The 144,179-nt window shown below is 39.1% G+C and overlaps 1 protein-coding gene across 2 annotated transcripts; it reads left to right on the top strand.

Moving 5' to 3' along the window:
- Positions 1-25,131: 25,131 nt before the first annotated feature.
- On the top strand, positions 25,132-81,581 carry CNIH3 (cornichon family AMPA receptor auxiliary protein 3; the record flags this gene model as incomplete). Of its 2 annotated transcripts, XM_082480472.1 has the most annotated exons (6): positions 25,132-25,212; positions 48,715-48,783; positions 51,748-51,795; positions 69,437-69,549; positions 72,025-72,168; positions 81,554-81,581. In XM_082480472.1, 6 exons carry the CDS (start codon positions 25,132-25,134, stop codon positions 81,579-81,581), a joined length of 483 nt encoding a protein of 160 aa, XP_082336598.1. The 2 variants fall into 2 exon arrangements, with proteins under 2 accessions (XP_082336598.1, XP_082336599.1); XM_082480473.1 differs by lacking the exon at positions 51,748-51,795.
- Between the last annotated feature and the right edge of the window lie 62,598 nt (positions 81,582-144,179).

Here is a 144,179-nt window from a genome sequence, read left to right as displayed (position 1 = left end):
AGCTGGAAGAAAAGAGCCCCTTTTCTCCACAAACCAGAATTAATCTGTAACGCTTTTCTCCTCCAACTCAAGTGACTTGTGTTAAGGGAGCAGCTTTCAGACAAGGACCCTGGACCAAGTCCTGTTTGGGTACAGTGGAAGATTTCCAGCTGTATTTTAAAGCACCATTCACCTCTTGTGTCTGAACTGTTAATTTGCAGTGGGGTCACTCCCAACTTACACTACTGCTAGGACATTAATGGTCTAAATAACTGCACCTGCTATGTTAATGAAAGTGTGCATAATAGCTCCAGTAATTTAGAAAATTAGGTATTGTGTTGGGGTGGGGAGGTGGAGAGAAGGGTGTAAGGGGTGAGAACTTGGTCAAAAGAAATACAGATTTCAGATCACTCGCTGTGTTATTGCTGCAGTGTTATCGGTGCTGCTAGGACAAAGCTTTCAGTATTTTACTGGCTGTATTCAGCTTTGCAGTTGAATGTGTTGAAAAGTGGGAGGGCCTTTTGAGTAAGGAGAGAGGGAATCAGAGTAATGTTAATCAAGAAAATATCCTTCCTGGTTTTTTGCTGGCAGAGTTTTAAGGTTGTGAGATTTAAGACCGATCCCTGGCAGAAGATAGGCCATTAGTACATCCTTGAATCATAAAATCACAGGAAAACAGGACTGGAAGGGACTTTGAGCAACCGGTTCCTTCCTCCAGTCTGCGAACGCGTATACCAAAATGATTCCTGATAAATGTTTGTCTAACCTGTTTTTGAAATCCTTCACAGCCTCCTCAAGCCGTCTATTCAAGTCCTTAACTATGCCTACTGTTAAAAAGCCATTTCTAATGTCTAATCTAAACCTCCCACCTGCAGTTTACACCCATTACTTCTTATCGTGCCATGCTGGGCATGAAGAAACAGCTTCATTCTCTTCCTCTCTGCATCCACCTTTTATGTATTAGATAATGCTTACATTCTTCCGAGTGTGCCTTTTTGTGTACATCTGGACTTGAAAATAGGTTAAAGAAAAAATAAGAAAAAAATACATTTCTGAGAGAGACAGTCATTTTAGCCAATCAGGCAGCCAGTGTCTGAAATGGAGGAGTTGGAAAACGCTGGGCAGGGCAGGGTGATTTGCTTAAGGCGATCTGGGGCCCAAACATCGTGCATAAGAGAGAGGCCGATGCCTGCCATGTGTTACACATCTCTTATGACAGTGCCTGTTTGGCATTTCTGTCTCACCTGCCCATGTCTCAGCCTGTATCTCTTACCTGTCACCTGAACTGTGGCCAGGAACTGTAGGTGCTTCTGTTGAGTCTGGTTTTCAGCGATTAAGTTAGTTCTCTGCTCCCATTTTTAGTTCCCGCCATTTCTGAAGTCAGAGATGGGTAAGAAAAAGTAGGAAACGAGAAAACTTGAAAAGCCGCGGCAGCTGCAGGTTGCCCAGCCGGTGGGGACAGAGTTAGCACGAGGCCCGTGCTCCTTCATTCAGTCCTTAAATGTCAGACTCCAATATATGCCAGTAAATAGCTTCCCCCTTCCTTCTTCGCATCTTACAGGTCCTGGCAAAGGTCCCCAAAACTCTGTTGTCCACAGGATGATCCCAAACACGAGCCTCTGACTGACCTCAGCACCTGCCGCAGACCCCTGCCCCCTTGGCACGCGTACTACAGAGGCTTCCTGAGCGTCCTGCAGACATTGTGGTGGCCCCAGGCACTAAGGGCCATCAGCCTGCTTGTCCTAACGCACCTTGGCTGTCCACTGTGTCCTCTCCCAAGTGTCCACAGCCACGCCAGCCCTTCCTGATGGTATTTGCTCAGAGTATACGGAGTCTAAACTGAAGCTTAATGCTTAAATGATATAAATTATGTAGTATGTTAGCCTGTATAATTGCAAATAATTTAGTTGGTGCTGCCTACACTTTGGATGCATGGAGCAGCTCTCCAGCACTCCAGGTGTAAGGTATAAATGTGGGTGGGTGAAACCAGCCAACAAGATACACACCTCATCTCATGGGGTCCTTTGTGGGGTTAACACTGGCTTGTCCCTTTGGAGCTGACAACTGAGCGCAGACACGAAGCAGTTCATATGATTTAAAGCTGCTATCTGCAAACTTGAACAGGCGCTGATTATACTGGGGTCACATTTTCTTTTCTGAGGTGAAGACCATAAACTTACTTTTAAATTAAGCAGTCACGTTTTTCTGCTAGTTGCGTGATTCTGAGAGCTGGGACCTGAAGCATAAGGCTACAGTTTTATGTATACTGCTAAAATGTTTAGACTTTGAGTGAATGGTTTTTTAAAAAAAATGGAGAGGAAGTCATTGATTCTTCTGTCACATAATTTTTGAAAGAGAAAGCCTATGGAAATTATTCCTCAAGTCCATGAAGTCTGGAATTGCCTTATTCCACTCTAGCAGTGAGAATACTTCACAAATGTGCAGTATGAGAGAATCTTTTCTGTAGACTAAATCTGAAAGACAAATCTCCATTTTGCTATAGTTTCTAAAAGAACACCGTTTGAATTAACTCTGACTGATTTTACTTGTATTGAGGAAACGATTTCCTCATCTGGGAATGGGGGTGGCTATTAATATTATAGGTATAGGAATCGGTGTTATCTCTGATGATATGAATCTGTTTTGAAATGAACCTGGAAAAGTCCTCCAAGTGTAGAGTTTACTGTTGATAACTGTGACACCCAGTGGTCATTTAAAGAACCATAAAAATGTGGTACAGAATGACTGCAATGAACCTAAAGGCTACACAAAATACTGAGGTTTACACAATAAATACGTGCTTTAAAGAGTAGTACTCTTTTCCTCGGTAATGTGTACAGATAGGAAAAATAAGCTATTTCAGGAGTTGTAAGACTTCAATTTGTTTAGTTTATGTTTTACTGTATTTAACGAATACATATATATTTGTATTTACTTGTACAAAGGTTTTTAATATCTTGTGAGGCTGAGGTTACAACTCCGATAAAACACCCTGGATGACTGACAAAAAGTTGCTTTATCGCTGTGAAGTATGAAATGGCTTTTAATTCTTGTTGGGGAGAAGCTGGCTCAGAAGTCTGGGAGATAAAGGGACCTTGTTTCCCCTCCTTTGTTTGCCACTGACTCATTGTGTGGCTGAGAGCAAATTGCTTGTGTGCATGGCTGATAAGTGCTTCAGTCAGTACGTTCATAAAGGTGCAAGGTGTAATTAGTACTAGTCTAGGCAGCATTCAGCTCCAACCATTTATGCCATAGTTAAGAATGATTAAATTATATGCTGTGTATAATGCGTCATATTTATATTCCAAAGCATAAGATTACTTTATGAGCTGTGTTTTATTACAGAGCACTGGATACAGATTTAGTCCTATATACCTGGTAAACGAGAAGATCAATTATATTGTTTATGGATCACTGGCCATAAAATATTTACTCATGGTGGCATGTTTTAAATAAAGGAATAACATCAACATTTGTAACATTTAATTGCAGTGGACCACGTAGCACACGCCGGTTATATATGTTGTTGCATCTATTGTTTGGGAATGTCTCATGGAACTACTGAAGCTTTTTCTTACTGGTAAGAAGAGTTACACAGCAAAAGGAGCAACGTCCGAAGGCATCCAGTTATAAACCCGGAGATTAGACAGAGCTGCAAAGTCAGTTATTGCCTAAGGCCCTCTTCTTGGCTGCATTAGCTGTGTCTATACCGGGTGCCTCAGGAGTGCTCTTCAGCTCCCTGAGTGCATTCACCCTGTCTACATCCAGAATTGGGATGACATCTGAATTCCCACCATCTATTCATCTCTACCCTACCCATTTCTCATGCGGGGAAACTGCTGCCAGAAAGGCAGCAATGAGGTATTCTGGCAAGTCCACTCCTATCAGGGTGAGGAGAGAACCAAGCCAGCCAGACAGCCAGACAGCCAGCCAGACACACCCCCACGCGCATGCGCGGGTGCTGAAAGGCTGTGTTACAACATTACTTTCCAAGAACATCAATGTTAAAGTTTTCACACTTCTTTTAAATTTATATGACCGTCAATGTTTCATATTTAATAGGATCGCATGACAGGAAATATTTAATGGTCATTACCAAAATACTTAAATACTGAATTCAAGGCAAATATGCCTTACAACAACTGCATGTGTTGGAGCTAAGTTGGTTTATCGTGAAAAATACAGCATTTTTATATGCCATTACTTGGATTCCTGTAACATTTAGTAGTCCTTATTTGAGATCCTGCTGCCCTGATGACGCAAAGAAAAAGTCAGTCCCTACTCTCAACAGCTTTCAGTCTAACGATGTCACAGGTAACAGCAGATGGAAAGAGACAGAAGAGTGCACCCAAAGAAAATGAAATAGTGCCACATAAAATGCATTGTTTACTCTGTACGCTAATAGATTCTCATCTGGTGTTCTTAACTGCAGGATGAAGAAAAGGCAGGGTGTTTTTGTCTTCCAGCTTCTAATAAGAACAAAAATACACAATATAATGCTGTTCTAACATAAGAATATATGCTGGTGCTTACTGATACACTGACCTATGTATACACTTAGTACAATTCTAGTCCAATCTCTGGAAGCTGGCTGTGAATGGATCTTTTGCTCTTTAAACTAATCCTGAAATATGGATGTTTGCTACAGAAATTTGGGTTTGCTTAGCGTCCCTCCACTGTTTATTCTGTATTCGAATGACTTGAATTCTGGCTCTGGGTCAGAGATGCCTGCTCTTGGTTTGGTTTGGTTTTTATATTACACGTAGCTCATTTCAATCCTTCCACTTGCTTGTGGGGGTTTTCCTTTGTTTGTTTGTTTGGGGTTTTTTTGTTTGGTTTGGTTTTGTTGTTATCGTTGCTTTTTGCATTAAACAGTTTGATTTTAGTCCCCCCAGACTGGAAAAATCATGGTAGAAACCTGTTTGTCTTCTACTTTGCTTGTAGCACTTTTTGCTAGCCAGCGTAAACAAAGCCTGGGGCAATTTGCCATCCAATTCTAGACGGGATGTCTAGAAACAAGTGTAGTAAGTAAGGAAGTAAACCTTTTGTTTACATTGTGAACTGAGTTTGGCTTTTTGCTGCCCAGCTCAGTTTTCTTTATTCCAAAAGTGTTTCCTTATCCTATGAGGAGGAAGCTACAACTCGCAATGTGCAAATCCGCATTATTAGGTAAAAGAAGATCCAGACACGTGCTAGTTGGAAGAAATGCATTCCAATACTTGAATTGTGGCAAAAAGAGTATGCTGAGAGAAGAAACAAGTCTGACGTGTATGTTGATATTTACCTTACTTTATGTGTGGGAAGAGCATGCTTGGAAGAGCATGAGTGGTGATGTATTTTATCCCTTCCTGCACGCTGGGGCCTGGCACGCGCTGGAAGGGAATCTCCTGGTGGTTGTTATTAATTGGTATGATGCAGCACACCAGTGGCTCACAAAGTCTCTCTGATGTCTCACTGAACCCAAATGTTTCAGATACACAGGCATAAATATCATAAAGTACATTTTTTCCAATAAAGCTACACCCCTACTGATTAGCTGGTGCCCTGAGGTCTAGCGATAATAAGGCCTTCTGACTTAAACCTCCGCGCTCATCCCTCTTCACACCACCCTTCTGTGACAAACCAGCTCTTCCAGCACTCAAGCTCATTTCAATAGTTCCTCGCTCTCAAGAGCATTGAGGCCCGGCTCATTAATTTATTAATTTCAGGGAGGGAAAAAAAAAAGGGGGGGGGAGAAAGAAGAGAGCTTAGCACTGGAACAAGAGCGAGAAGGCGGCTGCAGGAGCAGCCCCAGAACCTGGAAGCAGGGTGAGCCACAGGGCTCTGTCGGGAGATCAAAACAAGTGGATCCACCCTAGTAATCTTCTTCTTGCACAACCCCCCGGCATGGCTGTGTGTGGTTGTGTTTCACCCTGAAAAGAGGTGAAAAGAGGACAAACCGCTGACTTACACAACGGTCAGAGGAGATAGAAGTGAATTTTTAGACTCGGCCCCTGCAGGCAGTACACTGAGTAAAATAACAATTATAAAGGATATAGCAAGCAAGTCGATTTTGTATTAGGGTGCAACATTTAGTAATTGCCAGGCCAAACTCCTGCCTTCTGGTGTTTTGAATGCCGAGGCGTAAAAATAAAATGTGCGAAATACAAAGCAGGATATCTGGATGGTGGGAGCGAGCAAGATTTTATAAAGGATGTTTGTTTCAATACTGCTACAGCTGATGTAATACAGATCATACCATCTCAATAAGTCACAGGAGTTCAAGAGTTGAAAATGGCCATTTAGGACTTGTGTGTATAAATAAGTGTCAGAGAAGCGGGATAAATTATTTTGTCTTGAAGCTGAAAAACCTTCTCAGACCCTACAAACGACAGAAATTTCATCTTGTTCAACAGAAGCCTTTCCAGAACAGTCAGTGGCTGGTAGTTTCAATGTCACTCCTAAAAGCCTTCCAGCACAAGGAGAGCATGAAATGATGAAGCATCCTCTGCTGCACATCTGTTTAAAGTGCAGCACAACCCCTTCTTAGCACCAACGTTTTCAGGAATACAGGCACTGGTCTCAGTTGCGAAACTCCCCTGTGTGGGCAAGGCAGGACTGTCCCTTCTCTGTGGAGTTTTTATGGGATTTTTTTCATCTTCAAGCACCGATAGCAATGGGAGGAAGTAATTGACTGACCGATTCATTGCTGTGACTACTGGACAAAGGCCTGTTTAAAGAAGTGTCTTTGAGAATAAACACACTAAATTATCAGTTGTTATCCTACTGTTTATTGACAGTAGAGACCACTTAAACATTCTTCTTCTAAAAGTTGTCTGCCATTCTGCAGAGGTTCAGATGGGGCGCTGTAGCTTTGCTTCATCATCGCTTATATTGTGTAGTATTGCAGGAGAAGTACAAGGAAGGAGGAAAGAAACCAGTCAAGAAATCAAAACAGTTAGGGATATAACATCTCAGCCACTGGTTATACCAGGATTTCAACCAAGCTGTGTTAGAAATGTGCTGTATTACTGTTGCACCTGTTGGCACATCGCGCCCCTATTTCACTTAGGCCAGAAGTTTCATGATTACCTTAAGCCAATCTAAGACTGAACTGCTGCCAAAAGGGACATTCCTCCCTCTTTTTACATCAGGCCAGGCACCCACATGACCATACAATAAACTGATCCAACCGCAAACCAGACCTGGGAGGAAAAAAAAAATTAATTTTTAATTGAGTCTGGAAGAAGCCCGGTGTGCCACCATATGGTTGCTGGTGAGGATGAACTGGATGGACTGAGAACGAGCAGCTAGAAGGAGGGAGATGTTAGGCAACTGCCCTCGGCAACAGTGAGATTCAGTGGGTGAGTCTTACGTTAAGCGGGTACCTCATCTACTGCAGCATGCAGTGTGGCTTGAGAAGGTTTGCGCTGTGGAGAAACAGGTTGTGCTGCCGTCCCAACAGCCGTGCTGTGTGCATTGGAAGGGTTTTACTCTGGGTTAGCTCTAGGCTTGTCCCTTGCAGGGGCTTGGTGTATTGGCTACACTCCTGGAGCACGTCTTCCAGTTTGGTTGATGCAAAAGCTTATGTACATGCACCCAGTATGTACCTGTACCACTGGTATTCATATGATTTGAGACCTCTAGATGCTACCGTAATACGAAAGTGTTTAAAGTCTGTCTAAACTCTCTGTTTGGGGGTGAGAGGCAGGAAAGTAGCAGACCCAGTGTTGAGCAAGAAAAGAGACATCACAAGGACTTCATGTGGTTTTGTCCCCACAAAAGACTGAGTCTTTTCCGTGGTCCTGCTTTCAAGCAATAGAGGTGTGCCAAGGCTGCAGCTCAGGTCTCCGTGCGGTTCCCCTTGGTGGTGATGCACTCGGTGCTTTCCTGCTGTTTGTGATTGTTACTCTACCAACATATGGTTCTGCTGTTCTCAGCTTCTGGATGCTTCACCATCTGTGAATCTGTGGACTCACACTCCAGTTTAAATGTGTCTTTTTGAGCAGGATCCTTAATTTGCCCTTTGGGGGTGTTTTGTGCAGTTCAACGTATTTAGCAATCGCTAATATTTTTCATCGGTCACTCTGGCAGTAAAAGAAAAGACAGCAGGGGGCACCAAATCTGCATAATTCGTTAAAATGACGGCTTCCGGACCATGCTCATAAAATTGAAGTTGTTATGCATACTCTCAGTTTAACATCTATAATTTATTTCCAGCACTGGTATTTTTTAAGATACCTCTTTGGTTGTAAGGACCTACAATGGTGAAAATGAGAGTCGGATTTCCACAAACGTAGAAATCTGGGCCAGTAGCAGGCATTTCTCCTGCCAGTTGTCATCCTGCTCCCTTCCCTGCCTGGTGCTGTAGGCTCCAGAGCTGATGCTCAGAAAGATGCTCTCACTAAATTCGGGAACACACTTGTCTTGGCAGAATTGGACTAACTGAAGGCTTTGCCTTTTAGTCCCAAAGTGTGCTGCTACCAGCATTGTGAAAAGATGTGCTGCTGAAATCAGTGCTGGACTTTCTAAAGAACTTAACCTCTCAACAGCAACGCAAAATGTTTTCAAGTCTGGAATAAGTGATGTAGCTTAACTCTGCCTCCATTCTTTTGCAGAAGCTGGAACTCAGCTTTCTTACAACTTACTTTTTAATAGAAAAATCCTCTGCAAAATGAAAATGAAACACAAAATATATTCCCTAGTGGTTCTTTAAGTATTGAATTAAATGTAATCTGTGAGGTATGGATCTGATTTGAAAGCCGCCTTCATATGAGTGGTTCACCCTCATGGAACATCTGTGGGTACACTCAGAAAAGTAAAACCTATTATTTGTATATATAATGTATATGTGTTATTTGTATTTTGGAACCGCTTCAGGATTGGATCCTCATTTGATAACATACAAAGAGAAGTAACAAAGAGTAAGTTTGGGAGACACTTTGAGAAATCTATTAATTGGGAACTACTAGTAGTGTATTTCTACTGCAGCCAAGGACTGGGAGGATGAAAAAGCATGTTCAAACCTTGTTGAGATGTTCACCACGTGATTTTTTTTTTTCTGCCCTGTGTGCCCAGGCCTGGATTTATATTCCTCTATTTCTCTGAAAAGTCAGGCCATAGAGAGAGATAACGAGGCAGAAAAGATAGTCATGCAACTGAGATGAGAGCCTAGGACTGAGACATGACTGCTCATTCTGTGGCTTTTGGTAAGTCATTTTAGAGTCAGATTCATAAAATCATGTAGTTATTTGAATTGTAAGTTCAGCTGGTTAGGTGCATGCCTAAGTAACTAGTGCTTCCAGGCTTATTTATCTGCTTTAAACGTAATCACTCATTGGATAAAATAGATAAACAGCATAGCTGCTAACCCTACAGAACAGCTTGTTCTTACAGGTAATTGCTGTTGTTTCAGACAGCAGGAAAATAACGTCTTATTGTCAGATGACCAAAACTTGGATGCCAGCAGCTGCACATGTGCATATTAACAGCTCAGTAACTGTCTAACAACGCCCGTCATGCACTGTGTTGAACTGATGGCACACGCTCAGCTGATCTGTGCAGGTGCAGTCAGTCCAATATATTTGGATTCAGTGACATTGGCAGGTCTGAAATGTTAAAAGCGGGACCTAGAAATCATGTATGCTTTCCTCCAAGGAGATATCTCATCACTGGATTACTCTTCATGATTGGTATACTGGGTCTTATCACAGCATTTTCTCTCAGGGTTCATGAATCTTACATTTTTTTGACTGTGCAGTTTCGCGGTTTCACTGACCTGACAGCATTATTGTGAAGAAAAGCACATTAAATATTGGGAAGAGTACTGACACTGCTGTAATGGGGATTGCATAAATATCTAGTGTAAACAGACTCTATGTTCCCATTGATTTCTTTAGAGAAAGTTTACTGCCTTGAACTTTTAGCTTCATTTTTCTTAGTCACAATAGCAGGCTAAAATAATGATTTCAGACCCGTATTTCCCAGTCACCTGGCAAGAACTGTGTAAGGCTCTTGATAACAGATCTGGGTTGTTCCTTAATGATCTGCAGGGTTGCTGTGTTTCTTCTGTCTCTGTAGCTCTCAAACCTTGTCAGCTTGAACTTCAAGAAACTGGAGCCTTTCTCACCTGTGATCTACTTCACTGATTTGTGTGGCGTGACTCCTAAATCAAGTTAGGAAACCTGCAAAACCAACCCCATGCTCAGTAGCAGTAGACCACAGAATGACACAGTTGCAGAATGGTTGAGGTTGGAAGGGACAGCTGGAGGTCATCTGGTCCAACCCCCTGCTCCAGCAGGGTCACCTAAAGCAGGTTGCCCAGGCCCATATCCTTGAATGGATGGATGGAGACCCCACCAACTCTCTGGGCAACCAGTGCCAGTACTTAGTCACCTTCACAGTAAAAAAGTGTTTTCTGATGTTCAGAGGGCACCTCCCCTGTTTCAGTTTGTGCCCACTGCCTCTTGTCCGGCGTTCAGACACCTGAAAAGAGCCTCTGTTCACGTATTTATATACATTGATATGATCCCCTTGAGCCTGCTCTTCCCCAAGCTCAGTAGGTCCCAGCTCTCCCAGCCATTCCTCATATGAGAGATGCTCCAGTCCCTTGTCATCTTTGTGGCCCTTTGCTGGACTCTGCAATATGCCCATGTCTCTCTTGTACTGAGGAGCCCAGAACTTGATACAAAATGCAACTTATAGGATAACTGGACCTTTCTTTTTTTTAATAATTTGATACCTTTCTTTCTTCCCTACATTTCCATTGCAGCCTGCCTCCTGGGGGCTAGGTCACTTGTCCTACACGGCCATAACAAGTCTAATTTTCACAACCAGGTCATTCTTTGCTGGGGTTTTCCCCTGGTACAAAAACTGGTGGTTGGTGGGTGTATATGTGTCAAAACTTCAAGCAGACACGGACAAGAAATCCGAGGATTTCCTTAGACACTTATTTACCATTCAAGTCTGTACCTTGCACCACTTATAGCGCTGAAAGGTCAATCCCTGTCCTAATCCTCTCCTATCCCAGTTATATTTCATCTTATTCTGTCTTTCCCACACCTCTCCACTTCTCTCTCTCTTATCCATTCATCACATAATATATAGCAGTCATAAAACAGCGGATTAAAAAAATGACTGTAAACAGAGCAAAGTTGGAGCCAGGCTGCTCTGAACAGGGTGGCTGTATCCAGGCTTTTTTTTTCAGATTTATGTAAATACATCTTGTACACTGAGTAAGACCTCAAAGACTGCAGATGCCCTATCTTTGGAGGTGTTCAAGGCTAGGTTGGACAGGACTTTGAGCAACCTGACCTAGTGAAAGATGTCCCTACCCGCGACAGGGGTGTTGGACTACATGATCTTTAAAGGTCCCTTCCAACCCAAACCATTCTGCGATTCTGTGATTTAGAATATATGTTAGGAAGAGTAATGAGTCTCTGATTCGTAAGTTAAAAGAAAAGTCTAGTTAACCAACCAGTCTTAGACCTTAGATGCAATGTACATCAAAGTTTGTGGGAATGTATCTTCTGTGTAAACTGTTATTTTTCAAATCAAAAATAAATGGAGGGAATAGGACAAAGTAATTGGATTACTTGGAGTTTTCTGGGTCAAATAGACTACATCACACATACATCCTGAATATCCTTCTTTGTTACATTTGCTGTCACAATTGGACATTAAAGAGATAATACTAAATGTAACTTTGGGGGTTGCAGAGTTCTTAAACAGAAGTGTTATAATGTGTTCTTCTGCAGTTCCTGCATTTATTTTGCAGATTTTGGAGGGAGGAGAGGAGAGGAGAGGAGAAGAGAAGAGAAGAGAGGAGAGGAGAGGGGAGAAGAGGAGAGGAGAGGAGAGGAGAGGAGAGGAGAGGAGAGGAGAGGAGAGGAGAGGAGAGGAGAGGAGAGGAGAGGAGAGGAGAGGAGAGGAGAGGAGAGGAGAGGAGAGGGAATAGTTGTAGGAAAGAACGTACAATGATCATCTAGTCCAACTGCCTGACCACTTCAGGGCTGACCAAAAGTTCAAGCATGTTATTAATGGCATTATCCAAATGCCTCTTAAACAGTGATGAGCATGGGGCATTGACCACCTCTCTAGGATAAGCCAGTAGGTTTTTCCCTTACTCATTTAACTTAATTAAAACAAAATAGAGCATTCTCTCTCTGATTTAAAATAGTTTTAAATCATAGATAATCGGGCTGGAAGGCACACCAAAATGCCATTGACTTAACTACCTGACAAAAAGCCAGATCAAATATTTCTTGACATGGGTTTGTGTAAACTGCTCTCGAAATATTCCAATTCATGGAATTGGCCTCTGTGGGCAAATCTGTTCCATTACTTCATTGTCTTTACCAATAGAAAAGTCTTTCTAATTTCTAATTTAAATAACTTTTTGTAGTTTAAGACCGTTGCATTTTATTCTATCTGTAAGGGCAAAGAATATTATCTTCTATTTCCACATTCACTACCCCTTTGCATATTTGAAGACTGTTTTCATGCAGGTCCTCAGAGTTTTCTTTATGTGAAATGAGCTCAATTCTTTCTGCCTTATCTCAGAGGCCATGTGTATTACGTCTCTAATATCTCCTGAATTATCTCCTACTCGTGCATGTAGTTTTCACAAGTGTAATGTCCCAAAATTTCATTACTTCGCATCTTCAGTGCTACATTTTTGTTTATATATCCCAGTACAACGTTTTCTGTTTTCATTCCAGATTGATACTCTTGACTCACATTCAGTCTGTGGTAAAACACGCAGCTATTTTTCTGAGGACTGCTGTCCGATTGTTCCCAGTCTTAATGTTGTGCATTTAATTATTCCTACCTAAATGCACTACTTCTCATTTCCTTTGTTGAGTTGCATGTACTTTTCACACTGATTTCTTAACTTGTTGTGATGATTCTCAATTTGCATCCTACCCTTTCACAGGCAGTTAAGGGATCCTCTGCAGCTGATGGCTAAATGGTATTTAATAATCCTCTCTACTGCATCATCTAAAATATTAATGGAAGTTTTGACTTAGTGCTAGACCTGAGATAGAATCCTACACAATCCCACACGCAAAATCCTTCCACTTTGACAGTGAATCATAAATAGCAAAACCAGCTGCATTTTCCCAACATGATGTTAATAATAATGTAAAAATGTCAACCAAACCATGCTTTCTTAACCTACATTTGAAAGTGTTGTGTGAAACAGTGTCAAAATCTAAGAGTTGGGATATATGGCTTTAATTGCTCTTTCCTTTTCCCAAGGCCTGTTACTTTGGTTATTCTAGAAAGAGGTTTTTTCATTTGATACAATCCTACCTTGGTTAATTATTGCTCTTTGCTCTGTTTTTTTTTTTTTTTTATTTTCTTTCCTTGCTCTGTTCTAGGTACTTGTTTAAATTAATACAAAATTTATGAAATAAATAATTAAATATGCCAAAATGTTTATAATTCCCTGGCTATTCCCTTTGCCCTTTCTGAAGATGGTGTTTATCTTTACCAGTCTTCCGGAAACTCATCTATCTTTCAGAATTTCTCAACTATGTAGTCGGCCTGAGATAATAACAACTTTTAAAATATAAACCACACTGGAAATGTGTGCCAGTCTTCTTAGGTAAACTGGCTTTCCTGTAGGGACATTTCATGCATATCTCAGACCATCTTATAATGTTCTTTAGTATTTAATAAACATTTTTATTGCTGTCAAAGATAGTAAAATATTAGTTATGTAGGTAAAGCACATTTTCACAATGCCTATAGATACCATAAAACTTGTATACTGAAGCAGAGTCTCGTTTAAGAAGTCATATAGACAGAAGGGTGAATATCTGCTGTTAGCCCCTACAAATTTGACAGATATTCAGATACGAAGTCATGTGGTGATATACTTTCACAATATAATAGGGAGTAAATTCAGACACCTCAGATTTGGGGCCCAAAATTGCAGGGTTTGGAATTCACTTCTGATGTTCAGGGACAGAAGGCACTAAATAAGCTAACAAAAGAGACTGTGCATAAAATGAGTTTATACGACTATGGTTGGTGTGGCTTTGGACTGAAATGCAGTTGGATGATTGCTCTTAGGTTATCTGGAGACTCCATCCGGTTTGACTTCACACCTTGCCTAGGAATTAAAACAAACTGCATATATCTTTGCTTTGTGGCACAGTTGAATTAATGTTTCTATGACTTGAGTTTCTATGCCGAAAGTCGTGTTCTTAAAGAAGACCCCGGCTGTGTGGCGGAAAAAGATGGAAGATGTCACACAGTATTCGTGCTCTTCAGTAGCTAACAGAGGCAACAGTTTTATTTTTGCTTCTTACAAGTCAACAAGTCAATTTCATTCATTTTAACAGCTCCCTCTGGTTTCTAAGAAATGAAAGTGAGAATATGTTGCTAAACATGTAAGTAAATATACTGTACTTAAAGCAACTCTCAGCCCTCTGTGCCTTTTACAGGACACTGTTAAATTCCATCTTAAGAAAACACAGTGTGACCCTTCAGACAGATGGTCAGTGGTTTATGAGCATATTTTTATTAAGTTCAAAGAAAGTCCCACACCTGTTAACAAAGAATATTGATAAATACAATCAAAGGACTGGAAACTATGTAATGCATTTGCATTTAATTCGGACCTGGCAGCCCTGCAGGATGAAATAATCCACGCAGGATAATTTTGAAATGGGTAAAGGCACACACGTTCCCCAGTGCAGTTTCTGGATATCAGTGTGGAAGTACCATTTGTTGGAGCAGAAGAGTAATTAAGTCTTTGTTCCTCTTCGCTTGTGCCGAGATGATTAGCAGGGGGATCTCGTTGTGGTTGCCACACTTCTGAGTTTTGCAAGGCAGACGCTTTTCTGATAAGGATTGGATTTGCTTATTTGAGACAGGCCGCTGAACGACCATTAGAGGACAGCTTCCCTCCACCGCTGCGTCAGGCTCAATGCAGCGTGGGCCCACCTTGCCATGCTCAGCTACCCTCGTTGCTCAGATGAGTCGTTAGTTCTTAGCCAGATCAAACTGTTTACTCATATGCAATAATTCTGCCTTCTTCCTTGGGATGCACTAGTCCCACCTCTTCAAGGTGAAAACGCCATTTGTGTACATAGATCATCTGAATTCCTTCTCACAGTGACTTTTGTAATAGACTTTTTTTTTCTTTCTGGGTATCTATTAGCCTGCTAGTCACCTCCAAGGCACCTCCTCTATTTATGGACATTTTAACAGAAGGAAATTAATAGGAATCCACATCAGGTGTGAATTTACAGTTCACACTATTCTTGCTGGAGACACCTCAGTGCTAAAGGCAAAACAGCTTACTATATTTTCAAAGCAAGATTACTTTCTCCTAGCAAGACAAAGTGGCCTTAGTGGGAATTAGGGCAGCTAAGCTGCAGTGCTTGGAAATTTACACCCTAATTATCACAAATTAGCTTCTCTATCTGGGCCAGAACGAATATATGAAGAATACTCAGAGGGCTGACCAGTGTGTTACCTTTTCCTGCAGTAAGATCTCCACCGAAATTTGTCTGGTCATGTTCAGATCATCACAGAAAACTGTTCCACAGCTCAGACCAGAAAAAATACTTTCTGGTTTTCAGTTATCTGGATGTTCAAAGTACCTCTCAGAAGGTATCGTACATATACACATATTAGTGACAACAATAACTGATGTATCATTAATATGAGTTTTAAATGCCAGTACTGCTAAAATGTCATCTTTGCTTCCCTTTCAAGCTTGAGTCTGCCAATTTGATTAGCTTTGCTTAACTGAATAGTTTTACTTATGTCAATTGTTTCAATGGATACAGAATTATTGTCACTAAAATGAATGCTTCAGAAGCCAAAATAGCCCCCCCCAACCTAAATTCTTGCTGAAAAATATTTTTCTGCTAGATAATCGCATCCACAAAAAAAACCCTGCCTGGAGTAAGTTTGATTTTGAGAGCTGCTTAAATTGAAATCCAAAGCAAATCTTACAATATTGGCGTGTGTGTGTGTTCATTCCCGTTATGTGCTTTTCCACATTAATTTATAGGTCATTAATTTATGTAACCCAGCCTGCAAGAAACACATATATAGCACCTACCCCTCTGAATCAATTAGCTGGATGACGTCAAGGCAATTGCATTAATGTACGGCAGTTGCAGGTTAAAGGAGAAGAGAGCTTAGTTTCTCTGTAGAAGAACTAAATGCCCTGAACTGAGAAACAGAATCTGTGTGTGTGTGTGTGCGCGCGCAGTACTGTGAGTCATAGTTTCTTAAAGGCTGTTTAATGGGCTAAAGTTGACATGAGTCATTGTTCTCTTCCCAGGTAATGACTAGTTAAGATCACATTTAGCTCTTTCATTTCTCTAGTAATCTCTGAGACTTGTATTTCATTGATCTTCCAGTGAACAACTGCTTCGCAGTTCTGAGTGACAAGTAAAAGCTTTAAGAAATAACATGAGAGCGACGTTTGGAGAGCATGGATGACTGCTGGCACCTGTTACTGCTCAACCACTTTTGTCCCAGAAATAAAAGTGACAATTGGTTTAACAAAAGAAACCATACCTTGCCCTTACTGATTAATGTAGGTACAAAATATATAGGACTTGGAAAAAGGCAGCTCTTTAATGACAGATTTTATATTAACTCCCAAAAATAAGACCAACAAGGGCGGAATTTTTATTTACTATGGCACAATCCCTGTTGCTCCTAGAAGTTCCTAGAGTCAAATTGAGTATTTCAGATGGCATTTTGAATATTTACTTAAGATCTAGACCCAAACTTTCATTATCTGACTCTCGTGGTCTAGGCAAGTTTGTTTAGACTTTTCAAGATAACAGAAAGACAAAGAAGGCAGAACCCAAATGAAGATAATATATTTGTGGTATAAAATGCACTAGAACCTCCAACCAGGATGTCAAACCTTTCCTGTTCTCTTCTTCATAAGAGATGGTTAAATCGCAGAGAATCACCTTGTCTTGCTGGATCTGCTTTAGACTAGAAATATTTCATATGATGTTAAAAACAGGATGGCTAATGTATTAAAGGTTTATATTTAGAATAGGAATGATCTTTCAGCACAGCATTCTCATGAGACTTCTTGCTAAACATGTTCCCACTCCTCCATTGCCACCTCCAACCTTTTCTTCTGGTATTTTTCCAATTTATAAATGAATTCTTCAGTTCTTGTTGTCAAATGCTAAAATAGTTTTAATAAGGGACTTTAGCTGTACTGACTAGAAATTCTAAGTGATGCAGAGTGCTACAATCATTAGTTTAACTCCTACAGTGAAAAATATCCCTATTTATGGGTTTTTAGTTTTCCTTCTGGTATAACATGAGAAATATGTTTCAAAGTTACAAAAGCTTAGGGGACTGGTTTGGACAATCTTTAATTAAATTCAGCATTTGATAAAGAATTCTGTTATTGATATGCTAATAATGCAACTCGGGGTTTTTTGGCAATTGATTTATTTTTTTTTCCTTTAAACAGAGATCTATAAAACCTGATACTAATTTAACAGAGGCAGAGGACAAAGGAGGCAGGGTTAAAAGGGTCGTGAGCTGATGCCGACTAGTCCATTTGTACTGTCAGGGCAGCACACACTGCTGTATGTCTGTCTAACCTCTCCTTCCTTTCACGTCACAGGTGTACCCACCTCTCATAAAACTGCATCAAAAGTGAAAACACCTTCTCTGAATAAATACAGCCATAATTTAATGTTTATGTATTCATTAGTCAACACTTTTATTTATGCAGACCATATTGTATCTATTCATTTATGCGTGCAAGTTAAAAATGACTAAGACCAGTAATTCCGTTAGAACACATATGTTGGTTTTGTGAAATACTGATTTTTTCCTAAACTATAGCAAAGATACCAGGCATTGGTTTACTGCACCAGATTGTTGTTTTCTGGACAGCAGGGATGAGCATTCCATAGCAGTCTCAGTATAAAAAGATAAAGAGGAAGAGCATTTCGTTTAATACAAGAGAATTTAATCTTCCTCTGAGAAGGAGTAGTGTTGAAGGGCATCACATGTTTGACTTTGTTCTGGCTTCTCTGTTCATAATAATGGAGCCATGAGGTGTGGTCTGATACAGTCTGCAATGGGTGGGAGCAACCAGCAGGGCTTGTACATTAGCAGAGTACTCCAGGCTCCAGGGCGGGGAAAAAATGAAACACCATTGAAATCAGAGGAATTTAGCCCAGAATGTTATTTCAGTGTTTGGACAAATGCGTATCTTATGTAAATTGTCTTATTAGCATAGCAAGCTCTGCCGGATCTTCAACAACTGATTAAGGATTTCTCATAGGTTACTTATTCAGAAGATTTGTTATTCCATTTTCATTCCTTTGATGGAATTATGGTATTCAGAATTGATAAAGTTGGAGCCCACTCTCTCCACAGCACAGACCCAAATTAACTTCCTTCTTAGCAGGATTAACCAATGTTAGGAAGAATTACTTGTGTAAAGTTTCCATGTATTGATGAGAAGCAAATCAGGTAATGTCAAAGGCAATTAAGACTGTTTCAGATATTCCATGTTAAGATCTTACTTTCTGTTCTCTGCATGGGCTCCCATTTTTATGTTGGGCTTCCTTTCCAGGCTAAGGTTCTTGAACAGTTCAGAAAACTGTTCATAGAAAAAAAAAGTAGTCATGTTATTTTGCCGGTGCTGAAAATCTTATTAGTAATTTATGGAAGGCTCCTGGCTTATCTATGTATTGGAAGGACTCCACACCTGGAAGGAGGTAACTTTTGTCAGGTGAACATGACTTCTGATGTCACCAAAAGTAATTATTGTCTTTGGCTAATTTTAATCCTTCTGAAAATTTCACACATAGTTACTAGGAATCTGTTGGAATTAAACAAATTCTTTCTCCATCCCATTTCACTGGTTATGCTTTAAAGCAAGACCTCCCCTGCAGTTGCTATTTCCACTTGTTTTGATACTTTGTCCTGGAACCAAGAGCAGAGCTCCTGTCTTTCTGGAACGCTTGATATCCTGTTAGATATTTCATCACTGGTGAGGAAGCAGTCTTAATGAACCCCCAGGAGACAAAAGCTGATTTGGAACAGGTGAGGAAGTGGGAGGCAGTGGATGGATCAGGCTGAGACTATGAACTAGCGAGAAGATAAAGAACAGGCTAGTGGGCAAGAACTGTGCAATAGAGGACAGAAGAGGCTGGAGAAATAGGGTAGGAAAGCATAGCTTAGGAACTAAGAGCTGCAGTGAGATCTATGCTCACAGTATCGCTCCACTAACCCTGCAGATAATGGAAAAAGTCCCACATTCCCTTTGCTCAAACACTCTTCTATTTGCTAGCAAATTACCGGTGACACGAACAGTCAAAATGTGCGTCACACCTCTGTGGTGCTGGTTATCAAAGCGTGGGACAGAACAGTTACTGAGATCAGTTAGTTCAGGTGAGCGATCTAAGTTGCAAAGCTGAAGCCCCAGTTTTTCCAGTGACCATTATGGGCACAAGTGTGATAGTGTATAAGTCTGATATTGACTGGCAAGTGAATAGTAGAAGCAAAGCTGTACGGTGTCATGCTCTGAACACTCTTATTTTACTATTTAGGAACATTTCTGTATTGCATATTAAGCTATGCTTTTTAAAGTGGATTTTAATAATTAAACATGGGCATCATAGCCTGACAGGAGCCTTAAGAAATTCAACAAGGACAAATGTAAAGTCCTGTACCAGGGAAGGAATAAACCCTGGCAATGATACGGGCTGGGAACTGACAAGCCTGCTGAAGATGACCTGGGACAGGCAGTGGAACAGGCTGCCCAGAGAGGCTGGGCCATCTCTGTCCTTGGGGGTTTTCAAGACTTGACCAGATGAAGTCCTGGGCAACGTGGTCTGACCTTGCATTTGGCCCTGCTTTGAGAAGGAGGTTGGACTACAGACCTCCCGAGGTCCCTTCCAACATAGACTTTCCTATAATCTTATGATAATGTAGTTAAAATTTATTCAGCCAGTTCCTACATAAGAAGGTGAGAACAGTATTCTTGCTAACTGCTGATGAAATAGCATATTTACTCACCTGGAGGCAAAATGAGATTATTGTCAGTGGATTTGTGAACTACCATATTTCTGGTGTCTGAAAATAAGACTTCGTTAACAAAATGTCACTTGCCTGTATTATTGCGAAGATAACCTTTCAGAAATGAACTGACCATGAAGTAACACAGTCGTTTCACCTGGAATCTGCAAATAATCTGGAATAATAATGTGTAAGAGTATGAAATGTTTCTATTAATCTCTATGGGATATTAGCTGTAAAGCCCAACGATGGCAACAATTTGTATATAAGCATTGTTAATAATTTAGTATTACTTTAAGTTCACAAAAAGGAGAGTCAGTTGTACTATTAAAATATACTCAATCTAATGAATGACAATTCTCTACCCTAACTAATATAATGGCTTTTACTCTATCAGGCACTCAGTAATATGTTATACTTAAAAGTATACATTGTAACAATAATATATGAATCTTAAAACTATGAACCAGCCTGGCTGAGCGTATACTACCATGTTGGTGGATTTATGGTTATTTTAGCCTTGCACTCCAGGGACTACTCATCTAATAAAGACTCATCCTTTAAGTTTATACAGTTGTGGTACTTATTTGGGAATTCAAAGAACTTGTTAGCAGTCCCTTCTCATCTCTGATGCCATTCTATAAACTAGTCACTGGATATTTCTTTCAGTACCTTCAGATTCTTTCATTATCTAGCAAAAAAGGTCATTTCATATAAAATCAAATGCCTCAAGTCCTGCTAATGTAAGGACATCCTGAACTCATAAATCTACTAAATCTCTTTTCACAATGTCTATAGGAACATTGGATGTCATTTGATTTCAAGGGCTGTCTATTGCTGACCAGATGTACTCCTTTGTTGTTACTTATCTCATGACTGAATTTTTATGGTCCCTTCATAGAGGTCCTCAAAAAGTAAAAATCCATCCTTAAATAAAAAATCCCAAATCCTCTCTGTTTGTGCTTTGACCTAGGATAATATTTACAGATAGCTTTGAAAATCAGCATCTCAGTGCCAGTTGTACAAAAGCAGCACCACCACCCATCCTCTTGTGATGACTCTGTATGTAATTGGCATCAGACTATATTGAAAAAAAGAAAAGGTCTGCTTAATTCTCTAATTCCTTCAGGATCTGCAACCATATTTTCCAATAAATATGCCTGGTAAAGACACATAATTTTTGTTTACAAACAACAAATCCAAACCACAAAATATGCTTCAGTGCTAACTGTAGCTTTCCAAAATTTAATCTGCTCAAGTAAAGCAAGGACCCTTACAGTCTTTTGTAAAAACCTTTTCTCCAAAGGTTTTACAAACACACTGTCATGATCTGTTTGTGTGTATTGTGGGATAAAGCCTACAAAACCAGTTCATATAAAAACTTGTGCCATGAAGTATTGTTAAGCTTGAACTACTTTACGTGACCCATCAGAAAATACATTTAAAAGAAGTAGCTTCTAGTTAAAGATAAGAAGAGAGAATACAAACCACTTTATTAATCTGAACATGAATTTACTTTCCGTTTCTTACTGGCTTTCTACTTGGTCTGAAATTCATCTCCCTGCTTCAGCTTTCTAAATATTTTTTGCTGCCGCATTTCTGGGTTACAGGTGTGTGTTGCAGGGTGAGAGCAGACGTCCCTTCTGGGAATGGCTTGGGAATACACAGCCTGGGGGAAGCACGAGCATTTGTGAAATTTTGAAGACTGCAGAATGAAAGACTGTGGCTGCTAAAATGAGCTGCTGAACACCAGAGAGCAAGGACTAGTGCATTTCCTAATGGACTGCTGCAGAACCTCTGGGCATTTTATTTCTAATAATAGAAAAGAAACGCAGGTGTGTTTCAACATGAGGATGTCATTTATTTATTTGGGGAAAAGAAGCATTAAAATAACAGTTTTGAAAGCATCGGTTTTCTTCTAAAGGTGGTTATACTCCATATTTGTCTGGTTTGCCTATTCCAGATCCCTTCAGCTGATAATGCTGCATCCTCAGCTCCCACACCCTCCGTCCTGGCCTCTGTGATATGCATTATTTCGAAGGAGCACAGCTGGGTGCCGGACTATAATTTCTCATGCAGCTAGGATCAGATTCATCAGTTTATTTGAAGGTTAGGACCAAGACCTTAGAAGTGGATAGGGAGCTAATAGGCAGACTGATGGTCCTGCTGTGTTCACAGAGGCTTAAACCAGTGAGAAAAGGGTCAGGCACATCCATATTATTTTCACCTTTTGCATCAGATGCTGTGGTTTGCAGTAGTTTCATTCAGAAATGACAAAGGAATGGCTCCCTGCTGTGAGGTCCTCACACCACAGAGAGCTGTAATGAGTTTGTAACAAGACTGAGACTAATCTCAGAGATGTACGGAGTGAAGGCTAAATCTTTCCACCCCTCTCCACCACTTAAATATCTCAGGATACTTAAGGTATCCTCATGGTATAATGTAAGAAGAAGTCAGTAGGACAAAAGCGTCCAAAACACATCTTGATAGGTTTTCCTTTCACTGTGTACAAGAAACTTGTAATTAGTCAGCTGCTAGCAATGATTAATGGCTAGAAATATGGCTAACGGGCAATGTATGTTTCAAAATCAATATCAGAAAAGACTGTGTGATCTTGCAAGTGTCGGGCTGTGGAACTCTCTCCTTGCAAAATTAGAACCAAATATTTTGCCTCTGTGTTTATTGAAGAGCTCCAAATAGCTGGAATGTAAATGAAAATGAGAGACGCTGAAAAACAGGAGAATATTTACCTTGGAGTATAGTTCTAAACTGAGATGTAACGGTTGTTTCCACTTCTGTCTTTTATGATACCTACAGTACATTTATATTTTTATGGATATGTGTATATATGTGTGTATACTTATAAGTGCTCCAGAAAGAAATGTTTTATTTGGGGTTTTTTGGAAGCATCAGTTTTTCTGTGTTGAATCTTAACACAGGTAATATATATCCAAATATTAAAGTATCCATGGCAATAAATAAATAAATCCAAAGACAACTTCTCTGCCTCATTTACAGGTCTTTTCAAAATGTGTGGTTATGAATAAACCATCTACTTTCACAAGCATACGCTCTGCAGGATTTCAAATACAAAAGAATTAAAAGGTCAGAGAATTACAATGCATTTACTGCATCCCTGTATGACAGCAAAGCTCATTACTATTTGCCGTGTTCTGTCCTTCTTAATTAAAGCATCAAATCACATGTACAGTCTGAAGCAGCTCGATTATAAAAGGTTACATCCATCAGTTTACTCCTGATTGGTTTATTAATTACCAGCCTTGACTCTTGATGGAGATCAGCACTCTTTCCTCGGGACAAAAGTGCATATTATGTTAAAAATAGTATACCATAATTTTAAACAAAAATATATTGTAAACATGTAAAAAGAAGGCTTGTACTGAACTTGGCTCTGACAGAATTACAATCTCTTGTACCATGAAGTCTGACTTTTCACAGGTGATCACTGGCAATTTTCTAAATAGTTTTGTTACTGAACCCCCTTCCATCCATAAAAGGGGAGAAAAAAATGCTGTGAACTGAAATTCTTCTTACGTTTTGTAAGGATATTTCAAATATATAGCTTTCACACATGTTTTTCAGAGTGTTTTTAAGTGGGACTTCCGGTGGTTCTGCACTATTTTCTCTTGAAAACATTTTGCTTACGAACCTGCTGTACTGTGTCAGCTGATGTGCTCCAAAGAGGAAGAACTGTTGATGGTAAATCTAAACCAGATCTCCTGCAGAAATCGCTAAGTCATGTCTGGAGACACTATGGATGCAGTTAAAGACAAGGTAAGAAGGCAGGGGCTTACCCTTCCTTCCCTATTTCAATTATGTACTTCGGCAATTTGGGAATTGCATATACCTGAAAGTCATCAAAAGCACTTGCCCAAATTGTGGCATTTAGAATCATACAATCATTTAGGTTGGAAAAGACCTTTAAGATCATAAAGTCCAACCATTAACCCAGCACTGCCAAGTTACCACTAAACCATGTCCCTTAGCACTTCTACACATTTTTTAAATACCTCCAGGGATGGTGACTCAACTGCTTCCCTGGGCAGCCTGTTCCAATGTTTGACAAGCCTTTTGGTGAAGAATTTTTTCCTAATATCCTATTCAAAGCTCCCCTGATGCACCTGGAGGCAGTTTTCTCTTGCCCTATCACTTGTCACTTGGGAGAAGAAACTGACACCCACCTCGCTACAACCCCCTTTTAATTTAAGAAAGGTTCGTCTTTATTTACTCTAACAATAAATATCTTTTTCATCTAGTGGGAAGGGGTGGGCTGACCCTACTTTGTGGGGCTACTCCTTTTCAGCTCGTGAAGCTCCTAGACTGGGTTGCTGTCCCTCTCTCCCCATTAGAGGACGGCCACTCCAGCGCTGGCCTCCCCATGACAGGTGACACCCTGCCACCACCTCGGCCTTCTGCTGGTCGCGCTCCCCTCCTCGGAGAGGTCGAGGCACCCGGACGTCAGGGCACGTCTCACCAGGTTTACCTGATCCTGAGAGAAGAAAATAATTAACAACCGCACACACGCACACACACACACACACAACCTACTTCAAGTTTAGGCGTATAATTATCTCTTCAGGATTTGGCCTAAACTGATCCCAGCCTACGCTCGTTCCTCTACACGCTGTCGCGATATGACTTCAGTCGGAAACAGGCGGTCGTGACGGCAGACGCCTGCCCGATCGGCGGCAGTCTGCCGCCAGCCCCGCCGCCGCCGCCACCACCCCCCGCCCCCCACAGCCGTCGCCCCCGCGGAGGGGACCCGCCCCTCGGGGGCACCCTGCCGGCGGGGCCGCCCACCGCCGCGCCTCGGCGGGGAGGGGAGAGCGGCGGCGGCGGCGGTGGAGGAGCCGAGCTGGGACCCCCCCACCCCCCTGCCCCAAGACGCTGACGGCGCTGCGGGGGTCGGGGCGGGCTCGGCGGAGCGAAGGGAGCGGCTGTGAGGGGCGCGGCGGCGGCTGCCTGCCCGGACCGTCCCGGCTCTGCCGGTGTGTGTGGCACTCGCCTCCGCCCTGAGGGCGCTTTGCAGCTCAGTCCCCGCTGGGATTCCGGGGGTCGCCGGTCTCCCGTTGGGATCCCCCGGAGCGGCGGCGGGGGGCTCTCCCCGCCATGGCCTTCACCTTCGCCGCCTTCTGCTACATGCTGTCGCTGGTCCTCTGTGCCGCCCTCATCTTCTTCGCCATCTGGCATGTGAGTACCCCGACGCCCCCCCGCCCCTCCCGCAACGGCCCCTCCGCTGCGCGCGGAGACCGTTAGAAACGGTTGGGAGCCGTTGGCGGGAGCGAGGGGGGGGGGGGGGGGGGAAGCGCGTGGGGGTCGTGCCGTGAGGGGAGAGGGGCGGCGGGACGGGCCGGGGCCGGGGCCGGGGCCGGGACGGGCAGTCCGGCGCTCGGGGAGCCGAGGCGAAGCCCCCGCCGCCGGCGTCCCCCCTGTCTGCCCCGCAGCCCGGCCCGGGACGGGACAGGACAGGACGGAGAGACCGTGGCGTGAACCCTCTGCGTGGGTTATTTTATTTATGAAGTTTTTTTACAAGCGTGAAGAGCAGCGGCGGTGCGCATCGCTCTGGCACTGACTGACCTAAAACGTGAGATCTTCGAGGTAGGAACAACTGTTTTTCTTGCCCGGGAATAGCGCGGTGCGAGGGAGAAGCCGCCCCGTACCTGATGAAGCAGTTAGGTTGTTTTTCCTTCAGTAATTACTACGTTAATGACTTTTCTCTTTTTTTACAGCCGGATTTGAACGTGAAACGTCCTCTCTCTTCTAATGCATGGAGGGGATGTTTGAGTGCACCTTCATTAATTTCACTCGGCAGTGGTGGTGTTTGTACCCTACTGTATGCGGGTGACTGTGACTGTGGTAGGCGTGTGTGACTTAGAAGGTGTTTATTTCTGCCATGGTGAAATTAACCTTGTGCATAATGTGCAATTCTTTTAAACGGTTATGTGTTTTGGCGTTATTTACACTATTACAAATAACTTTATGCCATAAACATTCAGGATGGCACGGGATAAGGTGAAAAAGAGAACAAGTCTCTCAAATGCCTCTACAGCTACTTGATGAAGTACAGATTAAAAAGAAAAACCCAAACGACTCCTTTGACTAACAAGCAAGGGAGGTGCAGAATTTATTCTTACTGAAACTAGAGTAAAGATGCTAGCCTAGTTTTGTGTAAGCGTATTAGAAGTATGAAAGAGATCACTCTGTTGTGAGAATTCTTTGAAATCTGATTGTTCTGAACTGTTAATGGTGCAGTTACAATTTTTTTCAATAAGAAAATGAAACCACAAAAGCGTGATGGTAATGTCAGATACTGTAGTGATATCAAGTACTGCAAGGTTGAAAAGGGTCTCTAGCAGTCTACTGCACTTCTCTGAAAAAAGGAGTAGTAAAATCTAGATGATGACTCATGTTTTCTTCCCTCCTTTTCCCCAAACCTTTATGTCCCCAAAACTGAGAATTCTACAGCTTCTTCAAAGGGTTTAGAGTTAAAAGTCTATTCTACTCTAAATCTTTTGCTGCAAATTAAATGGTTATTTCTTTCATTACTATCACAATTTTAATGTTCTTTTATATATTTGATGTCTGTTACTGTGTTTCACCAGTGTTTTTTTTTTTTTTTTCCTGGACTGAAATTGTTGTTGTCTGAAGACATGTGGTACTTCTAGCAAATGGGGCAAATTATTATTCAATAAATCAGTGTAGCTATTGCAAACTTAGTGAAACCTTTTTCAGCTTTTAGTCTGTACGCTTATTAGAGCTCTGTAAGAGGCAACTAAGAAAGGAAACTTTTTGTCAACAGGCTAATATTTATGGTACATGTTTCTTATGTCTGTTGAAAAATTGTTGATGGATTGAAATTGAAAATAGCTGGAAGTACTGCTCTATTGTAATAGAGCAGCAATTGGTACCCTCTTTTTCTTATAAATAGGTAATAATAATTCTGTTTAAAATACATGGTTGGGAAGGCCGTAGACTAACAGATTTAACACCCTACCAGAATAAACTTTTAAGCATACACATTACGCCCATATAAAAACACAAGGATTTTTATTATCCTTTTTATAAGAACTGTTATACTCTGGTTTCTTACTTCTTCTAAAATGTAGTCTAACACGTAGCTTATGTATTGAGTCATAGGAGATTCTTTTACCTTAAACATCTCGTTGTGAAAATCTTCCCAAGAAACAAAACTCCTACTCTTGCCCTGTGACCTGATTTTGTTCACTGTAATATGGTTGTAAGGGGTGGTAGGTATATTTTAGGTTCTCATAAAGGCAATGGAGGTTTTTAATAAATATATTTTCCTGTTAAAATGCTTTTTAAGTGTTTCTGGTTTTTTATTTCTGGGGTTTTGTGTTGGTGTTTTTCTTGTGTGTGGTTTTTTTTGTTGTTGTTTGTTTAAAAAAAAAAAAACAAACACCCCACATTTGATTACTAATAAGTTGTTGATTAATCTGAGCATTCCATCACTTTGAAAGAATTCTGAGGTTCTAAGACTGAACAAGAATTTATATTTTGTAAATTATTTTAAAGGACAAAAAAACCCCATAGCATTTGGAATTCATATTGTTCTAACCTGAAGCTGGCTGAAATTTAGGGAGTTATCTGGAATGAATTAACAGTGGATCAAATAAAATCTCATTTTCTTCCTGTTGGGAAGTCAGATGAATTATAATTTTCATTAATATTGATGTAATAGGTTCAATAAAAACTGCAAAACCAAAACAAAATAAAAGGGTAAAATGAGGATTTTTATTTTTTGAAACTGTTTTTCTGATGCCTTTCCTCTAAGAAGTTAAATGTTCTCTCTGCATTCCAGTACTCTGTATTACTCGAGGGCAGACAGAATGAAGCTGTTCAAAATATTTTAAAGGAATTGTAAATAAAATACAGAAACTCCTCCAGACATCTGGAACATGTAATATTTTTTTTTCCTACCTCTGAGTGATCTTCTCATAGAGGTTGCCAGTAGTGTCTGTCATGATAAAAAAAAAAAACAACCCAAAACCAAATTAGATACTATCAGTAACATTTGTTTAAACTATGCACTAGGTTTATCTTGATCTGTTATTGCTGGAATTTCACTCATACATGTTAAGTGAAAGAAAAGGGCTGAAAAATCAATTTTTCCATGTACTACATAATACCAATAGCAGTCTTTGTGGTATGGGAATTTTTTAAGCATTTAGGTTGTTCAGTGATCACATTGCCTCTATCTGTAATGACCAAGTATTAGAAACATCACCTAGAAGTGGGTGTTTCATGCAACTGTTACGGAAATGTACTAAAGAATTTAGTTGAGGATGTTGACCTTTCTGCTTGGTTTCTTCTAACCAGCCTCTGGAATTTAATAAAACCTTACATTCCTGTTATAGAATTATATATACATTGTTTCAAACAACTCTTCCGATGTTCAGAGTAAACTTTATGTAACACTCTGACTTTCAAAACAACTGCTACTTTATGTAACGCTATGACTTTCAAAATTCAGGAAAACTTTTCCGTCTGAGCCCCTAACTTTCCCTTAGTTTGAATTCTCATGAGTATACAGCTTGGTAAAGTTGGTTATGTTTGAAGCTGTGTTAGCCAAGTATATTTCCGCTAAATGAGACTGTCTTCAAATGAAGTCAATGAGCATCAAAATGTTGAGTGAACTTTGGTGAAGAAATATCTTGTGTGTGGGGGAAAGTAATACATAGACACATCTCAGTACAGTTGACTATATACTGGTTGTGACTCTTGTTGCAGAAGTGCAGTTATGCTAGTGCTCTGTTTGCTTTGCTACCTGAGGTACCATTTAAATCTGTTTTGGCCAAGGTATCCTCTCATCTGGACTCATGCAGCTGAGTGTATTTTGGGGGGATTGCGTGATACAACTAACAGAGAATTTGATCTGCTAACTACATAATTTTATATCCTCATCTGATCATGTTGTAAGCTCAAGAACAGAGTATATGGCTGTCTTACTAACGATCACAGACCCTTTGTTTTGCTGTCCTCAGCTCTTGTTCTTTATAAACAGCTTTTTACTAATCAGTTTTACTCCATTCTTATACTATCTTGAACTAAAATGTTTACAGGAAGCTAAATCTAACAGAGCTATGTCAAGTTTGTTCGAGCTCCCAAGATTTGACATACCATGTTCATTTCTAGTGTAGCTGCACTGAGTTGTGTCTGAAGTTGACCAAAGCTGACCAAATTGTAGTTTATTTGTCATTGCTTAAAATGTGACATACCAGTGTGAAGTCCCACAGCACTATTATTCTCTTAAAATACATTGGTTTTGCGTAATCTGAGTCCTTCCCCTTTTATTATATTAAAATGAAATTACCTGCTTTGAGATCTGTTATTTGAAGGAAAGCTTTAAGAAAAGACTTTTTCATAGTGTTCTAATTTATAATACTACAGTAAAACAATTCATAAGTACCAAAACCATTACTGTTTAAACAAAGAATTTCTGTGGTGTACCATCTCTATTTGAACTCATACCAGTATATCTTTAAATGTGTGTGTGACTGCTTCATAACCAGTAGTACTTAAGGATTGTCAGAAAGTATTAGGAGTGTCAAGCCATTGAAAAAATTAATGGTGCCTGCCTCAGAAGTTATACCAAATTTGATGGGCTTTTGGAGTATTCCAGTATAATTGTGAATTCAAATGAATCTGGGAACAGCTCTGTGGCATGGCAAGAGTCGTGCACTGAAATTGTTGACACTTACTTGAACCAAGGGTAAGAAGAATAAAGCAACAGAGCATGGAAATCTTTTTGGTTTATGCTTTTTTTCCCCCCTTATTTTTCTTTTGAAGTGTGAGGATAGTATGAATCTTGATACACTACCTTAATATGAGTCTGGACAGACTTAAGAGTTACAAGTTCACAGGTATACTTAAAAACAGTGGGAGGCAGTGACTTAACAAAGTAATATAGGCTAAGATTGACTTTTAGATTTAAAATAAAGCATCCTTTTTTGCAAGCACCAGGGAAAGAAGCCCTTGGAATCTATATTCTGTGTTGTTCCTGCTATTGGCTTTGTGTATTATGTTTAGCAGACAGCTGTGCCTTCTTTTCTCATTTACTAAGTGTGGGTAATGGAACTGAACTCCAAGTATTGCATGTCATTGTATTTAACGTATATCCTTAAAACGCCTTTATTTTCTGAAAGAAGGTGCTATGTACATATAAGATGTTGCCACTTCTGTTATTTGTCACTGTACTGTCTTGGTGATGTGGATCGTATTTTATTAGTACACAAGTTGCAGTAGTTTAGGTAAAAAAATTTGAAAGCTCCCCAAGAGTTATATGTGGGGAATTTGGTGAATATTTGGTATCTCACTCACTTAGGCTTCCTCATAAAATTCCTAGGCTATTTTTTTTATAAATTGCACAACCTTAATTTTAAAGATACATTAAAAAGTGCAAAAGAGAATCATTTAAAGCTTGGCTAATAGCAAATTCTGTTGAGCAAAGCGCTTCGGTCACAAGCTCACTGCTAGTCTATCAGTGTTCTCTATGTATCAGTGTCTTATTCTTTCTGTAACTTTGGTTTGGAGGATAGCTATCTGTCTTACCTGAAACCAGTGGAGAGATCCATGAGCTTACTTGAACCTGTGCTTCTCTTCAGTAAAGGCTGCCAGTCATCTCATTTTAATCTCTTTACAATGCTTTAGAGCTTGCCTTGAAAATAAAGTAATTTCCTTACAAACTTGTGATCAAGCTTAAATTTGCTTTCAGATATTGAAGTGCAGTGCTGTCCTTTAATGAGTCATTAATTCAGTTCTCAGAGAATATTGGATAACTATGTGATTAAAATAAAATCAGATTAAGGCTTGATGAACAGGGGCACAAATGCTGTTGCTGTATGTTGTACATATTTCTTTAAGACATTTTTTCTTCTCTAAGCGGCTAAACACATTGTCCCTGAAGGTTTCATAGTCATGACAGTTTAAGGAATGAGTCTGATATTTCCACTCTTTTTAAAGACAGAGCAAAACCAGATAGGTCTGGCTATAACATAGCTTGACAGTTCCCTTACAACTTTTCCTTCAGAAGTTTGTCATGTTAATGCTGACAGATATTAGGCCAGGCAGCACAGGCAAAGTATATTTTATATATTGGAAAATAAGTGTATTACAGTTTAGGTACCTTGTCATGCTTAAATAACAATTAAAAAAAGATCATAGAAGTCTTTGGACTCTACCACAGACTTAAATGCTGTGGGAAGATTAAATTGGATCTCTGTGTATGCTTGAACTGTCATGATGAGATTTATTTAGAGAAAGGTTTTAAATTGTGAGTGGTTGCCACTGGCTGTCATTCCAGATGCTTCACAAATCCCGGTGACTCCATTATCTGTGTAAAATAAATTATTCTGTGGAGTCTCGCACCTCCCACGAATATGTGCAGAGAACTATTTAAACATTATTTGGTTGTCACATATCCTATATTTTTTGGTCTTCAGATTAGTTGAAAAATCTACTTACTAAGGGGATTTTATATCCAAATTGGTAAATAATGTATTTCTAGTGCTTTTTTTAAACTTCTATGCTTGATAATAAGCAAGGCAATATAGCTGTCATATTTTATTAGACTCTCGAATTGAGTCTGAGGCATGAGGTTATAGCTCTTGTTACATATATTTGTTTATTCAGCCACCACATATGACGTTAAATCACACTTAAAACATGGAATTCAACCCGCAGATTTTTGGCTTAGTTGATTCCCCAACATAAATATCCTTTTATCAAAATATTTTTCAGAAAGAGGAAGAAGCTCAGCAGAGAATAAGAATTCTCTCCTTAAAGATACTAGACTTCTCTTTGACCTGTTCCTCTTCCCCAGTGCTTCTGACACACAGTTCATTTATAACCAGTGTTGCTGCTGACAGCTGGAGGTGGCTCTACCAGGCAATGAAACTAGGTCTCACTTAAGTCATAAGCTGGCAACACTGAGATACCTATTCTTCTAGAGTTGGTGGTTTGGAAAACCCTTCCACTTTCTGTGGGAGCAAAGTATCTCTCCCCCACGTGAAACAGGTCAGAGTTACTATTATTTCCACTCTTCAAAGAGAAAGTAAATTATAGTCACAGGACAGAGTCAGCTGATGAGGTGAAGGTAGAAGAATGTCAAATACTACTTGCTTTACTAGATCAACTTCCAGTGTTTCACAGTTGGAAATTTTCATCAAAAAAATTCAATTTGTGACCATGATGCTGTGCAGAGAGCAAGATGCAACTTTATTGACGGAATGGTTCCTATGTTCCTTGATAATAATTACAACTTCAGAAATATCCAGTTCCTGTTAAGAGAAATAATAAAAGCTTCATAGAATAATTTGCATTGGAAGGGACCTAGGAAATCATCTAGTCAAGTCTCTTCTTCAAGGTGGACCTAATTTCAAAGTTAGGACAGACTGCTCAGGGCCTTCTCCAGATGACTTATGAACTCTCTCTGGGTGGAGAGTCCACAGCCTCTCTGGGAACCTGCTCCAGTACTTTACTCTACTTTACTCTACAGTACACTGTGAACATTTTCTTACACATGGCTGGAATTTCTGAGTGCACCTTCTGACTTTTGTCTCTTGTCCTCTTGGTGCATGTCCCTGAGGAAAGCTTTGTGTTGACTTCTGTCTAACCCACCCCAGGAAACTGAACACACTAATTACATCCCGCTATAGCCAAACCCACTTCCCTCAGTTTCTCTTTGTAAGTCATGTGCTCCAAACTTCTTTTGTCCACCAGAATAGCCAGGTCCTTTTCTGCTGTGTTGCTCCACGCTGTAGTGCTGCATATAGATAATCTCTCCCAGGTGCAGGATCTTTGCCTTTGTCTTGGTTGACCACCACGAGGCTCTCACTGGCTGATTTCTCCAACTTGTCAAGGCTGCTCTTAATGGTAGCTGTGCCCTCCCGTATGTCAGCTGATCTCCCCAATCTGGTGTCATTGGCAAACTTGCCCCATCTGTCTCATCTTCCAAGTCACTGATGAAGATGTCAAACAAGACTTGCTCCAGTATTGATACCTGAGGAACTCCACTCCTAACTGGGCATTAGTCAGACTTCAAACCAGTGACTTTTCAGTCTGATGGTACAGCCAGTTTTTCACCTTGTGGTCTGCCCATCCTATCCCAACAGTTTGAGTACAAAATTTTTCTGCTGGGACACAGCATCTTCCTCTTACATAGTGTTTCATTGTGTGCCCAGGAAAATTCAGAGGAACGTCAATGCACTTTGTGAAGGCAGGACAAGAATCTATATTTTGCTCCACTTGCCATTGAAAAAGTATTAGTATATAAATCAAGGATTTATTTTTGGAATGTCATTGTGAAAAGTTACATTAGAAGGCAGTGAAAAATCACAAAACATTTACAATAGAAGTAGGTTTTCTCAGCAAGGTGCTGCAGGAGTGCTGAACTTGCAGCTCCAGTTTTGATAATGTGAGCACATGAAGCAGAACAAAAAGGAGATGAAGAAATAGTGCCTTCATTGAGTTGTCCTGTAGCACATTGCTTGTAACTCCTCACCAATACAATAGATCATGAAAAACCTTTCAGTTGGTTTTGAGTCCTTTTGTATTTCTACGCTTTTGCAGGTCACATCATATTCTAGCTATCAGAGATAGATTTCTTCCTTTTTTAAATACAGCTGGAAGTCTAAGCTAAGCACATCACTGGAGGAACTGAAGTTCAAAAAATTAAGGAGATCTACAGTAAAATGGAGAGAATTAGTAAGTTGTAGTCCTTGCAATTTTCTGATAACAGATGCTGTGCAAGTGCCAGGCATTGTTGATACAAGCGCCATTTTTTTAATAGCATGACATTTGATTTTTGAATGCATTTAAATGCCAACCATCTTCATGCTGTGAGTCACTGTTTCAAGTGTTTGATTGTTTAGTCAATCTTCTGTTGCATTATTGTTTGATTGCGTTACGAGTACTGGCTAAATAGTTCACACTGTATCACCATCTAAGTACAAACTGCCTTGTACATTCACAGAATGGGCATTTATTAGCAAGCATTATGAAGGCTCCACTGAGATTCTTCCCTCAGTGTTATATAAACACTATTAGCAGATCCTTTAGAAAATTGATTTGATGATCATTTAAGTGGCAGGCCTGTTTGGAGCTCTGCTGAAATGTATCCTTAGCCTTAACCGTGCTCCTGTAATTAAACTAAGGAGTTTCAGAAGAACATAGGTGAAGAGATGAGGATGCTTTTTGGGCTGCTGTTATTTTGCTCTCAACGCTTGATCATTTTTACAGGCTGCTGTATCCCTTCCCGTTGCCCTATTTCTGCAACCACAGCTGCATTGCTGCTGTGTTCCTTCACCTTGCCTTCCTTACCTCTGCAAACACAGCTGTGTGGCTGATGGCCATTTCGTGTATGCGTGTGTCTTGGCCTCGGAGTTATTTCCTCCAAGTTCTGCCAGGCCTCTTTTTGAGAAAGAAAGAAAGAAGACTTGGGGAGATCTTGAATCTGGTCATCCCTGCCTGATGCTGCCTGCATTAGAAGAGCCCCTCTTCCCTTGTCCTGCCTCTTGCTGGTCCAGTTGGGCTCCTGCGGTGCCACTGGGAGGCAGGAAGCACAGATCTGGCAGCCTTTCTGCCTGCTGCCCTACAGTGGGCACCTTTCTGAGACAGCATTGGTAGGACCCCACTGTTGATTGGTTAACTGGGAATAAAAAAGGTGTGGAAGGGGGGGAAAATGGGACTGCAGAGGGAAGACTTCAGAGAGAAAGATGCGAAAGAAGGAGCAAAGGAGAGGGCGAAAATATATGTATGAGTAAGGTACTAACAAGAGGGAAGATTGAGAACACAGAATTCTTGTTTGGGAGAAAATTATTTGAGAAGGCTGCCTGAATCCAGAAGGTGTGGTTGAATTCAGGTGGTGGACAGCCTGTGTAGTGAGTCTTCTGTGTGGGTATGGTGTAATGTGTGACATGCTTGAACAGATTTTTTAGCAACAGAACCCAGATGCCCTTATGCGTTTCCTGAATTTTGGTGAATGTGTATAAATCACTGCTGGAATGGAGAACACGAGAGAGGGGAAAAGAAATAGCAGCAGCAATGTAAAACTTGTGAAGAAATGTAAGAGAACTCAATGTAAGGAACGTGTGAGGGAAAGGAAGGTAATGCTTCTCCCAAGCCTATATCAGTGGAACAGAAATTAAAAACGTCAAAATTACAACTTGTAATAATCTGTAGGAATCTTTGAAAGCTCAGGAATAGAATAAATTGTGGTGTGCTGATAAGGTTGGAAACTTGCTTAGAGACAACACTAGCCAACTGGCCAATCTCTCATCCGTGATTTATCTTACTGATACTGAAAAAAAATCTTCTCTTTTGATCTCATTCTCTTACTTCCTTCTTTGGACCAAATATTTTTTCTAGTTATATCTATTCTGGTACAATTTCCCATCTGTTTACTACCTTTTCCCTGAATTTATTCTGCAGAAATATCCTGTTTATTCCTAGCTTTGGGATTATCAGCTTTGTGCCGTTAACTAGTAGAAAAAGTGCTTCAGTTAATTTTGAGAATAATTTATGATGATGGAGCTTTGTGGCTTTAATGTGTCTGTATCTTTCTCCTTGCATATCCCCCATACTGTGGGTTTGATGAGAAGAAAAAGACAAGTAGAAATGTTGCATGGGAGCACATTGCAGTTAAGGTGGGGTGAATTAGAAATTATTTGTAATTTTGAGGACAGAAGGGCAGAAAAATACACCCCCTCACATCTATAGGCAGTCAGTTATACTGCCTCCAGCCAGAATTAACTTGCTATTGGTCCAATGTGACCAGACTACCATCCTTCTTCCTACCTTCCCCATCTGTCCAGCCTTCTGTATTAACTTTTTCACCAACTCACATCTAGCCTGTCCCTGGTTTGGTGTGGAAAAAGCTGGGGAGTGAAGAATTTGGCCTATACAAGTAGAATACATACAAATCTGTGGCAGTGGATCTGTGATATAGAGGTAGTGAGAAATAAAACCTTAGTTGTTTCATTTCTTATTGTGCTTTCTTAGTTAGTATGGAGTTTAGTATAAAGAGGGTAAAGGGCAAAGCAGTGCTCTCATTTGTGCTGAAAAGAGTTCTGCAGCCTCTCCTGGATGTGGATAGAAAATAATGCCATTTTCTTCTCACCCTGGTTGGTTGAGAGGTGGGCAAACCAGTTTATCTGCACTAGCTGTTACCTGAATCAGAGCCACAAATCTGAAGTCAACACCTCAAATGTAAATCTTGGATTCAAGCTCCTGTAATTTGCCCTTGACCCATTGAAGAGGTCAAGACTAGGGGTGAAGTTTTGGCCTAACTTTATACCTCTGCTTGTTCAATTTATGTGCAGATATGGTCTTTGTTTGCATCCTTTACAGGGCAGAAAAAGTTGGTGCAAGAGCCTGCATGACCTTTGGTAAGATGCCCTTAGCTTGCTGAATGTGTGGCTGTGACTGGGAATCCACCCTGTAACTGATTGTTTGCTTTTCAAAATAGTCCTGACTATCAGATCAAGTTAGTACCTAACTAACAAGTGTCAGCATTCCTGATACGACATGTCAATTTGTTGTCACTGGTGCTCTGTGAGTAACTAATCTGGGGGTTTTGGTGCTGAACTTAAGAAATCAAAAGTGGTTAGATACTGAAATGTTTAAAAGGTTTTGATCTTGTTATCTAAATGGAAAAACCTGCTTGTTTTAGAAAGAATCTACATAAGATCCCCCATTGCATGTAGGAGGAGGACACCATATGCAGGGCAGAATATTGGCAGCATGCTTGTGACAAAAGTACAAGGAGTGTGGGAGATTTATACTCGGTTCCCTATTGCTGCAGAGATTCAACGTGTATTTCCCATAGCCTACAAAGGTGCATAGATTTTGGGCCTTTTGGGCTGGTGGGAAAGGCTGTCAAATCCCCTGTAAGATTTTATTGGTGGAAGGAGAAAAGCATACATACAAGTACTTGGGAGTGCCAACTTCGTATCTGCTGCCCTTGATTCAGACCTTGACATTAGCTTCACCACTGACCCACAGAGTCTCCAGACACAGGTATCCTGCTAACTGGAATGGTCTCACATTGTATAAAATTCTTATACAGAAAAATAAGAGTAGGGCTCTTGCCTCTAATCTCTTTGGTGAAATGTATATTTATGTGCGGTAGTGTGGTACCAGCAGTGGAACCGACACTGTTATGTATATTTTAAAAAAATGAGTAGCCTCATGATTCGGTTCCCCTGTGAGAGATAGAAGACGTGATTTGTTAAGTCAACTGAGGCAGAAGAATTGTTTCTACCATACTGAATGTAATTAAACTTAAGTAATGCATCTCCATGTACATGCATGCTTTTTTCTGTTCAGAACAGTGTGGTGTATTCACAAGTTTTGTTGCTAATTGAAAATGTGTTTTTTTTTCTTAATATTGGTAACAGCTGTTTGTGTTCCTTTAAAAAAGTTGAGAGGTGCATTTGATTCACAGAATACTACTACTTTCTAAACTGTTTCCCTGTACTGGATGCAGTAATGTGAAGTTTAAAAAAAAAAAAAAGGTGACAACAAAATGATGAAATCCTTTGGGGCAGGAGGGAAGCATGGCAGTCTGGACTTACCTTAAAAAGTCCTCCTCCGCTTGAGGTCTGTTTTGAAATGTGTTCTAGCTGCAGGGAGCAAAACTATTAGCCTATTTAGAAACAGGCTCTGTACAGCTATATTAGCATCATCCCTCCTCCACAGCTTGACTGCCTGTCTTACTTTGCCTAACGAATGGCAGTTTATTTTGCCTGGCTGGATTTCAGCTGGTCTAGACTGGAAGACAGTGAGTGAGTATAAAGTTGCGGTACAAGCACAGGTAGTTTCTGAACTCTTTATTTGGGGAATAGGTGGGACGTTTGTCTCTCTCCTGAAGGAGAGGTTTGCCATCTCTCAGTTTCAGGATAACTGGGGAACGTATTTCAGTGTCTGTGGTGAGCAAGTGAAACTTGTGTTCCGAATCCTGTTGTTAGCCAGGAAAACTCTTTTTCCTTGCAGTTGGATGAAATTATTTTGAAGAGCCCGTTTCATAGCAGTTGTAGAAAACTGTCAATAGATGCATGTCAAATCATCCTTCTGGGAACATTGTGTTTGCAACAGAATTTTGCAGCTGCTGAGTAGCTTTGTCAAAACTAAGTGAATTCTTTACATTCAGAAGTTACATTGCTTTTTCAAATTATTGTCTGCATTGTTGCAATAATAACCAGTAATTCATGGAGATAGTAACTTCCCATTCAAAGCACTCAAAGGTCTGTACAGTATGGTTGTATTCATGAAGATAAATTTCTGTCTTTTTCACAGTGTGGATGGAGTTTTTCATCCTTGTACCAATAGGTGGACTTTCAGGTGACTGCCAAATAATTATTCTTAGTAGTTTCTCCTGCACCTCTCTGCAGACTTGGAAATCTGGTTTGGCGTAGCTGAAGCAGTAATACTGCTTTTGTCCATCTGTATAGTTTTTGTGGTTTTTTTTTTTTTCTTCTTTTTTATTTTTGCAGGGAAATACAATGGTGTAACTATACCAATGTAGACTGGTATGTTTGTGCACGTGTGCTCTCAGCAAGAGAGCCTTCCTCTATAGATTTTCATCAATATTTAATTAGAGTAGTGTAATTATACCTCTACATTTTCATAGGAAAACCTTTTGAATCATGTTTGCAGAATGGAGATTATGCGTTTTTAATTTTGCATATTGGGATTTCTATTGGAAAAGTCTTAGTATCTGGCTTAACTACTTCAAAAATTACAATAAGATTTTCATGATTGTTAAATTAGATTAAGCTTCCAGTTAGAGCATAAAAAGTTTAAATCATGTTGGCCTAAATGTAACATCCTTTTACAGACAAAAGGACTTCAATAAAAAGATGAAGACTGGGTGCTCAGGTGTATGTTTGTGCAGCCTTGGATGAAGTCACAAGAGCTTTGTTTGCATTAGCAATGTGTTTGGATTTCTGCATGGAGAGTTGTTTAATAGTGGCAGCATATAAAATTCAAGTTAAGTAGAGCAAGGAAATGCCATACAATTGTTACTGTGAAATCTGACAGATAGAACAATTTTCTACCCTTGAGTGATTTAAAACCATTTGCAATCTTAATCTGAAAAGGCACTGCTTAAAGCAATGCTCTGCTGCAGAGATGAACAACAGTACAATAATCAGACAGAAATACATAGTTTCACTTCTCATATGTTATTAGTCTACTGACAGTATTCTTTCTTTCCCGAAAGTTTTATATGGTGCAGCAATCTGGAGGCTTTGGTTCTTCTGCCACTGATTCTGTAAATCACTTAATTTCTCTGAGCTTAATTTTTCCCCTTGTGTTTAAAAAAAAAAAAAAAAAAAAAAAAAGATATTTTCCTTACATTTGTTAAGGCCTTCATTGCCTTGAAGGGTGTCCTGGTTTCAGATATATAACTGCAAGGCATTGTTAGTTGTTACTGTTTACTTTTATTAACATGTGGTGAATTAGTAAGTGTAATATTCAGGAAAGTAAATACATTGGGGAGAGATAAGAGAAGAAGGGAATACCTTTCATCTCACTTTCCTTTCTGCACTTTATTTGGCTGTAGTGTTACGGTTCTTATAAAAATACAGCATTTTATAGATACCCTGGTCTGGGATGCCACAGTTACGTGGGCAGGTATGATGAAAACCAAGATTTGAGTTTTTTTTTCTTTTTTTAATAGATGTTTAACAAAAGGATATAGAGAAGGAATAAAATATGACAAAAAGAATAAAATTCTCTAGCTTTTGAGGCAGGTTGCCCATCTATTCATGCAATTTTGAATAATCTTTCTAAGCAACTGCTGTCTGTCACTCTCTAATAGAGGAAGGAAGAGCTCTTCATAGTAATAGAAAGTCAGGAGGGGTGATTTCCAAAAGAATTGTAATTGACAGTGCAAAGATCACTCCAAATTATTTTGCTTTATGTCCTGTCCTTGCTTCATTGATCAAGTAACTGCAACTTCCAGAGGGATTTAAGCCTCACTTTAAATATAATTAGGATGCAAATGTGCCCCAGTATGGCAACTTGAAATACCAGGCAGGTTTGTAGCTGAGATCATATGGAGAAAGGCAGGGAACTAAGTCATGTGAGATAACATTGAGACATTGACTGATATAACCACCTGGCTAACAGGGAAGTTTTGTTACAAATATCAGAGCACTTGCTGGATTTCATAGATAAGCAGTTGAAAACAGTCAAATAAAGGGGTGAGGGAAGGAACATTGTTGAGGATAAGCAAGGATTAAAGGTTTATTCTTTGATACTAACATGCAACATAGAGTTACATATTTTATCTATTAGGATAATATATCCTTGTAAAATTACAACATTAGTAATGTTTAAGCTGAATGGTGGTTTTTGTCTTTCTGACTTTATCTAGTACTTTTTCAGGGCATTTATGTTTAAACTTGCATGTATTTTGTCCGCTACAAAGAGGCAGAGGTAACGCATCATTTGTGCATGTCATTGAGAGCTAGGACTATATTCTGAAAGCTTGTGATGTGAACCAGGCAGGCAATATTTATTAACTCTGTTAGTAGCTTCCTTAGCAGAAGTACAAACCCGCACAAATACTGTAGGTATTTGGCCTACAGGGCTTTCTAACACCATTCTCCTGAATCCGAACTGCTTTCTAAAGAAGCAGATTTTGGGGCATCTTTGAGTTATCTTTTCAAATAAGGGATATTGATGTCCATAAATAGCAGTGATGATATCTGCCAGTATAAAACTCTTTCCAATTTCTAGATGAGGTACTGAATTCCATTACTAATTTGGAAGCACCTGAGTTAAGACAGTTCCTACACCTGCCATATATAAATTCCTGCAATGTGGCTTTGTTGCAGAGGTGGAGAGGAGAGTAGACCTGTGTCAGGTCTCTCTGCTCAAACAGTTCCTAATCAAACTGAAGCTGTTAAGATGCAGTCGTATGGGTTGTGTGCAAGCAGCTTTTCTTATCTCTTTGGCCACAGCTTGTGTGGCTACATTTTCCCTGCCTTCTGAGTTGTCTTCAGAGGAAATTCCTGCCGTGGTTCCTCATCAGGGACACCGCTTGCCTTGGGAAACAGTAGCAGGCACAGAGTTCTTTTTGGACTCGGTCCCCACTTAGATTGGCAAGGGGAGAGTGTGGTGTCCCCTCAGCCACAGAGAGCTGAGCCTGCAGGATAGGCAGGTGAAGCTTGAAAATAGAACCTTATTTCACCATTTTTTATTTCTCTGCCGCTCATTATTGTGCTATCATGTTATCAATGGCCTTTTTTCATGTCCATAAAGATTTTCCTTCTTCTCCCTACTGTTAGAAGTGAGGAGTTAATAAAGCAGGGGTAATTTGATAGACATAACTTGTGTATAAAGGCTTTTAAAGAAATTTGGCAAGAAAAAGGTTTTGGCTTTTACAGAAAAGGGATTGGTTAGATCTAATTTCTTTTGGCAGGTGTCAGTATAAAAAGCTCCAGACACCAAAGAGTTAATCCACTATTTTAGGAAAAAAATGAAGTAGCGATTTAGTGCCAGCATCATTTAGCTCTGTTATTAATTCACATACAAGGGCTGTAATGCATAAGATTTGTGTGTGTATGTGTGGGTTTGTATGAATGTCAATTAACATCAGCTAGGATGGAGTTTCTGCTGAATTGAAGACAAATGGTTTTGGAGTCACGCCAGTTTGGATGCAAGTTCCCTCAAAATAAAACTTTCTCATTTTACTAAGTAGCTGTTGTAATGAAGCAGTCTTGGCAATGATATACATGGTTTGTGTTATCTCTGAACAAATTTAAAAGTTAGGAGAAGGTTCCCAACTTTCACAGCAGGTTTGTGCTGTGTTCCAAATGGAGCAATGAAAAGGGAAATCATATGCCTCCTCTCTGTTTTAAAAATAAGCTCGGTGTTTTTACCACTTGGATCTTCTGATGTGGTGTCTGCAGAAATTGGGGGCTGAAGCTGACAGCCCAGGAAGTCCCCTCCAGTTCTCTTTCCTGGATTCTGTTTTGACAATTAAGTGATAATAAATTAATAACATTTACTAGCATTACTGTTTCATTACAGGACAAATGAGATACTTTGATCTAGAAAATAAGAGAATATGTTTCAATCTCTACTAAGCAGTGTGTTTTCTTTAAAATAAATACAATGAGTTATTGAACTATGTCATATAATCTGATTTTCCTAAATCCAAAATAAATTCTAAAGCAAAAAGGTAGTAGCAAAAATTTTGCTTTTTGTGTTAAATCTGGAAATTCCTTCAGAATCCGTTTATTGGAAATGTTGAAAATACTTGTTCTTCTGACTTGGAGAAAAATATGCTATTTTGAAAACTCTGATATGTACACCTAATCCTCTTCTCACTAAAAATAGGATCTTATTGCCTGTGCTAGTTAACAAAATGCTAATATGCAGCATTATTGGTAGCTCTTCTTTCTGGATGAAATAGGAGGCTAAAACAGACCTAAAACATTTGCTCGAAAGTTTGCGTGTATTTTTTTGCTTCTGTGTCTTGGTAAAACTTAAGCTAAAATTTTACTTTCTGCTTCCTTAAATCCTCCAGTACTGCAGTTTCAGTATGTATTTCTCCATTTCCATCTCTGGATTGTTTACATAGCACTGATATTAATGATTACAGAGCAGCTGTATGCCCCCAGCCCCTGAGCAAGTAAATATCAGCGAATCTCTATGATAACACATTTTGGATCCCCTGTAAATTGAGGCAATTTGTTTTATGAAAAACTATTACTTTACTGGAGATCTTTTTACATGCAAAAAGATAGTCATAAGGGTCATGAAAGAGAACAGCTTTGTAAACTTGTAATATTGCACATTTTGAATTCAATACTCTTTAGTATCTAGCTCACTGAAATACTGACTTTACTATGGTTACAGTTGTAACCTTAATGAATAATTTTGTGCTGTTTCAGTGGGTCATAGATTGAACTTGTGAACCTGAACACAAAGCAGCTCTGAGGCCTGCCAGAAAACCTTTGTGAGCTGTGTTAAGTACAGATTCAGTACTGGGTACAGACCACTAGTGTTAAGAACATGAGTGAGTAGCACCATAAATGCTTATCTTACTAAGTAAGTATGAAATAAGAATATAAAAATTCCCTTTTTAAGAAGTGAAAAGCAGAGAGTTATCCTTATCTGGAGATTCTTCTGACGAGTTTGAAAGTTAACTCCAAGACTTTGAACAAAGATTGGTTTTCAGCTTTCTGTCAGCCTATATGGTGATGCTGTGTAGCATTGGCCTCTCGTTTTAGGGTCTTAAAAACCCCAGCCCATCAGATGTTTAGTAAAAACAAATAATGAACAATACACACTCAAGCACTGGCAAGTAAAAAAAAGATATTTCCTGTCATAGCACAACCTGCATTCCATCCTTTTCCTGTGCTAATGAACTGAAGTAGGCCAAATTGCTCTCTAGTGTACTTGTGTATCATTTAGTATCGTATATAACAGGATTCGTTAGTATCTCTGGCAGAATTTTTTCCCAGCGATTTTTTTTTTAATTTGTTTCTCCTAGTTTAATATCAGCACTTTATCGTGTGCTGAAAAGAAGATTGTCGGGTTGGTGCAGGCTTGATTTCAGTCATCTGTGGTGCTATCAGTACTGAATTTAACAAAAAGTGGTCCTGGTGAGGGGGAGGAAGACAGTACTTAAAAAGCAGTTTAAATCTCACAGCTACATTACCTGATGTGTCACGTATGGTCTCTGGGCCATATCAGAGACTATAACATTATTAAAATTATTCTACAGATTTGTAGGGTATTGCAAGAATATTGAAAATATTGTGACCAACAGCCACTTATGTTCAAATGGGTGTTCTCATTGGAGATTGCGGTGGAGGTGTGAAAAAGAATCTTTGTTATAAGTCTTGGAGTTAACTTTCAAACCGTTTAGAAAAATCTCTATATCAGTATAAATCTCTGCTTTTCACTTCTTAAAGAGGAAATTTTTATATTGGAGTAATGTAAGATCTCCAATTATATTACTCAGAGGAACCCTTAAGGAGGGGAAAGGGTTTTTCTTGCTGTGTTTATGTTGCTTGGTAGCATGAACTAGATCAGTTCAACCAGAAGAGAAAGAGGGAAGAGGAACAACCATCTTGAACAAATGTTCACCAACCATATAGCTAAATTTCTTGTTCAGAGTCATGTCATATCATGGTAAGAACTGAGTAGCAAAATTGTTCTCTCAGTCTGTCACTTTGTCAATGTACCTGTTCTCTGCATCTCCCTATGGGCTCCCTGTACTCCATTGTGTCAAGACAGTGACCTATATTCAATTTCAGGGCCTTTTGCATTCTTACCTGACTGTTTATCGTGTTTTGTCTGTTTCTGCTTCTCCTCAACAAAATCCAACAAAGTAACTCACCCAGCTTGCATCAACATGGCTCCAACATGATAAATGTTCAGCACTATTTCACAAACACAGTAAGTATGTCTGTACAGCAGTTGATGGGCAGGCATGAAGATTAGGAGCACAGCATGCTCCTAAACCTGTCCACCTTCTGTCCACATGCTGACTTGCAGGCAGCCTATGAACTGGCAGTATGGGTGCTGTGAAAGCTCTGTATGAGAGTGGTGGGGTAGAGAAATTGTTTAAATGAACCATTAAAGACAGTTTCTTCGAGATCGGATTGTGGTACATTGACAGGGTGGTGGCAAGGAAACATATGTTCAGTGTTACTGTTCTGTTCCATGGTTAGCGTGGTTGTCATCAAGTTCTGTTTTATCTTAACTTTTCTGAGATGCCAATAAGCAATAATATCCAACTTCTTTGCTGTCACTGAATTCACACCCACACCAACTCCACTGCCACCCTAAAACATCACATTCTCAATTAAAATATATTTTTGTAAGAGCTCAGTGATTAAGGAAAAAAAAGTATCTTCCCTAAAAATGAGGTATCATAATTCATTCCTACTTATTTTCAGTTCAATGGGTGTATAAGCATAAGAAAACAAAATTCAAGTTCAATCTTATGTGAATACTTCATTATTCAAAGCTCTTATTGTCTGGAGATGAGCACAAAGAGTGCGGGTAATGAAAACAAATTTTATAAATATCATTGCAATTGTAGCCATTCTGAAAAATACGTTGTCATCACAATCTCATCTGTTCAGTATGTGTTTAAACTGGGGCAAACTCTTTGCTGACTTACACTTGGAGTTAGATTTGCAGATGGTGTGAATCACCAGAGAATGCAACCAGTTTTTTTATAAACCTTTAGTTTTATTAGGTGGATAACACCCACAAGTACACTTCTATCAACAGGAAAAAAAGCACAGCTAGGGCGGTGGCAGAACAAATTTCCTGCAGTGTTTTGCAATGTGGAATCACAGGGAAAATTCTCCAAGTCAGAAGGTAGTTCAATATCCATTGCCTATTCAATCCCTGGCCCCTTTCTCAGTAATGATAAAAATTGTTGCTAAATACACTTTTTTTTTTCCCTGATATATCTTTGCAAATAAACAGATAACTTGTTTTGTTTTGTTTTCTTGGAGTTCCTAAATAAATATCAAATGGTCCTTATTCTCTTTCTGTGAAGTTGTTTACAACATTAATATTTACCAATAGAAATAAATTTCTCCTCTGTGTAAGATCAGACCCTGGCACACGTTTCCAGAATGCTGTTGGCTTAGCTATCTGTTCAGCTTTGTGACTAGAGGCTAGTCATTTTTCTTTGGAACAGTCTGTTTATTGTGTGGCCTTTGGAGAGATGGTGTCACTGATGTCCATGTGTATGTATGTTTTAGTCTTAATTGCCACCCTGGATCAAATTAGATTGGATAACTAAAAGATATTGAACAGTTTATAAAATACATTCATTTGCAAAGGTGAAATGATGGCAGTTCACATGGTGAAGTGCCCTGAATGGATCTGTTGCATTGTTTGCCTTCAAATGAACTACTCTGTCGAGCTGCTGGTAAGTGTGGCAATTTCGGAGGTGAAACAGACCTTGAGCATACCTAGATGCTGTCCCAGAGCGTTCAGCAACTCTGATCGGCTGATGTATGGGAAGCAGGTAGCTCTACTGCATCCAGCTAAAATGTAAATGGGCAGAAGCTTGTTTCTCTGGAGGACGGCCAGAACACTGCACCTCCTGTGTATTGTGAAATACTTAATGAAGGCAAGTAGTTAGTTAATTGGTTTTTGTAGGGAAAAATGGCAACTCTGGCCGCACATGCCCTAGGGCATTAAACTGCTACACAAGGCTAGTTACAATTGAAAGAGGAAGATGTTTCCTAATTAATTATTTAAACCACACTGCAGCACAACCTACCCTTATTCTTATTTTCAGTAATGCAAAATAATTTGTTGCACAGTTACATAGTGTATTGTGAGCAACTGCCAATCTTAAGATGTTTCCATTGTTTCTCATTTTGCAGTTTTACAATTAGGACACACAGCACTGTGAGATTAAAAAAAAACCAAACCACCACAAAAAGAAATGCCTCCTCCCTCCGCTTTGAGAGTTTCTTTATATTCCTTCTAATTGTGAGCCTGCCTAACGTTACACTTTCAAGCTTTTCACTGTGACTGAGAAACAGGAAAGTGCTTTTTTATAAATTAAAATAGATATCTTCACATTATCCCTGGATTTCTGTTCTTGTGGATTTAACAAAATGTAAACTATTATGGAAATTTTATGAAATAAATCCTCCTCAATTCTTAATATTTTGTTTCTGTTAGCCTCCTTCCAGAAAGACACCAAAACTTTTACTGAAGAAACTTTCCTCCAATCCTGTGTGCTTGATACCAGACCTCAGTCTGTTTCTTGCAGGTGTAGCAGGATTGTCTCTTAACATTGTCATAATTTGCAGGCATCTCAAAAGGTTTGTTTCTGAGACTATTGTATTTACACTTACTGGTTCCATGAAAACGATGTACTTCATAGTGTCAGATTTGTTTCAATGCATTTAGATATAATGCATGCATAACATAAAATAAATTGCATGCTGGCAGATAAAGAGTAGGGTTTAGACCACAAAGTTGGGAATACTGGTAAAAAACAAAACAAAACAAAAAACCCCAAACAAACAAAAAAAACACCCCAAACCAAGCAAAAAATGAGGGAATCCAAACTGTTATTTAGGATTTCTTCAAGACAGCTGCACTAGTTAAGGCTAGCTCAACAGACCCCTGCCTTAATGGCTCTGTTTTTCAGAGCAACCTAGTTCTTCATCTAAACACACTTCAGGGTTATCATCCTTTCTCTGTGTTCAGTGAATCTTTAGAGGCTTTCCTGGACTTCTAGAAAGGGGTCCATCTTATGATTCCAGTATTTGGGTTCCTCGTGGTGTTGTCTCAGACCATTTCCTTACAAAATGAGCTGAATCTTGTACTGGCTGTCAGTTCATCATTATCAAACTCCTGGTTGCTGTTACTGACTACCAAAAGGAAGAGCACAGCACATTCACTCTTTTTTTTTTTTTTTTTCCCAAGGAAATTTCAGCTTATCTCTGCATTTACAACAGAAGAAAAGCTGTTGCATTATTAAAAACAGTTGTCACTCAACATTTTTTTATCTTAAAGCTACATCTGTAAGTACCACTGCAGTGAGCCAAAGAGAATTTAAGGGAGATGCACAGGATCCCAGAGTAAATCAGTGGCACAGCTATGAACAGAGGCAGCTCACTTACCTGTTACAGGGCCATCCTTCCCCCTTTCTGTCAATGCTGTCAGTGCCGATGTTGATACTCAGTTACAAACAGAAATGCATGACTCATGTGGTTGTTACCCTCTTAACACTTGGCCCAGTTTGAGAATATGAAGATCTGTTCAAGAAATATTAAATATAGAGGTGTCCTAAGCCTTATTCTTCACAACTGTACTCTGTCCCTCTCACAGTTTCTGTTATTTGTGCTATTACTTTAATCTAAACATCTGTTGCAGATCTGGTTCCTAACTTAGAGAGAGACTGCATCCATGGGGAGAAATCCTTCACTTATAATCATGTTTTATAGTTCCCTTTGTGGTTTATTCTGGCACTTTGACTTGTCATAGTTGAATAAATTGAATTCTGTAGAGTGCTCTCGTAAAATGCAACACTCTTGATTTTAAATGTGCTTCAGTGTGATGGATGCGGCATTAGAGTGAGATGCGGAGTAGTGCTTAGATTTGTGGACTGTGTCTCTAGGTTTTCTTCTCAAGCCTCTCACCAGGTTATTATATGAATCACGGGTAGGCCATTCTCAGGATTTCTGCTCCTGCTTATTAAGCTGATACTAATTCAGAATTGATATCTGAAGTAGGTTTAACAACTAATAAAAAGGGGCTGTTGTGTTCATATTAAACCTGGAATAGCATATCTGATACATCTGTGTTTTAGGCAGCTAATGACTTTTTTTTGTCAAGTCTCTAGATGTATTCATTTCTGAAATAATTTTATGTCATTTGGAAGTTTGAGAAAAGAATTCTAGCTGATATGAGGGAGGAAATCTGGAAAGCAACAATGCTGAAAAGGCTATAGATGTGATTTTACAGAGTGACAGATTAATGGATTCTAGGCATCATATGTAGGAGTATCCCATGTTTTTTTTTAACTAGTTAGTGTTGGGGAAGCTAGTTTCCCATTTTTTCTCTGGAAAGGGAGAAAGGCAGGCAATGCATCTCACTAGTCCCTAAAGGAAAAATAAGTATTTGAATGAGCATTCATTACAACATTTGAAAAAATTTTTTTTTCAGATAATCGCCTTTGATGAACTTCGGACAGACTTCAAAAGCCCAATAGATCAGTGTAACCCAGTCCACGCAGTGAGTACAACCAGTGGCTTACTAAGCAACAGCTACAAAAGAAAGGGAGATACACTAAGCTGTCAGTGAAAGTCTGAGTGTGGAAATGAATGTAGAGTCTGTTGTGAAGCCAACTGTAGATTGGAAATTTGATTTATTGGGCCAGTCTTGGGAAGCCAGATGGCAACTCTGTGCTAATAGCTTTCCTTTTTGCTGAAGGAGGCAGGAAAATAATTTGGAAATTCAAAAACTGAAGGATATATGATGTGATGCTAATGCTTTCTTTTTATCTTTTCATTCTGTGGCACAAGTTTTCCTTTTTGAATTCATTTGCTTTCTCTGTGTTCAAGCGTGGGGTGACCACCTTCTCCCATACGGTTTGTATCAATGAGTCAAAAGCTTGAAGGGATTCAATAAGAGGTGCATTTCTAGACCTCTCTGTCCCATGGTAGGGCTCTAAAGTCTCCTGTGCTTTAAAAGTAAATAACATATTCTGCTGCACCTGCTGTAGAAAAGGTTAAATATCACCCTGGGACTGTACACTCAGTTTTACCTAATGAACCAAAATGCAACCCAGATTTAAGCATATGAAAATTCCTCTGTTAATTAAAACTGTAATCTAGGGTGATTTAGCTGACTACAGTTAAACATGCATCAGATTTGTACCACCGGAACTGGGAGCAGAACTTGGCTCCCTGACACCTCACTGGGAATTACAATGATTATGACAGCTGCTGAATTTGATCTCTGCAGAGTATTAAGTTATTGAATTTGCCTACAAATGATAACCGGATTCAGTAGCTAGTACTTTGCCATTTAACCTTGTTTCGTAACTCTGCAGAGGATTTGCAGGACTGCTTAGACCGCTAATAATTTTAAGCATAATCTTTATGTGAATGTTCGAATAAGACGACTCGTTTACTGTTCAGTAACAGCTAAGCAAAGAATGAAAACAGAAGAAAAATTATGTGAAGAAATCCTATAGAGGACTTGAATGGAAGTAATCTGGTTTTGAATTTACTGGAAGTAATCTGATTTTGACTTCACTTTATCTGTTTTTATTTCCCATCTTGAGAACTGCACATGAGAAATGTGTATTTATATGTACCAAATTCCAGTAATTTGTTATCTTCCTAAAACTTGTAAGATGCTCCATGGAAAGAATTGCCTCTTATTTTAAAATGGTAATGGAATTGGTCTCCAGGATAAAAAAAAGTTAATAAGTCCCCGTTTCAGTCATATTAGTGGTGTGATCAAAAAGTTAATCGTAGAGTTTCCAGTAAAACACAGCAAAGTATTCTATGATCAGTTGACAGATTTGACTCTCTTCTATGAAACTTTCTGTGATAACTGAAGCAATATTCTCAGATTGCTTTCTTCTGCACAGTATACATGTTGATGCATTTTATAGTGACATAAAAGGAAGATTTTTAGCAGGTATTTCTCGTTCCTTACATCTTTGGTCAAGTGTATTTTCCTTTTTCCCTATGCATAGTTGCTTGTGCCAATATTCCATTTATTTGGTGGGATAGTTTTCTTTATTACACTATAAGAATGTCTGATGTTTACTCATGTATCTTCCACAACATTTTCATGACAGAGGGTAGAGCCTTTTTGACAAGAGAAAGCTGAATTAAGGAGAGGTCAGAGGCAAAAACAATGACAGTACTGAGAATTCAATTCAAACTTCCTGGTTCACACTCTATTACCTACAGTTTGAAGACAGACATCCTACTTCTCCAAGGCCAGCTGCAGTTACACATCTGTCTTCTAAAGGAAATTGAGAGGATTATCTTTCCCTCTCCACTTACTTCCTACTAAAGGCAATAAAGCTTTCTGCAGCTTCACAGGCACATCCACACACGTCCATTCACATGTTCGCAACTGTGAGTGTAAAATTTCTGAATCTCTTTTAGATCAGACACCAGAGAGAGGCACAGTATTTGTCTGGTGCCTATCAAGCCGCCACTGTCTCATTGTCTTTCTAAAATGATACTTTTTTTTTAAAAAAAAAAAAAAAGGCTTAAACCTGGGTATGGGAAAGGAAAAGAGACATTTCTTTGGAGAATAGAAATAAAACTCAAACCTGGAGCAAATTTAAAACATTTGAAAACCAAAAAGCTTAGGGAGCTTAGATGGCTTCTCACATTTGTATATTACATGACCTGTTTAAAAAAAGTCATTGTTCAGAATATTTTTTCCCATGTCTAAATGAAAATATTACCAGATAGTCTTCTGATGACAACAAAACCACCCTGCCTTCTGCAGTGTAATCATCAGTTAGAATCTTTCACTGTAACTCCAGTGATGGGGTTACGCAGAGTGAAATCTGATTTTACTAGTGAATTTCTCATTATAAGCCATTTAAAAGAAAACCTGTCTTCGACTTGTCTTCTTTCTGTGAATTGAGCTTAGAGCATCTCTTGAGTCACAGTACTTAATTACAATCACTTTCAGTATTTATGAATGCATCTGTTGTTTCAAGTGGCATTTCTAGGACATTTCAGATAATGTTTACTAATGGGTTAAATTCTCATGTTGGATGTTGCTCAGGCGCCATCTTAGTGATAAAGGAAGGGCTGACATACCAACTTCGTAATTGTTTTTCCTATCCAGAATTATCTTGAAGCCAGAGGTTGGGTACCTGAAAATGCAAGACCAAGTCTCTGTGGTATAGATTGGCACCATTGGATAGAACTATAAATGCTGACTTAGAAAGAAGTTGCAGCCTCTGGCTCAAGGCGAACACAAACTTGAATGCCCAGTTTATATTCTTACACCTGGTAAAAGATGAAAAAATAACTTATTGGGACTTTGAAATGGGTAAATCATTTGGCTTGCAAGCAGTAAGTAAGAAGTGAATATTGTTGTTTCAGATAATGTGTGTTGCTTCTCTGCATCCATTAATCATTGTAATTGTAATATATTGTCTTTAATTTATAACACCAGTTAATCTCCTCCCTTTTCCCCACTTTTTCTTGACAGAGAGAGCGGCTGAGAAATATTGAGCGTATTTGCTTCCTCCTGCGAAAGGTAAGCATAAACTAGCCTCGGATTTGTAAAGTTTATGAGAATTAAAGCCATCCAGTGGCAATTTGTGGAAGTTGTGGTGACCTTGAAAGGACAGAGTAAGACAAATTATAAAAGGTTAACATAATAGAGAATTTCTGGAAAAGAACTGAAACTTCAGAACATCAGCCCATTCATTTTGGAACATGCTTTTTGAAGGCAGTGAATCGTTTTGCAGTTGCAGCTTGAGGTGCTTATAAAAGCACCTATAAAAAAGCTATAAAGCCCTATCAACTGATGATATTTTTGTAGTACAGGCTTTAGAAATACCTTTTTTTGAACAGTGGCTTACTATTTGATAACTAAATATTTTATTAGCTACATATTTAATGTTTAAGTTTTTTAATTGGGTGAATAGAAAGGTTGATATAGTATTTATTTTAACTTGGCACGAGAGAGATGCTGAGTGCCTCAGTTTCTGAGGGATTTGAAGGAGCTAATAAATTGTAGGATTGATACATTCATGGGTTACTTATCTGTAGCTTGAAAGAGGGTTTTCATAAACACTCATTGTTCTCCTGACTCTGTCCTATTGAAGTGAAAAAAATCATAGTTCCAAACTATTTTATTCACGGAATCACGGAGTTTTCAGAGTTGGAAGGGACCTCTAGAGATCATCTAGTCCAACTCCCCTGCTAAAGCAGGATTACCTAGAGCACATTACTCAGGACTGCATCCAGGCGGGTCTTGAAAATCTCCAGAGAAGGGGACTCCACAACCTCCCTTGGCAGCCTGTGCCAGTGCTCTGTCACCCTCACTGTAAAGACGTGTTTCCGTGTATTTGAACGGAACTTCCTGTGTTCTAACTTGTGCCCATTACCCCTCGTCCTGTCACTGGTAACCATTGAAAAGAGCCTGGCTCCATCCTCCTTCAACCCACCCTTTAGATACTTGTATGCCATAATAAGGTCTCCCCTCAGCCTTCTCTTCTCCAGGTTAAAGAGTCCCAGCTCTCTCAGCCTTTCCTCATAAGGGAGATGCTCCAAGCCCTTAATCATCTTAGTTGCCCTTCGCTGGACTTGCTCCAGCAGTTCCCTGTCCCTCTTGAACTGGGGAGCCCAAAACTGGACACAGTATTCCAGTTGTGGCCTCACCAGTGCAGAGTAGAGGGGGAGGATGACCTCCTTCGACCTACTGGCCCCACTCTTCCCTATGGAGCCCAGGATTCCATTGGCCTTTTTGGCAACAAGGGCACATTGCTGGGCCATGGATAATTTACTGTCTACCACGACCCCCAGATCCTTCTCCTCAGAGCTACTTCCCAGCAGGTCCGCCCCTAACCTATACTGGTGCCTAGCATTCTTCCTCCCCAGGTGCAGGACCCTGCACTTGCTTTTGTTGAACCTCATTAGATTCTTCTCTGCCCAGCTCTCCAGCCTGTCCAGGTCATGCTGGATGGCAGCACGGCCCTCTGGGGTGTCAGCCACCCCACCCAGTTTGGTATCATCAGCGAACTTGCTGAGGATACATTCTGTCCCCTCATCCAGGTCATTAATGAATATATTAAACAAAATTGGACCAAGTATTGACCCCTGGGGGACACCACTGGTTACAGGCCTCCAACTAGACTCTGTGCCGCTGAACAAAACCCACTGAGTTCTGTTCCGCAGCCAACTCTCAATCCACCTCACTGTCACCTCATCTAGCCCATACTTCCTCAGCTTCCTAATGAGGATGTCATGGGAGACAGTGTCAAAAGCCTTGCTAAAGTCAAGGTAGATGACATCTACGACTCTCCCCTCGTCCAGCCAACCAGTTATAACATCATAGAAAGCTATCAGATTGGTCAAACACGATTTACCCTTGGTAAATCCATGTTGACCACTTCCAATAACTTCCTGTTCCTCAATGTGTTTGGAGATGACATCCAGAATAAGTCGCTCCATTACTTTCCCAGGGACAGAGGTGAGACTAACTGGTCTGTAGTTCCCTGGGTCATATTCTATGTATTCATTTCTATAAATTGCCTTCCTCAGAGTAGTAATGGATCCACCTAAATTATTGTGCATTTTTGCTTAAAAAGGTCATCTCTGAAGTATGAACTGCTGACTGCATCCTAATCAAGCTAAGAACTAAATTCAGATATGGTTTTATGAAATTGATGGTCTCATCCTTAGAGGTTTTGGGAAATCCAGTGTTAGGGATTATCGGTGATCTAAAGGTGTAACTGTGACTCCATGCAGAATCTCTGGATGGGGAGTGTCTTTCTCTTATCAGTCAGAACCTGAGTCATATCTGTTTGGCACCATTATGAGCATGTGACTGTTAGGAACCACATTTACGTACTTAGCCTGTTTATGACACTAGGGATATGAAAATGGGAGAAAATACTTATCACCAATAGCTTTCCATTTTATCAAATGGCAGCCAGCCAATTTCAAGCTGTGTTTCAGTTTATTTGATGTAAAGCAACTGGTGAGTGGTAATGTATTAATATATGTGAGCTCCATGGGAATGCCATGCCTATATTAGTGTTTCATTTTTATTGAGCCTAAGCCTCACTGTGAACAGCAAAATGGAGCATTTTTGCTAATTACAGACTGTATTCTTAAGGGATTGGCTTGCTTCTGGTTCATTTCAACAGTTTGTTAATTCAACCTCTTCTTCAAAGTTCTTTGGGGACACATTTGTTTTAACTGAGAGATTATAAGCAAGAAGAGGAAGGTGCAATAACTACAGAGATTGGTAGTCTTCAAATCTGACAGTCACTGAAAAAAGCTTTAGCTGATATAGTATAAAGGATTCACTGTTGGGGAAAATTCTGGATACGCAGTATAGAGTTGAGTGCCAGCTATATAGATACAGCAGTTAGGATGTTTTCAACAAGCATTAAATATATCCCTCATTATAACATTGTGTGGCTTTAGGTCTGTTTCTGTTTCTATGAAACAACAACATACCTGTTTTCCTATGTCTTGAAGTCGGATAATTATTTTAAAGGGCTTTGAAAAGAGTGGTATCTTGCTATTTATGACATTAGAACTAAGATCTGCTGTAAATCTGCTTTTTAAAGAGATTATAGGTGGGTTATAAAAATATGTTCAGTTTCATTATATGCTGGGTTTAGAAGGGGTTCTTGGGAGTTATTAAATGGGCGTACAATATGTGATATAAATCTGATCCTAGGGGGCAAAGAGTTTCTTAGGGATTGATTTTTCAGTTTTATCTCCAAAATACTTGAAGATTATTATTAACAAACCATGACCAGGTGTGTGATATGTCACCAGATACTGTTTAACTTATTTACATTTTCTGAAATAGAATGGAGGATGTAATTGTTCTGCAGCCAGGCATTTTCTGATGTTTGGTTTGGGGAAAATGTTTCTATATCATTAAAACAAGTAGGGATCACGTGAAGCAGATATATATGGTGCTGGCATGTGTACATGCGTGTACACATGGGTCCATGTTTTTATGGTGCTATAGAATTAGAATTAGATCAGTGTAAGTTTTCTAGTTACTGGAGAATGATTGATTATGTATAAAGAAGCTATGAAATTTGTATAGCCATCATCAAATCTATCCTGAAGTAAATGAGAGGAAGGACTTAATTTCTGAAGCCAGCACAAAGTGAAGTTCTCTCAGGATATGGGCATCTCATTTTATTCAGTGGTGTGTTTTGAGGGCTTTATAGCATAGATTTGTATTCATGTGTGTACTGTAAACTGCTGAATATTCCATTGTGTGGAAATTGGTGTGTCATACAAGTGTTACATGATTCACATAGGACACACTAGTATTGGTGAATGCTGTGGAGTCTGTATCTGTGTTCTCTTCTTTGCTAAATTGCCTTTGTTACTCTAAGGATATGATTACGTGACATACTGCAATGCTGTACAGAGGTACACAAACTAGTTGTGAATGAGTTGTCTTGAGCTAGTGAAAGCAGTACAGTATGCAGCAGTACAGGCTTCTCGGGCTCATTAGCCCTGCTGAGGAGTGGGAAAGGTGAGGTGTGCCATATACGTCTACCATGATTTTTGTGATTAAATCATAGAATGATTTAGGTTGAAAGGGACCTTAAATATCATATAGTTCCAATCCCCCTGCCATGGGCAGGGTCACCTTCCACTAGACCAGGTTGCTCAAAGCCCCATCCAACCTGGCCTTGAACACTTCCAGGGCTGGGGCCTCCAAATATTTTGGTGGGGCCATTAAAATATATTCAGTTAATGATGACAGCAATATTATATAATTGTAATTGCAGTTGTATTTCAAGAAATATACCTACCTGATTGATTCCTGTTGGATTTACTTACTTTAGCACTAAGGACAATTAGGAATTTCCTAGATTAAAACATGGTCTATTTCATTAACCAACCACTTTAATATTATTCCTTTGCCTTTGAGGAATTTAAACTGTTATGCATCGTAATTTTTGAATTAATTTGATAAATCCTTACTAAGGAGGAGAGCTGACTGAACTTGCTTCCTGCTCAGTGAATGTATTTCAGACTTCAGTTTGCTCATGCCAAACACTGCTGAACAATATAAGTGACCTTTCTCAAATTATCAGCAAATATTTGTTTTTAAACTCCATTAAGCTAAAGTAAGAGTGATTTATGAACAGCAGAACTGTAACCAGAACTTACCTGTGAGGGAATTGAAGTAGATAAGACAGACTTTTACTCATTTTCCTACTGTAGTGGAGCATTTTAGTTAAGTTAGGCATAAAATTCATAAAACTGCAAGTGTAAGAAAATATTGTACCAGAGGTCAATCCTTTTTCTTGTTTTTATTTGGTGTGGGGTTTTTTTGTTTGCCTTTTTTTTTTTTGTTTTTGGTTTGGTTTTTTTCAAGTCCTGAAGGGATGATTGGAAGAGGGAAAATTCAGCAAGAAATCTAACCACAGGCAAGGTGACATTAGTTTCAAAGATGTTCCAGATGAACTTGAACTGTCTTGAAAAATACAAAAAAATACACAGACAAAATACCCTTCAGGGGCAACTTTTGAATAACCAAATGTAGCCGCTTCAGCACTCCAATAGTAGCAATAGCAACAGTAGACTGTAAATCGGGAGCTGGGGTGTTTGGAAAAAAAAAAAAAAAAAAAACCAACAAAAAAATCTAGAATCATAGAATGGTTTAGATTGGAAGGGACTTTAAAGATCATCTAGTTCCAACCCCCCTGCCACGGGCAGGGATACCTCTTCACCTAATGTTTTTTGAAGCAAGTTTTTACATTTTAGTTTGGAGGTTGGGGTTTGCCAATGCTTGGTCTGTTTTGGTACTTCTGTCACTGTGGTTTCCAGTGGAGCTGGATCTGCAGTAGTAGTGGTGGAAATTTATTCTGTACTCAATATTTCTGGTGTTGACCAGATTCAATTCTGGTTTTTACTACACTGCAAAATAAATGTATCTTTTAAATTTATATTCCATACTATATGCCTTAATACACATCACAGATAAGTTTTACTGTATTTACATGTTTTGGTAAATAACCAAACCAAATGTTACCTTAAAGAGCAATTACAGAAATTCTATTCAGACTAAGATACTGTGAATAAAATGTAAAACCTACTGAGCATAATATATAATTCCAGACACCTGACTGGCTGCATACAGTTTTGGTTTGGTATGCTTTCATATTTAAATATTCTGTAAAAACAAACAAACGAAAAAGTCAAAATTACTTACATGTATGAAATCCTGTGTCTGTGTCATGCCTGTTTGTCAGTGTTGAATTCACATACTTAAACCTTGAAAAAAAAAAAATCCCATGATATGTGTTCAGTGAAACATTACTGACCTCATTGGATTGGCTAATAGGGAACAAGTTAGCTTTTTAGCTTTCCTTTAATAGCAGATGAAAACAGTATTTTCTGAGTATGGAGTTTCTTCTACTTTACATGTAGATAAATATTACACGAAAACAGCATTTTTAAAAGGTAGCCCTATCTTTACTTGTTTATCCTTATTTAGCTCTTTTTCCCTGCGTATTTTGGATGAAGGGGACTGACCAATGTGCACTATAGTAATTTCCATATGAAATAATTTTTGTACTTGGACCTTGTTAGGTTCCAGACCTTCACCTACCAGTAGCTCCTACTATCCTCTGCATGCAGAGACAGTGGACATACCTCTTTGAAGAGTGTCAGGTGTCACAGCAGCTGATTTCAATTGACTGATCTTACCGTTTTCTTCTTGATAAATTTGCTGGTTATTATGGTGATCACTCCTTCCATTGTTCTGCTTCATAGTCACTCAGGCAAGCCTGAGATAATGTGATGGATTTTAAGTGTGTGTTTCTGGATACGTCAGTTGATTGCTTCATCATGGATTTAGGGATTTATAGCTGTGTGACATTCTTTTAGCCAGTCTGCAGGCTGATAGTCATTAGCAGAGTACTTCTGTAAGCCTATAGCATGGTTCATTAAAATGCTTAATGTAAGGTTATATAAGCAAATTTAGCAAATGTGATGTATAATCACAAGGAATTTTTGAGGTTGTGTGTATCCATCCATATTTAAGAAGGAATCATACTTGCTTCCTGGGATTGAAAAATCTCATAGGCAGAAACTAGAGCAGTAAGACAGTTTGTTGCAGAACTGAGAACAGCAGGAATAGTTTTACGTTTTGTAGTGGTATAAATTTTTTACAACCTCAGGAAAGATGTTTTAATTCCTCATTTACTTACACATAACAGAAGAGGAAAATGGTGCAGTGTAGCCACACTAGAGGGATAAGTCTGCAGGGTAAATACATACCCGGTTTGTGTTACGCATTGTATTCAGCATCTGCAAACTGATAGTCAACATTTTGTCTTTGAAGTTTAGGTGCTTGTCTTATCTGAGAGAAAAAGAGACTCTTTAGTTTGGTCAAAAGGTATTTTTGGACTGTGGAAATAGAAGTGTTATTCTGCCTTGCTGGACAAAGAGGCTGATGTATCCAGAGTTCTCATAAACTGCTGCTGTAACAAAGATCACAAAGAGAACAAAAAATGGCACCGTGTGACATTTTTCCCATTAACAGTGATTGTTACAATGATGGAGCACATGAACTTTGTCCACTCTCATTAGAGACCAAAGCATTCATCATTTTTACTGGTTTTTCAGTACATGTTGTATTTCTTGCTGTATCTAATGCTCTCTTTTCATACCTCATCAATATGATGAAACTGCTGAGTTTTGACTAATCATCTGGGCAGCAGGAAAACTGTCAGGACACTCTTCCTACTGAGTGACTGGGAGCATAAACCCTAATCAAGAGACAATGTGGATAACTTCTGAAGACCGAATATAGAATTATCTGTATGGAAAATATACTGCAGGTACCCAGGCAGTTATTCAATCCTTTGTCTCCCTATCACTTAGTGCAATACGGAAGCTTGTACCCAAGCAGGTATTGCTGTGTATAAAATGATTTAGGTAAATACTATGTATTTATAAAATAATTTTCTATTACCTCAAATGCACCCCCACCCCCCATCCCCGGTCTTTGCACTACAATCCAGTGGTTTGAAACAGAGTTGATTTATATCAAAAAGCTTTCTGAACATCCTTGGATTTAGGAAGGGTTCAGCATCCAGTTTGACATTCATGATTATCATTCATCTCTAAGACTGAATTACAACAAAAGCAGCTGTGATAGCCCTCTGTGGGCACTCTCGGTCCCTCCTTGACATTGACAGCTTGGAGGAATCTCTGTTTATGCTCTGAGCTGAGCAATCTGATGATATTCAAGAATAAACCCACGTGGAATAGGCCTGGACTTAGATTTGGATTTGAAGTTCTAATAATTTAAACACCATTTAGATAAAAACTGAGTAGCGCATTGGTGGTGGTTATGACCAAATATGTCTGAATTTGTGTAAAAATTCCCAGTGAAACTCAGAAGACACCACAAAGGTCAAACTCTGTATTTCTTCCCCTCATTCTACTCAAGTTTTTATTAGATAACTAAGCACATGCCTTCGTAGCACTTTACTTGAGCTGGTAATACTTTACTCCTTGGAAAATCATAATTTTCTTCCCTTTGGGTTTGGCCATTGCTAGGAGAGGAATGTGTCACGAAGGAAGGTGTCTGGTACATATTTCCAAGAAGTCGGGATGCCTTTTGGTCAGATCACATCGGATAATTCTATCAAGATCTGAACTTTCTATTGACTGGCCTGATAAACACTATGAATATGAAACAGTTGTTCGGTAATCCTTTTTTTTAGAGGTTTAAACATATGATCTGTTATTGGGACTATAGTGATATTCTGAATTAACATTATCATATGAAGACTCTGCATTTTAAAGGTGTCTTCAGTAAATTCAAAAGGGTGGTTTCAAGCTGTTCTATTTGTCTTCTTTCTGGAAGAAAATATAATACACAAGCAAATTTGCTTTTTTTTGATATTTGGGTGATTATTCTGCTGTCTTATGTTTTGCCAGTCTTTGAAGTTTGCATTCTTTTTTTATTTCCTTAGTTGAATACTTTTATCTTTTAAAGGCCCTGTTGTGCTTCAGTCAGAGATTCCTTTCAGCAAGACGTGGCTCTCAGTTTTTATTATGTTTTCATTAGTGTTTGTGTTACAGCAATGCTTACAGACTTAAGTAAAGAATAAAGCCTTGCGCCAGGTGCTACAAAACCCACATGGTAATAAATGTGAAGAGCATTTGTTTACACTCACAAGACATTTACACAACAGGAAAGAAAAGGTTGCGCAGCTGATTTGATGATAGAAATCTTGTTTTCAGAGAGCTGCTTAGTTTTCTTGTTAGCAGGCATAATTTGAATCTTTTGTTTTTAATTGAAGCTAAAAATTGTTTGCTATTTTTGAGGGCTCTGATGGTTCATTGAGTTAATAATTGCATTTAGTCTTTAATCTCTACAGCAGCTGTTCAAATACAGCCCAGTCTGGAGTCAGACTCAAACTACTGTAGTCCAATTGATGACTGTTGGGAGTAAAATTATCTAGTGTTGTATGTTTAGAGACTTGTGATGCTTGCTCTACAGAAACACTAGTAAATATAGACAATATGATGAGATAGATCTCTGTCAACATCATAGTGAGTATGAGCTACACCCCTCTGCTATACATATGCACACATAATGAGCTCCTAAGCTGTCTCCAAAGAAATTCTGGAGTTTGCATGCAGGCCGTGGAATAAAGGATATTGCTGTTTCTAAAACATTAATTAGATCTGCAGATTTTGTAGAATGTAAGCTTGCCATGCTGTATGCATTCTGTTAGGACTTGGACTTTAATTACAACATCTTTCACAAAACTAAATTTAAATTCTCTCTTGTTTGAAGTCACCCAGGACTTTAAGTACATTAGACTCTGGGCATGTGAGAGGCATAAAACTAGTGTGTATTTCAGTACTTGTTTGAAAGATACTGCTAAACTGCTATTAGATGGTAAAGCCAACTTTCTTCTGCCCTTCAGAGTGTCTCTGACAAGGTATTTCTATATTAGGAGTGAGTAACTTTACACTCGAAGGATAAAATTTGAAGTTAGCCAAAAATGTATTAGTACACCATTTTTAGTTTTTGGAAATGCTGACCTATGGATGAATCCTTTTTAGACAATTTTGGCACAGTGTCTCTTGTTAGTCAAAAGAGGCACGAGAGGAAATTTTAAATCTGCTGTTCACGTAAACAGTGGGGCTGCCCTTAGGTTGTATGAGTGAAAGAGAGTGTAGCTTGACAGGGGAAGTGTGGATACAAGAAAAGCAAGTAAAATGTTTTTGACTGAAGTATTATATACTCTCATTAGCTCTGTGTTGATTTAATTGTTTTCTGCGGCTTGCCTGAAGGAGGATGGAGATTGATAGTGATTCACACTCAGTAGAGAATTTTGCTTGCATTCGGAAACATGAGGGACATAATGATTTTCTCTGAAGCTTGCAATAAATTTGCAGTATTGACAAAACTTAGGCCTTCATTACCTTTGTTGCTGAGCTGCCTTTTCATCTTTTGCACCCTGATAGGAAATTCACTACAGATCATCTAAAAGCTTCTCTCCTCCCCTCTTAAGTCTTTTCTGACTAGTCTTTTATTATATTTATTATCTGTGAAGTGTGGAATGGGATAAAATGGGGGTGTGCCCTATTCAGTTAGTCTTTTGGGCACCCCCACAGTTTTAATTTAATCAGAAAGAGTGGAAATTGGCACAGTGGCTATTTTTCAGAACTGACAGAATTTGGGACCAAAGAAGTGGTAGTATTTATACTTTCTGCACAAATAATCCCTTACATGTTGCTTGACTAGAGATAGTGCATCTCTTCTTCACACTTTTTATTTTATCATAAATATATCGGGTTTGTATTTACTAGAAAGGTGTTACTATTGCAATAAAAATACTGAACATAATCCCTTTTGTCCTTTCCTTGTATACGGTACCATATCTGGAAAGAAAGTCCTTAAGATAGGACTTGAGAACTTAGAGGAAGTATAGTATTTCTGGCAGGCAATTAATTTGCTACTGACACTCATTTATTATGTGCATTGTGCCAGCACTGTTTTTAGTCAAATTTACAAGTTCCTGAATTCAGCACTTTTCAAAAGTTAGAAAATAACAATTGTTATTTTTAGCAATCATTACCTAAGGATGTCTGTGTGCTTACCTAGGGATAATGAAAAGATAGATCCTGCTGTGTCTGTACAGGTGTTCAAAGCAGGGGTAGATTGTAAGGGGAAAACTCATAAAACTATTGCAAGAGAGAAGAGTTCAAACTTGTGACTCAAGTGACGGTTTGGTCCTTACCCACCTTTTACTCCAGGGAGGAAGTATGATTTGCCAGTGCGATGCCTGATGGAACTTGAAATATCCTTTGGAAGGAGATACATGTGGTTATTCATAATATTATTACTCATGAAGACATTTACGCATAAAACTTTTTCAGCGTAACCAACTGTATTTTGCTGTTAATCTCATCTTTTAAATGCTTACTCAATAATCAAAGTGGCAAACAGTGTATCACGCTGTAATAGATGACTTCTTGCCTTACAATCTAGCTTCTTCCAGTACTGTTCTGGAGGATATGTAAACATATGTCCTTACAGTGTCAGAACATCACAGTAACAGTAGAGTAAGGCTGAAGATGCAGCAAAAATGTATATGAGTAACTGTTGCCTGTAATGTGCTCCTGAGATCAGTGTACTTCTCAGCTGCTTGGGGTAATGTAATTTATGCATCTGTTCCTCTGAGCTGTGTTGAAGATATTGGCAAAATTTGACTTGCTAATGGATTGTATTTGCTCTAATTTGGTATGCAATAAAGTAAATATTTTCATTTTAATAAAAATAAAGAAATTGGGTTTGAATCAAAAGTCACTGTTGTGTTTTGCAGAATGTTCATTGTGGATTTGAGTTAGGATCAGACCCTATAAAGCCACTATGCAATTACAAAAAGCAATATAATACCTAAAAATAGAGTGCAAAGATTTTACATCATACCTGTTATTTGGATGAAAATTGTATCTGCTGGGATTTGTGTCCTACATTGCATTTAGATGCTGATGTTTGCAATAAAACTGTTAGAATATCAGGGCAGGGATTGTCTTTACCATGTCTGCACTGTACCAGATTTGCTTCCTCAGACTGACAGTCTTTACACGCCAGATACAGAAACAGCCCTTTAGTGAACACTTAGTTTTCAGCATTTATGAAACTGTCAATCTTAGGAAGACCCCTGGGAGAAGGCCTGAGGGCCCTTCCTGTGCTGTGCAGATGGCTGAACTTCATTTTAATGATCACTGAGATTTCTGCATTCATAGACCTGCCTGTGAAATGAGGGGCTGGTTTTCGAGATCCTAACGAACAGCTGTGGTACTAATTGTCATTCTCACCAGTTCTGGGAGAGCAGACAAAGACGGCATGAGCTCTTGGAATAACCCAGCTGCGGGGTATCCTGGCTGGTTGTGTCTGAAACACAATAGTGAGGTAGGGCAAGAAAGTGTTTGTTACCCTATTTCATGTTGGTGGTGTGAAAATTAGAGAAGTTTGCACTCCAGGGTTGCTAACCCAGCTTCTGTTATTGGCTCTGAATTAAGGTTAAAAAAAGAAAGGTTGTGAAGATACCTCCTGATCCCTGCTGAGTGGAAAAGAACAGTTACCAGAGGAGATACACTTGTAAGATCACAGCACATCTGCCTTAACGACATGCCTTCCAAGGACAGAGCACTTTTTGAATTGTGCTGGTGCCCTGCATGCCTCATAGTGAAGTCTTTTTTTAAATCCGTTTCATAACCTCTTTACCTGTTGGCTGTTATGACCTCCTATAGTCTCTGCAGTGCAGAAATATTTATAGATATTCTTGAAGGATGCCCCACAAAGACCTGATCTTCCTCTGTCACTCTTGTTAAATTTATTGTTTGTATTATGACAAAACTTAAATATTCTAGTCATAAACTAGCTTCAGTGGAGTCTGTCGATTTTAAATACAATTATCCCTGTGTTGCAGAAGGCAAAAGTGAGACAATGAGAAGTGAAACAATAGGCCCAAATATAGGCGTGTTTAGTAACTGAGTTGGAAAGAGCATCCAGAAATCCTGTATTTTAATATTAGATCTGGTACTGTGTTACAGATGGATATGGAATGCTTTGTGAGAATGATATTTAGGTTCTTTGTGTTATTCATTTCATTGTCTGGTATTTGTACTGTGGAGTGACTTATGTTCACATCCACTTAATACTGTTTAAAGAAATTCCAATAGTGCATTAGAATAATGAAACTTCCTTTACAAGTCATTGGCTTTGTGCTGCTTCACTTCATTGTGATCCAGAAAGGTGGAGGAGTGAAAACACAGATGTTACATCCTTTCTTTTATTTCTGCTCTGCATTTTGTCTATAATGTTGAGTCCTGCATGAGTGCACCATTGCTTTCCCCCAGATAAAATGTAAAACTGTGTATGTGAACTTAGTAGTTTCAGCTGCAGGTTGTTCTTCTGATGATCTGGAATCCATTTTCCAGACGTTTTCTTTTCAGCTAGTTGCATACATCTGCGTAGCAAACTGCTACATACTTCTAGAGGTTTGCATAACATGGATTTGAATTCCTTAAAAAGCTTAGGTTATAGGTTTGTATTATAATAATTTTAACTATGCAACTGAATTTCAAAGTAATTGCTATAAGCAAGTAGAGAACAGAGCTTGTAGAGGCACAAGGAAGCATGGATTTCCAGAGGAGAACTGAAAGAAATTGAGTCTGAAAATTTGGACTGAAAACCTTAGTATATTTACTGTGACAGCATTGTATTGGGCTCTAGGGCAGCCTTTCAGAGGAGGTTTTGGAAGCCAAATAACTCACATCATTTAAAGTAGATTAGAAAGATACACTAGAAAATGTTAAGTGGGAAGCCTTCCTGTATTTCAACAGTAAATTTAATGTGTTTCATGTGTTTGATCAATACTAGCAGTATGTTTAAAACTGTTGCAAATGTTAAGATATATGGGCTATGTATTTAACTTATACTCAGTTGACTCTGCTTTTTTGGTTTGTGCAGCAGGAGAAGCAAAGGGATACGATTTGTTTGTTTCAATGTAGAAACATACCACATACGTGCCCAGTCTGGGCTAATGCACATGCTACTGCTGTTTTTCTGTGTGTTTCTGCCTTTTTTTTTTTATTTTGCTTGCACTGCATTTCTGATGTTTGTGGTTTATGTCGTTCAATTAGCAGAATTTCAGAGTCATTAAATAATTGTCTCCCTTTGGTCTTGCAATGTCTTTAATGCAGCACCTGATACTCCTCAGTAATCCAGGTTAGCTCTGGCAGGCTCTGTTAGGATGGGCTTTAAAGTGTAATTAAAATAGCTCTTGTGTTCTGAAAACCTTGGATACATATTCATCCCCTCTTTCCCTGCTACCAATGAGGAAAAAATCAGCTCTAGCAAGGGATATGGTGGAAAAAAGCAGCAAAGTGAGCACCATTGTGGCAAGCTGCATCCATCCTTTAGTGGAAGTAAGTGCAGCAGCATTAACCACTGTGATAAAGCAGCATGCACTTCGATCAGGCCTAATTTGAGGCCCTGGAGTGATTCAGTACATGCATGGTGTTTTCAGTTTCTTGTGTGTTTGTAAAGTGAGCAACTTACTACATGAAGGAGATTCAACCTCTGCTTCTCTTCAGGTTTTTTCCTGCCATCTGTGGGAGGAGAAGGCAGGTATTAAGAGGGGAAATTGTCTCAGCCTCTGTCAGTGTAATGAAGACTCTCAGAAATTCTGGGAGAGATAGTGTGTGTAATGGCTGGCAATTTCTGGGTATGGTGTAAAATCTGTGGTTACAGTATGGAGTCTGGCATGCACACACGGAGACTGATGTAGACTCGGAGTCTTTTGGGGGAAGAAACAGCAATTCGGTGAGAATTACTATTATTGTGCAGCACTCAGGAGTATTGGTCTTAAGCAAAGTGGTGAACAGAAGCATGAGGTCTTGACGTTTCAGTGGCTTAACAGCAACTGGGAAAACAGTTTGATTCCCTTGTTACAGTTGATTTTCTAAGCATGAGAATGGGATAGCACTGACGAAGGGCGATTACTATTCCTGCCATAATATCTTCCCAGTTTCAGTTACTGTGAGCTATTTTATGTGTCCTGTTCACTGGTGAGACAAAAATATGAGACATTCCATGTAAAGATAATGTTCTGTAAAAACAAAATTACATTTGAGAAGGAGGTATCCATATGTAATAAACGGAATAAGGAGGAAAGGCACTGACAGAAAAAGATGGGTTTGTCTTTTGTCTAAGAACAACAGAATATATTTAGGAAATGGGAAACTGAATAAAATTATTTAGGACTGAGATTCCCAAGAGATGCCCTTCTGCAGTTGCAATCTACAGAGGTCTTTGTATTCCTATAAACACAAAGAAGCTGCTGACAGGTGCTTATCCTCAGTGCTTGTTTTCCCATGCTTTAGTTCAGCCAAACCTAGATGTCTACACACAGCAGAGGCTGCCTTACTTTCTTGGGATTTAGAGGGGAAGAATCTATCTACGTGTCCATGTATATGTGTGCTACTTTGTATGAGGATGTACTGAATATCTATTGTGAGATGGTAATGATATGAGTGTACATATATAAATATAAGATCTTGCATTTTAAATGCAAACGATGGATTGTGAATAAGGATTTTGAATATTTACTAATATGAATATCTACTTAAATATACATGAGCAAAACTTAGAAAGGTATATTAGTTTCTTTCCCTTGCTGACATTATAGAAAAAGATCTTTCTGATTAGCAGCATTTTGGTCTAGAAGCTGACTTAGTTTTCAGTCTTTCATGTGGTTTTCCACAGGTAGATGTCAGCCAGCAGAATCTCTGGTGAAAAATTTGTAATGCCATTCATTAGCTTGGGACTCAAAGTGACCAAGTTGCAGCCCTTAAGAATTGTGCTGCTTTTCTAGTTTCTCCTTCAAGTCTGTGTTCCATAACCATCTCGAGACTTCATCTTGAACTGTGTCAGAAAGCAGTGGTCATTATCTGAATCAGGGTGTTCCTGGTTCAAAATAGAAGTATGCTGTTTGTATCCTAACATGTTTACCATCTGACGGCTGCATATGCTCCCGTAGAAATGAATTCAAGACCTTAGTTTAATTCTTATTGCACAGCTATCTGTATCACAGAAGTTGCTATTGCAGCTGGCTACCTAGGCAGGAAGAATAAGGATTGAATGTTTTTTGTTTCTCAACCAGCTTTCTTTTCTCCAGGAGCCGAATCCTGTGTTTGCTAAAGCTGATTGAAAGTTTCCATTTGTTTCAGGGGACGTTGTGTCAAACTGCAGGATGATTCTTACAGCCAAGAACTGAGGCAGTGTTATTTTTTAGTTATTTAGTTATTCAGCTGTTCAGTTTACTTTTCCTCACAAGCCTTGCTGTTAGCGCCTTTCTACACTTTATGATTTCAATTCTCTCCCCTCTTTTTAGATTTGGTCTCATAGGTAAATTGCCTGGATATAAACTGTAATTGGCTTTGCAAGCTGGACTTTATTTGCTTCTTTGCGTGAATTCCCTTCAGAAACAATGATCAGCACTGATCCTTTATTTATGTCCATGGGCAAATATCACTCCAAGAAAGGGGTGAAGAGACATAAACAACCAATTTTTTCTCTCAAGAGCATAGGTAGATTTAATTTACACAAGCAACTGTGACTGGAAAGTGAGTCTGTTTCTGAGAGTCCACTATTTCCTGTGTTTCCTTTCTAGCTTCACAGCAGATTTTTTGTTTTGTTTTGTTTTTTAAGCTCTGCATACATTTTCATCATGGGTTTCCTTCCCTGTTATTACCAGCCAGCCCACTGATCAGGCATCAGGGTTGTGTTATTGCTAAGTTTGTGGATTCTGTTGGAATCAGAAATCAAATATGTGATAATGAATGTAATATGCTTTTAAGTGTTGTGATGTTTAGTGGGTAGACGTACATCATGAAGACCTTTCTTGTCTGCAATTTGTGATAAAGATGAATCATTCTTTGGGGAAAGGTTATAGTCATGCTGTAAATCACATTCTAAAAATGAAAAAAAAAATCCAGCCGTGATAAATAACTGCCATCTGGAATCTGAACTATGTAACTGTATCATGATTTGTCATCCACATAAGATAAGCTTTTGAGAATGTTTAAGTTGAAGGCGTAGACAGAAAGATATCCAAATGTGTTAACTACTTCAAGTAGTTTTACGTTGTTTTAAATAATTAAAGTGAGCCCTGTTTTTTGACAAATGAAAATGAATTTACGTCAAAAGAAGCCCCCCAAATGCTTTTTGTGATTGAACTTTGGTTGATGCAGCTCAAAAATGCAGGAAGGGTTACAGATGAACTGCGTATGGGGTTGTCTAGCTTTGAAAAGTATGTACTGCTGGAAATTAATTTCTTCTCTGACTTGAATGAAGAAAAGGAATAGAGATTTCTGAGAAAAGGCATTGGAAGCAAACAAGAGAAGAAAGCCAGCTAAGAAATGGGAAAGCAGTGAAAAAAGCAGAATGCCTTTAGAAATAACTACTCTGAATCAACATCACATAAATTTCTGCTTCTGCCAGCTGCCCACTCACTTTCTCTTTTAATAGAAAAAATCTTGGGTCTGAAACAAGTAGTATGTGGAGCCGTGGATTTACCAAGAAAGTGAGTTTCCTGTCTTAGTGGGTTTTACCTCACAACGCTGATGTGGTAATGGATTTAATCTCTTTAGGGTGTATATAGCATATCAAAATGGTAGAAGCAGCCTTTTATTTTATTTTTCCAATGTAGAAGTGAAGCTTCAGTAACAGCTTTATTATTTCCTTTCTGAATGCATCAGTAATGACAGTTAGTTCTTTAAGAACTCTTTTATAGGCATTCATTTAGACTCACAATGCTTCTGTGAGGGAGGCAGTAATATAATCTACATTTTGTAGACAGAAATCTGGAGCACCGGCTAAGACAGTAAGTCATTTGTCCCGTGCCTTTCAACAAGCCCCTGGAGTACAGTCGTGGTTAGAACCTGGACAAACCTGGCACTGCATCTTGTGCTCATTGCTCATAGCCAAGCTGTCTGTCAACTGAGGTATGTCTGGGGACAGACACAGACACAAAGAAGGCTCGCAAAGATGGTTTGTTTTCTGAAGAACTGCTTAGGTGACTAAAATCAAAGAGATGTTTTACTGACATCTGTTATTTCTGTTCCTTTCTTTTTAGCTGGTGTTGCCGGAGTACTCTATCCATAGTCTTTTCTGCATAATGTTTTTGTGCGCTCAAGAGTGGCTCACTCTGGGGTTAAATGTTCCTTTGCTTTTTTATCACTTCTGGAGGTAAGCTCATCTTTTATATGCTGAATGCTTGTTAGCCTTGTTTCCCAACTCAGCACACATGCAGATTGTATGAACTATGAAGTGCAGTGAGAGGAGTATGGCTGAATATCTTTTGCCTTGAAGATTTTGCCTATAAGCAGCTGAAACTTACATTTCCAGAGAAAAAGTAAATAATTAGGATGTGTAAAGAAAGCACATAATAATATAAATGTGGCTTTCAGTTACTAACTTAAATAAATATTCCGAAGTGGGTCAGGATGCCCTCACCACAACTGAAGGAAAACTTGGAAATTAAATAGGCTGGAATCTGAAGGTGAAACTCGGTGAGGTTCTAAATACTTCACAGATAGGGGGTTGTAAGGCAGTTCATGTCTGAAAGATCTTGGACCTATTCATTCAGCCCTAGCAAGGAAACCTTTCCATTGGAGTTGTGAAATAGGGACTGGGCAGGTTGACACTATTTTGCTTTTCATCTTCTTTGGCAGCTTTGTGCTTTTTTTTGCAGTATAAAGTAAGTTACTTCTTGCTGTACGGTAGAGAACTTGCAAGAGACTTCTCTCTTAGACACTCCTGGAGTAGGGATTGCAGTAGATGAAGAGCTGTTGTCTTCACCCTGCCCACATGAAAAAGTGGGGAGTGTTTCCGCTCTGGATCTCTGCTGTGTGTTTATATTCACCAGAGGGCTTTCAGAGTTGATCACATAAGACCTGCTGTTGAGAGACTTTAATGTTTTCTGGACAGGCAGGGCAGTTGCTGCATCTTCCTCTGCATTCTAGTGGAGGATCAGCCTTCTGTTGCCTCTGAAGATAACCAAGAGATATCAGTTTTTGTGGTTGTCAGTCTGGAGTCTTTGCTAGTTTTGCATATCCACAATGTTTGCAAAAGCACAGATGATTTTTGTCTGTCGGGGTTTCTTTGTGTTACAAAGATACATATGGCAGCAGACAGCTCTGGTTGTGAAGTAGCTTGAACAATAATTCTGTAAAGAAGGCAACACCATTATCTCAACTGGGAACTAAAAAGTAGTAGCTTCTTTATGCTATTTTCTGCCAAAGCTTGGTAGTAATGTATAGTGATATGATATTCAGAATTATTCAGCTGTTAGAGTGCCAGTATAGTTCTCAAAGCTAAATGGAGAGAAGCTACAAGTGCTTTTCTCCCTATTGGTTGGGTGCAATAAAAATGTTTTATGGTGCTGTTTTACTAAGGGTTAACAACCAAAGTGTGACAGTAATACTGGTTTTAAAAGTTTGTTGGTTTTTTTTTTAAATCAAAAAATTTTATGTCCACGATGGAAATGGTCAGACTCTAAATAATGATAGCAACCTTTGGACAGAACTTTTGATTGGCTTTATTTCCATGGTTCTATACATGCTTTGCTATAATTACTCCATAATTTCTGCTCATTTAACCACAAACACGTTTGGGTTCATTGTGTAAAGTTCTGCACAAAACCACGGGGAAGATACTGTGTAATATCTTAATTCCAATGAAGATAATGAAGCAAGGTTTCACCTGTGGTCTCTGTAAAAGAATTTGTAATGTTATTAGAGATTGTAAGTGGATGTGACTAATATTGGAAGAGTAGAAGGCAAAGTTATTATGAGAACTTTTACTTGCAAAGTTTGCTGCTGATCTCTTGTTTCAGGGTTTTATATCTATCTATCCAACTCTCTGTTTATCTATCTATCTATAAGCAATCCCAGCAATCTTCAGTGGTCACATTGTTATTTCAAAGCAACAGAAATAATAGTATTTAATCTGATTTGTCCTTATCTTAAAGCAGTTCATTAACTTTGTTGAGGACTTTTTTTTGGTTTGTTTTTGCTTTTTACTGCAAAGTAACTGAGACAGCTCTTTTACCAAAAAAAGTTTTTTTGTCAGGATTTTCTCAAACATCCAGTCATTGCTGAGAATAATTAGAAATTTCTCCTATGTAAGAAGAAAAACATTTGCCAATTAAAATTATTTGGATGATAAATTTTTAAGCAGTGCTATGTGTAGAAAACATTAGTCAGCCAGCTCTTATATTACTCCATGTTGAGTTTTTGACTTTTCAGAGATGAAGGAATTGAGCTATCAGTTGGTTGGGACTGTCACCTTTCATCGTGTCTGAAATCAGTTCTGTAGATGCAGTTAAAGCCCAGTAATCCTTCCTCCATGCTGTGATCACAAGCCGCCACATATTGACACTCACAGTATGTAAGTTATTAGTGAGTAAGCCAGAAATAACTATAGGAAGGGAGAATGTTTCAATCTAAAGAATTAATAAAACACAGAAAGTCCGTATTCATTAATTGCTTGGTTCTATACGAATGGCCTGCTTAGACGAGTGCCCTGATTTTAATGTTTGGAAATAGAGGCTTGAAAAAGAGAGGTGAATTTCTGAGCTGGTGATCAGGAGGGTGTGTATCTGCACATATTTAGTACAGAAAGTTACAGAGTCATTCCAGATGTCTTCTCCTGCTCTTTCAGGTATTTTCGTTGCCCAGCAGATAGTTCAGAGCTAGCATATGATCCACCTGCAGTCATGAATGCAGATACCTTGAGTTACTGTCAAAAGGAGGCCTGGTGTAAGCTAGCTTTCTATCTCCTTTCCTTCTTCTACTATCTGTACTGGTAAGTGGTCATTTCACTAAGGAAGTAGCAGCTTCTTTTCATTTGACATGTGAAGTTGTATTTAGGAATGACAGGAACCAACTGGCCTGTTTCCTTAGTCTTACAAAACTTGCTTCTGGTCTTGATTCAGGGAAGCATGCCTTCTTACAACAGCATGTGCTTATATCTGCTGACACTTTGGTACAGAATATTAAGCATTTATCTAAGGTCTGAGCCAGGCCCGAGGGCCAACCCAAGGGAAAAATGTTTGCTCTTCTGCATAGTCTCTCAGGGTGGGTGAAATAGCAAATGTTATGATAACGACATCACATCAAATAAAGATTATAATGTACAGGTTTAGGATCATATTCTATTCTGTGCTATACCAGCTGATTTTTTTTCTTATGATTCAAAAGAATCATAAAAATACTACAGCTGCCAGTGTAGTGATGCTCAAGGTGGTAAGTAAATGGGTAGGTAGATGGTGCGTGGGAACGTGGGGTGCACCATGCCTGTTGTCATTCCTACAACCTCCCTTTCATGACAGGGTAAGGCTGCGTGTGGTCCAAACCCCTACTTTAAGTACATGCTTGAAGATATGTACCCCAGTTGTGTGTTGTCCCCGCTGCCTCTTTCAGCTATCAGGTGTCCTTAGTGCATAGACACAAATTTCCAGTGCAAGAATACATGAGGACCATATTGGAGGTAAGGCCTTGGCAGAATCCGTATGCTTTTAGTCACCATAAAACTACTTGACAACAAAGGTTAACACACTTTAAATGGAGGTGGTGTTTTATGACACCTTTCTTTTACTTCTTCTATAATGTATTCACATACAGTGCCTTTTCAAGCCAGTCTTGCATGCAGTAATCCCTCTGGTAAGGCAGGTTTGTATGCTGGAAGTTAAATATTATTTCTCCTTTGATCACTGGTCTGTTATCTGTTCTGTTGTTCCCCATATCTTGAGGAGTCATTGCTGCAGGCTGGTATTTCTCAATATTACTTCTAAATACTTTTGACAACAAAGTTTTCTATCCGTATGTTGTCGTGGTTTAGGCCAAATCCACCACTGGGGACCCGAAGGACCCCAGATGGGACCGACAGATGCTCCCCTCTACCCCTCTACAAAGAGAGAGGCAGAGGAGGAAAAAGAGACTTAAGAGTTTAGAAGAAACTAAACTACTTTAATGAAATATTAATAATAAAATAAAAAGAAATAATGAAAAATATATACAAAACCGTATCAAGCTCCCGAGATGACAATCACGTCACCGGCTGGCACTGGGGCAGTCCCAGGCTGGACTCAGTAACGGACGGGAACTGGATTCCGGATCTGGAGTCAGGATTGGGATCACAGGCAGAGAGAGTCCTCCTCAGATGTCGGCCATTGAAGGAAGAGCCCCTGACCCTTTGGTCCCTCAGCTTTTATACTGAGCATGAGGCAGATGGGATGGAATACCCTGTTGGTCAGTTTTGGGTCACCTGTCCTGTCCGCTCCTCCCTGCAGGTGGGACCCCACTATGCTTTTCCGCTTCCGACCCTCCAACGTGGCACATAACAAAGTTGGTTGGCCTTGGCTGTTATGACAATAAGTGTAAGCAGGAGCCTCTCTGCATACCATGCCTGGGCATCAGCTATAAACAATTGGCCTTATCACTCTGAGAGAGTGAACACTGTCTGCACAATATGCAGTTAATTTCAGTTGTTAGAAGAGGCCCAGCTAAGAAGCGAAGTTACTGAACAAAATTGGTTCTGTTTTACCTCAAACCAGGACATTCCACCCCTTATTCCATACCATTTGCATCTTGCTCAGATTACTATTACTTTTATACATCAAATTTACACACACATAGTTATATATGATATGGATATATGCCGGTCACTCATCTACGGTTTATGTTTATATACAAAATTTTAAGTCCATTTAGTTCATGATTGCAGGATCTCATCTCAGGGCAGTAAAGATGGTACAAAATTCATTCTAGTTTGTGTCCATGGGTAGCATGTTCATCTTGAAGAGCTTGCTGGACGCCACTTGATGAAGTTAGCTCAGGTTTCATCACCACTGTGTTATTCTGAAAAACACTTATTGAACACTGTTAGTATTATGTAGTGATCAGTATCATACAGCTTAGGATTGTGTATTCTCACCAAGGGTTAAATTCCCTTGAGGTACACATTGAACTTCTCCATCCTTCAGCATCACCCACCAAGTACATCCAGGTCCTTGGGCAAAAACAGTCCCACGAATGGGTTTGCTTTTGCCTGAAGCAGGAAAAACCCAAACAGTTTTCCCTAACAAATTCCTTTCATGCACCACAGGGACTTTATCCCCTTCTACAGTATGTAAAAGGTCTGATTGAGCAGGACCAGCTCGATTGATGGATCCCCTGGTGTTAACTAACCAGGTAGCTTGTTGTAAATGCTTGTCCCAATTTTTAAAGGTTCCACCTCCTATAGCTTTTAGGGTGGTTTTTAACAGTCCATTGTATCGCTCAATCTTCCCAGAAGCTGGTGCATGATAGGGGATATGATATATCCACTCAATACCATGTTCTTTTGCCCAATTACTTATAAGATTGTTTTTAAAATGAGTCCCATTGTCTGACTCAATTCTTTCTGGCGTGCCATGTCGCCACAAGACTTGCCTTTCAAGGCCCAGGATGGTATTCCGGGCAGTGGCATGAGGTACGGCATAGGTTTCCAACCATCCTGTGCTTGCTTCCACCATTGTAAGCACATAGCGCTTACCCTGGCGAGTTTGAGGGAGTGTGATGTAATCAACTTGCCAAGCTTCCCCATATTTATATTTCAGCCATCGTCCCCCATACCACAAAGGTTTTAACCGTTTAGCTTGCTTGATTTCGGCGCATGTTTCACAGTCATGGATAACCTGCGCAATAGCGTCCATGGTTAAATCCACGCCTCGGTCACGTGCCCATTTATATGTTGCATCCCTTCCTTGATGACCTGAAGTGTCATGGGCCCACCGAGCTAAGAATAGTTCACCTTTATGTTCCCAGTCCAAGTCTGTCTGGAAAATTTTAGCAGCCTGATCCGCTTGCTGATTGTTTTGATGTTCCTCAGTGGCCCGACTCATGGGTACATGGGCATCTACGTGACGTACCTTTACGACTAGGTTTGCTAGCCGGTCGGCAATATCTTGCCACAGCTCAGCAGCCCAGATGGGTTTACCTCTGCGCTGCCAGTTGCTCTGCTTCCACTGCTTTAGCCACCCCCACAGAGCATTTGCCACCATCCATGAGTCAGTATAAAGATAGAGTATTGGCCACTTTTCTCGTTCAGCAACGTCCAATGCCAGCTGGATGGCTTTTACCTCTGCAAATTGACTCGATTCACCTTGTCCTTCAGCAGCTTCCGCGACTCGTCGTGTAGGACTCCATACAGCAGCTTTCCACCTTCGATGTTTTCCTACAATACGACAAGACCCATCAGTAAACAAGGCATACTGTTTCTCATTATCTGAGAGTTCATTATATGGTGGAGCTTCCTCAGCACGTGTCACCACCTCCTCTGGTGGCATCCCAAAGTCTTTGCCTTCGGGCCAATTTGTGATCACTTCTACGATTCCTGGGCGATTTGGGTTTCCTATTCGAGCTCGCTGCGTGATTAAGGCAACCCACTTACTCCAGGTAGTATCGGTGGCATGATGAGTAGAAGGGACTTTACCCTTGAACATCCAGCCCAGTACTGGTAATCGGGGCGCCAGGAGGAGCTGTGCCTCAGTACCAATTACTTCTGAAGCAGCTCTAACTCCTTCGTATGCTGCCAAGATTTCTTTCTCAGTTGGAGTATAGTTGGCCTCGGAGCCTTTATATCCCCGACTCCAGAATCCCAGGGGTCGACCTCGAGTCTCCCCTGGTGCTTTCTGCCAAAGGCTCCAGGTAGGGCCATTGTCCCCGGCTGCGGTGTAGAGCACATTTTTAATGTTCCGTCCAGTTCGGACTGGTCCAAGGGCTACTGCATGCACAATCTCTTGTTTAATTTGCTCAAAGGCTTGTCGTTGCTCAGGGCCCCACATAAACTCATTTTTCTTTCGAGTCACTTCATAGAGAGGTTTCACAATCTGGCTATAACCTGGAATATGCATTCTCCAGAAACCCACAACACCTAAAAAGGCTTGTGTTTCTTTTTTGTTAGTAGGTGGGGACATAGATGTTATTCGGTTAATTATATCCATTGGGATCTGGCGACGGCCATCTTGCCACTTGATTCCCAAAAACTGGATTTCTCGTGTAGGTCCCTTGACCTTACCTCTTTTAATGGCAAAACCTGCTTTCAGAAGAATCTTAATTATTTTCCTACCTTTGTGGAAAACTTCTTCTGCTGATTTACCCCACACAATGATGTCATCGATGTATTGTAGGTGTTCTGGAGCTCCACCCTTCTCCAGTGCAGTCTGGATCAGTCCATGGCAAACAGTAGGGCTGTGTTTCCACCCCTGGGGCAGTCGATTCCAGGTGTACTGGACACCCCTCCAGGTGAAAGCAAACTGTGGCCTGCACTCTGCTGCTAAAGGAATAGAGAAAAAGGCATTAGCAATGTCAATTGTAGCATACCATTGGGCTGCCTTTGACTCCAGTTCATACTGAAGTTGTAGCATATCTGGCACAGCAGCACTCAGTGGTGGTGTAACTTCATTCAGGCCACGATAGTCTACTGTTAATCTCCAGTCCCCATCAGACTTTCGCACTGGCCATATAGGGCTGTTAAAGGGTGAGCGAGTTTTGCTGATCACTCCTTGGCTCTCTAGCCGGCGAATCAGGTTATGGATGGGAATCAGGGAGTCTCGGTTGGTGCGATACTGTCGTCGATGCACCGTGGCAGTAGCAATTGGCACCTGCTGATCTTCAACCCTCAGCAGTCCCACAACAGAAGGGTCATCTGAAAGACCGGGTAAGGTAGACAGCTGTGTAACATCCTCAGTCTCTACAGCTGCTATACCAAAAGCCCACCGATACCCTTTTGGGTCTTTAAAATACCCTCTCTTGAGATAGTCTATGCCAAGGATGCACGGAGCATCTGGACCAGTAACAATGGGGTGTTTCTCCCATTTATTCCCAGTTAGGCTCACTTCAGCCTCTAATACAGTCAGTTCTTGAGATCCGCCTGTCACTCCAGAAATGGTGACAGTTTCTGCCCCTTTATGATTCGATGGCAATAGGGTACACTGTGCACCAGTGTCCACTAGGGCTTTATACTTTTGTGGCTCTAATGTGCCAGGCCATCGAATCCACACAGTCCAATAAACTCGGTTGTCCCTCTCCTCCTCCTGGCTGGAGGCAGGGCACCTCTAATGTTGACCGTAGTACCTACGATTATCATATTGGTTCCTACCTGGTCCGTAGGATCGCCTACCGTAGGTTGGAGCAGCCTTCTTCCTGTAAGAATCCTTTCTTCTACCTGCTTCATTTTGCAGCTCTAGCACCCGTGCCTGTAGGGCTGAGGTAGGTTCTCCATCCCACTTCTTCATGTCTTCACCATATTCACAGAGGCAAAACCACAGGATATCTCGCATCGGGTTTGATTTGTCTTGAGTCGGAAGGTGTTTTTTCTCTTGAGTAGGAGGGCGTTTCCTCTTAGCAGCTGCAACATGAGTCTGTACAGGGAAAGAATGGAGTTTTTCCTCCACCTTGGTTAGTTTATCAAACAGTTTATCGGTTTGCTCAACTAATTTCTGGGTCATTTGCTCTATTTTCTCAGTCAGTTTCTCAGTCATTTTCTCGGTGGTCACAGTCAGCTTCTCAGTCATTTTCTCAGTCATTTTCTCGGTGGTCACAGTCAGCTTTTCTATGGCTGCCACAGAAAAGGGACGAGAGAGACTGTCTTCATACTGTCGTACCTTATTAACCACTTCATTTACAGTTGGGGTGTCAGTATCAGATCCTCCCCAGACCATTGTTGACAATGTGTGGGAATATGTTGATGGTGCACTTTGTACAAACTTTTTTAGCATAGATCGTTTGCATGGCATTTCATCAGGGTCTACAATCACTTGCCCGTCACTATAAATCACCTCTCGCACAGCCATTTCTCTCAGGTACTTAATACCTTTTTCCATGTTGGTCCATTTACTTGGACGGCATTCGATATCGTCCTTAAAGGGATACCTGCGCTTTATGGCTGACACCAGTCGCCTCCAGAGACTGAGAGTGCTTGTCTTTCTCCCAATCTCTTTATCAATACCTCCATCCTTGGCCAGGTTTCCCAATTGCCTAGCTTCTCTGCCATCTAAATCTAGGGTATCTGCCCCATTATCCCAGCATCGGAGCAACCAGGAGACAAGTGTTTCACCTTCATGACGACTAAAGTCCTTCCTGATATTTCTCAGATCTTTCATAGAGAAGGATTTAACAACTACCTCTACATCTGAGTCCTCCTGTGGTGAGGCTGCCCTAGAAGGGGCCTCTCCAGCATCTGCTCTAGAAGGACTCTCGCCTCTGTCTGTTTTCAAAGGTCTCTTTCCCTTATCTGGTCTTGAAGGACCCTCCCCTGGATCTTCTTCAGAACCCTCCCCCAAGCTATCTGACTTGAGGTGGTCTTTGTCGTAAGGAGTAGGGGAAGGAGTTGACCTCTTCTTCTTCCTCCTGGTTACCGGGGCAGCTTGTACCGATTTTGATGGAGTTTGAGTAGGTTTGGTACTGGTTGTAGTGGCTGCAGTAGCTTGTGCCGGGACAGGCGGCGGAGGGGCCGGTGTTGTTGCGGTGGGGGGGGCGGCTGCCGGTGGTGCCGGTGCCGTTGCAGGCGGCGGCGGCGGAGGCGCCTGTGCCGTGGTGGTTGGGGGGGCGGCTGCCGGTGGTGCCGGTGCAGGCGGTGGTGGTGCCGGTGCCGTTGCAGGCGGCGGCGGCGGTGGTGCCGGTGCCGTTGCAGGCGGCGGCGGCGGTGGTGCCGGTGCCGTTGCAGGCGGCGGCGGCGGAGGAGGCGCCTGTGCCGTTGCGGTGGGGGGGGCGGCTGCCGGTTTTGCCGTCGCTCTGGGGGGGGCGGCTGCGACCGGGCCGGGCGGGGCCGCGGTTTGTGCCGCTGCAGATCGCCGAGCGGCTGCGCGGGTCTGAGTGGCGGCAGCGCACGGTACCCTACAGCTACCCCTGCACCGATGGGTCACATGAAACCACCCCTGCACCACATTCAGAAGCACCGACAACAAAATCACGATCTTAACAAGGTACCAGTCCTTATCCTCAGAGCCCAGAAGGTTTCCATGCCCCAGCTCTGAGGGTGTCACATTAGCATAAGTATCAAAGGGCGAAGTAAACATTCCCCAGGTAGAACCGACAGTATAATTAATAACAGAATCCATCACCTGATGCCCGAGATATACAGGTAGAGCCGTTACCCAACTCATCGTGTTATACATCTGAATTGCGAACCACACCAAAACAGCAACTTTAAACCTTCGCATAAAAAGACAAAGAATAAATGAAGTTTGCAACACATTTGACAGGTTAGACCAAGCTGACTGCATTAAGGTCCAACAAAGCTGTTTAAAGGCATGATACATGATTTCCTCTAAGAACGACATAATGCAAGCTGTCTGTTCTAATCTCTGAGCAAGTTGGAATTCAAACTATTTGGACAATTTATCACAGCTCTGGTGGAGCACTGTTCGTGCCCCACGTTGGGCGCCAATTAATCTGTCGTGGTTTAGGCCAAATCCACCACTGGGGACCCGAAGGACCCCAGATGGGACCGACAGATGCTCCCCTCTACCCCTCTACAAAGAGAGAGGCAGAGGAGGAAAAAGAGACTTAAGAGTTTAGAAGAAACTAAACTACTTTAATGAAATATTAATAATAAAATAAAAAGAAATAATGAAAAATATATACAAAACCGTATCAAGCTCCCGAGATGACAATCACGTCACCGGCTGGCACTGGGGCAGTCCCAGGCTGGACTCAGTAACGGACGGGAACTGGATTCCGGATCTGGAGTCAGGATTGGGATCACAGGCAGAGAGAGTCCTCCTCAGATGTCGGCCATTGAAGGAAGAGCCCCTGACCCTTTGGTCCCTCAGCTTTTATACTGAGCATGAGGCAGATGGGATGGAATACCCTGTTGGTCAGTTTTGGGTCACCTGTCCTGTCCGCTCCTCCCTGCAGGTGGGACCCCACTATGCTTTTCCGCTTCCGACCCTCCAACGTGGCACATAACAAAGTTGGTTGGCCTTGGCTGTTATGACAATAAGTGTAAGCAGGAGCCTCTCTGCATACCATGCCTGGGCATCAGCTATAAACAATTGGCCTTATCACTCTGAGAGAGTGAACACTGTCTGCACAATATGCAGTTAATTTCAGTTGTTAGAAGAGGCCCAGCTAAGAAGCGAAGTTACTGAACAAAATTGGTTCTGTTTTACCTCAAACCAGGACATATGTGCACGTATATGTGCCTGTGTCTGCATACATGAGAGGGAGGCAGAAAGCAGAAGGGTCCAGACTCACAGAAGCTGCTAGGTGCCTAACTCACAGAGATGGATGGGGCAGGAGAATCTGAGCAGGAGTTTACCAGTAGCTTTGTGGGTTTGGGCTGAGTGCCTTTGCCCACCAGTCCTCTTCACAGGGGGTGAAGCATGGCAGGTATGCTAGACAAGCTCTGTTTGTAGTGCAAGGAGACATCGCAAGGCATGGCTGGGGAGAGAAGCATTTTTAAGCCCACGTTTTTGTGTTGGCTAAAAGACCCTGTCAAAGTCAGCTATATAGCGTGGTCTGGCATTTCTGCGGGGACTCTACTGTTGTGCAGCTTCCTCTGAGCCCCACTTCTTTCATTCTAAAATGTGGTCATAACCCAAAATCCACTGCCTGGTGCTAAATAAAATAGTATTAGTTACATTCACTTTTGCTGTGTCTTCCTGGGTATTGTCAGACTTAGAATTGCTGTGAAATGGAGTCGTAGCAATATACTGTGATTTCTTTGCTTTCCAAAGTTGCATTTAATATGTACAGATTCACTCCAGCTGGTCTCTGCATTTTTTGTTTCTTCTATTGCATGGAGTTTTTTCCCAAGGAAACAAAATAATGCAGTTTCAAGGGAAAACTTGCCTGCCCTGCTGAGAGTTGCTAGTTGAAGTTTTAAAGATCAAACACGCTAAAGCCAAATGGTTTTGTTTCTTCACTGTTGAAATTCAGACATCAGACTGCACTTCAATAAGCTCAAACACAGCTTGTGGTGCAGTAGGATGTCGATAATGAATTTGTTATTTCTTGAGTGCTTTTTGATACCCATCTTGAATACACCATAATTAAGATGTTTTAGAGACATGGAAAGAATGCAAAGGAAAGCACAGGCCATTACAGTCAGACCTGAGGAAGAGACAGCAAAGGGTTATAAAAATCAAAGTGCTCTGTATACATCAAAAGAATACTTTCATATTGTGTCTTTCTTTTACATTCAGCATGATCTACACTTTGGTGAGCTCTTAACCGAAAGATCATCATTAAAGACTGAAAACAACAAAGGCTGGAGGTGCAAGGATGGGTGAGCCAAGTGATACATGATCAAAAAAAAAAAAGCAGAGATGAAAACTTTGAACCCAAGAAGTAAATAGAGTATGTGAAAGAAAGACCCAGCAAGAATCAGCAGAATAAGATGGGAGAATGGCTGAGTTAACTCTGTTTATCTCCTGTTTCTCTGTGTGGCACAGTAAATGACTTTCAAAACCCAAACAAAGCAAAAAAAAAAAAAATGCAACAAGGTGGGCCAAGTTACAGAACTATTCACCTCTTCAGGGATAATACTGCTCGGTTATGTGGATTCATTATAAACTGTAGCCCCTACTGTCTTCCAGGGAGCAAAGTTTCTTTTCTTAATGACAGTTTTGGACTGAGGAAGCAGAGGGCAAGATCATCTTGCATGGAAAGAACAGCTATACAACACCTTCTGAAAATGAGCACTGACTGGAGTTCGGATAAAACATGTGGCTGTTTTGCAGGGATATTCACGTGACACTAATCAAACAGGGATGTTGGATCTTGTAGAATTGCTTCGGTGTTTTTTTTTTCCGCACCCATAACAACAATAACAAAATAATTTGCAGTTGCTGTTTTCTAATGATATGCTATTCCTGTAGGTGAACAGCCAGTATATTTCTGTACTTCATTTGTGATGCACTTATAAGAACAATGTTCCTCTGACTGCAAAAAATAAGTAAAAGCTACATATATTAAAGAGGATTGTAACAGAGGTATTATATTCATCACAATGCTGGATAACAAAATACTGGACCAGCTAGTTGTGGTCTGTAATTCTGTTTTGCAGCTTTATTTCCACTGTCAAATTTGAGCTGAAATGAATGAACAAAATCTTTGTCTTGTATGAGGTTCATATTGAAAGATGTTGTGTTTTATAATTTAAAAGTTTTAAAATTTTGTCATATAATTCACATTTAAATTCATATATATGTGCTGTATATCTTTATATATATATGTATATACAAATACACATCTACATAAATACTCACAATCTATTTATATTTTAGGTTAATCTGTTTGATTGACAGGTCAAAGGCATCAAGTGTCCAGAACCACTGCTAAATATATTTCAGCGCTGAATCTAGTGGACCAGGGCTGATTCCCTCTAAGTCACTAAGGTATTTCAATGCAGCCACTGGTGCCCTGGATAGCAGGCAAGCCTGTAAGATCCAGACTAGCACCAGTCCATGCATATAGACCACTTGGGTCTTGTGTTGTGAATGAGCTGGTAAGATATCTCGCATACAACAGTGCAGTGAGGCCCATCTGTACCGCAGCTTGGTTACAGCTGGTCTTGTTAGCACTAGCTCATTGTTGACTCTGCCAAATTTGGTCTGGCTATTGAGAGCCAATAGATTGTTCCTGGACCAAACTCTGAGGACTTTTTAGTCTGGGCATAGGATTTCAGCAAGAGAAATGCACTCTCACATTCAGCCCTGCCTCTGTGTCAAAATACCCTGTTTTAGAGCATGGTGCAGAAACAATGGCTTAATGGAGTCATCTCATGTCTGGCAGGGTCCAAACTGAGTCTGGAGTTACTGCATGTGTACAGTGCCATGGCTCTTTCTGGTTTGATCTGGCGATGTAATCAAAATTCAGTCCTGTTAGCCTGCAAAGCACAGTTGGTGCATGCAAACTGTCTGCTCCTGCCCTGTGCCAACTCCCAGATCATGCCTGGCCGTTGCTTGGAAGAGTGCTAGCTGGTCTGCGCAAAAATTATACCAGAGGCCATTCTAATGACATATAGATGATCAAGTCATGCCAAGTGCTGTCATTCTTTAATTTACAAGTACAGACATAGGCAGTAGGTCTTGCTGGATGTAGCTTAACTTCTTGCAGCATAGTGTTCCCAGTTCTGGAAGCACACAACAAAGCTGCCAAATCAGGTTAGTTGGGAAGCTAATTTGGGCTCTGATGGTTCATTAGTTTGGCTTGCACCCACTACAGAAGAGGCTAAACTGCTCTTGAAATCACACTGACCCTGCTGTATACTGTTGGAGTGCGGTTGAACTAAGAAACTTCACTGTGTCGTTACAGACCTAACTGATAAAGCTCTGCTACCATGGTAAAGTTAATGCAAAACCCATAAAAAGCTGACAACTGAATTCATTCTCTACATCCTGACTGAAGTATCTAGTTCTACAGAAGTGTAGGGAACTCGATTCACAAGAGCAAATCAGCATCACAGTGGTAACTTGTAGGCATCTTGCTACCTCAAAAAACTCTGAACTCTAAGCAGGTGACTGAATCTTTCCATGCATCTCCCAGGATGCACAGAAGGTGGAAAAAAATTAATTTAGGTTTTCTGTTTCAGATACATGCTTTAAAGTCAGTTTCATCAAAAGGCCTGGCACTTTTTTATGAGGCTGGATGCGTGAAGGTATGATCACATCTTACAGGAAAACACACAATTTTCAGATCCTGAGATTTCGGCATAAGCTAGACTCCCAGCAGGTCAATTGCTGGGCAGAAGCTCTGTGAATTATTCTAACCAGCATTGGTATCTAATTCTTGACTTTACGCAAGCAGCACTTATATACCTAGATCTTCTAAATGTAACATCAGGTGACTTCAAGGACATAATGCTTGTATGGATGTGCTAGGTCATTTGAAACACATTCTCAGTTTCAGGCAACTTTATCAATATACTTATCAAACTCCACTTGAAAGCAGAACAGTTTGTTTGATCCCACTACTGCTATAAGCAAGCATTTCCAGGATCTCACTGCTCTGGTACTAGAAAATTTTTCTGCATTTCCAGAGTAAATTTACTCCTGGATAATTTATTCTGCTTGATTTTGAGCCAACATTAACCTAATACACCTTTTCTCATGCTGCTTAAGACCCTGGTGTATATATAGAGCGCAGTCCTTTCCAGCCTCCATTCCATTCAAAGTGACCAGTCTCTTTTTCCATTCTCCCATAGAAAAGCTCTCCATTCTCTATGTCTTTTACAGGAGCTCTCGGTTGTCTTTCCAGTCAAATTAATCTTTCTTAAGAGTGGATAATTACTGCTGTTCAGAGTATTCTGGAGAGTATCTTACCCTAACTAGTCCTTACTATGTCTGGACAATGAAAGCTAACATTCTCAGTTCTTTCCAATAATCCTTATTCAAAAACAGTAATCCCACCAGTCTCGATAGCATTTTGTTTCTCTTCAAGAAAAAACTTAATTTAAAGTCAGTGGAAAAAGATGTTTAATATGAGTATACTTTCCCTTTCATTGAATTTAATGAAGTTTCTCCTGAGCAGAAATAATTTATGATACTGGCCAAAGTATTAATTGTAGGAAGTTTAATGTAAAGCAGGTATTTCCAACCCAAAACTCAAGAGTAATGAGACCTCCTAAGGTGTCTGGCAGTATCAAGAAGCTGCTAGTGCTGTGGACTTCACAAAGAGTAGAGGAAGATACAGCAGCCCTCACCATGTTCCTTGCTCTGTGTTGCTACCCAGGTGCCTTGCGCTATCTTGCTGGGTTACTCCAATAGACTGCCAGTACTTAGCTGTAGTCCATTGCTAAACTGTTATGCGGTGGTGCTGCTGTAGTGGCAGGTAGACTTCAATACCATAATCGTACTGATTTTCAAATTAGTAATTTTCTTAGAATGTCAGAATTGTCTCCCTGGATTTATCAAAGAGTACAAAAACCCCAGATTTTTTTTTCTAAAGTCAAATTGCTGTGTTGTTATATAACAGGAGTGGATGATTACTGTAAAAAGTCCGGATATTTGCCCTGGATTCTTCTGTGTTGTGTCTGTGTGGTCTGGCCTCTGAACAGTTGTATTCACCTATAGGGGATGTTCTCAAGACCAGATTTGTCATTTTCTTTGTTAGACTTGCCAGCCACGTCTAAGAAAAGCAGCACAAATAGAGGAAGGAGGAATGAGGAATACAAGGTATGTGTTGCCCTCTGAATCCCTGGACATGTATCTGGCTAAACACAAGCTAAGCATACTTTGACCAAAGCAAGGGAAGTAAAGAACTGCATAGCTGTTGATGAAGAACAGAAAAAATGCTGTGATCTTTGGTCACAAGGCAGTCTCTTCCCCATGTCACTCTTTTAAGGGAGAAGTAATCTAAGCTATCTCTTTTGTCTCCAGTTCCTCCTTGTTGGTTGGTTAGGGCTAGACATTTCCTCCCCAACCCTTCTCTTTTCCTACCTCTTTTCCTGGAAAGGTGAGTATCGTTACTTAGGAGCAGCAGTTTTCATGTCTCATGTGCTCTGGTGATACAGCTAAATGCCACAAAAGTAATAAGAAAATACATCATCTCTCGCTGCTCCTTCAAACAGGCGTGCAATGAGCACACGCTTAAATGAGTATTCATTTTGCTCATTTGCACCATCTGTAAAGTGAGAATGGTGATGCATAGCTTGTGAAATCTTTCCATACATATACTTTTCTTTCTTTTTTTTTTTTTTCATAACTGTTGAATCTGCTTAAAGGAAAAAGGTAGAAGATGGAAAAAAATGTGAGAGGATGAGACCTGAACGAGCTGCTAACCAAAGGGGTAGCTAGACAGTGTGCTGGCCTACAGCTACCTGTTCCTGGAAGTGATGAAAAGGTAGCCCCATTGGCAAGGTGTTGCTCTGTGGTTCTGACGGTCCTATTTATAGTCAGGTAATTGCAGCGATGCTGAATAAAATTGTTGCTGCTATGACTGTTTCAGTTTCAGATACAGCAAATCAATGCTGATAGCAGAATGCTTCGCCTACAAATAATTAACTGCACTTAAGCTGTCAGAAACATTTTTCCATCTGTTTCCTTGGGCCATACTCTTCCTTTTGCACTAAGACACTGAAAGTGGAAGAAAGAGTTCTTCAACCTACACCTTCTTACAGGAACTGTACTGAGGTGATTATGATCTGGCACTGCTGTTGAGGTCGTGATTACTCATACATTAGTATGTGTATTAGCAATCTGTTGCTTTTCCTTTCTTCATTCTGTCTTCACACAGATATTGTCATTTTTTTAATTTTTTTTTTTACAGGGCACGGTCCAAAATCTTTGAATTTAATGGAGATTTTCTGTTGTTTTCAATAGATTTCAGTTAATGTCCGTTACTTTAGAGCTACATGGGAAATAGTTTCACACTGAAAAGTCCCTAGAGTTTTGCCAGAAGGGATCCCATGTTTTAGATCCTGATATCACATCTATTTAACTCAATTATATTGATTGAAGAGGAATGTGCATTTCAGAGGGACAAGTGTAACATTTCAGTGCTCATGCCAGAAGGTCATAGAAAGTTATACCAACTTGGTAAAAATTTGGCTTCATGGAAATTAATGGAAATATTGTCTCTTAGTTCATGTGAGCCCCCCTTAGCATTGTGCAATTTCCATTAAGAGGACAATAGAAGTTAAAAACAGAAAAAACCCAACCACAGTAACTTTAGTTAATCAAAAAATGTTATTGAATGTAGCTTGGGTTGCTACAAATAGAACAGGAGATAAAAAGGTTGAAATAAAGAAAGATTTTTTTTTTATTTTGGAAGCAACAAATATTAGACTGCCATTCACGCTGCACTGAAATTTGCACTCTCAATCCACATTCCTGCTCTGGTGAGTTTTTTGATCATTCATTGCTCATGAACACGTTGTTCTGATTTATTTTTGTTCTGCACGGTAATGCAGTTGTAGGTGGGAAGGAGGGAAAATACTGCTCTAAAATACAGCATTCTCTTTTTTTTTCTCCCAGATAACCTATGAATATGCTGTAGCAAAATTCTAATGATGTGTTTCAGTGGTACACCTCAACCTAAGAATGAAGCTGTTTGCTGCAGATACTATTCTACTGCAATTTAATAAATCACAGTTCTAGAAATATTTTTAAGTGCTTACACAATTAAATTAATTATTTTCTTACCCTTAAATTGCTGACCAACTTCTCGTGTAAGAGAAAATGTACTTCTGTGGCCCAGTTCCATGACTTTCTGATATCAGAGAGAACAGCTGAAGCCAGATGGACCATTGCTGTGTTTGTTCAAGGACTCAGATTCTGTTCTCAAATGACCATAAATACAGAACATCCACCGAATTAGAAACTGTGTTTCAAATCATTAATTTCTTTACACTGAGAATAAAAATTTCAAAAGGTCCTAAATGACTTTGTAGTGTAAATCTAATTTTCATAAAATATTTGGATATTTATTAATAGAGCTAAGGATCCTAAGAACCTCTTGAAAGTGACATGAAACACTTGTCCACGTACCAAGACTTCAGTACACAGGAGAAAGCGGTAAGAATTCTTTACCGGGTGCTTGTATTTGCACTGTATACACTGCTACCTTGTAAAACAGAAGTCTGCCATTTCACAGGTAGTTTGCACTGGAAGTGCCAAGAGGGGAAGTTAACGCGGAATAGCTAATGTATTCTTCAGTCCTTAGTTGCTCTTTAGATTCACTTTCCCTACAGATGAACCTTTAGACTCCTAAATACTTTAGACACTTCAAAATGTTATTTTAGTGTGGTCTGCTCACTCCTGTTAACTGCAGGGTACATCCTCTAATCAGCTAAACAGAAAGGATATAAAAATAAGGCAAAGCCAGATAATCCCTTTAGGAAATGAAGGTCTCATGATTGAGTTACCAGAACTGAGAAAATAAGGGTTCAGTTCTTGCCCGTTACACAGCCCTCCTGTGTCACTTTGGGCAGGCACTTAATCTCTCAGCACACCATCTCCTAACTGGTGGTGATAGTGCTTCCTTTCTCCCTCATTTTGACTGTCTTGTCACTTTAGATTATGAACTCTTGTGAGATGGAGCTGTTTCTGAGTAATGACGGGCACTGCATAGCTGGAACTGGGAATTACATGTCTAGATGGTATTATAATAATAAATAATTAATACTTTTTCTCATGGGAGGAAGCAACTGAATTCAGTGGAATTAGTCAAAATGTATTTGTTCCACTGTCACCAAGATGGGTACCTGACCTGTTGTGTTGCTGTGCCTTAGGGCCTGCTGACAAACTTAAGTGTGCTTCAGCCTCCGAATGCATGTAATGCTGTAATCTGGTGCTGCCAAAAAGCACTCAAATGTAAAGAATAAAAAAATCCTAAAAGCTCCCCATTTCAGTATTTTACACCCTTCGACAACCTCTTTGCTCTAACCTTTCACCCTCTTCCTTTATCACACAATGACATCCTGGTTTACTCATCTTCCAGTGTTGCATTGAGAGCAAACTCAGTGCAAGCTCACACTGAAACGGTGGCACCATTTCTAAGCCTGACCATTTGTCTGCTTGTGGACATTTATTTGAGAATGAAATTATCCTGTTTCAGTTTTAACTAGGTACAAATGGAAATCAGCTAATTGGATAGAAATCCTTTTTGTTCTGGAATAAAGCCACGTGTACAGGTATATGATATTTAAATGTATTTATCTGCATTAGCTCAAATTTGTTATTAGACTAAATCAGTTGTTTCCATTTGGCAAAGGATGGCACATTTTTATAGATACAACCCAGCTGCAAAACAGCAGAGCTGTGTTCACAGGCAGGAACGTGTCCCAGTTGTAAGTACTGGTGTAAGCACTCTCTCATGGTGCGGAGCCGTGCAGGTTACTGGTAGGCATCTGGCCTTTGAGCCAGTGCACTTGATTTTGCACTGCAGTGGCTGAGGAGTGTTCACAGGTTAACTCCACTATAGGACCAGTGTTTATAATCAGAAGAGGAGTAAAACCACCTGGGAAGTTGACATATTAAACAGTGACAAACTTCTACGAAGTGGATACATGTTTAACCCTTGTTTCTTTCATTACAGTTTATGTCACCCTTGAATTTGGCCACTTAATATTTCAGTTCTAGATCCTTGAGTTGAACACACAAGTAGACTGTTTTTTTTCTACGTATGTATGTATTTTCTAAGAGATTGCATGAGATGAACTATAAAGGAATCTAAGGTTTTTCTATATCCATTTTATTGTCCATTTATAAGCCTTTAAATACTTCGGTATTTAACTTCATGCTCCTTGATACACACATACACAAACAAGCTATCTATAAGCTAAATAAACTCTTGTCTGTCAATATAATGAACAAAGTGAAGTGCTCTTCTGTTATCTCTGTGTATCTACTACTTATAGCAGCTCCAAGCAGTAATATTACTTATGGGATTATACTGAGCAAGAAGAGGAAGCTGTATTTCTGGATTGCAGTGGCTTTTCTAACAAGTTTATTTAGAATTCATTTTTGACAAGTGCTGCTGGCAGGTTCAGAGGAGCCGCTGTGCGGTCATTGTAAGCCATACCACCTCAGGTCGTTTGAGAGCCTTTTTTCAAGGGATGTTGAAGACAATCCTTAAATGTACTCATTCTTTGACTTTGGCCTTGAAAACCTAAATGCAGTTAACAAGGTCTGTGGGAGAAAAATTAAAGCTGGTAAGTCCTGCCTGTCATCCAGATCACTGTCATTCTTACAACAACAGCCAGCGCTTTGGTTTGAAGGTCTGTGGAGGTAATCGGTTGTATTTTCTGTCATGGCTTTGCCTTATGAGAGCAGACAATGTCCCTTTAAGTTAATTATTAAATGAGATTGTTAAATTGTATTGGAAAATGCGAATCACTCTTTCAAAACCTGTTGCCTTCAAGTAGAAGCTGTATTTATCCTCCAAAAGCTTCCTGAAGAGGTAGCGGCAGCAATAGAATTTTAATGTACCTTCTCTCATTCATCATCTGAAGTCTACAACAACAAGCAATGAATCTTTGATGAGCCTTGTCAAGCTTCCTTCAGATTGTTATAGCAGTTTTATAAGCTTCAAAGAAGTTCAGAAAGAATTTATGACTATCTACTTTTTTTTTTTTTTTTCTATGAGCACTCAGCCCAGTGCTGAGGACAGATACGTCATCAAATTAGGAAGTCTTGTCCCTGTGTTTCTAGTGTAAATGAAAACCTATGCAGCAAACTTTAGAAGGATATTTTCCAGAGAAATTCCAAAAAAAGCTGCCAGACTATGAGGATCCTTTTAAAGATTTTTTTTTTATATATATATATATATAAAGTTGTTGTGAGTATAATGAATCCATTAAGCATGTCTAGAGACAATCTATTATCCCAATGCACTGGGAGTAATTATGAATTGAAGATGCTTTTTTCATGCAATCATAGGGCTCTGTTTTAACATGTTTTAATGTCCATGAAACACACTTCTATTTCCACCAGATATCTTGTTCCCAGAGCTTGGTACAAATTTTATCAGAGACAAATAGTGTGTTCGCAAATGAGGACATCACTTTTGTCATTTCTTGTTTTGTCAACTTGTTCTTGTGCCTCACCCTGCTTGAGGCTAGAGCCTGAACTACTGCATGCAAGCACTGAGAACTCAAAGACCTGGAAATTTGTTTACTGTTAACACAACCTTTGCAGTCACCAATATTGTTGGCTACAAAATTAAGATGCCCTTTTAGAAGTTTGCCCTGGAACTTTATGATTTGCAGAAACTGTGGATATAGTTTCTTGCCTGTATTAAGGCATCTCTGCATGGCTGTCTTGTTTCAAGGCTTTCATAAAGACAGAGCAACTGGTCAACAAAAGATTCTTGACATCTTGCAAAGCCCAAATGGAGCAGCGCTGCTTTGCCATGTCCTTGCCAATGATCAGGAGTGTTGGGTTCTTGGTAGGACTCCATTCTGACTGCTGGAGTGGCTCCTTGGGAACTGCTAATAACTGGCCCGTGCTGAGATCAGCTTTCTTATTATGTTAAGTGGACTACTTTACCAGTTCTAGCTTTGTTTCTCCAGTGTTTCAGTTCATCAATACCTTAAAGTGACATAGTAACATTTAAGTGATATAGTAAGGAGCAAAAATATACAAATTGTTTAATGGTTTTCTGCCAATTGGTAGTGAGGCTACAGACTCTTATATCCTCTCAGGGTAGACAGGTACCCAAGTGTGAAAATTTCAGTCACTGATGACTTAACCTGCAGGCTATATGTGCAGAGGTGAATTTATCAGGAAAGCTTCTTCATCAATAGTGGGTGAAAGAGGTTAGCAAGTGATATTGAAAGTGATGTGTTCTCCTCTTTTTAACCTGACTTTTGAGTCTGTGGTTTCTCCAGTATGTTCAGAAAACTCTCATAGTATTGGTCTGTGTAATTCATTTGGCTGTGACTAATGACCTCTCTTCACGTGAGGATTCAACTCAATGGCTGGATTCTTGATCCACCTACAATCAGTCATGGTGGCTGAACTTCTATCTGTCTCTCTCGATGCCTTCTTGGAAAGGTTCCTACATTGCCTGTCTTCTCAGTTTCTTCCATGTGATGTCTGGAGCTAGAACTTTTACAAAAATGGGAAGTTTGTGTATTTACATGAGGTGTCCGTGCATAGCTTAGACATCAGAATCCCAGGAAACCAGAGTATGGATGAGGTGGCTGTTCTGTGTTGTGACTGCAGGCAAAGGAGACTGATGTCATCCTGTGATAGATGCCAATCTTTGGTAATCCTAAGCCCTGTGAAGTGCCTGGGATGATTGTATCGGTGGATGTTCATACCTAACTGTTCATACCGACTGTTTAGCTTAGTAACCTATTTCCTACAGTGGATAGAGTCTTTGAGGAACATCTAACAGTGCGTTAATAGATGTGGTACGATCTGTCCATCATGTTAAGTCTCATCCTGACCTCTTATCGCTGGAGATTGGTACAAGCTCCTGAAGCCTAAAGTGAACACCCCTGAAGCATTAATGATAACTAAATTTTTTTATATGTGCAAATATCTAACTAAATTTTGGGTTTATGTTGCTATGGGTTTTATAATTTTATTAGATGTTGTTTGGGGAAAAAAAGTTCTTTTGCTGCTTTGGAATGTATTCCCAGCTTCATTGAAAGTACCTATTTTCTTTGTTTATGAGATTGGCAAGACAGAAATGTCTGATTATCACCTTTAAAATATTCATTGTCAAATTCTATCATGAACCACTTTGTCTTCTTTTTTAATGACTAATACTGGAACTCTAAGTGTTTCTGCACCTACTTTTCTATGCCTCATCCCAGCCTTTGTCCCTTTCTATGATAGCATAACGGTATATATTTTTAGTTTGGGCGATTTGAATGTTTTTGTATTCTCTGTGTTATTAATTGTTCTGCTTCATATGCAACCATCCATGTTTACTTTTTGCATTTAAATTATGGCTGTCATGAAGCAGAAGTCTTCCCTGAGCTCTCCAACTGTGATAGCCAGTTGGGCAGATATCCAGCTGGGCAGATTGGACTCAGATATCCAGTTGATCCAATTCCTTATTTGGATTTGGAATCCCAAACAGCCCCTTTTAAAGCTGAAATAAAGCTGTGCACTAGCCCTTGCTACATATAATCTGTTGGCCAAACAAAAGCTGTAGGGCAACTTCTTTGCTGCGATACTGCAGCAGAAACATTACTTCAACAAGCCACTTGAAAGGCATGTATGCCCCCAAACAGAAGCATTGCTCATCCTGATTTCTCAAGCAAAGAGGTATAGCATCGTAAGAGGGAGGGCAGAGGGAAAACACAGAATTGGATGAAGAAAATTACCTTCAAGGGGAAACAGGACAGTATGGGATGTCTGTGTGTTCTGGACCCATCTGGTACCCACAGCAGATAAACTGGCGTATTTAGTGGCCCATCCATTTACTCAAGCAAAGGTGTCTGTTCACTACTGGAGTTGCTTTTCCAGGTTCCATTGCAGTGGTTTATCAGTACTTACCCAAGCAGCTTACCAAGATGCTTATCACTTTCTCTTCTTGAAGCTACTGCCCCTGCACCTTCTGCTGACAAGATGGTTTGTATGAGTGTTCCCTAATCCGATTCAGTGAAAAGTATCAGCTCACATTTACCAGCCCTTTGAACCCACATGACAATACTGAAGACCATATTGTCTGGGGAGCTTGCACACATCTGCTACCTCTACTACTTCTGGCGTGGAGCAGGGTGGGTGGTCACAAACAGAAACATCTGAAACCATGACAAGTGAAGCTGCTGGAGTCATTAAAGACCTCCATGGGAAGTAGTTACTTGTTTTGCTGGCATTCAGTGTTATGTATGAGATGGGAATGAGAAAAAACATTCAGATAAAATCAAAACTACCCTGGCCTTAAAATCTGGACTGAATCATTTTGGAGAGTAAGAGAAATTGGATCATCTCTTTATTTTCTTGTTGCTGGGACTGGAAGAGAAAATTCAAAAAAGCACAAACATCTGTTTTTCCCAAACAGCCAAATCTCTTCTTCCAAGCCGAGGAGGCTGGTTTATTTTGATAATCAATGGCATGGGTAGGTGGTCATCTGGACAGGCCCACCAGACCTTTTGAGGTAGATTTTCTGGGTCATTGCTGCAAGTTTGAGAAGCGGATGAGTTACTATATTCTGACGCAGGTTCACTATGCGGTCATGGTCAAATGGCCTAACATTTCTACACTTCTGCTATTTCACCCTTATAACGGAGATTAAGATATTGTGTCTCACCACTGCATGGTAAGGTTTATCTATATAGCTTGCAAAGAAATTTGAATACATTGAGCATGACAAATTTCACTAACAAAAGAAATCCTTCTTTAATAAAAAGAGGCAGCATATTTTAATATTTTAAATACATGACAGAGAAGCCTAGATTTATTTCTGATTATCCTAATGACTTATTGTCAATGAGGCATCACTTTATTTTCAGGACCATTGATTTTCCCTGCTCTCTAAAATTGGATGAATGTTGAAATACCCAATTTTGTAATGAATAAGGAAATTTCTAGGTGGAAAGTATTGGAGAGAAAAGAATGTTATCAATATCACAGCTCACAAATGCTGGGTACCTTGAAATCAAGGGATTTTGAATGGTTAACATGTTGCATGTAATATTACAAAAGTTGCCTTGGCAGCAGAAGCCTGTAAAATAATATTGTTGAATGACTTTGGTTTTAAGAAATTTTAAGTTCTTATTTGCATAATGGTCCAACAAGTTCATCAGCTCAGCTCCTGTTTGTAAGAAATAGAATGTATTTTGTTAGCACTGTGAGAAGTTCATAGGTCTGTGGATTGCGACGCATGGCATTGCAGTTTTTCAGGTCTGACGATATGATAGATGTCAGGAATATAACTGTTGACTGACAGTTATCAGAATTATTGAGTCTTACTCACATTCAGCAAATGAAGAGGGAGACAATGGTTAAAGCAGTCTCTAAGACAGTGCTCCTGTAATCCTCTGATTCAGGTCAGTGAAGTTAATTCACTTGAGAATCTGTTTGAGAATAAAAAGTCACACAACACTGACAAGTGATCACTCATTTCAATTACCAAAGAGCAATGTTTGCTCTCAGCAGCACAGCATGTTGAGTTCCGACTTACAGAAACAATTTGTAACAGTGGACCAAAAAAGCATTCATTTTCATTTGCAGTATTAAATGTATTAGGCAAGTTGGGGTTGCATAGTGGTATAGCAATTCCATTATGTTTCCAGCTCAAAAAATGGCAGTTAAAAGCAAAACACATGATGTGCTAGCTATTTATTATGCTGTCAGAAAGTTTGGCTGAAACCTTGGCAAGCCCTTAAGGAGACAGTATGGTTCTGTTCTCCAGGTTCGGAACTATGGCTCTCAAGGTGGGGCTGGGTTACTCATACCAGTGACATGCAAAAGCCAGAATTTCTAGGGCTCTTAAAAATCATAGAGTAAAGAACATAATTGGTTTGTTGTTTGGTTTGGGTTGGGTTGGGTTGGTTTGTTACAAAAACATTTCATTTATTGTAGGAATTCCTCATTGCTTCCTATGTCCATAGCAGAAAACCTATTAAAAGCCACTGCTACAAACTTTTAACATAACTTATATTGTGCTCTGGCACTATAGTAAGAGTAGAATTGCTGCTTATTTTATATGTATAATTTAATGTCTGAGCCCAAGCTGTGATAGACCTCAAACAACTAGATTTTATATTTATGTTTGTGTATATTTATTTTTATATGTTCTCAGAAAACAATTTTGGTTTCACAACAAGACTAAACTCCTCACTGGTTGATTTGTAATTTGAGAATATTCTGCCTAAGCCATAATTTGGTTTTATGGTTTCCAAATTCCTTCCAGTCATTAGAAGAAGGAGAAGCTTATAAATATTCAGTAGAGACAAAGGAGTGAAAAACAAGAAAAAAAATAGTTTCCATTTATAAATTTTAAAAAATATGTTTCTTTAAAATGCTTTCTCTACTTTTCTCTGTTGCTTTGGTATTATCTTGCATAAAATCTGCTGGTTCCGCTTCAGAAATGAGTTAATTGATGATTAAACTTATGTAGCCAGGGGACAGACTTGCTTCCCTGCTGTTTTTATTGCTGCTAAGAAATACCCCATGGCTTCAAAATAGGCAAAAGGAATATGCTTTACTGCTAAACCCACTAAAACCACTAAAAATGAAAAAAAAAAAAAAGCAAAACCCCACAAAACCTGCAAAAAAGCCAGACAAAAAAATTGCAAAACTGATAAACCCAATAAAATGTGCTGAAACACACTAAAACATGCAAAAATCACTTAAAGAGCTAAAAGACATTAAGCCTGCTAAAGCATGCAGAACACACAATACCACAAAAAACCTAAAAAAAGATGCAAAAAATGCAGAAAACACTATCATATGCTACAACATGCTAAAGCACGTAAACCATGAAAATTGTGCGAAACCCACCAAACTAGCAAAAGCCATAAGAACCACATGAATGCTAAAACTGGAAAGAAGAAAAAAAAAAGGTAAAACTGCAAAATTGCTGCAAACTCAAAAAGGGCTAAAAATACAAGCAAGCTGGGGATGCAAGAATTTGGTCTGAAGGGTCAATTCAGTCCCTCCTCTGAAGCACCTGGAGCCCCCATCAGTCTGGAAGACTGTATTTCATGAGTAATACCCATGTCTCTTTACTGCAGCCATTTTATTACTTTCATAGCACGGAACAATTATTTCTCTAACATAGACAACATTTTACTCATACACTAGATGTTACTTGTATGAATCTAGGGGACTTCTGTTAGTGTTATAACAAAGATGCACCACACAGGAGTAGCGCTGGGCTCTGCCACACCAGATGAACCGGCCAAGCAAACAGCTGTATGGCTGTAGCTTACTCCAGCAGCTGCATCACATCATCTCTTATCCTTGTTTCACAGCTGGAGATTCAAGAAGACAAAGAGGTGAAGGTCAAACAGTCGGAACTTCAAAATAGGTCTCTACACCTAATTTAAAAATTCCATCTTACCAGTTAGATATTTGCTGTCTGCTTGAGAACTGTGGGAACTTGTGATCCAGGTCATTCATCCCATGAAGTGATGACATTTGACGTTCCTGGGATTAAACAGCAGGTGATGGAGGAACTAAACAAAGTTATCAACTATCCTCTAAGCTATCACTATCAGCTCTCCACTAACCATAGCAAACATTCTCTGAGATAAATAATGACACTAATTGCATAATTACTGGCTGCATAGTTAACTGCTTGTTTTTACAGTAAAATTATTTTTAATGTAGATGTGTAATCGCATAAGAATGTGATTTTTTTATTTTCATCTTTTTTATTTCATCACTCATTGCCCTGCCACTATTACGTGCTATGTTCCCATGGAGTTTAATCCACGTATCTCTAAAACATTAAAGCAACTGAGACACTAGGTCAATTTGACCCGCACGCAGTGAATACTAATGCAGATGGCTGTGCTTCATATTCCAGACTGAGCGATGAGACTTTCAGGAGGGGGAAGGATCAGAAAACCTTTTAAGTGCTGCATGAGCATGACAGCTTTATTATAGTGTAAATCAAATCAGAGGAAACATGTTCAACAAAACTTAAAGAGTTTGTTAGAGTTTGGGGTTTTTTTATTAATTAGGAAATACCACATAGGAATTGTAATTTTAGTTTATGGTCTATATTAACTGCATGTCTAAATGCAACTGTGCAGTTTCTGTAAATGTGATGTATATAGAGGGTAGGTTAACTGTTGCATAAAAAGGAGCTAGATACAACACTTGTGCGAACAGCAAAATCTGTAAAAATCTAACGTGCAACAGACTGATTTATTTCTTGGCATGTAAAATTGCAGAACACAGAGTTTCAAGTTGCCTGGCAAGGGTCAGCAGTTACTGGTTCCAAGAGCTGCTGTCGTACTTGTGTATTGCCACAGCATCTGAACATAACTCATAAGTATTTGGTGGGTCTTCATGTTGTCTCACTGAACTAGAGGCACCTGGTGATAAAAGGTATAAACTCAGGGTCTGTATCTGCAATCAGGAGGAAAGAATAAAGATGGCAAGAGAAGCAGACAGGTAATCAGGCTAAATTGATTGATGGAGTAGAGGCAAAAGTCCACTTAACAAGGGAGAAGGACAGATGAGTAGGAAAGAGAATTTAAAACGATAAATAAATTTGTTTTGTCTTTCCATATATGTTTCTTACTGGTCATCTGAGGTCCAAGAAAACACAATTCTGAGTGCGGAGACTGGGTAGCTTGCAATTACTGAGAGCACAGGAGTGAAATAATTGCAGTGAGTACAATCCTGAACTCAAGGTAGCTGATTTCAGTTTCTAATCAGACCTATCTCATGGCACAGAATAAATGATAGTTATAAGCACTGCAGGAGCTTATTGCTGTCACTGAAGTCTGATCATTCTGTACTTGTTATTTAATTAAATTTGCTTATACATTCCACATTACGTGACTTTAAAGATAAGATCCAAAGTGGTTCTTCATTTGGTTTCTTTTCACCTTTTAATCCATCAAAGTGTCTAAGCCCAAACTACTCCATTATGCTTTCTTCCCTGAAAAGCAGCTAGTAGTTAAATCTGTTATTTTTACTGTAACAGCCTGCTCCTTTCAAACTCATTCATGCATTGAAGCAAAGGGCTGAATATTCCACGGTGACTTAATCTTTGACTTGTTTTTATCAAGCGTAACAGGTCTGATTAGTTATTTAGGGAGATAATCGTATGGCCGCTGTTGCATAGCATCTGAACACCTGCAATAGTACAAAAAGTTATCACGCAGGATTTCCAGCCTTTGGGGATTGTATTTCTGGTGTCAGATTTAACAGCTCAGTGGCTATACAGAAAGCGTGTGTGTACAAGCATCTCATGTCTTCTTTCCCTACTTGGGAGAAATCTGTAGGTGGAAACTTTGGGCAAAAGAACAGTTCAGAGAACTGCATGAGACTCAGCTCTGCCACTAAGTTGCACAGGGCATTTTTTTAAAATTTTGGCTCCCCTCCCCCCACTCCCCCAGTTTTTTTTCCATTAACTTGTACATAGCCTGAATTTTACTCAGAGAACGGAAGCAGTGGAAGTGACCAGCTCTCTGGAGGTTTTATGCTTCTTTGCAGCTGTGGTTATTTGATGCTACCATTTCTTAGTTTCTTGAGTAGGAGCCTTAACATACCCGACTTCCCTTTTGTTAAAAATCTTGAATTATGTCCTTAGTGGTTGTGGTGAGCCAACATTTTTTCTTCAAAAGAATTCATATACTTTTTGTGGATTATCTCCTCTTTGCATGGACTGACTTGGAATTGTTTTATTCTTCTTAAAGTTTTGGTGTCTTCATCCCTAACACAAGTTGCAAACAATCAATTTATGATGTTTATATGGCTTAATAAAACTCACTTTTTTTCTTTTACTGGAAAAAAATATGCTGATACATCAACATGAAAACTGAAAATTAATTTCACGTATCAGTCATCTACTGTAAAAACTATTTCCTAATATTGAGTCCAGGTTTGCGATTCCTTACTCTGCATTTTGTGCTGCTTGCTATCAAAGGCAGTTAATGAGAAGAGAGCAGATAAGAGTTGATGATGGTCTGTGAAAAATATAGTGGCTTCACAGCAGTCTAGCATATTTTATGGATTTCATATGATACATCCTGCTCTTAACTATAAAGGCTTCTACAAAGGCATTTTTAAGCAAAAATGACCTTTTGTCTTAGCATCCTTTGATACATGACAATGCAGTGGCTCTAAAGAGCATTGCACACTTCTGCTACTGCTCTGCATGTTCATGTTCATATTTTAATTGGCACTGAACTGCACTGGGGTATCAATTTCAATTGGCTAAAACCAAGTTATGTATGAGATCTTAGTACAAAAGTTTGCATTATTTTAATCAATGTGGTATTTGCATACCTAGTCTTCCTGAAACAAATCCTTTCTTATACCTTGCAGCTGGTTTTAAAGAAAACTGTGCTATTGCACTGCTTAAACCTTATTTGATGAAGATTAGTTGTGTAGTTGTAGTAATATGTTGTTGTCTTTAGGAGCAAGAAGGTCCTTCTTTAAAAAGGTGAATAAAACAATAAAATAGAGGGGTTTAAATATACTTATTAAATAACTATTCAAAATGGTGAGATTTTGGATGGGAGACCTACCATTTTCAGCAAATAATAATGCTGAATGACAAAATTAGGCACAACTTAACTTCAGTTATGTCTCTACTTAACTTCAATTCAACTTTATCACGTCTTCTGTATTCATATTGTATTAACACTGTGGTGTCACATCTGTCCTGGTCAAGACCAGAAAACCTACTCTTCTATCTCCAACACCAACTCATCCTTTTTGGCTCAACTTAGTGTAGAGACAGTTCTTTCAGACCCGGTCTTTTATTTTTTTTTTTTTTAGTCAGCTCTATAGTTCATCTCCTTCCACGTACATTTTGCTCTTTCTGGAGGTTGAAGTGATATTCTTGGAGGTTGAAGTGATAGTCCTCAGCCACTGGAGAAATTTTTTATTTCAGGGTGCATATAATGTAGCCAGAGTAAAGAATTCACATGATTGTAGAGAAATGAACGTTGTTATTCTGCTGAACTGTCTGTTGTTAATAATTCAAGATAACAACAGTTGAAAAGTAACTGTATAGCAATTACCCCAATTGGGTGCTCCTAATGAATCAAAATGGAAGGAATTTTGCTACTGAGGCAGAATGAGGACTAACTTCGCATGGAACCAGCCCTATAGTAGCTCTAAGCTATTCAGAGCATTTGATTTTTACTCTCCAGATCCACAGTCTGAATGAAGCGTGTGAGACCACACCACTGGCATGGCACTTCCAGACAAACAACCGCTGCACGGAAACAGGTAATTCTGTAGCACATCACCAATGGTTTCCCTGCGTCCTGAGGCACAGAGCGCAGTACGTCGTGGTTGGTTTCCAAAGTATGAGAATAACTGGCAGCATGTCAGAGCAAGCTGGAATATAGGTAAAGGGCAGGTGTGGCACTTCCCGCTGTGTTTGACATCGTGTGTGTGTGAGGCCGTGCAGTGGACACAGGCAGTGGGTGAGGGAAAAAGCAATTCCACATAACGAAGCTGCCCTCCTGCTGGCTATCAGGAACGTGATGCTGCAGAGGACTTGGGTGTATATTTTGTCTGGGCAAACTTAACAGGAACGCAATGGCTTTTGCGCTCATGAACTAGTATTTGGTATTCAGAATTGCCGAAGAAGCACAACTACCAAGGAAAAAATTTCTAGCTGTTTTATTTTGAGCAAGCATATACACGTGTGCTGCCTAGATACTTCATGATTAATTAATGTTTTGTGACTCTGAGACTCCTTAATTAGACTAACAATTTGAAACTGCGTTCAACAATGCAGGATACAATTTATATCAGAAATGTGCATAGTAATTGTTAAGAACATAAAAGAGATGACCTAGACATGATTTAACTAAAAGATTTTCAGCAAAAGAAATTAAGTAAATACGCCATGTTCCTGTGAGATGAGAAAAGTGAGTCCCTGATCACTCTCTCACTGCATGATTTTGTGCAAAACTGGCCTGTCATGCTAATTCAAGGATTAGTTCTTGCTATTTAACCTCCCTTTACTTGTCCTCGACATGGTTTCAAATGATGAAATCCTCTAACAATATACTTGTAATATTAGTGAGAACGTATCTCAGATTTCTACATAGAAATAACTGCATCGCAGGCAGTGACCCCCGTGTACACTTACTGAACCTCCTAGAGGAAGCACCTGTAATGCATTAACAGTCTAATAACAGCTTGCTCAATACATTAATCATAATTACTTTTTTTTTGCTTTTTAAACAGGTTATGTTAGGTTATGTGATTAAGGGCTTATTTCTGTGACATAAAGAAGCATGGAAGCACCATGGCAGGTGGGGGAAGGCCCCATAACTCAGTCAGGGGGTTACTGCCTGGTGGTGGGGGACACGTTATGGGATGTGGGGAAAGAGCATTTGGGCATTGTACAAGACCTACGATGGGATGTTTAGAAGAGGAACCAAAGGTGGGGAAAGGGAAGGATTAAGGTGGTTTGAGGAGGGACAAATATGAGAAAACAGAAGGATAAGGGGCTAAAAGGAGACAGCCGAGTGCAAGCAGGGCTGGTCAGTACGCTCGTCTGGCTGCCCCCTGCGCCCCGTCTGCGCAGTCTGCCCCGTTTTCTCACTAAACTCCATTTCTGACTACCGTCCCGAGTGAGGGGGCTGTCTGTTCTGCACGTATATGTGTGTCTGTAGGTTTAAGTGCCAGCAGCTGGGGTGGGGACCGTGGGTCACCGCCGGGAACCATGTGTCTTTGTGTCCATGATGGGAGAGACGGGGGTCGGTGCCCATCGTCTGAGTGCGTATGTCAGGGGGTGATCACTAGCGACTGCCAAGCAGGACCAGTGGCAAGCAGGGTAAGAGGCTTGGGAGCCAGATATTGAGGTGGCTGTAAGTCTGGGCTGACTACTGGAGAGATCAATGTCACAAGGTGGCTACTGGAGGGACCAGCAGGTCCAAGCTAGCTACTAGAGCAACCACGGGGGCTGAGAGGAGTTTGCATGTCTGTGTTTGTGTATGAGGCAGCTGGAGCTGAGAGGATCCAAGGGGCAGAGTCTGGGGCCATGCTGTACATGTATGTATGTATTTCCGCCAATGGACCTTCATCCTGATCAGCCAGAGAGGGAACAGGATGAGGCCATTGGTGCCATCTGTATGCACACAAGTGTTTCTGTCTGGGGTAATCTCTGTGTGTGTGTCTGTCTGTCTATCAGCAAGAGGGAAGAGCAGTTTCTGGCATCTCCTGGTTACGGTAAGGTGAGCTTTCCTATACATCAGTTCATACTGAGGGTGATAAGAAACAGCACTGAGGCAAATATGTGGATAAATAAAAGATACCTTGTTTGTTCTGGGCCACAATTAGACCATCTCAGGGTTCCTGTAAAAAAATGTTACTTCTTCTGTATCTTTCCTCCTGTTTATCTGTCAATATTGTTACATATGTTCAGCTGTTATTTAAATAACATTCTGTTGTTTGATGTTTTGATCCTGCCTAAGGATGGACTGTAGTTAGTGGAGAGAGAGAGGGACACTTCTCACTGGACACTCCCTCTAACATGAGCTCAGCTGCAGTTTCGAACGCACCAAAGATGCAGCTCCTCAGCCCCAGCAGAAAGGTAGGACTCATGGTGGCCGCACTGGTGCAATGCAGTCCTTCCCTCCTCCAGACAAAGTGGGAGCTCCGCTCAAAAGAATGTGTGATCTAATGGTCTCCTGCTGACTGAACACAGATGATGCCCTGATACAATTACAATTAACAGAAATACAACATAGTGCTTAGGCTTTGTTTTTCTTTCTTAAGAGCAAGCTACCCTGCTTACGAGGTGGGTTTATATAAGATTCAGTGAAGAGGTTCATTTTGGAAATGCTGGGTTAGTTTTGATGACTAGCTTGTAGAAACCAGTGGGACATTTCCACATTTCCAGAGAGAACTGGAACAAGGAACTGTGTGTGAAGCTTCATCTTTTTTTTTTTTTTTACTGGATGCACAGTAGAAAAGATCTTTCTTTAAATAATGTATCACAGGTACTATAATCCTGCATTATCATAATCATTATAAATACCAAACAATTTCATGTTCCCTTAGATCTTTTCCTTTTTCTAAGGATGATCTATGCCAACAGCAGAGATTTTTTTACTGTATTGTGAATACACATTTTACTCTGCAAACACAAAAATTATTCATGATCCAGCTTTCAGCTTGAATCTTCCAGCCCAGAGAAATGAGAATATTGATGAGCATGAATAATCAATCCGTGGTATATATCTTTGTCAGCTCAATATTTTTTCAGCAATCTTGTAATGGAAATGAGAAAAAATTCTGTGTGTGTGATTGCATTTATGTATTAATGGATGACATTTTTAGTTATCATTTAATATTTCTATTTAAGGCACAAAATACTTAATCATATGCTTGCCCAAACCCTTCCGCAGCATTTCAGCAAGTTTATGAATAACCTGTAATGACAGATGGTAAAGAGCATTTCCTGACAGTCAATGACTGACTGGAGTAGCTGAGGGATACAGCCAAATAGCTACATAACCATCCGTAGGAGAAGGACAATATTGATTTCTCAAAGTAAAACCTTCAGCTAACAACTTATTAAATTTACCTTTTTTCCTAATCATATTTTGCCTAGGTTTGTTCTTTCAGGACATCTTGAAATTTTATGGAATGAAAGTTGTCTACTTGCAGGCTAGTTAGTCAAATTTGCTGCTTCTAACATTTGTCAGTAATAGGGAATAACGGAAACCATTGTAAACTGTGGATCAACAACATTTTGCCAACATGTTGGCAAAATACTTTTCTGTGAAGAATTCAGAATGTTACATGGAACACGTTCATTTTTTAAAAAAATACCAAGAGCTGGAGCAGGCACCTGGCTGCATATTTGTTGCCAGTACGTGCTTCTCCCTTCTGGCTTTTTCAAAGATTAGAACATGCCACATTTTAGTGGAGTCAAACATCAGTAGCGTGACTAGCAGATTACTGTGAAAGCTGTGCTTTTAAAGAAGATAAAATTCATCTTCCTTCTTTATTAGTACTGTTTGAAGGACTTCCCTTATTAGGTTCTAGACCAGCCCTGCAGAACGCTAAAAATTCAGTCTCAGTCTGCAGAGCTGACACACATCAGCATTTGTTGTTACATCTTTAATGAAAGTGAGAAGACAAAGTAAATCCAGCAGAAGGCAAGGTCATGAACAGCCATGTCAGTTTGTTTATCAGCTTCTGCCTGTAGAATTTAGGGCAAAAGCTTAGCTCTCATAAAGAGGAAAATTTTAATATAAAACAGTTAAGTGAAGTTTATTTGAAAATCATAGGGGTCCAGTCTACATAGCTTTATATCTTTTTTTTTTTTTTTTTTTTAATAATAAGAGTAGCCATATGAAATGGTAATTCTTGCTGACCTCTGTATAATGTTTAGGCTGCCTCGCAGGTCCCAGCAGGAAATGGTCTGGCAGCTGAGCTGACCCTATGGTTGACAAGTAAGGCCAATTCTGAGGGTGTTTTCTCTGCTGTTGGTACTGCAAACTAAGAAAGAAACCATAAATGAATTTCACACTGACATAGAGAAATTTTACTGAAGCATTTCATAGTTCCTATGAAAAAGAGTGCAGAACAGCACTGCCAATGTTTCGTAAGGACAAAAATGATTTTTTACCAGAGAACAGTCTGATTTGCAGTTGTGTCAGTTCTGATGCAGTATGTTTAGCGTTTTGTTCACAAGTTTCTGTATCTCTACAACACATTGTTATTACTTTTGGTTTATATCATATCACTTAAGTATATAATCCTGTTCCTTAACCTTTTGTTCTTCTCCTGAAACCAATGTGTTTTCTCAACAGCGGGTCTAAATACATACCCAAAAAGTCTTGGAAGCAGATCCAACAGCAGCTGGACTGCTGAGGCTTTTGTGCATCCTGGTGTGATACAGGGGACGCCCACACCATGATGGATTAGGAAAGATGAGCACTCTCGCCTTCAGTAGGTAACTATTTTGTTCATAGGTGCAAGAGTTACGAGTTGCGAGTTGTGAATTAGATAACTTGTGAGTTAGGAAGCTCATGAATTAAGTGTGAATTCACGTACAAAGGGGATCGAAGCCATTTGTTGTGTTTGTTTTCTTTCCTAGTGAGCTCATAAAATAAAGTTACATTTACAGCATATCTTGTTCTGTAAATTTGAGAGATCCAAACAGACCATGACCTATGTGCCTTAAGTCTTTTCTGTGAAGAGAAAATACTTCATTTTGCTGCATAACAGAATCCATTGGGGAACAATCGACGTGTCACTTCCATGGCACACTCAAGTTAATGCAGTCTTAATGCAGTGTCACTGTAATTAGTGTGAAAGCAACTCAGAGCGCAGTCCCAAGCTGCACTCATGGTAGGAAAAGAACCACTTGAAAAAAAGCAAAGCCAGAGAACATGACGCTGTGCTGGCACTATGTTTTACACATGAAGACTCAGCGTGCTTTGAAGGCAAATGGGAGCAGCCACGCAGCAAAGGGATGCCCAAGGGGCATTTGAGCTGGCTTGGCTAGGAGAGCCTCAGAGGCTGCGGGGAGTCACTGGATTTCACCATTTTTTCCCTGAAAAGCAGTGGACACTTGTTACTGCCCATATCTCTGCAAAAAACACCCACAAAGGCTTCTTCAAGAAACCTCTTCTCCGCTGGATCCTGCATGAGTGTCAGAACGCTTTGGCCACAGAGGTTAGGCATACACTTGTGTAGTCTCTGCTGTTTAGGGCCACGGTTTGGTACTTCATCACCACGCTAAACAAGGTGAGATACTGTTTTTCTTTGGATAGGGTGCTGGCTTTGCTGAAAAAATACATTTGATTATAGCTTCTTCATTTTATACTAGTAAGCAAAAATTTGCCTGTATCAGTTCCTATGCTAGAAGGCTCGTAACTGCAAACAGATTTCTTCTGAGTCCATAGCTGTTTATCCATGTCATTCTCAGGATTCCTAACACAGCGGAACCTTCCTCTGTTTCAAATCTTCCTTCACATGACTACAATACAAATAATTCAGTGAAAATCTGTAGGATTCAGTGGATCTGGCTGCTTTGCTGATTTGTGTGTTCTAGTCATTTTTATTATACCCGGTGAATGAAGTATTTAAATATTTAAAGACTTTTACTTAAATATATTTGAACCTATGGATCAGACTAGGAAAGCATGGTTCCTCTTAACATTACCCAATCATTCCTGAATGCCCTCGGATTAGTTTTGTAATGATTTAGGGTCAAAATTCTTGTAGAAATATTACTTCGTATACCCTAACAAAGGACAGTGCTTGCTTTAGCAAACTGTAAATTTGTCAACATGTGCTCATTTTAATTTTGTTTTCATTATTTGGTTAGGAGCATGTTACACTTCAATCAATTTTGCAGTAATGTTATTTATCTCAGCACAAAGGGGGGATAAAATTCCCATGCAAAGAGCAATCACCCTACATAAATATATAATACGTAAATATAGTCATATGTAACAAAAAAACGTAAAATACTTGACCTTCATTTCAAAGCCACATAGAATGTTTCTGGTTTCAAGTATTAACCAGATTCATGCAATTATATAAGCCAGCAAACATAGTTGGAACTGCTTCTCAAATTAATTGCATCCAGATTCATAGCAGCACTTAGAACAGAATTTTTTATTCTTGGATTAAAAGTGAACATTTTTCAGCTGAACCTGTCCTAGGATAATAGGATAATATTGGAAGTCTCAGTTCCCAGGAGTCATCCTTTCTAAATCTTTCATAAACCCCAAACATTTACAAACAGAAAAATCTGCAGATACAAACTGAGCCATACATTTTAATGGCTACTTTTTTTCAGCATTCCAATTTTCTGTATTCTTATAACTGCTCAATGTTAATTACAAGTAGCTTCAATGGGAGCTTTGTGTGTAAATCTCCTGTGCATAAGTGGAAAAACAGATGAACCTTCTGCAAGTACTTAATTATCTTTTATATCTCTTGAGATTCCATTTCCTTAGTATGACAATTGTCACTGACTCACCAAGCCAGATTTATCCATACTAGTGTGTTTGAAAAAAATCATATTTCACTTGAGTATAAGCATTTCAGATTAACAAATAAGGATTAGTCAACATTTACATCTTTCAGGAAAGCCATGTGTGATCAAATCAAGTATGGATAAACTAGTCCTGAGCAGACTTTTGTTTTCCTTTGCAGATTTCTGACAGTTTGGCAGGTCAGATAAAATATCCTTAAATTTCTTAAAGTATGCTTTGTTCTTTTAATTATGAAATAATGTTATGATTAATGAGAAAGAAGTTGAAGGATATAAGCTGCATACACTGGGGACACAAGAAAACTTATAAGCAGACTGATTTCAAGATACCGAAGTACTAAATAGTTTTACCTTTATAAAATCCACTTTGGTGAGGGTGTAGTAACATCTGATTATTTCACCTAAGTATTTGCTTTATTAATGTCTTCTTGAACTTCCCATAGCTTGAAGCGTCTCTCCATGACACAGAGCCATACTACAGAAATTGTTGAAAGAAGTTAATGAGCTCATTTACTATTGGCATTACTCAGCATTACCACAGAACAGTTTTCAGCAAAAATCGAATGGTTTTCACGAAAACCTAACCTTACTTCACCTCACAACTACAGGGTTTTATTGCTGCCATGACCGCCCTCTAGTCGGAGGTTGGTACATCCTGAACCTAGGCCGGTGCTACAAAGGGCAGGTGGCACAGCCCGGCCAGTGAGAGCTGTTAGCCCTCGGCAACCCCCGGTGGTCCCCCCCATGCTCCCTCCCCAACAGCCACCCAACGGCCCCCCCAACAGCTGCTGCTTGTGGCCAGGGGCCCTGTCCCATCCCTGGCCTGGCTGGAGGTAACGGAGATGGTGAGCGGCCATGGAGATGGTGAGCAGAGCCAGGGGGGCTCTGGCTGCTTTTTTGGTGCAGAAATAAAGCTTGAAAGATCGATTCCTAAGAGCAGAAATATCAAAGCTGTCATCTGTAGTAGAAAAATACAGCTTATCTTTAGCCGTGGCTTAGCTTAAGTTAAATTTCCACCTTTCCTGCATTAGAGGGGGCTCCAATACGATGAGGGGGGTGGAAACAAGTTGACCGTGGCTATTAAAGCCACTGAACTCTTCAGGACAGTAAGAAAGCAAACCCGACCCTGAAGAGTGTAAGATTTTGTGATACTACAGGCAATAAAACAAATTAACAGCTGAGGGTTACTAAACCAGTAAAACTTCTGGTTCAAGGAGTGCCTGAAGTCTGGTTGTTGGCAGCATTGAGGTATGAATATCCTGGCGCTCCTGGGATGTCTTTGAGCTTGGGCCGCTGCTCCTTCCTAGAAAAAGCAGAGCAGTTAAGAAAGGTGTATGTTTTCATTTCTTGAAAATATATCATAGGTCAGCTGTAAGAAGACATTAAATAATTGCCACCTACAATTAGATACAAGTTAAACAAGCATCTTGCAACTGCTGGGGGAAAATCGTCCTGCAAGGTATCACTGATGTGTCTTGGATAGCCTGTCCCTCTTTATTACAGCACCAAACTTGCAGGTTTTCATTGAGACATGCCTAAATTTTGGCATGCATAGATACTAAAATATCTACAATACAGGTAGAGACTCCAATAAATCATACGTTTTTCAAGCAGATATGTATTTTATTATTTTCTCAACAATTTTTGCTGGCAATTGAAAAGATCAAGTATTTCGACTGACCATCAGCAGGTTTCAAGTCCTTATATTATTTCATCAGCTGAGTCCTTAATAAATTATTGATTATTTTTTATACTTTGACTAATAATTTTTGATGATTGTGCCAAAACAAAAGGCAGTTTTAAAAAGGCAGTTTCTGTTCAAGAAAAATGAATGGTGTCTTCAGTCTTCCTTCCTTTTCAGCTCGACCATCCTGCTATGCTCTAAATGTTAATGAAATGAGTACATCATAGTCATCCCCTCTGATTTCCCCAATGATGTTACACCTCAAGCTTTTACAGGAGGAGCTTGGGGGTGTAGCTGGAAGAGGGCCTATTCGGATCTGTAACAAGAGATCCTTAGAAGAGATGTGAGATATGTGTGAGGGTGGTTTTATACAGTGAGCTAGCATATGTTGAGCCAGATCTTACCCCTAGTTTTGCAGGTGTTAATCTGCAGTTATCTATTTTGATCTAAATTTGAGTTTATACATACATATTTGCAGTTCATAGTATCTGTTGCAAATCAGCTTCTGGAGATAGAAACACCAGTTAGAGTTTATAATGCTTAACAGTTTTACCACGTTACGTATTATCATGTCTGGGCTTAGATAATGCTGTGATTGAGCAGCGTATGAGGGAAGGAGAAGGGGCACCTAACTGGGAGACTAAGCTAATATGACATCTGAGTGAGACTTGCAAGTCAGGAATGAAGACTTCTGCTCTGTCATGGTTTTGAATGCTTTTTTTATTTTGTATTAATATCTTCCTGGTTAGAAAGTACAATGGTCTTTTTGAACTGGATTTTTTAGGTTACTATTTTTGGCTGGATTCAGGATTTTAAAAAAGCTTCAAAATATCTTTTCAGACTCTTTTAAACTTTCCATGTATACTGTACATGGTATATGACTCTTGAAAAAATCAGAAATCCTTTTTTTTCTTGTAGAGCTCCTTGTAAAAATGTACGTTCTTCTTTTACCTAAATTGTGATTAACGCAGTAAATGTGTCTACCTTTATAGTTTGACATTATTCATTTTTCAAAGCAAATAAATGTTTAATTTGCCACTTAGTGTACAATTAACTATATTGTCAACTGTGTGAAATTTCAGTTCCAACACCACAGAAGCAAATATCCAAACACCACCTGATTTCTAATAAGGCATACAGATCTTCTCAAGTACGAAGTTCAAGCTGAGGGCATAGTGGGGAGAAAGTCATTGCTGCAGATCTCATTCAATAGTTATTTTCTTACTGTTAGGATGAAGAATACCTACTCTGGACGGATGAGCAAAACAAAATGCTGAAAGAAAAATTAGTCTCTCATCTCCGGTTTGAACCAGAGAGGACGGAGGTACTGCTTATGGTAAAAGGCAGGTATATGGTGTGTGAACCGGCTGACAGCAGTAAAAAAGACAGCAGTGAACTGGTGAGAATATGCATGATTTTAAATTGGACTATTTTTTAATATTTCAATTGCAGTTAAATCCTCCTAGCTGTAGTCCCATTGTACTAAAAGTCTGACTTAGAGTTTACTGATAGAGTTATACATTGTCTTAAACTAGAGTTAAATATAAAAGCATGTACGTTCCTGAATCCTTTCTAAATCTGGGTGCCCAAAAGTCCAAAATTAGATCTTTAAAAATTCTGGTCAGTTGCTGCTACTCCTGGAGCCAGGGTTAGCTTGTGCGCTCATAAATCAAGGCCAGTGCTGCTGCTTGTGCGCTTCCGGACCGAACCCCGCGCCGGGGCAGCTGCGACTGTTGAAAGGGTCGCCTTGCTGGGCTGTTAGAGGTGTCCAAATGAGTGGTCCAAAAACGAAATATAAGCAGACTTGTAGTAGAATATAGGGAGCTTGTAGAGACTCTCTGGGAGTTTGCAACAGTGTTAATATTAAAGTAATTTTGGCACAGTTGATTTTGTTTGCCAATAAAGCTGTGGGGATACCCGGATGCTTTGTAGTACTGGAAAAACTGATGTTAACCGCATAAGTAGACAGATATCCTTTGTATGGATAACGCTGGTATACATAGGATAATCCTAGGTTTACAGTGGGTTTACATACAGCAACTTTTATTTCTTAATCTGACTACAGGCTGGAAAAACATTATATGAGTACATGTTCATTATGTGTTTGAGTGAAATTCTTCCTCCTAGGAACCTTGTAAGGGAAACTTCCAAAGCTGTCACCTATGATGAGGCATTTCCTGGAAGAAGAATTTGATACTGAGTAACAATTAAAATATGAAAATTTGGAAGAAAAGTGTTCTTGCACTACAGCCCTTCCGCAGCCCTGCCATTGTTGGTGTTCCTACCCGCTACCCTCTGCCTCTCCAAAGCAGAGCACAATGGAGGGCCTCATGTTACTTAATGGCTCTTACCAAATATGCTACAGTATGAGTTAGCCTTCATCATTTAACGTGTCTTCTCAGGAGTAGACTGTAGCTCTCAAATATGAGACCGAGACATTATAGTCTGTTTTCCTAGCTTAGTTTTTTCCTATCCAGTGTAAACTGTTTATTCTCATAATTCATATAAGGTAGCAATGTTCTATTTTATGATGCTAATTTGAATAACCAAAATCAGACACCTACATTTCATATACGTGAATCCCTTGCGCTCTCTATAAATCCATGTAAATTAATCTAACTTACATGACTAACAGAAGCATTTTCATTTAATTAGTGTTTGGCTCAAGTGTCCTGAAAAACAATGATTTGTTCTTCTAAATTTAGAATTTCTGTTTCTGAAGGTCTGAAACTATTTAGGCTTAGGTTGATGGAAACAGGAGAAAGCAATTTTATACTCCATATGAAAATGCTAGACATTAATGTTAGTGCTCTGAGCACCGCCACTTTTAAGTTATTTATCAAAATTCTTTTAAGTAAATTTTCATGCATGTAAAATGCTGTATTTCTTAACTCAGAAAAATTCTGTATTGAAAGCTGAGTTAAGCCATCAGTTAGTTTGAAAATGTTTTCCATAGCTGTTAAATAAATACCACCCCTGATTTTTTTAGATTATATGACCACTCACTCAATAGTTATTGAAATTAATGTATTTCTCTGCCCTTTGTTCCCAAGCCATCCTCCGTAGAGAAGAAATGCCCTATTCTTCGTACAGCAGTTTACAGAGCAAGCACAGAAGGGAAACACAAAGCAACAACAAAAGAGGAAGGCGTGTGTTTTGGAAATGTGTATGTGAAATTATATTTGTTTATGATAGCTTTTTGTTACTTAAAATTTGAAACAATTTTTTTACTAAAGCTTTTAGTAGCTTTTTGCTACTTAAAATTTGAAACAGCAATGGATGTCTTCTACTGAATTCTTTGACTGCTTCCCTGCAAATTCTGTGAAACTGGGATTGTCGCTTCAGCATAAACTTTATGATTTTTGCCTGTTGCAATAGAGTCTGACCTATTTTGTGTCACTGAGAATCTGGAGAAGTGCTAGTGAAGTCATTGCAAACGGAATACTGCCTAGTCAATGGGGAATTATATACTATATGAACCTGTGCAAATGTATTCCGATGTACCGTGTTGCTTTCATCTGTATAAAAGAAGACAAGTACCTGTATTTTTCAAATTTAGTGGTGGAATATGACAACTGAGTTGATTTAATTATTTAACATTTATTGTCTTGAAGTGAAACTAAAGGAGTGTTGATATTGCTCTCAAATGCTGTATCTAAAACCTTCGAAGTGGCATGACAAAGCGAAGGGATGATGTATACTTGCCAAGAGTTGAAGGTTCAGAAAAATTGCTGTAGTGAGATCGGTGAAGTCCAGAAATTTGACTCTAACATTAGCAGGAGTAGAGACTATTTCAGGAGACCACGCAAGCCTGACTGGCTGCCTTCTGCAGTCCATTTCCCTTGTATTCCCTTAGCATCCATAATTATTGGACTATGAATGTTTGGGACTGCAGCTCTGCCATATACCTGTTTATGAACCTGGTGACCATGAGCTTGTCTTCTCCCTTTTTGAACCTCCTCATACTGTCATCCGCCACAGATACCGGTGGCAGTAAGCTCTAGAAGTTTGTAATCCCTAGTCCTTTGGCACAGTTCATCTTTTGGTTTCCTTTCGCTTTCATACACGTGATGAGGAAGGAAAATATTTTCCTGAGGCTGAAGAGACAAAGAACTCCTTTTTGCAGGAAAACCTCCATTCCTCAATTTTATATATTGAATTAAAACCGCACTTGGGGTATTTTATACTAGATTCCTTTTTTTAAAAAATGAAATTTGTCTATCAGTTTCTTCTCAAAGGATTTTGAACTAATTGATCTCTTGCATCTAAACTGATATGAGAGATGTAGACATCTGGAGGATGCGAACATCTCAGTTTGGAAAAATTAGGTTTTGTGTAATGGAACTTCAATTTTGATCAGTCCCGAGCCAGGCAGAATGGTTTCCATCCCAGATATCACAAACTATTTGACCAGTAAGGATCTGTACTCTGGCTTGTATCACCAGCCACAATACATAATATTTAGTTTAATTAGCAAGTGATGTGAGAGAAAGCTGAGAGGAGGGATCCAAGCATGGAAATTGAAGGTGGAAGCATTTCTGGGGAGTGATTAGGGAGTATTAAAGAACAGATTAGGAAACTGTCAGTCTTCATTAGTTTCAGTGCTCACAGTACAACTTTCTATTTGTGTATTTTGCCCAGAAAAAAATTTTGGCTTTCTACATCTGCCTTAAGAAAAGCACGTAAGTGCTGCTACTTGTATGTCAGGGGCTGGCAGCACAGATTTCTGTCTCATCTTTCACATACCGGATTTGACTTTGCCAGCACATTATCATTCTTCAGTCAAGAGAGGAATGTTATTGGGGGTTACCATTTGCTATCTGAAGTTTCACTGTCACGCTTCTCCTTTCAGAAGGCAAAACTCCTCTTAGCACAGAACTGTCTGCACTGTCTGCAACACCCAGTTCAGTACAGTCTACTTCTCCACTCCTTTTTTATAGATTTTTCTGAGGCTGTGTGGAAAGGATTCTATAACAGTTAGCTCCTAGTCCCAAAAATAAAGGATGTCCCTATATCTTTGAATTAAGGAAGATCAAGTCTCCATTCATAGACTCGAGTACGAGATAATTGCTAACCACCATGCAGCCAGGGCACTGGTTTGCACCTCTTACATTTTGGAATAAATTTTCATATTTGATTGCATATTATCATACGGAAAGTGTAATTCATAGTGAACGAGGGCCATTACTGAGATTCTACTGGTCCAGGTGAGATGACAACAGACCATCAGCCCAGTGCAGCACTATGTCCTAGCTAGAGAAGAGTTTAAAAAAAGAAGTTTTTCTTCCTAACAGCTAACAGAGAACGGGGAAGGGGTAAACATGCAAAAATCAAACTTACCTCTAGTACAAAGAATGCAATTTATAGGACCGTGTTAGAGTTTGGCCAGTTTACACTTCCTCCAAGAATTCCAGATCTGAGTGGACATTAGTGTCTCTCAACATGACAGTCTCATGAGGGAGATAAGGACTTATTTGTCTCTTCTGGGCCATGTTGCCTCCTGCATCTGTGTACTGCTGTGTGACAGATTTGTCTCAGGTATGAGCAAGGAAGAGACTGTGGTCTCTGCCAGATAATCAGCAAATTTATTGATATCGAGGTAATCATTGTATATGGTTATCTAGACAGTAGATAATCACTGCTTTGTTATCAGGTCCTCCCTCTCTTTCTCCCGTCTTTCTGGAAAGTGGTTGCTGTTCCCATTCTTTCTGATTAGTCCCTGAACTAACACATGGAACATTCATGGGCAACTTCAAGGTTCACGGTCTCTACAAGAGCCATACTGAGACTGCTGAGGTAGCTGTTGCATCTGGCTAAGGCTGCTGACATATCAGGCAAAGCTGCTTTTGTTTTGTCAAAGACCTGAAATCAGTCTTCAAAAGAACAGGCTGCTGCTGAAGAGCTGCCCACAGCTAAGCCTGCACGTACCACAAGAAAGAAGTTGTGGAATAGAGTAACTTCTTTGAGATGTATTTTTGGAATGAACAGTGCTCACCCTGTCCTTCCTTTTTAGTGTTTGTATTATGCAATTCTGTACTGGAAGAGAAACTTCAAGATTTGTGCATTGATCTTTCATGCTTTTGTGGGAAGGGCATATACAGTGCGTGGCTGCTGCTAAAGCAAAAAGTGCTGGCACATGAGTTTTAGACAATTTCAGCTGCTCTAAGTGATTCTTATTTGATGCCATTGCCACTTCAATATAATCTAGATTATTAATTATCCTATTTGTCTGAATTCTATAGCCTGAATTTTCTAAAGCGTACCCACAATGGACTTAGACCAACAGTTAGCTGAAGTTAAACTAATTTTTCCGCCATTGTACCTGTGCTTTATTTTTGGTTGTTAGTGAAGATGTGATTGGTTAAATGAGAGCAAGTTATACATGAAATCATTATTTCTTTTATGTTTTTTAATATATTTTTCATTTTATCCTGACAAGTGAAATTAGTTGGAACAGATTAAAAATTTACCTAAACTGTGTATACTTTAGTGGATGCAGAGGCTGTCACCTGCAAGATGTGCAAGAAGCTGGTGTTGCTGACTCTCCTGTGTCCTTTTCTTTGTATTTTAGCCGCAGACAGTTATTTTCCTTATGTTTTCATACAGGCTAATATACTACATGTATTTTTCAGAGCTCTCTAGCTTAACCTTTGGTTACTTTTTCATGCATATTGAACTTATTTAAGAGATTTTCAGATTAGTCAACAAATCTACAAATGAACTTGAAAAAAAAAACCTGTATCCTGTATTACAGTATTTTTATACTTTTTCTGGGAAAGAATTTAATTTTGAAAATACAACTTATTACCTTCTTTCTGCTTTCATAGTAGATACTGTGCTGTTGGAATTACTGAGAACGAGAACAAATTATACCATCGATTTTTTTAAGTATTATTTTCTTAGTTGTGTTTCCCAGAGCATAAACTTAGTTTAATCTTGAAGCTCTCTTACCTTTGAGACTAATCAAAATAATGATCAGTTTTTATGCAATACTGCTTCTGCTGCCTATAGTGTTAGACCACAAGAGGTAGGGCTGTAATTTTATTTTGATTTCTTTCCCCACCCTCACTGTATATTTTATTCAACATGAATAAAGCTCTAACTCTCTGCCCTAGGACAGCTGTAGTTTAACTATAAATGCAAACCATTATACTAGTCATATTTTAGTTGATTGTTCTATTTTGCCTGTACGACTGCATCTTCAAGTTTTATCTTAATTGAGTATATTGTTCAATTTTAGGCTCTCAAGAATGCATAAGGAGGGAAGAGAAGAATCCGTTTGTCAGCCTACGAGCATGTCAGAGCAAGAGACAATGAAGTTAAAAAGGAGCATAACAAAACCGCTGTCCTTAATGTCACAGAATGAGAATTTGAAAATGACACTTCGCACAGCTTCTGCTTGCAAAGGAGTTCAGCATGGTTTTGGCACATCACCTTCTTCTCCTGTATATGGTAAAGTACCTAAAATGATAGAAAGTGGAGTAATAAAAGATATTATTTTCTTTCCTCATCATTGTAACAATTCTTTTCCAAACACTTGTAAATATACAGTGTCCTCCAGTGCATTGCTAAAAAAGAATACTGTAGTCACGAGCATTCCAGTTTTTACTTCAAGCTTGGTCTGATCATTTATTTTCTACTGAAAATAGCAGTCTCACTGGACTTCTAATGTTTGGTGAGATATAATATTTCAGTGGGCAACCGTAGTACGAGCATACGCTCTGTCCTTCCCTCTAAAGCCTTTAGAAGGGAATGCTCTTCCTTTTCTGGGCATTACAGGGGATGCAAACAACGCTTTCTTTGTAGGTGGTGAATATATAAAAACACTCCTGCAAAACTTGACATCTTTTAAAAAACAAAAAGAAAAAATGGAATAGTGGAGGTATAACACTGTCTTTAACTCTGTATACCAACTGCAAAGTGCATAACAGTGTGTGTTTATTGTGGTTTTTAAAAGTTAGTTATCCGTACTTCTCTTCTGTGTAGGTTTGCCTATTCAACATTTCTTTAAGTGAGAAGGCTGTGTAATGGGTCTTGAATGTATTTTTCCACCAGATGTTCATGAAAACTAAATATACGATTGCCTTTCCTATTGTCCTCCAATCAACTTGGGTCTTTTTGAGGTGTGAAGTGAGATCATTGCAAGTTTTGCAAGTTTCAAACTGACTTCAACCGGCCAAAATTCAAGCAAGTCTGCAAGCTGGAGTCCATTTCTATCCGTAATTTTGGGACTATGCTTTGAGTGAAACTTGCAGAAAACATTTTTTAATCAATTGTGTCCTGTAAGTCTTCAACACACAAAACATGAATATTGAGCAACTGTGCCTCGTTAAACAAGGTGTGGCAGTGTAGGGCTGTACTGGGTCTGGCTGGGATGGAGTGAAATTTCTTCGAAGTAGTACATATGGCGCTGGGCTTTATATTTATGGGCAGAACAGTGTTGATAAGGCACCAATGCTTTGGCTACTGCTGAGCAGCGCTGCTTTCCTGGGGTCTGGCTTGCTTGCTTTCAGAATGGATGAAAAGGTTTTCTGGTAATAAACAGGGCCAAACAAAGGGCAAAAGTCAAAGTGAGTGGTATCCTCTTTACCTCATGGGGTATGCAGGAAAGAAGTATTACATTTCTTATCCAACCATACGGAGGTAACTGATGTCAACTGATGATTTGAATACAAGTTGTAACGCATCGTTGACAAAAAGAAACAGCTTCGTGTGTGTTATTAAATATTAAACCCATCAGAATGCATTTGGAGAAGCAGATGTTGCAGAAATGTAAACTTGTGGGCAGTTTAACTTAAATTAGAAAATATTTGTGCATAATGATCTGCTTTTAATTACTAATATTTTCCTTTTTTAATGTTGCAGATAATATCAGAAAGACTGAAATACAAACAGCTGTTTTGGAACCAAGTTGCCATAAAAAGACTTGTGAGCAACCAAAAGTTGAAAGGTCTTCCAAAAAGCCTTTGAGAACCAAAGTTCATTCTTATGATAGAACAGGTGGGTAAGTTGTAGCATCGGGGGGACAACTATGCTGTTAGTTATGCCTGTACAGGCAGAGTGTTTTGTTCAGATTTACATTGCTATAATGGAGAATATACTCAACTGCTCCTGTCTTTCCTCATCCCTCTCCTGCCTTTAGAGTAGGCGTACACGTGTAGAGGAGAGCTGATATAGCTGTAAATGAGAGAGTGCTGTTGTTTTAAACCTTATTTCAAAGGCTAACAAATTTACCCTCTGTATTCACCGTCTGATGTTTGGGGTTTTTTTATATCTGGTCTCAGAGCAGACTTTCAGGCTTTGAATTTTTATTTTAATGTTGTTTAAATTTTATGGTTAGCTACAGTAAGTTTTCTTTTAATTAGAAGATTTGTAAAGCATAGTCATATTTTCCTACTTATCTTCCATGATTAGTGTCAGGAAAAATAGATTTCATTCATTATTTCTCCATTAAAAATATCTGTTGCTGAGTCTGAAAACTGAGAGGGAGTGATACTACAACTGGATTCCTTTTTTTTTTTTCTTTTTTGCAAACTTTTTTTCTATGCATGTTTCAATAGGGATTAAAAACCATGGAAAAAAAATATTTTTATGCTTTCCAGGACTTCTCAAATTCTTTTCCTTAATGTTATAGAATATTTTGTTAAACCGGAGTGTTCTTATCCTATGCAGGACTAGATTGGTCTGATTTCTAAAGGGGTAATAAGTTTCCACGTAAAAAGGAATTTCTTTTAAATATTAGAAAGAAAAGTATTATTGTCATTCTTTCGTTTTCAACAGTCTTTGTTTAGATGAGATTTTGCTCTGCCTTCAGATGTCTTTTCTCATTCTTTCAGTCTTTTTAGCATTTGAGAAGGTCTTTGGCCTGTAAATCATATTTTTTCTACTGAGTATTTTCTTTGAGTTTTGCTGTGTAAATTACACTAAAGATCAGTGGAAAATCCCTGGAAAATAAAATTACTTTGAAGTCAATTGAACTACTGTTCTTCAATTGCAGGGAAAAAACATTTGGAATATCTGATGGGTTTTGGTTTGTTTTTTGGGGTTTTTTTTTGAGAAAGACTTTCTGAGACGTGTTTCTAGTGTCTTCCAACTCAGTCTGAATAATATTAGACCAATCTTCCACACTTGTTAAGGCTTATGCAATGAAACTAAAGAATGAATGGCTGGCTGGCTTGTGTAATAGATCTAAAGAGTTTATGTTTAAGTGAAAAAAACAACACTTTTTTTTTTCTTTTCTCGATGTACCAGAACCAATTGATGATGATGTTGTAATGCATATTTTGAGGCTTCGGGGCAAACTGGGCTGGCAAACAAAGTTACCGTCATGTGAATGGTTAGATAGAGAGGCTGATGTGGCCAGACTTCAGAAGTTCACACTTAAGGTGAATTTTGCTTTCCCCTCTCCACACCTGCGCAATTACACATTGTAGAAAAGATGTTGGTTAAAATCTAAACCACTTATTTCCTGAAAGGTTTTGCTTCTGAAAAAAGATAGATGTGTTTAGAAACAACAGATTTTTTAAAGAGAATTTAAAGAGAACTATTAGAACTCAAATTAGTGGGATTGAATTCTAATTCTTAAAAAGAGGAACTGGAAGCCAACTTACCCTTTGCGACGGTCAGAGCCTTAGCAGAGTTCTGGGAGAAGATGGTCAGAATAGTGGTACCCAGAATTATTTATTCCATCTCTGGGTGCAGAGCAATCACTTAAACTTAGCGCTTAGCCAGTGCTCCCCATATTTGAGCTATTCTAGCACTAAGTTGAATTGTGATTGTGTCTGTGCTGATCAGACATACCAAGTATGAGGCCAGTATTTGTCATGAGCGGTACTGGGCAGTCTGCTTTTGATGGAGCCAAATGGGACACTGCCTGTGTTCTCCTACTAGCTTGGTGCATTCAATGACTGCCAGACTTCTGTTTGGTTTGATTATAATTTTGCAAACATACTTTTTTAAGAACAAAAAAATAGGCAATAAAGCAAATAAAATCAGGTTTCTTTCAATGTGCACAATGTTATGAAATATTTTGGATGCACAATAAAAATAAAATCTATGTTATATTTTGTCCCTTGGGACTTCTGGTTTCAGAGATGGCTGCAGAATTTTTAAGAAGCATTACAGTTGTCCACATAACTAAAATTTCTTCCAGCTATGACGTATTTTCAAAACAACCAGGCATCACTGATACTTACAATCTTTAACTGTATAGGTGTTTGCTACTAAAGAGCTCTACAGTGTTTTTTTAGTCTTAACAGTGCTTACCACTGGTTTTATAGATGGAGAAACTTAACTACGGAGAAGTTTGTTTGGGTTGGATAAAAAAGTTGTAACATTAATAAGGTTATATGAGACTGTTTTCTTGACAATAACTAGTAATATTTAACTAGCTGTTGGTGGAAATGCAAAATATTTAGATTGGAAATACTAGAAATATGTGATGATAATAGAATAACTTTCTAGTCAATTCAGTGTTGCTACTAAGCTTCTTATCAGAACACTTGGATACTTTTTTACTTTTTTTCTCATAGTAAATTGTATAGATATGTACCTTGTAATCATGAAAAAAAAATATATATACATGTAAATAATTTCCTCTTTTGACAGAGACCATTATTGCTAAAAGATACTGGGGAATATATATATTGTCTTCAACGAAACAGGAACAACTTCAAAGCTCCCTACAACCCATATGATTTACAGGCTGTCTCTACGAATACAGCTATGCAAAACAAAGAATATTGGACCGTTACAGCTTCATTTGTGTCCAAGGTAGCATGTTGTACAGCTCACAGAACAACATAAACGCAGAGATTTCCACAGAAAGAACATTTTTCTTTTCATTTATTGTCATGTCACATTTCCATTGCAATTATGTTACCGTCTTTGCTTATGAGTTTACTGGTCCCTCCTAAAGACAAGTCCTCCGTTGGTCTTGAGCTTAAAGTAGCCCATCCTTTTGCTCAGGCGTGTGTTAAGGTCTTGAACCATGGTGTCCAGTCTGAACCTTAGCCCACTAGGTGTATTAGAAGATGGGTAGCTTAAAACTTAGCACCCAGTAATCCACAAACTGTCTGCATTTCTGGGCATAGTAATGCACGACAGGGAACACACTCGCGTCCTGCATGATCTGATCTCCGACAAGGGCATACCCTCTGCTGATAGTTGTACACAGAAATTGGTAACAGTCATGCCTTATCTTTGCTTTTTCTGTTCTTTTACTCTTCGCATTGTAAATAGGTAAGCCTTCAGTGACTTATTGATTAGTCTTCATTTGGTCTTGAAAGCATTTCCTTTTTAGAAACAAATGCAAGAGCAAAATTTGTTCTCTAACTCAGAATGAGATTCTCTGACTGGTTTAAGCCTGTGTCGGGCTGATGAGAGAGTGGCTCTAAGCCACCCTCTCCATTGCATTGGCACTGGTGGTTTCATGGCCAGTAAGTTGGATCACCTCACTAATTTAGCTGAAAACGAATGAAAATACATTATATGTGTATTTATCTGCTTGCCAGGTTAATTTTCAGTCAGATTAGAGACCTAATTCATCTCACCAGGAGTACAGAGTACTGATATTCCTAAAAGAAGTACTAAAAATAACACCTTGTAAGACTACGAGCACCGCATTGCATGATGTTTCATCAGTTCTTAAATGTCTTTGAAGCCAACTCAACTTTGAAGCCCTTTTTCTATTCAGCATCAGTGAAGTTTAGAACTAGTACAACACTAACCTTTCATGGAAGAAGTGATAATTGCATAATTTACATAATTGGGTTGTTGCTGGATGCTAAAGTTAAACTTTTTATTGTATGTATGAGATACATGATTTGAATGTCAGAAAATTACAGACATGGCTTAGGAACTGATGCAATTACTGTTGTTAAAATGAGGAAGATGTTTTTGCTACCAGTGGAGGTACTAAGCTTTTATAAAACCAGATTGGAAGGAAAGAATAAATGTTGGGAACCTAACTGGGAAAAAAAGGCTGTGACCTTGTTCCTTCGCCTTCGGAACGTTTGCTGCGGTACAGAAATTTGAAGTACAGCCTTGAGTTAAATACAAAGTGAATTGTTCCAAAGTGTCTGTAACAAAAGATTTACTACTTGCTTTGTCTAAACCACAGAATGATTCATTCAAAGCAATTAATTAGTGCTTAGTAGCCAGTCTAGTATCTCTTATACTCCTACGAAAGATAATGAAGATTTCTACAAAAGTACATCTGCGCATTACCACTTTGCTGTGTTCTTGCCAGTCGGACTCCAGACCATAATTTGAAAAGGAATTATGCTAATTTACAATTGGTAATTTTTATATCCTTTCACACAGGTGTGAACGTTCTCTTTAGAGAATGAAAAATCATTTTGCTTACCCTGTTGTTGATTTGGTTGTAAGATGCTGTTTGCCTACCTGAAAAACAGCAGTGGTTCAAGAAAAGGTTTTTTGGAGTTTGTTGCCAGAAGGTGTTATGGTGACCACCTTCTGGGTGGGTATATCTGCCCACCTTGTATTGGAAATCTTTACACAAGTCGAATTCTCTTTCCCTCTTCTTCAGTATTGTATCTTGTAGTGACAGGAAGAAATCGATATTCCATAACATTTACTTGCTAAAAGGGAGGAAGTACGTTCAGATTTCTCCTTACATACTTTGTGTGAGATAAAGCACTTTTAAACAAGAAAGTTATTCAGTGGGCCTAAATAACTGGATTTTAAAATGTGCTGAGGGGCTTTCCTAACTATGGACAGACTTGAACATCTGCCAGAATACTTTCCTGAATAGTTTGTATGTGCCATAATGACATGCTTTAAATGACAGAAACATCTTGATATTTATAGTAATAAAAACATGTTGTAACTGTAAGCTTGTTCAAAACAAAACACAAACTACATTGGTAGACAAAATAAAACGTGGTGAATTTTGCCACCACTGTGGTTATCAGTATTCATGCTTTTTGTCATTGATAATGAAGATTTGGTAATGCTTGTCAAATTCTTTTTGAAAAGGCCTTGTATAATTTTTCTTAATTTTCCTCCCAGTTTTCTGCAGGCCATAAATTAGGAGAAATGGAAATAACACCAGTTCTACAATGGCTGCATGAAAGACAGATGTATTACAAGTTACTCAATCTGAATTTCTTTTCCAATTTCAGGTAAGGAAATTAGAAAAAAAAAAAAAAAAGTTAACCAATTACAGTAATAATTTTCAATATCTTTGTATGATAAAATGCCAACTTAATACTGTGTTAGTTCCTGCATAGGCATTCAAGAATTTCAAGAATTACAATATCTAAAGACTACTCAAAATCTTTTTGGTTCTTATGTCTAAATCATTAAAGGAATTAAACATCGTCTTTTCTATTTTGTTATTTTTTGTTTCTTCTTCTCTATTTTACCTTCTAAAGAGTAAGAATATCTCTAGTAATATCTTCCTATGCACTAAATTTTAGGAGGAAAGTTGTTCTCTATCAAGTTATATAGACTATATGAAATAGCTTGTACTGTTCACCTTCTGTAGGATGCATTTAAGCAAATTATGTAGCGTAAAATAGAAGAAAATATTTAGTGGTGAAGTTGTCACATTCTTCTGGCTGGCTGTTTTGGAAAAATCAATAAAAACATGATAGCTGAATTTTAACCTCCTGCTTAGACAAATACTAAACATCCGTCTCCCACACATTTGTTTCAATATTTTATTTTTATTACTTTTTAGTGGGAGATCCTTGTTTCTGGGGTTTTTTTGGCTTTCATCTATAGAATATTGCTGGAAGTGGTTCAGTTTTGGTACTTGACCCTGTGTCTCATGTTGGATTTGTGCATGCAAGATTTTTGTGTGTGCATCAGTCATCACAATGATGGCATCACAAATATTATACATTTTTGAAATTGTATTTTATGTTTGCCAGTGTCACATTCCACATATGAAAACTAACCAAAGTAATCATGATCTTATTCACATTGCTTCACAAAATTCTGGTAACATCTGTTGTTATTGAATATATATGAATATATATGTATATTGAATACATATATGTTTATGTGTCAATTAGAGAATTAAAGATTGCTGTGACGGGAATGTTTAGAAGACAGATAAGCCAATTTTAAACTTTAAAAAAAAAAAAAATTTACTAGAATGACGTTCTTTCACTACTCACTTTATGCTAATGCTTAGTTCACATCCATTATCAGTCGTTACCGCTCCATAGTCAGTTAACCCTTCACAACCTCTGTCTGTGAGCGTGCAGTACCACCGAGCTGATGGGGTGGTTGTGTTTAGCACAGTTCTTGCTTGCCTTGGTCACTGAGGTTGAGGTGGTAAGACTCCAAACTGGTCTACCAAGGGAAGCTGAAATGACAGTGAACGTGTTGCCTCTCTTCTCCCTACCTATTTATAAATGTATTGTGTTTATACTGTTTCTAGACAATTGGCCTCTGCCTCTGGGCTAGCTGATGTAAAAGCTTAATGGGCACTTTCCCAGGCTGCAGCAGGTGCATTGCCCTGTACCTTGGTCGGGTTTTTTTGTTTCTTTGTTGATTTTCCTTAGTTAGCTGCTGCTCCTCTTCTTAAAGCAAAAGTAGTGTTTGCCCAGCCCTGGGGGTTGTTTTATCACTGCCCAGTAATTGACCATCAGTGGGTCAATCATGGGTTCTGGCACCGTTTGCTTCAACCAACCGTGGCCGTATTTTCAAGGCCTTTACTGTTATCCTGTGCTTAACGTACATCCCAACAAGAAACGTCTGGTACCAAGGTACAGTTTACACAGGAAGTTCTCAGAACAAGTTGGTAACAAGCCTGACCGGCCAGGACTGGGACTTGGTGCAATTAACATCAGGCACAGTTACCTTGAATCTTCTGGTTTATTATTGGCAGTAGCAATGTTATTTTTACTGGGCACAAAAATGCTTATGCAGTTACAGTACATTGAGGATGTTTATGTTCAGGTTTAAAACAAGCTCATATTGGTGTTTGCCTGGTGTACTTTGTCCTTTGTGGGTACAACAGGCCTCTGCTTTAGCCATACATTCCATACATCCATCAAGATAGAGGAAGAGGTGTGGAGGCAATGTTCGGGAGCAGATTTAGAAAGGGGAATTGGCTAAATAGATCTGCATCTGTCTCCCAACAGTGTAAGTGCTGTTACTGAGCTGTTGCGACAGCAGGTGTGATGGTCTTTCGAATTTACATGGATAAATAATTATTTCTGTTGCTTCTAGAATGAAGAAATACTTTCTAGTCTGGAAAATCAATGCTAGAAGAAGCAAGACAAACAAGACCAAGTCAGTTTAAATGCAGGTTTTTCATGCAAAAAGAATTAAAGCATATTTCATCTCCTGCTGTACACTTTAGCAATTTGTATCTTATTTTCCTTAAATACTTTATAAATCAACAAAGACCATTATACAAATGCTAGGTTACCTGTTGGTAACAGCATGGAAGACTTACTCTAATAAAATTTTTATGGTGCTTTTATCTTGCTGCGAAGGAGCCTGGAATTTTAATCTGGAGAAACCTGAGCTTTATTTTAATGTTTGTCTAATGCCAAGCACAGTGGGATTTTGCTTTATGACTAGGGATTTTCAGTATGAATGGAATGAAAATAATAACTAATACAGTGTTACATTGTAAAATGAGAGTGGTTGCACCAAATCCAGGCTGCGTATGGGCTGAATGAGAAGATGGAATTCAGTCTGTATGTTGAGGTGAGTAAATAAAATCCCATCACGCTTCATTTCTTCTCCTTAAGGACGTCCATTATTGGCATGTAAATAATATTTTTATTGTGTAGGTTTGATGATGAAAAAGACATTGTTACCTCTTCACAAGAGATACGAGAGATTTTTTTCCCCTTTTACAGAAATGTATCCCGTAGTTACAATTTTTTAGTTGTAGTTAAGGTTTTTAATTAGCCCTTGTGTTAGGAAGAGACTTCTTTCTGGGGTTTATATAAAAATAATTAGATTTGTGCTGAGAGCATACAGATTTGATCTTTCGCTTGTACCTAGGGATAAGGAACTGGGAAAGTTTGATGGCCGTTTTCTTCCATTTGAATAGTCAAGTGGAATAGGCATAAACTGTCAGGTAGTCCTTTGTTTGTCTAATTTTAAAGTTACTGAAACAGGAAAGGGATTTGAGTAAACAGGGGTTTTAACTGCATGAAATCTGACAACTGTCATTTATGGAATGTATCATAAAAAATAATGTATGATGAGTCAGCTTCTGAAAAAAAATCATGTTTTCTCTTTGCTTGGCATTAGTCAGAGACATGTTCATTAATTCATACATTAAGGCTTAACAGATACATAGCGCTTTCCCTAAAAGCAGATTTTTTGTAGGTGGCAAGTTCATCAAAATTCAGTTGGGGCACTTTAAATGACTGACTATAGAATATTTTTAGCATGTTTTGTCAAAATCAAATTTGTCTTTTGAAATGTTTTTATGTCCTGAAATCATACAACCTTAAACTGTAACCTTTTTATAAACTAGAAAGTAGTCCCGATGCTCTCCACACTTCAGCATTTGAATAAATTTGTGGGTGAGCTGTTCCGGTACGCAAAGATGGTGAAAACCAGTGTAGTCTCTATAGAGTCCATAAATTTATTTTGTTCGGGTTTTGGGTTTGGTTTTATTCCTCAGTATGTTGTAGCTCACGTAAAGTTATTGGACCTTCATATAGGTAGGTTAGCGCACAACACTTTTAAAAAAGGAAATCACAGAGGACTTCTAATGCTTTGTTGACTACAGAGCCTGTTCATGCAACTGATTGTTCCTAAAATGATTTAGAACCCTATGCATTAAGAAAAGCAGTTTAAAAGTTATTTTGTTGGATTTGTTCAAATTCCTTATATTTCTTAAATGTCATGTTGAGGCAAAGCTCTTTAAAGTTTATTCATGCAATAAATAAGTTTGGTTATGCTATTCCTTATTTTGAAGCCATTAAACAGTATACTCCAAAGATGGATAGTGCAAAACAAGCACATTTGAACTGCATGTTGACGATTTGCTGTCTTTTCTGTCTTCTACACAAAGGTGTGCACAAATTGCTTCACACAAATCACATAAACAAAAAAAACCCCTTAGAGTCGCTGTGTTTTGATTTGGAGACTGTAAAATGGTTTTGTTATAAAAAAAAAAGGGGTTGTGATCTTAGCCCACATATACATTTATTCTTTCCATTATGGCGCTCCTTTTTGGTGTGTATGCCCCCACAGAATTTGAGTTTTTGTTATGAGGAGCATCTGCTGAGGAGTCACCCTCCGTTTGAATATCCCAGCGCTATCAGCCAAAAGCATAAACCTCAGTTGCTGCTTCTTATCACCTTGCAAGTCCTTCCTGGTACTTAGTGTGACATTCTTTAATGGTGTTATTGTAAAGGGGTTATCTGTTAAATAAAGGAATATCTGATATCATTTTAGTCATCCTAAATTCTCAGATTTTGGATTACTAATGGTTTTGGTTATTTATGCCATTGAACAATTGCTTATGTTAATCCAGACAAAACTGTCTAAGATGTACATAAATTATTTTCAAACACTAGAGAGTGTTTAAAGGAATCTTACGCAAAATAAAAAGAAACCAAATATTCTAGAAGAGACCAAGCACTTAGCAGCTCTCTGGACTTGCTAGGATAAATGTAAGATTATGCCTTACGGAAAAAGTGCTATATCTAGTTGTGCAAGGATTTTCAGAAGTATTAAAACCCAGTCCTTCACCTTTAAGAAGAGAAGAGAAGAGAAGAGAAGAGAAGAGAAGAGAAGAGAAGAGAAGAGAAGAGAAGAGAAGAGAAGAGAAGAGAAGAGAAGAGAAGAGAAGAGAAGAGAAGAGAAGAGAAGAGAAGAGAAGAGAAGAGAAGAGAAGAGAAGAGAAGAGAAGAGAAGAGAAGAGAAGAGAAGAGAAGATCTTTAGACAACAAAGGAAATCAGGAAAGTCAAAACCAAAGCCAACACTGGTCTCCTGGCCATCTCCCTTAATGCCTTTTAGATTCATAAATCTTCCGTAGCCTGACTGATCTGAAGGGTAGGTCAACAAGGACCCATTCAGCAGCTGATGGTAAAAGCCACGAGGACATCTCAGTGCTCACTTGCTACCGACTGCTGTTCTTGCAAATGTGGTGAGTAATCTAAGTCTTGCTGTTTCCGCTATTAATTACTAGAGTGCTGTTATTCACAGTAAACTGCTCCAGTACTTTCCTATGACAGTGCATAATTTGTAACTGTTCCCCTGTAGTACCAGAATCAGCCACAGTCTGCTCAATCTGAGGATTTACTAGTGAGTGTCGGCATTTTGTTCTTTTTCATGATATCAGTACTAAGCTCCCCTTTGCTCGTATCTAAAATTATTTGCATCCTTGTACCCAGTGTTGGTGTTAATCCTTTTAGGGCGTGAGGGAAACTCCCCACCTTGCAAGGACTATGCCACTAACAAAAACTACATCCTGACCATGTTTTTCCTTCCTTGCCAACCACGAGGGACCGACCTAGGAGCATAGTTCAGACAAATAAACACAAGAAAGCTGTCTTCACAGTATTTGATAGCAGTCTGCATATTCGCAAGGCTATTATAATAACATCTGCTCCGGAGGTACAAGTAGTGGATAAAAATCTCTAAACAATGGATATTACTCTCACGGCTGGTTAAGGTTAACTAGATCATCTGTTAATGGGAACGTAACCAGACATAGCCATGTTACTATGACAAATCCCTTTCTTCAGAAAGAGCAGACAGAGACAGCTACTTTCAGATTTCAGAAAGAGCTTGCCAAAGAGAGAAAAGTCCTACAAGTAGAAATAAAAAAATAATAAAAGTAGTTCTTTAGTAAGAAAAATGGCTAATAAGAAACCACAGTACAAACAGAAATGTCAAATTATTGTCTTCCAGACAATATATAATTTTATCAATTGGGATGCTTCTAAGTTTTCACTTTAAAAATGCCCATAATATTTGAAGGTGAAATTAAGATTTGTTACCAGAGAGAAGGTTAACTTCTGGCAAAAATAGGACTGGAGGAAACCCTGAATATGAAAAACAAAATCCTCTGGCATTTCAGTCAATGAAGTTGTTAAGACATTTCTGACACCATTTTTCTGGAATGTGAGCAAAGACATAAATACTTTTAAATAAATAGAGTTTAAGAATTCTGAGTATTTCTACTTAGTCTAAAATAAAAATAACACAAGCTGTCGCCTTACTAGAGGCAGTTATTTACCCCTCTAAAAAAGCAGATGAAGGAAGAAATACAAGTTTTTTACAATTTTTTTCCCTCCCTGCTTACTGTTACATTACATCAACAGTCTCCTACCAGCTTCAGGGCAGTTAATTCAGTCATTCCGATTGACAAATGCTATGGATTTTTCTGTGTCACTTCTTTTTTGGGCATAACATTTCAGGAACATCGGCACAGTTATTAAATGGATGTTCTTGCCCTGCCTCCTCCATTTTAAGCTCCGTTCTTTGCTCTTATTTAGGACTTTCTCTGTCTCAAGCATAAGGGTCTCAGTTATTTTGAATTTTGAAACTGGAATTTGGTTTTGGGGGTGGTTTTTTTAGATGTATGAGTTAGATCTGTACTACCTCTAGTATACGGCTTACTATGAAATTCTGGAGAGCTTTTTAAAACTCATTTCCCCCTATAGCCGAGTATTTAAATTACTTGGAATCCTTCATGTAAAGAGACCGGTCATGCACTATAGTTTCAGCAAGGGACCTATGTGCAACGCTTGTCAACCACCCTTATTTTATAGTGAAGAAACTGAGAAGTGAAGGAAGGCGACCTGCTTTTTACATTGTTTGCTGAAGGTGGAGGGACATTCACAGTACAACCACTATCCTGAAGGATGCTCCAGACCGCAATGCTAATTACATATACAGAAGATGCACAAAAATAGAATAGGAGAGTATGTAAGAGAAAAGATACTTACTGTACAGTAACTGAAATTCCTTGAGAAAATGACCCAAGAGGCAAGGCTGAAGTTTTCGCTGTGTCAACCTTCTCCATCTGGTTTGAGTAGCTCTAGGGGAACCTGCGTCATGATTCTTTACTATGAAGGTTGCAATGACGAAGGGTGAGAACAGTGTCTAAAACAATGACCAGATTGATTACTACTTGTAGGAATAGACCTATGCTACCAAAACAATGCATGTGTCACAAGATTAAGAAATGTGACTTAAGTGGCAAAGGTAGTTTAAATGTAGAAGAATAATTTCAGAAAGTCTATATTTAAGCTCCAGAATTGTGTGCACTGCTATATAAAATGAAGCAGTATCTGCTCAGAAAATTTAACATTATAATAACAAAACATTGAGGGACAATCTGAGAGGGTAGTAATACTAAAAATGTTGATATTGTAAATCAAGAATTTTTAGGCAGGCTTTGAAATGGTTGAAAATGGTTGTGCAGAAAAACAAGTTGAACAAATGTAAGAAAACACAATTTTGTGCTCTTTACAGCAGTTTTGCCTTTTTGATAATGCTGTTTCTCAGCACCGTGGTAATTTAGAGTGTGTTTAAGTAATTGCTTGAAATTGAGTTGCTTATTCTAGCTCATCTTACGTAGGACTGTGCACGCTTCAAGAACATTGCAAATGCAAGCAAAATGTGTCATAAGTAATCCTTATCCTAACAAAATCCTAAAAATTCTTAGTATACAACTAGTTGCGGTTAAGACTTAGACTTTTTTACGTACAGAATAAAACTTACAGTTTTTTCTCTGGCAATTTTAACCGGCAGATATCAAGTCTTCTATCTCTTAGTAGTTCAACGGCACAAGTAGGCAGTTTATATTATTATCTTAGCATGGTGAATAATGCTAACATTGCAAACATTAAAATCAACACTACAAAAGGAGGTATCCTCAGAAGATTTCAAGAACATTCTCATTAATTATACAAATGCTACGAAATAAGCTGTAGGAACGGCTACTGAAAAGCTTATCCGTATGATCAAAGTCAAAAGCTTTAACAATCAAAAAGACTGCATTCCGTATTTTGACAGCCTTCCGTTTGGTTAATATAACACATTTTTCTATGAATAATAAAATTGAAGAAATTAATTCACATCTCTTTCAATTAAGTGGATTTATAGCTGGTAAGACTCAAACACCAATGGAGATAAACGAGAATATGTTAAGTGATTGTATTCCACATTTAGAATTCAGTGATGCTTTGAAATCAAAGGCTGCTTCTTGACAGTGATGTCACTAGACATTTATAATGTCTGCTTGGCACTCTGAACTGCATTCTGTAGAAGTCATGGTTCTGTCTCGAGGTGACATGTACAACAAATAACCTGTATGCTTATTCATAAAGTGGGTACGCGTGTGCCTACTCCATCGAGATTTTTTATTAGGATGGTCTCTGGTGGGCGCACTGATGCTTCACTTCCCTTTCTCCTGAATATAGGAGAAGTAGGATAGAGTCATTCTATTTCTTTTCAGTTACTGGGTAGTGACAGACCATTTCATGTCTATGTTTTTTCAAATGATTCAGCCACCTGTGACTCCTCCCATGCCTTCTTTAAATATTGCACCATTTCTGAGCCATCCAGCACAGACACAGTACTCGATGAAGTGGTCTTACAATTATTTCTCTGAAGGATTCCAGAACCTGCTGCCTCGCACAATTGTCTAGAGGCTTACTTTTGTAATCATCCATCACGCAAATGCACATTGCTCAAGGAAATTACAGACAGTAACTTTATTTTCTGAATCCGTAGTCTACATTTCCTGCTCTTCTCCTCCTCGCGTAATCTCAGAATAACTCTGATATATTTGTGGTTCTGCATGTGCTGAGATTAAAAGGGTGTTGCATGTGCTCTACCTTGTGTCCCTGTGCATTCCACAAGAGAGGATGGTGTATGGATGCCTGTTCTATGATACTTCAGGGAGGAATCTCAGGAATAGTAAGTGATAAAAACACTGCATTCCATTTTCCCCTTCTTTATCATGACAAAATCTCACAGTGTTCTTCTATAAATCTGTCTTTCAGAATGCTTCACATGGGCTATCTTTGCCTGGGATCTCTGCTTGCTTTTTTCAGCAGTCCCTCCATATAATCTTACTCTCTTTCTGACATACATGTTCTTTTTAGCAATATTTGTGCAATATTTATTGAATATAAGACTTATTTTATTTTAGTGTGCCATACTTCTTTCACTCTTTACACACACAATAGTAAAAACTGTCTGGTAAGGTTGAGATTTCCAGCTTGTTCTCATTACCTCTTTTCTTTTGGGTTTTATATTCTTTGGCTGATTTCGCGGCAAATATACATAAAGATTTTAAACACTGTAGAATCTTTTTTTTCTGTCCTGGGTAATATTCTGAGTTGTGTGTATAGATGGAAACATTTGTCCAGCCCTTCTAACTTAAGATAAAGTGATCTTGCTGAGAACTCCTGGGAAAATATTTTCCTGCACTCAGGGCTTGAGCAGTACTTACATTGATACAGGCTTGAAGCCTGTGTGGTATCCCACTGACCTCAGTTACACTGAAATATGGATCTCTCTAGGCACAAATCTTACACAATATAAATAAAGTGTAGTTCAATTTGATCAAAGAAATGACATGTAAACAAAAGTAGAGGCGAAATTATAAACTCGAAAACTGAAGATGGATTTTTCTCTATTGTATGTCATTGACTTTTGGATTTTCTTTTCATATAAACAATTAAGGAATATTTCCACAAAGACTTTCAGTATTGATAGCTAAATGAAAACATATGTACAGCTATATAATATAAATTTCTGATTTTAAATGCATTAAAACATATAAAATGTTTAGTGACAATCAGACAACTAAGTAGGAATTTAGCTGTTATTCTTCTTAGTGTAAATCTCAAATTTACCAAAAAATGATTCAAGGGGATAATATAACAGCTTACTACATTGTAAAAAGAATGAGTTCTTCAAGAAGATTAGTTCTCCTTTTCAAACTTAATCTTCTGTTTGAAATTGCTTCCTCTTTATAAAGACTTCTTAATGAAATGTGAGTAAAATGTAGAATGCTGTTCGACAGTTTTAACTATTTTTGAAATATCATTATGGGTTTAACTGCATACAATTCATTTAATCTTAGAAATCAGCAGATGCGGGACAGCAAGGAGAGCAATTTTGCTTGACAGTAATTGGCCAACTCAGGTAGACAACTTCATATAGTTTCACATTCATATTTTGGTAAGTGTATCCATTTCAAATTAATAACAATATATTCTTAGCTGAGCTTCCTTGAAATCACACACTGGGGTTAGCGAACAACTATCAACAATTTCAGATTTTAGTATCTTTTCAGTAAAATCCAATGTAACTTAACAACCAAATTGGGTCTAACTTTGCTTTACTCATTTACTACCAACATCAATATTTTCTCCTTAAATTTCTGCCAATAATTTAATGTGTATTAGCATTTATTAACATGTAAATGGCATGAATTAGAGGCACGAGATCAGAAAAGACATAACTGAAAACTGAATTTTTTTCACTGATGTCTTTTTTGGGGTTTGGTTTTTTTTCCTCAAGAGGAGAAAAGTTTGGGTGCTTGGGTTTTTTTTAGAAATATTTGTATCAGGATTTTTATCCTCACAAAGTATGTATACAGCAGACTCCAGAGTAGACAGTATCTCTGATAGCTTGGGGTATTTATCTGCAATTTCAGAAAAGGGAGTTGAAATCATTGTTTTGCCCTATCCAATGCATTTTGAAATTAAGCAATTTCTGTTTGGAAATAGCAATATTTCTTGGGTATCTCTACCTAGTGTTTTGAACATGGATATGAGCTTGCTGTATCTGTTATTTGTGTTAGTAAGATGAAAAAAAGATGCAGTGCATCAGAAATGTCTTAATTTTTTTTTTCTGTTAGTTGCTTGGTTGTGTTGTTTTTTTTTTTTCCAAAATGTGTTTGCTGCTTATAGTTTAGTTTTGAAAGGATAACTTTATAGAAAAAATTTATTTCATAGTTCATGCAGGATTATGAAACAAACTTCTAAAAGTTTAAAAAATACATAAAATAACATCTATTTATTTGGGGTTCACTAAAAAATGCTAGAAATACCACATTGACATCTCTTTATGGTTAGGTTTCCCATGCAAGCATTGGCCCGTATAAATATAAATCCATTCCATTCCCTATGATGGCTGTGATTAGGAGGGTAGGTTAGATGCAACAGTGAGGGGAAAAAGAATGAGCAGTGTGTGACATCTTTAGGAGATCCTGGAAGATGAAAGTGATAATGACCTAGTGGGGAATCTGCAAGGTCTTGCTGAAAGTTAATCAGATGGTCTATATAAATATGTGTATACATATGCGTATCTCACAATGTATTGTCATGCAGAGAGCCTGCATGAGATACTCCGGTAACGGAAAGAGCATAATTTCCCAAGAGCATGGGCTGTTTCGCCAGCACCGCTCCTGGAGCTGGAGGCAGGCGTGAATCTACATATCACTGTTAGTATAGACATTTCCTAAAAGTGAAATCTTGTCTATTACACATCTTGAACTGCAGTTACTTTGAGATTACTAATCTTTTTTTTTTTTTTTTGTCCTTGATTTTTAAAATGTCCAGGGATGTTTTGTTCTCAAAGACTAGGCGTATTAGTGCAGTTGATGAGACTCAGCTATGGCACCAAAATTGTTCTTCTTGTTCACACACCTTAACCTTAAAAGAGAGCTATTTCAGTCCTAGAAAGCATTCCTGCTACATTTGTGGATGATTTTGAGTAAGATGTGGAAGTGAAGATAAAACTAACATAAACCAGCTGTTATTTTCGTAAGAATTATGTTGGTGTCCTGCATAACTTAATATTGACCTGTAAAATGGATTAGCTATAGAAAGTCAACCTCATAAATTCACCTACAGTGTCCCTAAGATCTATTGCATTTTTATTATTTATTAGAATGGAATAAATATTTCATCTTCAGAAAGCTGCAGTTACCTGCCACGTGTCGCGTTGTACATTTCTAGGCGTGGATGCAGACATTGCAAGTATCCAGACATCGAAATAGCTTCTTTATTACACAAAACGGATATAGAAATGTTTCTGCTTTCTGAGGAGAATGCTAAGTTTGGCTGTAAGAGTTCTTTTTGGTTTCTTGCTGTATCTCAATGTTACTTGATCAGACATGAGAGCCTATTTTAATTATGTCCCCTAATGATTTAATTATCAGCCTCCCCAAAGCCTGCTGTACTTTCTTGGGACTCTAGGATTTCAGGATCTGTAGATGTGCTCCAGATAGTCCTGTTCTGCTCCTGCCGGTCACCTTTGCCAAATCTTGTAAAACAAAAATTCAAAGAAAAGTTTTCTGACTGTAGTATTTCTATCACGGGGGATTTTTCCAGCCTCAGCTGAGGTTAGGAACTAAAATCCCTTTGCTTGCCACAGCCATCTTGTCTAGTGTAAATGACTGGAATGAGAATAAGAAAATCCTCTGGTATAATCATTTGGAAGCCTCAGCACTGGCTAGTACTTTCCAGCTTATTACTGTGCTCAAGGAAATCTCTCAGAAGGGTGTGAAATCCTGAGCTAATAGCTTACGCAGTAGAAAGAAAACTTTGAAATGTCTGGCCGTGACAAATATGTGTGTCTGCCATAATTTTCCTGATGACGAACTTTTGTTACGGTGCCAGTAATGGGAGCTCAAACGTGGACTTTAGAGTTCTCTTTTACAATTATGGATTTTTATGCTGTTCGCTTCTAGAGTGTGATACATTTTTAAAAAAATCAAATTAATTAATACATATGGAGAAAAAAATAGTGCTTTCGTCTGTCTCTCAACGAAAACCAAACTAAATAATCAAATTACTATTAAAGAATGCAATGAAGCCTTTATTTGCATCTTGCTCATTTGCAAAATATTTCTTTGACTATGCAGTTGTGTGTGTATGATGGCTTGACAGAATGCTAGAGCTGACGAGCTGGATGTGACAAGGAAACATTGTCTAACTAAAATTAACAACTTCATCACAAAAACTAGTAGAGTTTGCTTTGTTATTTTTTTCTGATTTTTTTCTGTTAAAAGATAGGTCCTATTTACAGGCCAAAATTAGCAGTCCTAGTTATGCTATATAACCTCTTCCACCTCCAACAGTTATTTTTCTTTACCATTTGACAGCTGTAGCCCACGAGATGAGGGAAAATACTTCTGGCAAAAATGCTAAAATAAGACATTCAGAAAACTTTGACTTTGCAGCCTATTCTTCTAAATTATATTTGCATGTTCTGAATTTTACACAGGGCGCTTAATCGCAATATGGTTAACTGGGACAGAGCATAACCTTTCCGTCTTCAAGTCATAGTCTACATGTCCATTCTAACTGCAGGTGCCTTTGTGCTGTTGGAGAAAAGTCCCTTTTATCAAGTCTTTGCAGTATGCAGCCTGTGACCTCCAGCAGCTCTGTCCGTACCTGAGAACGTGCTGGAGAGAAGGCTTGCTCCAGACTTGGACTACCCAGCGGCAAAGCAGATAACAGAGCTGTTGGTACCAAGCCATCCCTGCATTGGTCCTTCCTTTTGTGCTCACAGCCATCTAGCGGGACGTTGTCTGCTGCTACGCTCGGGCTTTGAGAATAGTATCCCTTCTCCAGAAGATTTTAGGACTTCTTGGGACCAATGTGACCAAATTTGACAGGCTACCTAGCGTAGCTCTGTGCCAAAAGACTGGATGGCAGATATTAGAGCTATGTGACGATTGCTGATCTTCCTTTCCCGTGCTTTTCCCCTCACTTTGGTTAGTAATTGCAGCACAGGAAAGGTCAAAGGCACCTGAGAACGACTCAGGCAACCAAATGCACTGGGTTTAGTCTTTTGATGTCTTAAGTTCAGACTCACAAGTTACCGAAAGGTTTTTGTCAGATCTGAACTTAATGTCATGACATTTTAAGGTTATATCAGTGAGCTCCAGAGACGGCTCTCCCGGCATTCCCTTCAGTCTCCCTTTCAGGCTGTGACAGACACTGATTACAGTCTCTTGTGTGTTGGAGGCAACACCTGCATACCTGGCAAGTCTGGCGCTCTCTCACGGGATTCTTGAAAAATTGCAGACAGTTCTCGTCCCTTCGGAGGGTCTGAATATTTTCAATGACAAAACAAATCAAACGATCCTGTTTATTTATGTAATTGCAGGCACCTTACCCTGAACCGTTTCCTGCTGTTCAAGGCCTCACACTCACATGTCTGCAACACCTTTTGTTTCTGGCGTCTCTACCGTCACAGCCCTCTTACCATCAGAAACTTCAAGGAGAAAGCAAAATCAAAGCCACTGCCAGGCTGTTCTTCTGCCTCAGTTAAACTCATCTTCAACCTCAAGGTGTGATTATTGCCATTATCTCCTGACCTGCATAAATGCAGTGGTTCCTCCGAGAGACCCCATCACTCTACAGTACTGCAGAGACCCCCTCAATGTATGCATCGCCATGTCCTCCCAGCCCTCTCTCGCTGAGCCAGGTCAGTGATGATTGATGCCTTGGCCTTCGAACCGGGTGCCACCCAGGCAGCCTGAGAACCCAGGACATGCGGGAAACAGGGGAGAGGAGCCTTAATATCCAGTTATCCTCAATACCGTTAATATCTCTTCCAGAGCTCAGAACACTGAGAAGTCAGCTGATGAGTCACGACTGCTGTCATACTGAGATATCTAAAACTGAGAAACAGGATGGGGAAAAGACGCTTGGCGCTCTGCTGAAAAGCTGTTTGGTTTGTCAGTTTTAGACCCTCAATAGTCTGCTTCACCAGCAGCGTGGAGCACGCTGACAAACAGCCTGAGCTCATTTCAGGTCATTAGCAGAAAATAAGGGAGGGTGTTTCTTAGGACTTTTTTTTAAAAACAAATGTATTTTCAGGGATGGTTCCTTCCATGAGATATGCTAACGTAGAGAGGAAGAATCGGTGTTACAACTTACCTAATTTGTCTATCACATTATAGCTCATACTCTTGGTTCCTAAGAAGTCTCGCACATAAATGGAAGTATTTGACAGTAGAAAGCAATTCACTAGACATAATGAACTGGCTACAGTGAATTAACTTCTTTTGATATTGTTCTACCAAATCTAAGTCCATGCTTTAGATGTTGATTCCTTTCATGTTAGACTCCCTGCTTGGGCTGGGAGTTTAGATTGTCCCTGAGCTTGGGCTGTGTCTAGTTAGCAGAAACCTCTGCCCAATAGCACTCTAGTAAGATTCTGAAATCTGCCTTTCATCTCCATTCCAGTTTTCTTCAACTACATTAGGATTTGTGAGGATGTTTCCTTTCACCCAATATCTTATTGCTGAGTAGTTCCTTAAGTCCTTTTTTAAAATTCTGTAACTAATGTGCTAATTATTGCAGCTTTATTTTCCCTCTTCCTCCAGACTTCACAATTTCAGGGTGGAGAAATCATTGCACACTGTGAACATCAAGAGGAGTCTGTCATTTTACATCCCAGGTAAAATCTTTCAGATGCTGCCCCAAATCTTTTCGTTTAATTGCTGAAGAGCCAAGCTATGTTTTTAAAGGAGCTGTTAAGTTGGACAAAAGGCTGTATTATTCATTACCACTTATGCCATGATCTATTTCCAAATAATGACCCCACAGGGCTGAAGCTGTGTCAGCATTCTTACCCAAGAGTCATCCCTTCCTAAGTATATTCAGAGAAACCATCTGGATTTCTGGTCCCCTCCAGTAATCGGTGTGTCATCCAGGGTAAATGCTGTATTGGGCAAAAGGGTGTCAAGGTTTGTGTTTGTATGAAGACTTCCGAGATATCCCTGTAATTTATTGTGCCTTTATGACATTCAGTATCACCTGAATACTGAATAAATACATGTAATACAATAAAGAATAATATTTAGACTATAGTCAGAGTAAAGAAAGGTATTGCCAATAGCTGCAGTTCTTCAAGATCTATAATCTTACACTACCTCCCTCCTTCCCTTTTACTCTAGATGAACACCCGAGGTCAGGCTGATGCCATCGTGACTGCCAGAAGCAAGCAAATAGCAGAGCCTGCTGATGTGTAATTATGGAAAAAGATGTCAATCGGGTAATGAAACCAATTGACTTGACTTTAGCTCATTCTTCCTTTCCTCCTCTCTCCACAGTGAAGTAGCCAGAACCTGTACACGCTTTTTACTGAGATACTTCAATTTCAAATTGGTGTTTCCAACACCAAGACTATCTCAAGACCAGTGTCTTTGGTTTTATGTATATTTATTAGAAACTTTCTTCATAGATAGATGGACGTTATTAAATTGTGGGGAAAAAAAAAATTATTTTATTCTCTCGGAGTTGGGAGAAATTTAACAGAAGCTGATTGTTGGTTACGAAAATAATAACCCCTTACAAGGAGCAGGTAGCTATATTCTTGGGCAATACATTTGAGCTGCTACAATAATCTACAACCCTCCTTTTTAGGCATGTTAGAAATCTTACTTGTAGAGAATGCTTTTGAGACAATAAGATCTTTTCAAAAACAGAGGTAGATATGCTTCTTCCTGATCCTACGATCTTCTAAGGCCCCTTGGACCTACTGCAGTTTTTGAGAATGGTTACATCCTTTCTGGCAGTGACAACAGTGTTAAAATTACTCATTTCCGAATGAAGATAGACTTGATTTAGTGTCTTTTTAGTGACTTTTTTGTCTTTTTTTTCAGCTTTATTTAGACACTGTCCGAACTTAAGGGAATTTCCTATAAAAATATGTTATAAAACTTACTACTAGTAAAAACAATTACATTAGAAGGAAATAAGTATTTCAGCAAATATGTTAATAGACTTCATCTGGCTCCAGTAACAAGCTTCTACAGACAATAGGTGAAGCAAAGCTGAAAAAGTCTATTTGTGACTGTAATATCATGTGTACTAAATTTAAAGCTTGAATTCTCTTGTGAAGCAGGAAACTCAGTAGAAGGTTTTCATTTGATTTTGGAAAGATTTTTTTGACAAGTGTATTTTTAAATTAAAATCCTTAAACTGTTAAAATACATTTTTTTTTTCCTTTTCACGGAGGCAAATATGGCATCTTTATTTTATGATGTATCTCATCTCCCTTAGGATATGACATTCAATTGAAAAGAGCATTAGAAAAAATGTTTTTCTGTAGAAGCAGCATTATAAAAGCATGCTCTTCTCTACAAGCAGCATTATAAAAGCATGTTTTTCTGTACCTTCTTTTAGCTATCAAATAGCTGATTGATAGAATAGAAATTTTTAGTAACAGGGAATGATTTGTATCTTACTTGCCATACCCAAAAGACTGTTCCCTTATAGACAGATTCCGCTGCTTGTGAGCTCTTTGTGTCTATCACATATATTTGTGATATATGTGTGTGTGTTCATACATTTATATACATATGTATGTGCATATATACAAAATATTTACCATCTACAGTCAGAATGATGTTTGAAGCAGGTTGTCTTTCTCAAGCCAGTACTTCTGTTGTTAGTAGATGTGCAATAATTTTCGCATTAAGAATGCAAGCTTTTCTTGTTTTAAACAAGAATCTATTATTTTAAAGGTGAAAGGCAGACAAGACACTAAGATGATAAGAGACACCAAAATTTTAGTCTCTGGTAAGTTGATGACTTGATATTTCAGGATTTTCAGGGTTTTGTGCTTTCTCTGCAATGTTCGTATGTACCATTTTGCTCTGACAAATACATGCATCTATTTTTTTTAAATTTAATAACCTCTTCTGCTAATACAACTTTACACTTGCAGACTCTGTGTTCACATTGCTAAGGCTGAGGACGACTATCACCAAAGTTACAAAGACGAAATCTAAAAGCAGTCGTTCCAGCAGTGGCACTAGGCGACATGGTCACTCAAGGATACGTATCTCTGTTGCAGTTCTCGTCCTGCTTCTTCCTCACTGTGTAATGATGCAGCAGGTTTATTGTTTACTCTCTATAAAAAGCAATCGACTATGCCCTAAGGGACAGTTAAATGTTGTAGCAAAGGGGTAGCGTGATTAAAGCTAGGCCCCTGCCGATTTCTTCTTCCAATTACTAGTTGAAACTAAGGAGTAAATAATAATGAAGTGACTTTAAGTAACTGGTGCTAATTGCTCAGTTGTGTTTGTTCATGGTCTTTTTGGAATCTCTGACAACAATAAACATTTCCTTCAAAGGGAGCACGATTAAGCTTAACTGTATGTATATATTTATATAGACTATAAATGTATTTGAAGATACAATGAAGAATACAGTCTTTTTCACTAACAGAATCAAAATCTTGAAAGACAGGAATCCTTCATTCTTAAAAGTCATTAAAAGTTCCAAGAGTAGTTACACAGAAACTTAAAAGTTTGTTTCAAAGAAGTTTGGAAAAGGACAAAAGTTTTTATGTAAACACAAAAAATGCAACCGTTTCTGTGCATCAGAAGGGCATTGTGAAGAATCTCTGATGGTGGTGTCGGACAGATTAAATAAATAGTAAACAAGTCAATTCCCTCTAACAATGGTGATCAGGAGTTGCCTTACGTTTTTAAGAACGTGTGTCCATGACGTGTTTTTGTAGGAAAGTTCCTGCTGTTGCAGTGAACTCTTACGATTGAAGGATAAAGAGAACTCATTAACCTTATATTAGTGCCATTAAAATAGGTGAAGTTTAGTCACTGCATTGAATGCCTTAATGGTAAATTCCATGGCATGAACGGTCCAAGCACTCTTCAGAGTACCCCCAGTCTGGCATTTTGGATACCTGCTGAATATGCAAACTGAAATATTAAATGAAGTCAGCTAATTGACTGTTTATAGCTGCTTTCAATTTAAGAATGTAAAGACCTAAATTTTGTACTTTCTTCAAGAAGAAATGAGACTTTTCTGTATTTCTGGTCCATTCTAGTTTTGCTGACAGCATGCAATGATTTTCTGTGGACACAGACAGACTTCTGCTGCTTAGAATTAATCAACCTTATAGTTCTGGGAGATTTTTTTGTCGTAACAATATCTGCTCCCTACTCTGCAGTGAAATCATATAAGAAAATATATCCTTCTAATTATAAAATTAACTACCCTTGTCTCAAGACTCCTTACTGCCCGCTGTTCAGACCTTAGCAACATGAAGATTTCTTGAGCTGGAAGTTACATCCAGAACATCACAGCAGACAGCTAAAGATGTAACTATCTTCCAGGAACTTGTCAGATCCCTTTGAGAAGAGAGTTATACTTTCTGCTTTCGCAGCATCCTGTGGGCAAAGTAAATGAGCTCTGTAATTTAACTAACAGTTGTGTAAAAGATGTACTTTTTTCTGGTAGCTTTAACCCTGGTATCTTGTCATTTCGGTTGAGTCAATCTAGTTTTCATTCAAAACTCACCTTCTAGATATTCTTGACTTTTAAAGATTATAAAGTGTGCTGGGAGACAGCAAAGGTGAAGCCCGGATGTGGCTGAAGGACATTCTGTAAGACCCTAAGCCACACACGTAGGCTCAAGAACATCTCTGGAGCAACTGGCTCTCTGCTTATATTTTCGCATGCATTATGACTTTACAGAAGTTTCAAGATTGGATTCTGTATCTGAGAAAGTGATCCTGTCTGACCTGAAGGCTAATTAATATCATAACCCATGGGTTACATGCATTATACACACAGGACAAATACTTGAAAGAGAAAACAAAGTTATTGACCAGAAAGTTATTTGAGATGGTGATATATTTGCGCATCCTGCAGTCTGTCCCACCCCTATCTGGTTTTCCACGTCATTCAATGTTTCACGCTCCATTTGGCTTCTAGTAAGCCAGCGCTACTGAAAATGCCAGCCAACTAGTGTAGACATTTGGAAAATGATGTGAAATATATTGAAAAGTTATAATATATCTTAGTTTATGGCAGTGAAATATTTGAAGATGATAATAATCTGCTTAAATTATTTAACGTTTTTTTCTGTTTCATTCATTTCAGGGAGAAAAATAATTTCTGGGAAAATGTTGCAGTCATTATCAGGGAAAATTCATATATTTGCGTTTACTTGGGCAACTGGAGGTCTTTTGGGATGAGAGTGATTATGAAGACGATTCTCTGATCAGCATAAACACCTTGCATCAAACTCTTGTAAAAATGACTTGAATAACATTTAGTTTCAATAATCTTGTGCGTGACATATTTGAAGGAGAACCAACCCTTTGTAATTTTTATATATGAAACACATTACATGTCTTTCATTAATATTATAGTGCTTCTGCTATGCTATTTAATTTTTTCAAGACCGAAGCCTTCAATTAATATGCATGATTGGTTTTAAAAGCCTTCTATTTGAATACGATTTTGTACATTTAAGAAGAAAATCCAATGAGTAATTCTCTTTCTATTTTCAAATTCAGTGCCAGCTCGTCCTCCACAAACCATATCTGCCATTATAAGGATTAGACACAATCAGATGACTGAGAAAAGGTAGAGCATTAGGTTATAACAGCCGTGGTTTCTGCTTTGAATGTTATTTTTTGTGACTTGATAAACATCCTTCACACAGCATCAGATTATTAAATTCTGATTACTTTTGTTATAAGTTGTGCTTAACAACTCATGTAGTCCAATGTGTCCAGAAGAAAATACTGGTGCCAGCAGAATGTGTAAAAAACATTTGGTTTTTAAATCAGATTTTCAATGAGCATTACAGCTATTGCATTCCCACTTGCATTTAAATTTGTAAGTAAAATTGTGGTTTACCAATTACCTGACTTCTTTCAAGTATCTGGTTCTTAAGTCCAATTATGATCATACGAGATCATGTTGCTAGGTAGGACTATGCCATATTTCTATTACAAAACATAAAAATTTGTGAGATCATGAGAAGATCGAACAGCTTCTGTAGAGGTTTATCATGAAGTGCTTTTGTGGCCCAGAGCTATACATCTAGGAAATTTAATACTAGACTAGGTACGCCTGTCAAATATTTACCGCAGTGGCATTGCGGTCAAAGTTGTTTTACAATGTGAAGCAGCCATCATCTGTATTCTGCTTGTTCCTCGTCATAAGGCTACAAAGCTGGTGGGGGGTCTGGAGGACAAACCTTATGAGGAACGGCTGAGGGAACTGGGGTTGTTTAGTCTGGAGAAGAGGATGCTGAGGGGAGACCTTATCACCCTCTACAACTACCTGAAAGGAGGCTGTAGAGA

Source organism: Vanellus vanellus, assembly GCF_965231255.1.
Source record: "Vanellus vanellus genome assembly, chromosome: 3".
In the NCBI taxonomy this organism is placed as follows: Eukaryota; Metazoa; Chordata; class Aves; order Charadriiformes; family Charadriidae; genus Vanellus; species Vanellus vanellus.
The sequence above is the reverse complement of the archived record's forward strand: the minus strand, read 5'-3'. Positions and strand labels throughout refer to the sequence as shown.